We start from the raw sequence: 144,179 nt of genomic DNA on the forward strand, positions 1-144,179 counted from the left end.
TGTGATATTCTCCTTGGTTACTATTTTCAATAACTTTATGTTGAACCACAGAGCTGGGAAGTGAAGTTAAGTGACTCCAGAATTCATGACAGATTAATTTAGTCAACAGACCATCCATGGCTCCACCGGAGTACAGCACATTTAAGTCAGAAAGATGAAGTCATGCGTCACTGAATTTTGTGAGTGTCATATTTCTGTTGTTTACTAGACTGTCTTGCTTAAAAAAAAGAAGGATCCTTAAAAATCCTTGCTTGTAACATCACATTTTTTATAAGAAGGAATGTCAAATAATTTTTAAGAAAAAATATCTAGAGCCGAGCTTAAATCGATTGCAATGCATAAAATAAATGAAGTTTTTACCTTGTGTTCCCAAGATCATATATTACAATGGCAATGAGATTCTCTCTCTTGTGAACAATTTTTCTGGATCTGAATGACCTCTGTGAAGAAGAAAGAACCTACAAACTCAGTTTACGTCCTTAGCTTCTTTACTACATACCATGTTTCATGAATAGATCACCACTAATGCCTGTGGGGTTTGTTTTCTTAATGGAGAAGTCAAGGAGAGAATATCCTCTGACTGACTTTCCTACTGTGTCAGGCTAAATCACTATACTATTTGTGGCTTAGAATATCACTAAATGTTTAAAATATTTAATAGCAACAGACTCTTCCAATTGTTATTTTTCTCATAAGAAATAAATGGTTAGTGGGTTTTTCCAAGTATGTATTTTCAAGTATTAAGAATAATTAGGTACTTAAGTTTGCAAAGATATGTGAAAAATGATGAAAAGGGATCAAATGAAAAATGGTACATTCTTACATTTATGAGTGGCTCCGAATTGAGGAGAGGGAAATTTTCACATCAGTGCTAATGAGTAGGTGGTTCCTGCCCAACCAACGCTGAGGTGGTGACAGTGAATTGTATCTGTTCACAGTCTGTAACATGGTCATTTGGTCTCACGCTGCAAAAGACCTCAAATATATGAACTAGGAAATAAAATGTTATATTTGGCCATGAATGCTACATTTAAAAAATGATTCCATTACATCTTACAGTGCTCTTTATAAGGCAGATTTATTATTGCCGCAGAGCGCGTGCTCAGCTTGCCTGGCAGGCTACCTGCTCGCACACAGAAGGGCACAAGTGAGGGGTTCTACTCGGAGGTTCACCTGCTGTCATTGCGCCTCACTTCCAGTTTCCGCAGTATCTTATCCATGCAGAACTATGCCGCTCTACCTAAGGTACCTTCGATGTAGAAGTGTTTATAGAACTAGAAGAAGCTTTCAAGATCATCTAGGTACCACGACGTGTATGAAGAGCCCCTGACCCCCACGGGCTGTGCAGCGTCGTGGGGGACCTGCACACTGCGGTGCTGCAGACGCTCGTTCCTACTGCCCAGACGTTTGACTTGGGCAAGGTCACTTTTATAACTTTCTTTTTTATCTAATAATCCCCAAACAGCACTGCTCTACAGTGAGGAGCAAAGGAGAAAAGAGCAGGACAGCATGTGCCACGACCACGTCGGGGCGGGACAAAGAGATGGGCATCCTCCCACAGATTTGACAGTCAACCAGTGTAAAATAACATGCACAGAGTTTAACACCATGGAAAAATAAAGTGCTGTTATAAAAACATCTGTGATCCAGTAGGTATGAAACTATTCTTCCCAGAGTTGTTATTTTTGGAAAAGGTATTTCTGTGAAAATGAGTCATTGCCCTTGTGACATAAGGCATCCTAGAGAAGAGAAATACCTGCCGTGACACTGGGGAAGCCCCTCTGTTCAGCCCTTTGTAAGGAAGGGCTAAAGGGGCTCCTGTGGCTACCGAAGGTGAGCTGGGCTCCACAAGCACTCGCACACACACAGGCGCACACACACTCACACACTCACACTCACACGCACACGTACAAGTAAAAGTAAAGCAGGCCATGAACCCGGCACCAAGGCCATCACCAGGCGTCCAGGGTCTCGCAGTCCTGAGGGGCAGCGGTGGGCGGAGCCCTGCCAGCGACGTGATGCTGAGGCAGCCGAGTGGGCAAAGAGGGGCGTCCAGGCGGCAGACAGAACGGGTCTCTGAATAGTGGAAGTAAGGTTAACCAGCTTCAGAACTAGCAGGAAAAGAGAGGTCATCCGGTGGGGGGGGGGGGGGGGGGAAGCATCACAATCGTTTGTGTATGTATTTGCGTGCATTCTGATTTCTATGGATCACAAATGAGAGCAAAGGGCTTTCTAAGACTTATCGGAGATAATTCCTTGGAACTGGCAGGAGGCGAAATATAGCTCAGCTATATACAAGTGTGCAGTTATTTATACTTGAAAGATTCATAATACTTATCATTTCTCTTAACAGTAATTGGTTATTGTATGCACAATATATGATTCTAAATCATTCAAATCTTAAATAAGTCCTTTTCCTGTGTAATATATACTGTATTACCTATTAAATGCCGATGGACTGTGTGGTTCCTTTATGTTGTCTTCTTGACTGTGAAGAAAAACCAAATCTCAGAGAGAGTAAAGCATTCCCCCTCGTAAAGGCCTTCCCTCCTCGTCCCCTTCCCTCAGCAAGGGCCTCGCAAACCGCCATTGGGCTAGTTGCATTCAAATATATCAGAATACCTTATTTCAAGCTTTGTACATATTTTCAAGATGAAAATCTGTACGAACTGATTATTTGCAGTAGTCCGTTTAGCAGTCACAAAATTTGGCAATTTCCTTTTGAGCCAGGGACCCATGAGCTGCGTCACTCTTCAGCCCCATCAGGCCCCTGGGCACCTAGGCAGCACCACATCCCACTTGGGGCCCGGGCAGCACCACATCCCACCTGGAGGCCCGGGCAGCACCACGTCCAGCCTGGAGGCCTGGGCAGCACCACATCCTGCCTGGGGCCAAGGCAGCACCACGTCCAGACTGGAGGCAGCACCACGTCCAGCCTGGAGGCCTGGGCAGCACCACATCCTGCCTGGGGCCTGGGCAGCACCACGTCCAGCCTGGAGGCAGCACCATGTCCAGCCTGGAGGCCTGGGCAGCACCACATCCTGCCTGGGGCCAGGGCAGCACCACGTCCAGCCTGGAGGCAGCACCATGTCCAGCCTGGAGGCCTGGGCAGCACCACATCCTGCCTGGGGCCTGGGCAGCACCACATCCCACCTGGGGCCCGGGCAGCACCACGTCTCGCCTTGAGCTCTGGCTGTGGCCTTGGCTCTGACAGGGAGCTCACTCTGCTTCTCACTCTTTCCCTTTCCACGTGTAGGGCTTCCAGAATCCCGCCCTGAGTGTCAGTCCCTGGCAGTTGCTTTCACAGCCTGTCCTGTTTTCTGTTATTATTGTTGTTTTTTTTGTTGTTCGGGGTAATATTTTGGCAAAGGATTAATCCTGTCCAGCCAGCCTAGACATGGGTCCGTGGAGCTCAGGAAATAGCAGGGTCCAGACCATGCTGTCAGTGCTGCCTGTGTCGTATTTGTGGAAACACGTGGCCACACCAGATAGTCAGGCTTTGATCTTGATTTTTGCCTTGGGATGTGGGAACATTGTATGGCTGTGAGAGAATGTCTGAGTCCATTCCTGAGTTTGTCTTATTGCCACTAGGTAGTGTTGTAAAAAGTAGACTTGGCAGGCCAGAATTTTTGTGGCATGTACTACAGCTCTCCAATTATTTGGGAAGTTTCTTTTATGTGAATTGGATCAATCTGAACTTTCTGTTCTGTATTGTCATACAGTTAGATTTCTTTCAGCTTTAAATGACTTAGAAACTTATTTCTTTTGGTACTCAAAGTAGAAAGAATTTTTTTCTTAATCACTAATATAGCATTGATACAGTTTAAAAGCTACAGCTATAGGTTGATTAGTAAAACACAGATATTTTATACTACCTCTAAACTAGAACACTTATGGCATTAGCAATAGAATTGTGTTTTCTTCCAGAAGGATAATATCCTTATACACAAAAAAAATTGAGGAAATAACTTCCAGATTGCAACTAAATGTCTATGAGATGTGAGTTAAAATAAATATGAACTTCTTCCAAAAGGCATGCCTAATATAGCCATGACATTTACAAATTACTAATGATATTTTAAACAAACTTAAGTTCAAAGCTTTCTGCTTACATTTGATACTACTGAAAACATTGATGGTCAATTTTTATTAATACTTTAAATCTGAAAGGCATATGTCTTGCTAGGGTTCCTGCAAAGTATGTTTACATCACTGCATCATATTAGTTCTAAACTTTATGCATAGTTCACGTGGGGCACATAGCAGATACTTTAAAGATGTTTGAATGAAAATGGACAAGGTGCTATATTAAAAAGAATCAGAAATATTGTATTCAGTCTGATCCTTTAAGAATGCATTCAGTAGCCATGAATGAGTAGCAATTAGAGCACAGACTCTGTGATAGATGGATAAGACATAATCTCTGCCTTGATGTATATCCACAGTCTAGAGTAATAAATCTGTGCAGAAGCAATTGAAAAAGATAATGTAACTGATATAATGGAGGTTTTTGTGGGGTCTTAAAGGATGAACATTAGAGAGAATGGACTGAGGATAGTGGTAAGAGAAGAGATGAGGGAAGAAACCAATATTGAAAGAAGTTAAAGATCAGTAAAGGATGTAATTTATGAAGTGAGGTGCCTTTGGTGATTAGAAGGGCAGTTAAACAAGGAAATAAATAGTAGAGGCTGTACCTGCCATTTCATAGACATAACCTTGGAAATAGTAGGCAGCCCTTGAGACTTTTCATCTGTAAACTGAGGTTAATATTGATCATATCAATAAGGATCAAATAAGATAATTAATAGAGTTGCCTAGAAGAAACTCCAGCACATAGTAATCACTATGAGTTTTTTTTTCTCCTCCACTACTGAGCAGGTGAGTGAATGAGACTTCAGATGATTATAGCCTCCCACCAATCATGGAATTCTCCAGATCTTCCAGATGAGGCCCCTATGGAAGAGAGACAGGTCATCCCAGCTATACCCTATCCAAATTTTTGACACTCAGACTCCATGACCATAGTAAATGATTGTTTTATACCATAAATTTTAGGTAACTTGTTATCCAGCATTAGATAACTCTAGCTCCCCAACCCCAAACCCTAAATCTAAGCCTGGATTTACCAGTAGAGACCAGAGATATAATATCATTCACTCTGAGTATACCTTGTAAGTACAGTGTTTGAACAAGACTGGGAAGGTTGACATGCTTAAGAGCAAATGGCTTAAACAGTCTCTTAGAGTCTCAGATCAATACAAAAGGCCTACGGCCAGGACTTAGAGAAAAGGTGTGAACAAGGGGTGGGAGGAATCAGAGTCAGTACAGTAAGACTTAGAGCATAAAACAGGATTATAAATCTTCCAGGGCAGGAAATGTAATATTAAAGATTAAGACTCAGGGATGAAATCATTTTACCTAATCATAAGTTTTCCTATTTTTATAAGATGCTGTTGAGCTGACTCAATCGGAGTTTTAGATGCATTAGAAAAGGCTACTGAGGAAAGGGCTATTATTAGGAATGTAGATTTGTGATGCATTTATTATTGCTCACAGTAACAATAATGATTATATATCACTCTTAACTCTTTGCCACAGTCAAAACTGTTCAGCAGAATATTGTTCCTCTTTTATTGTTCAAAAATAATTGAGATGGAAAGACAGGAACACCACAACCAGCATAGCCTCCCGTCATGATAATCAACTACAGCACATCAGGAAGTAACTGAAAGCATGCTCTTAAAATAATGATTCCTATTGTCTGTCTTCAGTGTGAGAAAACAATGCAAAAATAGCTATATTTACAACAGTGACCTGAGTGAGATATTTAACAAAATGCAAGATGAGTGCCAGCTAACTTTTAGATTGTGCATGATGAAGAAAACAGAAAGTACCACACAGTATCTCACAGAGCAACTATAGTTCTTTTTGCAACATAATCATTACACAATGCTTCAGGAAAAGAAATCTACCAAAAACAGCAAGACATTAACTACAGAGGACTGTTGACTCCAGTTGTACATATTGGGTAGTAGACAAGAGCCACTGATGAAATAAAACAAAAAGAGAAATGACAGGAAAAAAAGGAATGATGTTAACTGTGGTACTAAGATAGTCCCCAGAGAGGAATGGACGACTGAGCACAATGGTTCCTAGTGAAGGCTTCACTTTGGAGAATAAACAATTATTCTCATATGTCAGTGAACCAAGAAAAACTGTAAATGAATTTGGAGACACACTGAGTTGAGGAAGCTGATGGAGGGATTCATAAATGCTATCCCAAAGTCATCTCAAGAAGAATGTAAATCAACTGCAAAAGTTGTAGGTAGTCAATAAGACCTCAGAACAACCTCAGAATAGAATTATGGAAGCTCTGTGCAATCAACATTATATAATCTCCCAATATCCCAAAATACATTGTCAAACTGAAGTAAATGTTTTAGACATGTTTCCAAGAAAAAAGAGGAAAATAAAATATAGTGTACAGGGAGAGGTAATAGGCATTACTTGCACATTTCAAAGGTTAATATATCAGAAACGTTTTTACAAGAAAAGTTTGTGGAACTAAGTACTGGCCATGCCCACAGCTGCGAGAGGTTCTTTCCAGTCAGCACAACTCTAGTCTAGTCAAAAATGACTAGTCTAGTCAATTCTGGGGCTCTGCCTACTGCTGTATCTTAAATAGGTCTGCTGCCCTAGCCAAAAGTGGTCTCAGCTAAACATGCTGATACCATCTAGATTTTATATGTTTTAAAGAAGGAAAACAGAATATAGTGAACATTTTGCCATAGTAATTGTCAGATAATTAACTGGATAACAATGATCATTTATTTTATGTTCTGGGTGATGTGAAAATTTCTTAACTGTATTATTTAATCTATTTTGGAATAATAATAAAGTTTTATTATACCCATTATTTTGTAGCTATAGAAACAGAACCTTACAAATTTAAGTAACTAGCCCATGGCTATGCTACTAGCAGTTCTGGACAAAGATTTAAACTCAGGCCTTTGACATCAGACCCTGACCTCTTTACTACTGCAAAAAAACCACCAAGAAACATGTGAAAATGTTCCTTCTCAAAGTATGTGTCCATGACGGCCATATTACAATCACCATAGATACTACATGTAACTTAAATCCACTTAACTGCTTCTGTCTCCAATATTTACCTATATAGACAAATTTTATATATCATTTAAGACATATCAACTACAATCTCCTTTATGAAGCAATCCCAGCACACAAATCCAGTTTACCAAATATTGTCTCCTGAAATAATCCCAAATAACAATAAACCTCTATAGTGAAAAGATTACCTCCTTTGCTGAGAGATTTCAGCCAGTTAGATACCTAATAAGAGTGTGATTGCCTAGACATAAGAAAAGGTGTTTTAGCATCTTTTTCTTTTTTCTAGCTTTACTGAAGTAAAATTGACCAAATTCGTATATATTTAAAGGGTGCAACTTGATGTTTTGATATACATGTACATGTTTTGACATATTGTAAGATGATTGCCACAAACAAGCTACTTACCCTATCTATCACTTCACATAATCTTTTTTGTGTTTATGGTGAGAACACTTAAGACCTTTTCTTTTAGCAAAATAAGTCTGCAAAACAGATATTAACCAGTCAGCAGATTGTATATTCATCCTACACACACAAAACCTTGTACCTTTTGCTCAACATCTCCCATTTTCCCCTCCTCCCAGCCTCTGTCCACCACTGTTCTACCATCTGCTTTTATGAATGTGACTTTCTTAGATTCCACATAATAGTGAGCCTCTATAACGTAACGATTTGCCTTCCTGTGTCTGGCTTATTTTACTAAGCACAATGTCCTTCAAGTTCACACATGTTGTTGAAAATGGAAAGATTTCCTTGAATAATATTATAATATTTTATATACAATATATATATTTCATATACTGTATATCCATATATATATTATATATAAAATATTATATTATATATAAAATATTATGATATTATATATTATATCATATATAATATATATAACATAATATATATTACATAATAAATATATATATATATGGCTACACACACACACACCACATTTTCTGTGTCCATTCATCTGTCTACAGTATTAGGCTGTTTCCATGTCTTGGCTATTATGAGTAATGCTTCAGTGAATATGGCAATTCAAATACCTCTTCCAGATCCTGCTTTCATTTCCTTTGGATATATACCCAGCAGCAGAATTGTTGGATTAAGTGGTAGCTCTGTTTGTAAGCTTCGAGGAAATGGCATACCCTTTTCCGTGATCGCTGCACCAATTTCCATCCCCACGAAGAGTGTACAGGTTCTTAGGGATCGTTCTCATCCTACGGAGTCTCGCTTACAGTGGGTAGGTGCTCAGTGACTGATCATGCTGTGGAATCACCTGAGTCGTAAGTCCTCACCAAATGAGAGACATTGTCAGCTGTCATGTTTACTGATGAGTGACACTTGTAGAATTCAGAACAAAGAAATGTAGGTTTATTTCATAAAAATGTGCTATTTCCATTCTGCCATAGTAAAAAAGAAATAATGAAGAAACTGCCTCTGTAAGTTACAATCTCAAGACCAGGACATGAAAATACCATGGCTCTGTATCCTGGTTAAGAGTCAATTAAAAAAAAATTTTCAGTTTCTAAATGAAAAAATAAAAAGATGCCCTGTCTGCTGAAGCTAGGAAAATTGGCTTCACAGATGGCTGACTGGTTCATTCAGCAAGAAATTGGTCAACTTTCAAAGAACTGAAAAAATGAATTTCGTACATTGCTAAGAAACATAAAGTTGCTGAGCCAACTGGGAGTTAAATAACTCGGGCAAATTGGAGCTCACTTAGAAAAATAAGATCAGATCCTCATCAACCCTCTCCAGCTAAACTAACACTCTAACACTTACACCCATTTTACTGAATTTTTTTATTGTAAACTTATGGTAATAAATATTTAATCACAAACTCATCATAGTCTATAACCTTGTTTTCAATCATGTTCTTGATTTCCTTCCCACATCCTGTCAAGTTAGCTTTAAGCACATAGGTGTAGAATGTTTGGTGTTTATCTAGAATATTATGACTACAATTTAGGATGTGCCTCCTACCACTTGGGGTGCACATTAAAATGTTTCCTGCTCTGTCTTCCTGGAAAATTGAGAGGAAGTTTGCCATTTATAGTGCTTAATGTATTTCCTGTAATGTGTAGGAAATGTCTATTTTAAGTTCTGAAGCAAAATACCTTGATGTTCACAGAGATGAGATAAAGCATTTGATGAAAGAAATCATATTGTAGAAAGACTTCTATGAGAGGAAGCAGCCTGTTTATATACATGGAGATCAAAGAAACTTCACATGAATTGAGACTACATTTTTTTTCTCTCTGAGTGATTTGTAAAGAATAATCTTCATGGCTGGAATAGCAAAATGGTACATCTTTAATGACTGCATTTTGGTTTTATGTATTAAAAAATTACTAAGCATGCTGAAATAGTATACTTGTAAATTTTTTATTTTTCCAGAAATATTCTATATTGCCTATTCTGATCAATATTAAATTTTAATGAAATAAATTACAATTATAGTTCGTTGATATTCTGCTTTTAAATTTCTGAGAAATCTTCAACAGTTGCACTTATGTGGACAAAAAAGAGCTGCATTTAACAAATAAATACTGTCACTGATTAAAGACCTTTCTAATCAAAGCCAGTAAAGTATTGTTCAGATGCCAAGATAATTTAACACAACAGACATAACTCTTCTAAATACCCAACACCGTAATGATTTGCTGCCAGATACAATATTCTTCTTTCTATGAAAGAGTGGATATTGTCCCCACATGAGAAACTTGAGTGACATTTCATGTGAGGGAAAACCACACATTCTTAAATCGTTAGATTTTTCCTTCTGTTTGTAACCTGCCTCCTTTCTCTCTCTTACTAAGGCTGACTAAACTTTGAAGAACAGAAAGGAAGGAAAAATGCAATCAGCTTCAAAAATCCCTTTGGCATGGCACAGCAAAACGCATCCAATTAAAACATTAAACAGTATGCTAATGATTATGCTTCCTGTAGCGCCTTTTCATCAAGGATTTCAAAGTCAAATCTATAATTCCTTAATTATGCCTGGACATCTCTAATACCGGCTGCTGGCAAGTCTCTAACACCCCCGCCCCCACCCCCACGCCCTCTGCACTCAAAGCGCTGTCTGACTTGGATGGACAGGTATTCTACTTTCGGACCCGCAGCTCTCCGGCTCTCTGTCATCTTCTTTTGACTTTGTGCCGCTAGCTGAGTGACTTGAGTCTGGGGATTTATAAGCAAAAGTGCACTCATTTAAAAATGTTAAAAATCTGAATTATGTGCATTTAAAAATGAATGAACTCTTGTGACTTTCAGTAAGTACTTAGCTTGAAGTGCGCTGCCGCAGTTCTGCCTTCACTAGCGAAAGGTGACTGGCACGCAAACGAGTGCCTTCGCGGCTGTTGCTAACAGTGGCATCTCTGCATGGATTATCTACAAATACGTGCCACTGCTCTCACCGTCCAGGCGTTTCTCCAAGAACATGTTTAAAAAACGGATACATGAAGTTGGATTGGGTTTAAGCACTGTACACTAATAGTTAGCAAAATTCCAAATTAGTTGGGTCTAAGAAGATTTTACTGACTAATGTTACTTTCTTCTATAATTGTACCAGAGATGTCCTGTCTGGACTTCTATCATGAAATTTTTTTTTACAGCTTTAAAAAATAGTAACTACCCAGCAATACATAAATAATATTAATATATATATATTTATATATATTTTATCATATGTAATTACTTTTATGCTTGTTATGTATGTCTTGCTAAAAATATAAATATAAATTAAATATATAATTAAACAGCTTATGTATGTTATAGCATAATAATTACTCAGAACAAGAATATTTATCTGCTCATTTTGTTATGTCATTTCATTCTTGAGGCCTGGCTTTTAACTGCTCTGGTACTTCCTTTTTCTTGAAATCCTTTTACATGATTCAAATATTTGAAAAAGTTTGCCTTAAACTAAATTAGAATCCTTTTTAAACCACAGTTTAAAAAGTGCTAAATGCAAAGCCCTAAATCATTGAGAGTCTATTTTAAACCTGTCATTAACCATCCATTTATCATTTAGCAATCCAGATAAATGCACCAGTACTTCGTGTCTTTATTTTTAAAACAAAGTGAATGACCTCAATATGTCTTTAAATATTAAAACCACACAATTCGAAGTTAAACCTTAATATTATGTGTCTTGAGGTTCCTGGAATCTCATTAGCTAACAGCAGTGTGATGCGTATTGAAGCCCTTCTCTTTACAGGGTACTCTGCCAGCAAGTTGTATGTTAACAGGATGAAACACAAGAAATAGTCCTGCATTCATTCACTCTTACATTTGTACAATTTTCACCCATCTGTTTCCATAAATATTATCCTATTTGATGCTCATAACAACTTGTGAGATAGAAAGGAAAAACGTTTTTATTAGCCACATTTAGGAGATAAAGGCAAGCAGATTCAAAGAGATTAAACATCTATTAAGAAATTCTACAGCTAGTGATACAGGCAGAAGTAAACTATTAAGCTGTTATTATTGTTACATATTGATTAGTATGCACTGTTCTTGAATGACATTTTTGTAGGCTTCTCTTCCTGAGCCACATGATACTCTCCCACTGTGAAATAGGCGTTACAATTTTGTATTTGCTTCTAATGTATCTCAAAGGAAACCTTGCTTAATGATATAACATTTCTAAGTCTCTTTGAATAAAGAAATCATTTAAATGCAAAGTACTTGTGAACATTATCCCCTATCCTTTCCCACTGGGTACATAAAAATCAAATAGGGCTGACTGTGATCTTTTAGGAACATAAAAGTGTCATAAATTGACTCTTTACACCTTGCTACACCACCCCCTGGAGAAAGTGTGCAGCTCAGGCAGATCTCTAAGTGAGGTTATGGTACCCAGGCCACAAGCCCTCCACAGAGCATAGCAGGGGAAACTGACAAGATGGAAACCTTTCCTAAACTTGCACTTTGTCTCAAATCAGCACGCACTGAGAATTAGTTTCGCACACAGCATGAGCAAGTGTATGTACAGAGATCAGATTTGCACAGGAGGAAAATCATAGCTTTTGGAATAAAAAATGCTGCCGCATGCCTGAGAAAAAGAATTCTGCACAATTTTACCACCCCTGCTTCCTTTCACTGGCCATTGTTCACACCTCCTCTTCCTCTTTTCCTCTTACTTCCAACTCAGGCCTTTAATGTTTTGTTCAAATAATCTGGTATTGGTATCCTAATGTGTTTGCTGCTCAAGTTCCCTTACTTAGTGAAACTAAATTTTCCCAGCTCCAACTATCATTGACCCCTTTTTCACCTAGGATGTACCCCTTCATCTACCCAATATGATGCCTGCACTTAGGCTTAGGACATGAGAAACTTCAACAAGACATGGGTGATTTTCCACTTTGACCCAGGCTGCTATTTTTGTTGCTCTTTAGCTTATTAATGTTTCTAACTGATTTCTCATGCTCCCACCATATTTATCCCATCTTTATCTATAAATCTCCTACAAAGTCGTCATAGGATCACAAGTTTTTAAATGATTGATGTAAATTTATGTACAGTGAATGGCACAGGTCTTAAATTAAAACCTCAATGAGTTTTGACCCATGTGTATATCCTGTAACCAACACCTCCAAATAAAATATGGAACATTTCTACCAATCCAGAGTGTTCTCATCCCGTAAATCCTCATAATTCCAGTAAGTTACCATGGTTCTCTGATGTTTAGTTCCTTATATAAGTTTTTTCTGGTCAATAATGTCATGAAAATGAAATTTAAGAACATAAAAGTGTCATAAATTAACCCTTTTTTGTATCTGGCTTCCTTGTAATTCCATACAAATCCTAGATATCATTTATCAGCCTTAGGAAATTTCCTTCCTGCTTTGTTTGTGGAGGACTTTTATCATGATCATGGTTTAATTTTGTCAATGCTTTTTTTCTACATCTATTGAGATGATTACATGATTCATCTCCATTATTTTATTAAATTTTTTTACCACATTGTTTGAATATTACACCAACCTCATCCTTACGGGGTAAGCCCCACTTTATCTTGCTTTTCTGTTACATTGTTAGATTTTATATTGCTGGATTTGATTTCCTAAAATTTTTTAAATAGTTTATATAAATATTTATAATGATCTGTAATTGTTTTTCTTGTAATACTTTTGTCTAGTTTAGTATCATGGCAATGTTAACCTCATAAAATCATTGGGGAAATATTCCTTCCCTTCCTTTTTCTTCTACTGAAAGAGATTGTGTAAGACTGATATTTCTTCCATAAATGTTTGATAGGAAATATCAGGGCTGCTATACTGGTGTAGAGTTTTCTTTGTGGGAAGGTTTTTAATTACAATTACAATTTCATTTCCTTTTTAGTTGTTTATTTATTTATAATTAATTAATCGATTAATTAATTGATTTTATTAAGGTATTATTGATACACACTCTTATGAAGGTTTCACATGAAAAAACAATATGCTTACTACATTCACCCATATTATCGAGTCCCCCCCATACCCCATTGCAGTCACTGTCCATCAGTGTAGTAAGATGCCACAGAGTCACTACTTGTCTTCTCTGTGCTACACTGTCTTCCCCATGATCCCTCCACACCATGTGTGCCAATCATAATACTCCTCAGTCCCCTCTCCCTCCCTCCCCTTTGGTAACTGTTAGTTCCTTCTTGGAGTCTGTGAGTCTGTTTCTGTTTTGTTCCTTCAGTTTTGCTTCATTGTTATACTCCACAAACAAGAGAAATCATTTGGTACTTGTCTTTCTCCACCTGGCTTATTTCACTGAGCATAATATCCCCCAGACTTCATTTTCTTTAATGGAAATAGGGCAATTCAGATTTTTTATTTTTTCCTGAGTCAATTCTGATAATCTTTGATTGTCAAAATTGTCTTGATTACATCTAAACTGGTTAATTTATCAGCATAAATTTATCATAATCCTTCATCTTTATTTTTCTGTCTGCAATCTGTAGTGATACCTTCTTTAATTTTGATATTGAAAATCGACATTTTATCTCTTTTTATTAATCTATTGAGTTTTAAGAACTATGGCACATGGGTCTTCTGTGTGTGTTTTCTTTCTGTCCCAATAATGGCTCCATTCTGGATAGGTGCTCTTCCTTCACCCAGATCCCATTGTAAAGAGGATATACAGCGGAGACACAGACAACATATGTGTAATTAAGAATTGAATTTTTGTTTTTATAAGTCACTAGAATTCAGGAAATGTGTTTTATCCAACTGTTATTCAGTAAAATGCCATGCTGTAGTTAAAAGGGTCTTACATTTGAGTTTGAAATAGTGGTGATTGAAAAGAGAAGTGCAGTGTAAGATCTCTAACACAATAGTCCTTGAGTAAATTTAAAACGTAGCAAAATATATTAAAGGATACATACATATTCAATGAAACATATCAAACACATTAGAATATTTACCTGGGGGAACTAAGGAGAATACGAATGGGGATTAGAGATAAAAAGATACATAAAACAGTAAGTTGAATATTCTATATGTGAGGATGCTTACACACATAATCCACATATCCTTAGAAAGAGGAGAAGTGTTTTAAATATGGGTAATAATAAGAGGAATGTAATCAGCTCAACACATGGTACTTGAGGCCAAAAAAGAGAACAAACAAAAACATCAGAGAGGGAAGAAAACAACTTTCAGGGAAGTTCATTGAGGAGACTGCTTCACCAAGTAGGCGGAAATTTAACAGAGCCACGTGCCAAGAAAGGTCAAAGAATTGACAAGTGACTGTTTTGCCTACAGTAAGTTGCTAATGCAATCCTCTGTTTCTGTAATTGGCAGTATTATGAAAGCATGGGGCTGTTTTAGAAGGGAAACGTGGAAGCAGTTTGTCAGCTGACTGTGTGATTGCATCTGTCCCTCCCACCGAACATTTTGCAGGGAAGAAGAGCATCTGACAGCACTAATTGTGTGTCTAAGCTGGAAAAAAAATTATTTTCCCTGGTTTTGTGGTGGCAGAACCTTGGAATTGTCAGTCAATTCTTTAAGGTGTGGGGAAGGTCCTTTTGGCATTCTACAAAAATTGTCAGATCACTTTCTGTCTACTCTTTGAGAGATTATGGTTGTCTCATTCCAGAACACATACTAGTTAGTCCGAGGCAAACCTGTGCTTCCTCCTGGGATGTCTACTCACTGAGCCCCTTGGCTGGCCTTGTCCACTCTGGGTGGGAGGACGTGCCCTGCAGGTATGGGCTGGCTTTACTTCCATTGTTTTCTCCAGGTGTTCTCTGTGTCCTTGGCTGAATATTGAAGGGCATAAGCCTTTGCATAGCAATGCATATAGCTTCTGATTTCACATTTGCCTAAAATAACTGAGTTTGTGGCAAAATATTATTCTGTAGTTTATGTCAAGATCTCCATGATCCAATTTTGAATGGCTACATTATTCTACAATTTTTATGACCTCAGAGCTTCCTGATATGATACATACTTTTCACTCCTTCTTAACACTTATTTTATTAGAAAGATGCTAGGGAGTTTGTGATAAGGAAGTAGAATATTAATTTCTCAAAGCAAGCACTTTGAGTTTTAAATTTCCAATGTATGAGAGAAAGAGAGATAAGAATATAATATGGAACTTAAGGGAGATCATTATTTTAAAAACAGAATAGAAATTAGAAAAAAAATAAATTTTAAATAATTAGAAAGATTATGTTATATGAATAGGTTGAGGGATATGGGCATTTAACTCTTTTCCTCAATTCACTCCTACTTCTCATAAGATTTTCCTAAGATGTATTGTTTTATGTAAATTAATTTGAGTTGATGGTAAAAGAAGGATTTCCTAAAGTCTGATCCAAAGAACAATGAAACCTAATCCCCAGTATGATGGTATTTGGAGGTGAGGCCTTGGGAGGTGATGAGGTCATGAACGTGGAGTCCTCATGGACGGGGTCAGTGGCCTCAGGAAAGAGACCCTTTGCGCTCCCCGTTCCCTGCTGCCGTGTGAGTTTACAGTGAGAACCGCCATCTGTGAACTAGGCAGCAGGCCTTCCCGTGATGCTAAATGTGCTGCTCTTGGACTTGCTGGTTTCCAAAGTGTGAGAAATAAATCCCTGTTGTGTAAGCTGTCCAGTCCATGGCATTCTGTTACAGCAGCCTGAGCTAAGAGGCCTGATTCCTCTCACTGCTCAGGGGACTGTATTCCTTTCTTCCATGCATTTATATGTGCTCTTGGGACCCCTCCTTTACTGTAAGGGTTTGGTATTAATATCAACTTGCTTCTGGGGCCTAATTGTCTGTAGTGGGGGCAGGAAATCTAATAATCTTGCTTTACTTTCCTTATTCACAAAGAAAGCCCAAAGGAAAACCTAAAAAAATAGAACAGTTTCCTAAATAAAATATCTAAAACAATTTAAAATAACTTCAAGAATATGGAAATGATTTTGTAATTAGCTTACGTTTTTTTGCCCTGTGATTTTTTTTTTTTTAGATAATTATTTTTTATTGAAGGGTAGTTGACACACAGTATTACATTAGTTTCAGATGTACAACACAGTGATTGAACATTTATATACATGATAATTCTAGGTACCAGCTATCACCATACCAAGTTGTTACAATATTTTGACTATATTCCTTATGCTATACATTACATCCCGATTACTTATTTATTTTACAATTGGAAGTGTGTACTTTTTTGTGTGTGTGTGTGAGGGCATCTCTCCTATTTATTGTTCAAATGGTTGTTAACAACAATAAAATTCTGTATAGGGGACTCAATGCTCAATGTATAATAATTAATCCACCCCAAGCCTAATTTTCATCAGTCTCCAATCTTCTGAAGCATAACAAACAAGTTCTTACATGGAGAACAAATTCTTACACAGTGATTAAGTTACATGGACAACAGGACAAGGGCAGTCATCAAAGAAACTTTCGGTTTTGATCATGCATTATGAACTATAAACAGTCAGTTCAAATATGAATATTCGTTTGATTTTTATACTTGATTTATATGTGCATACCACATTTCTCTATTATTATTATTTTTAATAAAATGCTGAAGTGGTAGGTAGATGCAAGATAAAGGTACAAAACATAGTTTAGTGTTGTAAGAGAGCAAATGTAGATGATCAGGTGTGTGCCTGTAGACTATGTGTTAATCCAAGCTAGACAAGGGCAATGAAACATCCATGGATGCAGCAGATTTCTCTCAGAACAGGGGAGGAGAGGTTCTAAGCCTCACCTCTGTTGATCCCCAATTTCTCACCTGATGGCCCCCATGCGACTGTGCCTGTCTTAGGTTGTTCTTCCCTTGAGGAATCCTACCCGTCTCTGGCTAATGCCCTGGGATATTTTTGCTCTTTTAACTTTGGCTGGCAACCTGTCAGAGATGTGAGGGGATTCCTGTTTTTCTCAAAATTTTCTAAAATTTGCTGTGTTCAAATGCATTTTCATCAAAAGTTGAGGAAAAGAAGACTCTTCTAAACTCTGTAAGACAAATAGAAGTCATTTTGAGACTCTTTGAGGGGATCAATTAAAGTATCAGTTTACAAACTAATTGGAAGCTAAGAGCATCCACAGACCTGCATGTGCATCCAGAGACTGGAAAGTTTTCATTTCCCTCTTCTAAGTGAGGCTTGAGCATTTAGAGCTGTCAGCTCCACAACCCCTGATAACAATTTCTCCTGGTAGAAAGGACATGCCAGAAAAGCAAGAGAGGTCGAAATGTTCAGAAAACTAACTAAATGTTCAGAAAATGAAACATCAGCATTCAGTGGTTAGATAAAACAATTTAAGTTCAAAGACCCCTTGAAGCTCCCTCTGAAGGACTTTGGCCAAAAGTTATTCTAAATCTCTAAAGTGCCAAAGGGCACCTGAAAGCTTGTATGCTTTTGCTCTAAGTGCCAAGAAAAGTTTTCAACTTAGATCCTTGACAGTGTAATGGTTAGAAAAATCTTTAAAACTTAGTGAAATAGTCAGAATAGTATGCATTTGTTCTTAGGTCTCCATTGCTAATCTTTTCAAAATCTTGTGGGGTTCTCTTTGTTTTAATTCCTGCTTTAGTGAGCTATAATTGACACACAGCTTTGTGTAAATGTAAGGCATACAATGTGATGCTTTGGTAGACAGATGTTTGAGAAGTGATTGCCATAATAGTTAATAGTGAGTTAACATCACTCACCTCACAAAGTTACCTGATTTTTTTTTTTGTATGAACTTTTAAGATTTACTCTTTTAGCAGTTTTCAAGGGTATAATACAGTCTTTTTAACTATCATTACCATGCTACATATTAGATCCCCAGAACTTAGTCATCTTATAGTTGTAGGTGTTTGCACTCTATCCACCTAAATCCATTTCAACCCAATTGGCCACAACCAATCTACTCTGTTTCCATGAGCTCAGTTTTGTTAGAGTCCAAATATAAATCAGATCCTATGATATCTTTCTGTATCTGACTTATTTCACCTTTTCCAGCTCCTTTTCTAGACACAGGATTGCTTTGTCAGGGAAGGACCTTCACCAGTTGTCCTGGGTACTGGGCGCGTCAGCCAGCAGAACCTAGCTGGCGGGGCTCCGTCGCTGGGCAGGCCCGCTAGCTGGGCTCTTTGTCCCAGCAGAACCCCCAAGGGAACTCTTCTAGCTGGGCCCTGTGGTCAGGTGGGGATGCGATTGGGCCCTGCTGTCCCCTCTGTGCAGGCTGGGGGCATGGGCTGTATCCCCCGGTTGGGCTCTAGCACTGAGTGGGGTGCGGGCTGGGATCTGTGACCACTCCTGGTCTGGTGGGGCCTGTGCCTCCCCGCTGGAGATGCAGCTGGCTGGGCTTCACATTTAGGCAGGGCTCCCTGTCTGAAACGGCTCCACCCTGTGCCTCAGCCTCAGCCCTGAAGCTGGGCAGAGCCACAAGCTGGGCTTTGCGACTGGGTAAACTGATGGCTGTGCTCCACTGGTGGACCAGGCTCTGTGGAGACTATCCTCTGAGGTCAGGAACTCAGACCTTATCAAGGGTCCCTGGTCACACGGGGCTGAAGGCAGTGCTGTGCCGTTGAGCTGAGTCAGGGGCTGGGCTTGCCCTCTGCAGAAGCTGCAGGCTGCACAGCAGTCCTGCAGGACCACAGCCTGAGCCCTGCCGTGGGGTCCAGCACTGAGCAGAACCTTCAGCTGGGCTTGGAGATTGCCGGGGTCACTGTTCAACTCCCTGGTAATGCAGGGCCACAGGCTCTCTTCAACATTCAGACAGGCCTGCGGGCTGGGCTCCCATCCTAAGCCAGGCTGTCTGCAGCTGCCAGGGTCTCTGACCAGACTCCAGGTTGGTCAGGTAGGACTGGAGGCTATGCTCAGCCAGTAGGCAGGGCTGCCAACTAGGCTTGCCTGCCTGGCTATGACCGGAGAACAGGCTCCATGGCCGGTATGGCCCATTGGCTGGGGGTCCAAATCAGGAGCAACAGCCATAAGCTCCCTGGCCAGATGGTGAATTTTTGGATGGGTTCTGCAAATGGGCAGAGCCGCTGGCTGGTATCTTTGCTCAGGGGGTGCAGCTGGCAAGAATACAGGCTGCAAAGATCTGAGCTCTGGCTTCTATAACTCCACCCCTGCCTATTTCTCTCTGATCCCCAGTTATCAAGCCCCACAGATTCTCCCATTGATCCCTGTGATGAGAGACTGAAGTGGGCATCCTGGAAGCATCTGGTAAGGCTAGGAAATTGACGTCCACTTTGAGCTCCCTTGCCCCTGTAGAAACCATAGGCCCAGGGGAGCCCCCTCAGTGCAGTCCCTCAGTGCTGGCCTAGGAGAGGGACAAGGTCGGTCAGAGTGAAACCGCACCGCTTACCCTTCCAGTGCCCGACTTCACAAGCCCTGTGGTCCAAGGGAGTGTTTCCACTCCCCCCCCCCCTGGGGGTCTGAGCTCCTCACAGCGGTGTCTTGTCTGTGGGTAGTTACTAGGGTCATTTTGTGAAGATCAGGAGTCAGGAGTCACCCATGCCACCCTCTTGATGACGTCAGCTGAGAACTGGAATTGGGAAGGTCCCTATGTGGCTTTATAGTCATAGAGCCCAGGAGGTGCAAGATCAAGGTGTCAGCATGGCAGCCCCGGGGAGTGCCCCCTTTCTGGTTCACAGCCAGGGACTTCTGGCTATGGTCTCACATAGCAGAAGGGCTAAAATCTTGGTCTTGACTTTTAAAATTCTTCAAACTATTAAGTTAGTGGCCCTAATCTGTGCTTTTTTGGCAGTAAAACTATTTCTGTAAAACAGAACGCATTGCTTAGATTTGGTAATATGTTTATATTGACTACATTTAGAGCATATTTTTGGATGGGTCTTAATTTTAAAAATACATTCTGATTTAGGATTCAGAAGTATGGCTAGAATGATTTATATCACTTCTCTCTTAATTATCTCAGTTGAAGGAAACAGCGTGGGTGATCTGGGCTGCCAATGTCAGCCCTCATTCTTGTTTTCTAGTGCCAGATGTACAAATTACAAATATTCTCCCTTGAGAAATTAGGACATGTTCTATGGAGGATCAGCCTTGTGATCTGAGAGCCAAAACACAAGGAAATATCACAAGCATTAAAAGAAAAAAACAAGCAAAAATTGATTTTCCCGCTTATAATTTAATTTGTCATTGACAGTATGACAATTATTATTATTTTACAAAATTTGATAATAATGCCTAATAGCAGAAAAAAATATCAGTAATGGATAAGAGTTCTGTCAGCATGGTTTTCAATCATATTGGTTAGTGATCCAGTGTGATTAGGTCCCAGGGTATGTCTCCAAAACTGAACAAGTAGAGAGACCACTCGGGAGTTGGAAGAGGATTAGATCTTCTATTTCCTCTGTCCTTTTAATTCTGTGTTTATATTCCATGCCTCTTGGTATACATAAAAGAGAATGAATCCCATATACACTTTTTGTGTTTTCCCAGCTAAATTGTTCTGATGAAACCTATTGGGTCGCGGTGGTGCCTGTTACTGCCTGTGTCTTACAGGTTGCACGTCGTACAACGAGACCAATATGACTCTCTTGGCTCCGTTGATTTGGTTTCTACAGAAGTTTATAAGATAGGAGAGCATTTCATGTGTTTCAATAATAGTTATCAAAAAAATCTTGCAACATAAGAAAAGCAGCTTTTATTTAGAAAACAAGAGCCAACCATCTCTTATCAACCACAAACCAAGCACTATAATTTTAAACACCTTGTCAGCAGAGTATTTCTTTTCCATCCAGTGACTGGATTAAAATGTTGTTTAGCCTGTGGACCAAAGACCCTTGATTAGCTATGTAGATGAGGCCTCTTAGAAACTGCACAGTTGCACTTCGGACATATCCTGTTACGGGTTACACGACATCATCTGAAGTGGTTCATAATGAGGGAGGAGAAGGAGAAAGGAAAAAACACTTTGCAAGAAGTTGAAGAATTTAACAAAGAAAAGGCAGCTTAATGTGTTGGGTCTGATCTTTGAATGGAGGCAATGGTAATGGAATTGAACAATTCCATTTTGTCATCAGTTTGCTTGTTATTTTTAATGTATAAAGTGTCAATGTTAGGTTTATTAGTGGCTCGGTAATAGATTTTGCTTATGCATTTCCAAGTGAGAGTTACGCGTGGGAAATATGTTATTCTTTTGCTATAGATATACATCAAGGGTTCTCCTGTATGAAGAGAAATTAGACCAGAGAATGACTTGCACCAGAGAAGTATTGCTTGGGGAGCCTCTTTTGGTGCTGTGCTCATTGCCCTAAAGGTGGTACTGTGGCAGGTTTGCAACTGAATATTCATTTTTACCTCATCTGTGGCCAGGAAGTTTTCATTCTACAGTTTCTAATTGTCTTCATTTTCAATTTAAAACGTATTTAGACTTTTTTCCTCCATCCGTCTCTTGCCACTTATTTCTCCTCCTGTATCCCTTTTCACTTCCTTTTTCTCTCTTCTCCCCCTTCTTTCTAATTCCCATTTTCCTTTTCTTTCACTTTTGTATAAAATTTAATAAAGAAGCTGACTCTTTTTAGGAACTTTTTCGGCATGGTTCAGTTGACTATAATGCAGATAGTTTTCTCACTTGAATAATCCTCTTAGATATTTCCAACTAAATAGACATACGTAAAAAGATACTATACTGTGGTTTCATCTGAACCATAGCTATATCCCTCAGTTATCAGGAGAAAAACAATTTAATGCCTAGAGGAGTCCATGGCTTTGCTATACTCTTACTAAGAGCCTTGAAAGATTTATCAGAGTCTAAAGATAAGTCTTACCTTACTTGATGGATTTCAAAAGCCCCTAGTGATGTGGCGTGTGCCCACCTGTTCACAGGATTTGCCATGGCTCCATCATGCACTCTGAACTAGAACCACACTACTCAGTTTGCAGAGCATCAGATGAGACCAGCTCTTCTAGGGCACCATGTCACTTTCCACATGGATGTTTTCTCCTACCCACTTTTCTGTCTGGGAAACTTCTATTCATTTGTTAAACTCAGTGAAAGGTTAAACATGTTAAACACGTCCCAGCCATTGGCAGCCTCTGGTATTCGCATGTGTTGCAGCATTATCCCTTCATGCCTGTATATCTGAAACTCAGAGAGCACATATCTGTCTTGCTCATCTTTTTATTGTTAAGCCTTGAGTATAACCATGCCTTGAATGTGGGAAAGGGATCAATCAAGTGAATGTTAAGTGACTCAAATGATAAATAATAACAATATTGTAACAACAAAAATTTATATAGCACTTAATATATGCCAGGAACTGCTCAGAGCACTTTAAATATTTTAATTTAATAATTTAATCCTCAAGACGGCCATATGTGGTATTTTTTCCCAATAGATGCAAAAAATAAATACAAAAGAGATGTTAGACAATTTCCCTAGGGTCACACCACTAGCGGGAAAGATCAGACTGTTTGCAGAAACCCGATTTGTAAGCCTCACCGATTCAATCCCTGGCTCACTACTTTCCCATCTTCCGCTGGGTAGATTCCACTCTTATTAGCAGAGCAAAAAGCCCACTTCATCTTATGGCCCTTGCATAGATTTTCAGATACTTATCATTCAGATCCCCAAAGCTTTTCTCATATTGAAATACTTGTCATTCTGCTAACACATATGGTCTTCCCAAGCCACTGCATGTATTTTTTTTTTCTCCACCAGAAAGGCTGCCTCTGCCAGTGCCTCATTCATCAGCCCGAGAGGAGCACCGCCATGTGAGAATGCTCAGCCAGCACTGCTCAGCCTCCAGAGCGGGTCTCCTTTGGCCTCACTTTCCTTAGTGCCAGAGTATATGAAGAAATGCTGTTTATGCAGAGGCACATTTTAAGAAACACTGTTCTTCACTGTTATTTGCACAGTGAAACTATTGAGATTAGAATTTGGAGAAACAAAGCTGGCTCTAAGATGCAATATACCAACAAAACAAAATGAAAACATGTTTTATGCAAAACTGCAAGTTTCAGTGGGTTTCCTTTGTTGCCTTTGGCTTAATTTATTGGAAATACAAATTGTTATAACAGGCATGTTAGAGTAGCAATAAAGATCAAGTTGTCAACATATAGTTTCCTGTCTAGATAGTTTGTGAGATTAATGTATCTGCCTATGGGTTACGCATTGCTAACCCTAGCTTTGCAGAAATGAGATGTCGTGAGCAGCAATGTGTGCTTTACTACTTAATTTGTGGCCTTTCTTTGGATGGGACAGGGAATCAATGTCCTTCTATTCATTTCCATATTTTGTTTTATGGCTTGTATTTCTGAACAGGCTGGTCATCGATGAATACTTCACATTAAATAGCCGGTCTTCTGATGAAGCAAGCTGGGCACTAGGGAATTGATGACATTATAATGTCAGCTGATGGTAATTAGAGATTCTGTGCAGCTTTTTTGCAGCCCATATAAAGAGGAAAGCAAGACTACTCTCATTTTTAATGACAGGGAAAACACCAAATGAAATTTAAATAAAACAAAGAATAAACCAGAAAAATCAACATGCTTTAAAAAGAAGGCACAATTTCCCGGAAGATGGCTGGTTAGCCAGAGACGGTAAGATTCCTCAAGGGAGGAACAACCTAAGACAGGCACAGTCGCAGGGGGGCCATCAGGTGAGAATTTGGGGATCAACAGAGGTGAGGCTCAGAACCTCACCCCCCCTGCTTTGAGAGAAATCTTCTGCATCCGTGGATGTCTTGCTGCCCTTGTCTAGCCTGGATTAATACTTAGTCCATAGGCACACACCTGATCATCTGATCATCTACATTTGCCTTCTTACAGCACTAAACTATGTTTTCTACCTTTATCTTGCATCTACCTACCACTTCAGCATTTTATTAAAAATAAAAATAATAATAATAATACTAGGAGAAATGTGGGATCAACATATAAATCAAGTACAAAAATCAAACGAATATTCATATTTGACCTGATTGTTTATAGGTCATAATGCATGATCAAAACTGAAAGTTTCTGTGATGAATGCCCTTGTACGGTTCACCATGTAAGAATTTATTCACTATGTAAGAATTCGTTCCCCATGTAAGAACTTGTTTGTTATGCTTCAGAAGATTGGAGACTGACGAGAATTAGGCTTGAGATGGATTAATGATTGTACATTGAGCGTTGACCCCCCCTATACTGAATTTTATTGTTGTTAACAACCATTTGATCAATAAATATGAGAGATGCCCTCTCAAAAAAAAAAAAAGAAGGCACAATTTAAGGTTCACTCTGGAAAACTACCTGTATTCAGCCATGTGTCTTTTCATTTTTAGCTTTTTCTTTTAGGAATGGAAATTGGTAACTTGTAATGGGAGCATTTCTGGCTAACTGAAGCTCTTCCAGTACAAGATTAGGGGAATGGCTGTAATTATAAGGCAGTGGGGAATATATCAGGACCATTTCTGGTGCCATTTAAGGGTCATAGCATGAACCATTCAGATTTCCTCTGTGGAATCAAATGGGGTATTTCTCAAATGGCAAGAGTAAATTACACCATTGTAATATCATTGGCCACTTAGTACTCCCCCTTTAGAGTACACTTAATTGTGCAGACACAGAATGGGATAGTCAAAAGAGTGTGAATTTTCGGTTAGATCTGGATTTCAATTCTGAAACTGCTACATAGTTTCATGCATTTGAGGTTCTATAACCTCTTTGAATGACAGCTTTCTTAGTTTTAAAATATAAATTTGAGAAGAGTTAATTCACATATCAAAGTAACATAAGTATAAAACCTGGCTAATGCCTATAATTTCATAAATATTTTACTGATACAAATAAGCAAAGTCTGTAACTATTTTCTTTAGAAATCAAAGTAATTTGATGACACTTTCTTGCATCATGAGGTCAACAACCTAAACTATTAGATTAAAAGAAAAACTAGAATACTCATAATGTTAACATAAAATAAACAGAAACTTAGGAAACACAATTTCTTAAGAAAAGAAAAGTTATATTACAGATGAAGCTATTACTCTATTAAGGGATATTAAATAGTCAAAGATCTAAAGAAGTTAAGAATTTTGCATCATTAATGTTAAAAAACACTTTATGCATATGATTGTTTTACTGTATGTCATTTATTGTGATAGTGAATCAATTAATCTAAAAATTAAAATGGAAGTAATTCTAGAAGTTTTGTATTTTGCTTTAAATTTGCAGCTTGGGGCTCTCTCTCCTCTATCTCTACCTTTACATTTCCCATTGGACAGTTTATATTTTAGCATTTATTGACTTAGTGGGGTTATAGAATGCTGCCTTTTAACTTACACTACAATGCAATGATGGGGACAGCCAAGAAGAATCTTACAAAAGACTATTGGTAGTTGAGCGAAAGTCAGTATTGTATGAGATGAGGCGGAGCAGTTGTATTATTAAGACAAAGACAGGTGTTCTGTTGTTCACATGGATGCAGCAGACAGGAAAGCAAAGCATTACTCATGTCTAAACCGAGTGATGCCACCCAATAGGGATGCTGTTTCTCTAACATGTGATCCCTGGGTCTCTAAGATCACTGTACATTTCTTGTAAATGTCAAACTTAATACTATGTCAAACTTAAAAATAACCAGTTATTTTGCTGGCAAATGGATTTATTTGGCAATAGCAGAGCAATTCCAATTCGGGACAAGCAAAATATGCCAAACCATAGGCAATCCGAACGATAACAGCAAGTTAGCTTTCATTAGGTTTTAGGAATGACGGGGGACGGTTTTTTGAACCAAAGTTCATTGGAGAAGAACGAGAGTTTGAAGCTGTGAAGGTCTCTCCTGGCTGCCAGCTGCACTTAGTGCCTTGTTACCAGGGCAGGGAGAGAGCTTCCATCTTTCTCTTAAAAGCAGGAGAGAAAATGTATGTGACCAGTGTCTTCCTTGTCAAGATAAGAATGGTCTGCCTTCTTCCTGCCAGTGAGTAGGCCCCCTAGGGACACGTGCCACAGCGCGCCCCCTGCAGAGCCGCCGACTCCATGTTAAAGGACGTTTCCTTTACCGATTGTCACACCAATGCGAGTGTCATTTAACATCCATAGTGACGGTGATACAGATGCAATTCAAGGTCAATTTTCTAGATGCTTTGTAACTATCAAATTTTCCCCAGGATCTTTCAGATGTAATGACTCTTGAAATCGCATCAAAATGTGATTTTTACCACGGACAGTATATACCCCTGGACTGTCACTTTCATTTGGACCCTTTCTGTGACCACCATAAGTATCTTCCTATAAAATCAGACTAATTTTTTTCATTCTGCGTATGTGCCCCATAAATAAACAGAAAATGTGTATTTACTGGGAATAACATTATGCCAAATGAGGAGCAATAAATTAGACTTCAGTTTAAAGCAGGAGAGGAAAACACAAACAAACAAGTGTCAGTTTCATTATCATCCTGCAACAAAAAATAAGGATCAGTGTACACAGCTGCTAATTAAAAGAGATGTGGACTAATTGCATATCAGTCCATGTACCCCATGGTACAATAATTAAAAATAGCTTTTATGAATTATTCAGCTATAAAGGGATAGATATGGAAAAGAAAAAAGGAAACAAAGCCCTTTGAAATAAAATGAAAGTTAAGCCTTTGTGTATTTTTTATAATATCAAAAAAGGAGGGGAGACCAATGACTTTAATGTCTTTTTTCTGGCATAGCGTTAGTGGAGAGAAATGAGGGTTTGTTTGTTTTTTATTGCAAAAGAGTGAAAGAGAAAGTCCAGATATATTTACTCACAGGCCAAAGGCATCAATGGGGAAAGAGGGAAAAAAATTAGGAGAGACTCACAAATTTTTGGCAATGTGGTAGATACAAAATGAAATTTTATTGTACTTTTAATACGTAATCTGCTGATTAACACTTTATTTAAGTACTGTTTTTGGTCTATTGGCAATTGGTGTTCATTCTTCTGTTAATTTCCTATTTTAAAATTCTTTGCTGGTAAATAATTCACTTTTTCCTACTGATGTGCACATTTATTCTGGATATGAACTTGCTGTGTGTTATACAGGGATCTCCATGTGAAGATGGAGTGGAAAATGCTCAAGAGATTGTTAGACCTTAAATTAAGGATGGCGAGTAACCTTGGAAAGGAAGAAAATAATTTGGGAGAAGGCAAAATAGGACAAAAAAGCACACAGAAGCCTTGAAATTGATCTATAACTCTAACACTTATTTGTTAAAATTTTTGAAGTTAATAGGGCCAAATGATAAGACCTAATTAACCCCTATCATGAAGCTGGGGACCCAAGCATCCCAAGAGGATAGAGTGGCTGGCTGCGGCTCAGCACCCATGTGTTTCTGGACTGGGGTACGCCACCCCTTGACTGCTGGGAAATTTGGCTGGTCGTAGCTCACAGCTTCCCACCATTGTGGAAATTGTTCTCCAGTAAGGAAGCTTGTCCACCAAGCTACCCCACCTTCCCAGGGCAGCTGGCAACCAGTGATTGGACAATGAATGTAGGAGGAGAAAGGGCGGGGCCCCTCACCTCCGTTCGAGATGCTCTGAAGGGCCGCTGCAGGTTCTGAGCACTGGGGAAAGCCTGAGACCTTCCCTGGCCCTGCGCCCTGATTCGACCTTCTCATGCCGGCTCCTGCTCCCCCGGCTCCCTTGGGATGAGCGCTTCAGTCGCCTGAGTCTCAGACCCTCTGTCTCTGTTCCCAGGGAGTCCCAGCCATGACAAGGCTCTGAGCCTTAAAAGATAAAAGGACAGGGAAATCAATTTCAGTTTACACTGAAGTTGTCAGCCTAATTCAATAGGTAGGAAAAGAAATGAACATTCAGGGTAGAATCTTTTCACGCGTCAGTCAGTGCTTTGGAGCCCAGTGGGCTTGTACTCGATGTCTGAGGAATCTGGGCAAAATAGGACAAAGAAGCGTTCAGAAGCCTTGAGATTGATCTGCATTTATGAAATTTATGAGGGGAGATTGGTCTACTTTCCTATATTCAGAGTTTTAAGCAATATACTGGTCCCTTTTCCCATATGTTCATTTATTCAACATCTATTAAACTATTCTTATATGACAGTTACTGGGCTGAGCACAGGTAATTCAAATAAGAGGCAGCCTCCTGTTGCAAGGAACTAGTGAGAATACCGATAATAAAGCAAAAGTGACAAACAGTGTTATAGATACTCTTATAGCCACTTTCACAGGACCCTGTATGATGGGAAAAAAATCAGTGGGATGGGGTGGAAGGCAGCTGAAACCTTGGGGCAAGTGAAGACGCAGGTCACCTTTGAAGGACAAGAAGATATTATTCAGGCAGGAGTTATGGGAAAGGGGATATGAAAGTATTATATGTTCTGAGACACTTGAGGAAGTGAATTAGACATTCTTCAGTCAAACTAATATAAACATATTGCAAAATAAGAATACAGTGATAGGTAGTGGTCAGGCTATAGTGGTTCCTGGTAAAAAGGAAATGAATTTGAACTTTATCCTACCAGAGTGGGATGGATGTTTTCAAGAAATTAAAATAGAGGAATTCTCTGATTAGATTCATTTTACAAAAATTATGTGAATTTAGGCCACTGTACCTCCATCCTTAATTTAATAGTCAAACCTGTAATCTCATGGGTCCTAACTATCCAATGGCATCCAGAGTAGCTCTCCCCCTTTTCTAAGACTAAATAACACTATCCAAATAATCCAGATCTGTGCCTGTCAGGATGATGCCCAGTGATGGGGTGTAGGGGTGGAGAACAACAAGGGAGATCAAGCACCCTGGGGCTGATACAGGGGGTCCAGGACCCATCACCACAGTTGGAATTGAATGGCACCTGGAACCTAGTCTCTTCACAATTCTGAGTCCCTAGAAAAAGTTAAATTAAAATTTAAATTACATTCGATTTCCAGGTGGGATGAGGTGAGGCTGTGATTAGTAAAATAGTTCTAGGGTGCCTGAATGGCGAGGGCAGAGATCATGAAAAATAAGGGTTGATATATACAATGGCCCACACCACCTCCTAGTGGCCATCCTGAAGGGGGAGACGGGGGGCATGAGTCCAGGTGACGGCAGCTGTGGAAGGCAGTCCAGAGTTCAAGGGAGCTCTGTGGATGGCTCTGTAGAGGTCAAGTTCAAGGGCAAAGGGCAGGATGGGGACAGTTGGAGAATGCATGGGGATGGAAATGGAGGTGACTCAGCATGAGATCCATACTGTAAAAGGGGAAAAATAATTTTCCCTATATGATTTATGCTTCTGAGTTCTCAGCCAACACCTCTGTAAAAAAAGGTTGATTAACAACAGAAAAACAAAGAAGTTTCTTAACATGTATACCTCATGTATACATGGGAGACCACCAGGGAAAAATGAGTAACTCCCGAAATTGGTTTAAGATCCAGGATTAAATGCCATCTTAATAGGGAAAGGAGAGGGGGAATGTAGGCCTTTCAGGGAGGAATGATTTTTAGGCAAGATGAGGGGCCCCTGGAAGGAGACACGAGATGTATGACAGACGGTGACGGGTCTGTCTGGATGTGAGGTGGGCTTGTCTCCTCTCCTGTCTCAGTCAGTCTCCCAATGACACTCCCGGTGGGGGGATTTCTGACAATTCCTTTTTCAGGATTTGTCTTTGGGCAGAAAAGGTGGGTTCAGAGAGTCTCTCTCTTCATTTTCTGTTTTCCAAGTGCCTCAGCTCGAAATAATCAATATAACAACGCAGCATAATTTGGGCCAGCATGCCCTGAACTCCTAGCCATATTTTGGGGTGACACATTCTGCTACCCTTCAAAACATCCCCACAAACTAGCACCATCCCTCCTTCCTCTCTCCCTCGTCTCCTCCTCCCCCCTCCCCTCTCTCCTCTTTCTTTCTCTCACCAGTAAAGATGAAGCAAATTATTTCAGGAATGAAACTATCCACCTGTCCTTCTGTATTATATTCATTTTTTCTTCCATTTTTTAGAACATGTTAATTATAGTTATTTTAAAATCGTTGTCTGTTCACTCTATTATTTACTGGATCACATGTGATCTGCTTCTATTATCATTTGTTTCCTGTTAAGAATTGCATTTAGTTTATATATCATGGGAGACTTTGTGCAAAAAAGAATCCGAGAGGACTCAAATGGTGTTTGTTACCCTCCACCAGAGAGCGTGTCTTCCTTCTGTGCTTAGGTAGGATGGATTGGGGACTTAGCACTGCAGTCCAATCAGGGATTGCGCAGGGTTCCTGCTGGATTATAGTTTAGGTAAGACTCAGTTTACCTCTGTTCACCCTGTTTGTGGTGTATGGCCCTACTGGGATATTTGTCTCCTGAACACTAAAATTATGCCAGGAGACTTGATTTACTCCTTCAGAGGTTTTCAGCTTATCTGTCTAGCGTCTTGTACTAGGAAGCTTCAAAATTTGTAAAATGTTTTGTGAGAGTGGCCAGCCCCACGTAAAGGACACACTCCCTCCCACTAGTCTGTTCTGTTTCCTCATCGTTAGAGAATGAAGGAGATTCACTCAGACTTTAAGGAGAATTGAGCTGCACTCTCCACGCTACCACCTCACTCCAGAACTCAGAGAATATCCGTTTGGTTGAGTTTCTTCCAGGGTCAGATCCATCACTCCAATCCTAAATAAGAACAAAAAGCTCTTCAGTTTCTCTTTTCCCTACAGCAAAATTCTGCTGCCTAAGCTAAGGCTGATGCTCAGCCCCACCTAGAACTGGCAATCATCAGCGAGCCACACCACCCATGATCGTCTCACGTGGAGTAACTCTCTTCTCTCTGCAACTTAGTTCACCCAGCCTCCAGGGCTTTATACAGTTCTTTGATGCCTTTAACAATTTAATTACATTTTTGTCATTTTCTGGCTTTTTTTCAAGTTGCTGCTGGGAAGCATTGACCTTCTTCCTGTCTTACATCACCATCAATTTTTACTGTCAAAAATTCTAGACAGTGCTCCCTCCCGATATGATGATTTCACTTGCACCATTCGATTTTAAAAATGCATAATGAAGACAGCTATTGTGCATTTATGAATACTTTAAAATGAATTTGAATTTTACTAATCAGAAAGGAATTTATAAGCATTTGAAAAATAATACTACACATAGCTTATATTTTCAGACTGTAGGCAAAATATTGTATAGCCTGTAGATTCACAAAGTACTCTCAGGGTCACAAATGACGGATTGGCAAGAGTGGGATTAGGTGTTTCACAGAAGCATACTCAAAATCAATAGTTTGGCCAGTGTTAGAAGATACACTGAGGGATATTAAGTTTTGAAGAGTTTATTTGAAGAAAAATCTATTTGAATCAGGCAGTGCCAAGGCGGAAGTGATGAGAAATGCTTTACCAACAGAAGCTGGGAGAAGGATTTATAGGGAAAAGGCAGGAACCAAGCAAGGAAATTATTTGCTTGGCGGTAGCTGAACTGTTTGTCCAATTTGGAAAACCCTAGCTGACTCTTTGTGAGTGGTTGTCCTTAGATTTGATGTCTTAACCTTGAGTTATTTATTTGTATGGATTTTGGTTTGCTTTCATAGGCTGCCAGGGTATTTGAGCCACTTCAGTCTAAAAGCCTTCTTGTTTAATTCGGGCAACAGCAGGAATTAACCAAATCCTGCCACTTCTAAACCCAGAGTCTCAAACCCTGCAACTTCCTCATTTAAAGATGAATTTGTAAGCAAATTCAATATCATTATGTGAACAAGATTTAGGTTTGGATAATTTTGGTCCCATAGCTGGATAATACAATGTCAAGTGTTACTTGGGATTGTCATTTCTTAAGAAATCTACACTTTCTTTTTTAAGGGAATAATGCAATGGAATGATTCCAGTGATAGTGATCTATGCTTGGTTACCTGCTTCCAATAAGGGACCCAAGTTCTTTGTATATCCCTGGCTGAAAAGACTTTTGTTAGGCTAAAACACAAGTTTCTCTTAAGTAATCTATTTTCTAGACTCTCTTTGCTGGATGGCTGACTCCTGAATGGGTTGGGGGAGGAAAAATAATTTTCCTTATACTTTATGGGTTCTTGGCTAAGACCCCCTATTTTAAAAGACAGATTAATGGGAGAAAAAACAAACATAAACTTAATAACATATATACAGAGGAAAACAAACTCCCCAAACTGGCCCATGTCCCTTCACTATAGTGCCGAAGGGGCCTGAGGTTCAAAGCAGGGTAAATGAGAGTGGGGGGCCCTGCTCCTGCGTGAATCCCAGGGAGAGGGCTAGGGCTGTGGGCAGACTGACTGCAAGACCCCAGGCCTCAGCACTGACTGAGAATCTCTGAAATAAAAGGGTCTCGAGCATTCACAGAGGCTGCCAGAGCAACGACCAGGTCCTGGGACAGGAACTTTATTCTTTACCAAAGCAAGGATTACAGGAAAAACTTGTCAGCTAGTCTTAAGCAACAGAGCGCATTTATGAGGGTCTCAAAGAAAGTTCTTTAAGAACTTAAGGAAAGTGGGTTAATGCAAAATGGAGGATGTCCTGGGATAGGTGGTTGGTCCCGAGGATAGGCTCGTGGCTTGGTTGTTGATGATGGTCAGACATCAGTCACGGGCGAGGGGGCTGCAGTGGTGCTGGGGAGCTTCTGGGTGATTGTTGAAATGACTTCATCCAGGAATGTGGAGTTTCTGGTGAGCTGTTGCCTTTGGCTATTGACTGATAACATCCCTTGTCTCTCTCCCTCCTTCTTTGGTGCTAATGTCACTTAATTTTAAGACATTTCAGAATTCTTCCTTGTCATCATTCCCAGAAAGGCAACCCCATTCATCCACGTGGTGTGCTTGAAAGTGACCCATGGGTACATGACCTGGCAGGCTTTAAAAAAGAAGGTATTACTTGAAGTCCAATGATTAGAGGCTTTTCGCTAGTTCCCCCAAACCCAGACAAGTCTCCTCAATTCTTTAATACGCCTCAGGAATAATGATTACAACACCTGAGACTGAATTTCCAGGCAAGTCAGCCCAACAGGATCTCAGCACATTTAAATAAATCTTAAGTTTTCAGTTTTTGCTCCCCCAGTTTTATCATTTCAAAATCAATATTTAAAAAGTACCCAACGGATATTCAAATCAAATTACTTGTTAATGACAACATGGATGTAAAACATCAGTATTGGTTAGATACTTGGATGTTCAGTCAACCCTTTCACCATGAAAATCGCAAAAAGAAAAGCCAGAATCTTGAGCTACGCATTAATATGACTGAATTTAAACTCCCTGAGCATTTTATGTGTGCATACACGGCTAATGAAGTTCCACTGAACTCCTTAAGCATTTTGTAATAATAACTGTAGGAATTACACAAAGAGTTTCAGAACTGGCCCAGCAAAGAGCTGAGGAAAGGAAGTTGCATCAGGGTCTGTTATAAAACAAAAAGGCTATATGAAGGAGCAAACCTATTACTGAAGCTTCTAAGTACTACTGAAGCACTGTAAGTGAAGGGAAGACCATATGCCTCTCCCACACCAGGATTCCTCCAAGTGAATGCTGTATCCTAATTCAAAACTTGCATTTTATTCAGTGAAAAGGCAGTTCCTGAAGAGTTAAGATTTTGAAAGGAAGAAGAAAATGAGAGTAAAGAAGGTTTCTTACAGAAATTATTTTGAAAAATAAGTCCCATTGTGAAATGTAAGGATTAATGTATTAATCAGAGCTAGTGAACTCACATTAAGCAGCTTTGTTATGCTAATTCACTTGTAAATGAAGAATGGAGTGATTCTCCCATTATTGAATATCATTTTTAAAGGCCTGATTTAGAATAATAAAGATGTCCTTTATGCTTGTAAATGCTGCTAAATTTTACATCAAGAGTCTATTTTAGTGAAAAAGTCACCTCGTTTTTTCAAGCTGCTACATATCCATTACACTATATTTAGCTTTATACAACCCATGAAATTAACAAAAGATTTATCTGCTCAGGGAAGAAATAACACCAGACAACCTTCAGAATTTACTTCCTCACAATCACCCATTAAAAGGCCAATGTATCATAAACTTAGACAAATCTCAGAGCATCTACACCAGAGTTTAAAACTGCTGACTTGAGGGTTACATAGTCCAGAGTTGTATAGTTTCCTATCCAATGCCTTGTTTTTTAAATTTTTGAATCGTTGTAAATATTTAAAAATTGAGAGATTGCATACCAAAATCCTGATTTCTGTGGAAAATTAGATGTGTCAATAGTAGGATAGCATTCAGACTTAGCAACAATCATCTGGAGTTGAACAGTAGCCATTACAATGGAAGGGACATTCTCTGCAGTTCATGCCAAATGTTAAATGCAGTGTGTTATCATGGCTCTTGCTCTTGTTCTCCTTGTAGCAGAATTTCAAGGAAGGTGATGTGTACCTCTAAAGTGTCTCCTTCAAAAGTGGGAAAAGAAAGGATAAACTGACAGGACAGCCTTCAGGAAAAATATTAAAGAACACATTTTGTGCATAAAGCATACTATTAGTACTTTATTATATTAAGATTATTCTTTTCTAAATATACTATAAAGACATATCATAAAATCTACCACATAGTTGAGAGTGACAACCAATGTAAGAAAAGAGGACTGAGTGATGAAAAATCAATGAACTAATAAAGGACTGAATTACTTCAGGGGTTATTTCTAAATTTTACTGATATTTGAAGGCTTGTTTTTAAATCAAATGCTGTTATACACGTGGTTATTTGCTACATAAACATGGTGTTGAGACCTTTTACAGATTTTCAGCTTAGAATTGAGGGTTTTTTGAATATAGCGCAAAGTAAAGATGTTGCTAGGCAGCTGATTCTGGGTAAGTCGCTCCCTGCTTGCTTGGTGAAACCTCAGCCGGGATAGGAGAGGGTTCTTGACTCTGATTGAGAAAGAATTCATGAACAGGTTAGACAAGTGTAGGTGAGGAAGGGATTCATTAAAGCAAGAGTGGTAGTGGATGGCAGCAGCCGGGCAGGCAGCAGAGAGCGGGGAAGAGCAAAGGGAGGAAAGGGGAAGCTCACTGAGCTCCTGCTCAGCACGGGGCAGATCCCCTGTCAGCCCCTGAAGCCAGGGTCACCTGGTGTCCACCTGAATCTGCACAGTGTGAGAACTAAGCCCCTACCTATGTGTGTGAAAGCCACAGAACACTGGATGGAGTGAGTTTATGTTCTGAGAACTTCCCAAAGGCAAAGAAAGGAGATTTTCGGGCAGACCACTAAAAAGTATGATCACACAGCTGCAGTCCCATCTGGGTCACCCAGGCAGTGGAACTTGCAAGCCCAAATCAGAGCTCTCAGTAGCCCTTCCCGATTTGTCTGAAGTAGAACAGAGAGAGTGAAGCCTTGTGCTTAAGTCTAGAAAAATGAATGAAGTAGTGAAGTAACAGAGACACTTACCACTGGGAAAAAGGTTTCTCATTAATCTCCCAAGAGGCTTGGAAGAGTGCAGAGACAAGATGCACAAGATGAGCAGCAGGAAGGCTTTATTTAAGGCAAAGTGTACAGTAGAGGAAAGGGGAGTGTGCGCGGCCTCAGAGAGGAGGTTCACTTAAAGGCTTAGAATTCTTGTCTTTTAAGGATTTCAAGACTGGGGTAAAGGGCCGGTGAGTGTAGGCTTGACATGTGGTCTCATGACGTCTCTCTCTGGTGAGAGACATTATGTCATCCTCCATAGGCGGTCCTCTAGATATTCTGTAAGATAAACTTAACACAAGGAATTTCTTGATCCTGTTCTTATCCAAGATAGTGGTTTACCCTCAAGCAGTGGGACATATCATTTAGGACTGCTTGCCCTGCCTTAAGATCAGGTTGATTGTTGGGTAATTACCATAAAGTATATTAGGAATCTTATCACCTAACTCCCTAGTTTCTGCAATGGAATCTTAGCCTAAAGATGCAGTCCTTCCTGTTCTTACTATATACTATTTATAATCATGGAATTTTTCACCATAGGCAAGAAAAATTAATCGTGATGTTTGTTGCATGTCCTGCTCCACTTCAAAGGTAGCAAGCATTTGCACATCCATCTCAAAATACTCATCATATTGAAGAGGTAGCTTGGGATTGACAGAATGAGGTGAGGGGAAAAAGTAAGGTCACTCCATTGCAGTATATTGGAAAGTAGGTATTAAATGCCACCCACTTATCCATATTTCTCTTCTTGTAGTGAAAATTAGTCAACATTTTGGGCATGGAGCTTCTGAAAAGTGCAGTATCAAGCTATGACTTATTTTTTGTGAGAATCCATTAGTCACTAAATGATTAAGATAAATAAGCAAGAATGCAGAGATTCCTCTGCTAGTTACAACAGATTTGATATGAAAATTAAAACCAATGTGGCAATGTTTTTCAAAACCATAGTGTTGAAATCAGATTATTGCTTTCAGAAATCCCTTTAGGATAAAATATTGAAATGGAATATATTAGGGCTTGGCAATTAATGATATAAATCAAACACTCAACAGAACATCTCTTCTTTCCTTGATTAATCAACTCTACAACAGAATGGTTGACAGTGTTACCTGTAGTTTAGGCAATGTGGTCTTGACCCTATAAAACAAATTGACTCCCTCATGCCATCCGAGGATCTTTACATGAAAGATTTGGCTCAAAGATTTAGATTTTTTGGTTAACACAACCTATCTAACTTTAATAAATTTTAGTCCAATTATTCACAATCAGTAACACAGCTGTATAATTAATCACCAATTTTTGGTGAAGTTGTATCTTTAAAAATCTATCTGGCAGGAAATAAGGTCACTCATTTTGTTTTGTTGACATCAGTTTCCAGAAAAACAATGACAATTAGAAATAATATTCCAATACTGTGGGCCTCAAGACTGAAATCCAATGACAATTTTCTCATCTCTGACTTTGTGAAAATTAATATACACTGTCTAATTAGACTTTCATAATTAATATTCATAGTTGATAGATGAATAAAAAACCATAAATTGAAGTTATAAGTATGCAATGTAATGGGGTCCTGAAACTAAATATGAGAATATTAAAGTAACAGAGTGCTACAAAGATCTCTGGAGAAGTGACCCTAAACACTACACTCATACACATGCACATACATACTCACACATGTTAGGATAGCACCTATATTTGTGAGCAATGTTTCCATTATGAAACCAAGTATTATTTCAAATGAAAAATTTGAGGATGAATTCTTAAACTTTGCCATGCAAATAATTGGGAAATGACAATGACATCCTAGTACAAAGAAAAAGGAAAAAGTTGTTAGGTCTTTAGTTCTAATTATATAGTTAATTATATGAAAATAAATAAATAAATTACTATATATGTATTTTTTTCTATTTTGAATTTCAGATACAAAATTCCAAAGCATGCAGGTTTTGTTATATTAACATATTGTATTTCAGAAGAAATAAGGATATATTTCTAGCATCTGATTTTTTTTAGGCTCAGCTGACTTTTCTAATACCAGAAACACTGGTTATTTACATTATCTCCTCAGTCTTGTGGGCATTTGAATTTAGGATTCTGATCCTCACTATAGAATCTGTTTGTGGTTATTCTGTTTTCAAGCTATTCAATTAAATTTAATCTAATTTAGTATATTCAATTTTATTCAATTTAATTTATTCATTAGTTCAATCACAATTTAATAATAGTCCCTCTCAATTACCAACCTGTGTTGGGTTTGGGTGCATAATAAACCAGCCTAAAATATGGCATCATACAAAAATAACATTTATTTCTCATATGTCTATAGGCTTTGGATGTAGTCTGGACTTGGGATGAATGTCCACACCCATTATGGGATGAGCCTGCTTCTATGCTCCACATTCTTTTCCTGGGACAAGTCAGGTAACCTGGGAATGCTACTTTGAAAATAGAGGTGCAGGAGAGCAAGTCCCAGTGTATCAGCCAATGTGCACCCTTTGCTTGTATTATATCTGTTAGAATTCCATTGGTCAAAGCAAGTCATATTGTTGAGCACAAAGTCAAAGGTAGGTCCATCCAGCCTGCCACGTGGAAGAGCATCACAGAGTGTGCAGCAAAGGCTGATGGAGTGCAACCGTCTTCATATCTAACACAGGCATTTGATATAGACGCCCATAAAAAAAGAAAGAAGTCAACAAAGCATAAGAAAATGAAATGGAAAGGAAAAAACATGTTTCAAGAGGGGAGACACAAACAGTGTTGTCAGGTGGTCTTTAAAAGCATAGTTAGATAAGCACCAAGAAAATATCTATTAGATGTGGAGTAATGGAAGTATTAATAGTTACAGCAAGTGTGGTACAGTTTCAGGCATGTAAAAGAATATATGGGAATTCTATTTCTGGGAGTAGTTTGTGTAGATAGTTTAAAATAGTCGCATTACAAAAGAGCAAGAAATGATACATACAAGCTAGTTCAAATGCTTTCAAATGGGTAAGTAAACTTGCAAAAGTATAAAGAAAGTATTCATGGGTTAAATATGAAAAAACTTTTTAATAAGTATGCACTGATTTTTTTTTTTGGCAAATAGGATATTTTCCAGACTCTATTTGTCATTCTGGGGGACTGAAAAATGACACTGGGCTCAGAGATGGTATAAAATTGGAATTGAAGACCCTGTGTTGTGACTGGACCCTCAAAGATCTCCCAACTCTGTAGCAGGGCATTACAGAGTCACAGACCTTGGCTGAGGCAACCTCAGCATCTTGCTGGAGGTGTTCATCCTGACCTTCAAAAGAATTCCCCATATAAAATCTTCTACACTTAAGTCCATGAAATAAAATTTAGAAAATATGGTTAAGCAAGCCTCTGCAAACAAGAAAACAGGAAGAAAAATCAAAATATTATTTTCTAGTAATTAAACTCTCATAAATGTCAATAGAATTTCCAGATGTAGACACTTGTAAACTGTTAAGAATGAATAAAGAATGAATGTAAGAACGATCATAATAAAAGAGTAGGCGACTATGGAAGAATACCAAATCTATTTTTTTAAATGATGAAATCCTAAAGGGAAAAAATTTATATATATATATATATATAATCACTGAACTATATATGTAAACAGGTTAAATATGTTGCACATTAAATTGAACTGAAATAGAATTTGAAGGGCTAGTACAGATCTGCAGAAATGAAAGACAACTTAGTTGAGTTGCATTCTGATATAAAGTTTAAGAGTGTATTTTCTGCATATCTATCTCTTCTACAGTTTATAATAAATGTTTCTCTTAAATTTTGGGCAGATCCTTCTCTCACTAGGTCTTAGAAAAGAGTGCCCCAACACAGCTCATGTATTATGAAATTGATGTACACCATACAGTGCTCAGAGTTTTGTTGCCCATTCAACATCTAGAACATTGTTACTGTGCCCCAAGTTTGAGATTTCCAGCAACAGGTGTTTTAGCCCAAACAAAAACATACATTACTTCCCCTCAGCCAAACAATTTCCCAGACATACCCATGTGTGCCTTAACTCTAGTGGAAGAAATCAGTCTAGTATTTCTTTTAACCAACAGCAACTGGTAAAGTAAATCTATTTGTAGTCTTAAGATTAAACATTTAGAATAGCTTAACTAACAAATAGATATTTTAACTGTTGTTGGAATTTAAAGTTTAGAGCTGACTAAGCATTTATCTACAGGATTTTAACTCTGTAATAAGGCATTATAGTTGCTGTTCCTTACCAAGAACATGTCAAAAACAGTCAGTAAAATAAATGCTATTCTTAAGTCCAGTCATCACAGAAATGATTTCCTATCTTTTCTACCTGGAAAACCTCTCCAAGGAATGTACCTGTTTGTAAGTTTAATGGGGAAATGGTCATTATTTACCTCAATCATTACTGACTTAAATTGTCTAGTTTTCACCAAATACCTCTGAGTCATACAGGAAGAAAAGAAAAAAATCAGCACATTTCCAAGAACCAACAAATCAACAGAACAAGACTTAAATATGATGCAGATGTTAGAATCATTTGACAAAGGACTTAAAATAACTATGATTAATATGCTAAAGGGCCTAATGGAAAAGGTGGTCAGCATGCAAGATCAGATGGATAGTTTCAGTAAATATATGAAAATTATAAAAAAGAATTAATAGAAATGCTGAACACATACACACATACACCTACAAACAGTAACAGAAAAAGAATGCTTCCCATAGGCTCAGCTGTAGATTTAAAAGAGCCAAAAATGAATCATGAACCTGATAGACAAAACAAAACTATAATTGGTGACTTCAACACTCCTTTCCCATCAATTGATAGGAGTAGACAGAAAATCAATAAGGACATAAAGAACTTCAAAAGTACCAACAGAATTTACCTAATTGACATTTATAGAATTCTCCACCCAATGAACACAATACAATGTTCAAATAAACATAGAACATTTTCAAAGATGGATCATATTTTCAGCAATGAAATAAATCTTTACAAACTTAAAACAATAGAAATCACATAAATGATATTCATGAACCAGTTAAATGGATGAACCTCTACACAGACTGAACTATTAGATGAGAAAGAAGATGAAAACTATTAATAGGAATGAAAGCTAGGACATCACGACAACCCCAAAGACTTAAAGAATAATACAGAAATGCTGAAAAAAGTTCAGTGCCCACAAAGTGAGCAGCTTAAATGAAAAGGACCTATTCATTCAAAGACACAATCTATTAAAACTTACTCAAGAAGAAAGTAATAAATTGAATTGTCCTACTTCTATGAAATTGAATTTGCAATTTAAAATATTCCAAAAGAAAATTCCAAGCCCAGATGATTTCATTGGTGAATTATAGCATTTATAGAGGAAATATCAATTTTTCAAATTGTGTTAACACGTAAGGAAAAGTGTATGAAGGATATCCAGGAACTGTCTTACTATTTTGCTACTTTTCTGTAATGCCAAATTCATTAAAAAAAAAAAAAAAGTGGAGGGAAAGGATGAGATGGGATCTTAAAAAGGTTGAATTTTGCAAAAAAGAGCTTCATGATGATTCAAGCATTGAAGTTTCAGAGAAGTCTTGAGTCCTCCACATTTTATTTTCTTCAGGTTTTCTTCCCAAGGTTATCTTAACTATTCAAAACTTATTATAAATGTATACAAATTAAGAAAGTAAGAGACACTGAGACACACAGGTCAATAAAAAGACTTGAGTCTAGGATTAAAGTCAGTCAACTGATTTTTGGCAAGGCTCTCAATATAATTCATTGGGGGACCCATAAATGGTGCTGCAGCAACTGAGTATCTGAATGGGGGAAATTAAACCTTGATTCCCATCTCACAGCATATATAAGCATTAAATCAATATGTGCAAACAGATCTCAACTGAAAGCTAAAACTACTGTTTTAAAAGAAAACAGAATACTTTCAAGACCCTTGGATAGGTATAAAGATTTCTCAAGTAGTAAATAAAGAAAGTCTCTCTTTATTACAAAATTGATAAAATTGGATTTCATCAAAGTAAAAAAGTTAGATATTGGAAAATATAACATTAAGAAAGTGAAAAGACAAGCCACAGACTGGGATAAAATATTTGCTATAAATATATCTGGCAGGCTTGTATCCAGAATACATAAAAAAGAGCCCTTAGAATTCAAGAATAATACAAAACAATTTAATTAAAAAATGAGCAAAGCCTTATTAGATGTTTTACCTAAGATACACAAGTGACCAATAAAGACAACAAAACATTCTTTAAGTTATGAATCATCAGAACAAGCAAATTACAACTACAATTAGGTGAAACACACTTTGTAGACTGAAAGTAAAAAGACGAAATATACTAGATGATGGTGGGTATGTGAAGCATGTCTTATCATTTGCTGATGTGAGTGTAAAATGGTAGAATCATTTTGGAAAACATCTGGCAATTTCTATTGAAGTTAAACATATATGCCTCTATAACCCAGCAATTCTATACCTTTCCATCCTGAAATTCCTGAGATGAATAAAAACATATGTCCATAAAAAGATTTGTATTTTCACAGCATTTGAAAACAACCCAAATTTTCAGCAACACAATCCATGGTTAAACAAATGTGGTATATTATACACAGAATAGTACATACAAATGGTGAAGGCTAGAGCCAGATTCATTGTGTTGAGAAATAAATACAAGTGGAAACAAGAAACCATGCTGTAAACTAAGCCTTTTATACAATTTGTTCACAGTGAACTCTTACTGCCCTCTGTGACTCTTATTTGAATTTGTGTACATGTGTGGTGTCACATTAATAAGAAGGTATTCCTGATATTTAGTAGAGAGGTAGGTGACAATTCACAAGACAGTCCCATATAATACTTTTCCTACATTCTGATCAGCATTAGAAATATCTGTGGGATATTCAAACCATTTTTTTAAGTGTTAAGAATTCTTTTTATCTAAAACTCCACTCATTTAACATAAACAAAAATGTTTTCATGTAGTTTTAACACACAGTGTATTTTAATACACACCAGAAACAGCCGTCATATAAATCAACAGAAGATTTTACTTTGCCAGGAGTTGTTTATTAATTTAGAAAATCATAACAGCAATAGCAATGTTAACGTTTGATATCCCAGTACAGCACATGTGTACCTGCCTGCTTTTGCAGCTATTGCCTTAACAAATATTCTACATGCCAGTGCAAGTATCTTATTATTTCATTATGTCTCCTGTGTATAGTCATGTTCAAATATTTTCAGACTGAAATGTACATTATTATAAGGTAGTTTTATCATCTTTATGTCACATATAGAGCTCTGTACTGATTTTTAAAATATGTATAGTATGTAGGCTATTATCTATGCATTTCATTTTAGTACAGGAATTTGACTGTTAAAAATATTTGTAATAAGAAGAAGGTGTTAAGTCTGATAGAGTTGGATTGTTGTTTCAGAAATGAGAAAAGAAGAATGTGATGGTAATTTAGGTATAGCTTAAAATTATTTTTATTTAGCATAGAATTAGGAAGTTGAGAAGGTCTAAGGTCTATGGACATAAGAAGAAGCAGCAATGGAGAAGAGGCTGTACGGAAGGACCATCTGAGTATTATGGACTCAGAGGCATTGAATAGGTTGGTTAGAAATACAGTCTGTGCTAATATACCTAACGCTAAGATATTCCTGATGACTTCCGCCACAGGTACCACCTGTATCAGAGTCTTAGGGTGTATTTTAGAGGAATCTGTTGCCATTACTCTCCTCACCACTGTCTCCCCCAGCTGACTCAAAAGGGATTACGCACTTTAAGCATGTCACTGCCAAGCCAGTGAACCGGCCCAGGTCAAATGCGCTCACAGCTAACTGCCTATCCAGGGACGAGCCTGGGGCTAATGCTGGATGTAGAATGGTTGTGAGACAGAGAAGAGCCTGGGGAGAGAGACTGCACAGCCAACTTTGTAACTAATAATGTATTTATTCTCTCCTCTACCTACTGCTTTTATCTCTGACTTTAAAATTTCAGAGAATAGATGAGAGTGGAATCTCAGCCAAACATAACAGATGATTTGTTTTTGACCTTTGAAAAAGTCAAGCTTTAAGTAATAGCTGTGATTTGTGGGATGAATTATTTGGCCATAGAGGGCAAGTACCCCATGTGCCAGATGAGGTTAAAGTCACAGCATTTTGTTATATTATCTTACCATGGCTTGATTCTTCTGTATGCCAAGTCTATAGAGGTACTCACGCTTCGATCCAAACAGTAACAGCAAGCGACTGTTCTTATCTCTGTTTTTCAGGTGAGGAAACTCAAGCAGGAGGTTACAAGCCTTGGGTAAGATCAGTCAGGAAATCAGCAGGTTGAAACAAACATCAAATCTCCTGAGGTTAAAACCTGTGTTCCAGAAAGGCATGTTACCAAATCATGCAGAAATATAATAATTGAAAGGAAATATCTCTGAATTTATTCTTCCATATTTTGATCACTTGAAGCCAGGTTAAATGAAACAGCAGACTCTGTAGAAACTTACATAACTTAAAAATATTTACTTCATAATATAAAATAACCCGTAGTGCTCAGAAAGCACCTTCTCAGTTAAGTACAAGTTGTGTGTGGCCCCCTTGCTGATATTAAAAGATACAAATTCTATTTCTAGATTTAACGCTAACTCATTTGATGTTGCTTCAATCATTTAAATTATTTGGATTTCAAAAACTCAATTCATATAGTGAAAGAAAAATACTTATTTTATATTAAAATATGTAATTTTTTTCTTAAATTCAGTGCATTTAAAATGCATTAATTAGAGTATATATTTCACAGGAACCACCCAGGAATAGTTAATGGATCACCTGTTATTCATCACAATTTTAAGGACAGAGATCAAAAGAACAGGCCTCAGGAAAATAGACTGTAACCCTTTATGATGGGAAAATGTTCAACATTTTACAGAGTCTATTAGATACTCATTTTTGTTCTAAGACCTCAGAGTAACAAGTTATGAAAAACAATCATTTTCATCTTCTGGTACTCTATAGCTCCTTTCCAGATTTATGTTCACCCATATCACTTGTCTAACCTGGTCTTCAAATTTCAGAATTGTAAGAGAGGAGAACTTACCTGTATTTTTCCCTTTATATGTCCCCTGCTCTTAGAAAAGTGATTTACACATAGTATACACTTAAAAATATTTATTGTGTAAGATGGATATAAAAAGCTCTAAGATAGATTAGTTTGATCAAGGCATTTCTGGGTTCAAATGTTTAAAAGAACTCCATGTACATTACCTACATGTACAAGTATATTTTGAATGCTTCCATTATGCTTATTCACTGCCAAACTGGTCACTACCAAAGATGTGATGTTTTCTCCACCCTGCCCTCAACAAGAAACAGTTCTATACAGGAAACTGTACAAAATACACTTACATGGGAAAATGTTCAACATTTTATAGAGTCTATTAGATACTCATTTTTATTCTAAGACCTCAGAGTATCAAGTTATGAAAAACAATCATTGTCATCTTCTGGTACTCAATGATTGTCAAAATTTGTCAGCCAGACAGTAAATCAATGTTGAAGAATAAATGGATACTTTATTGAAGTAAGTTAACTTCCATGGAAAACAAAAAAGAGAAGAGGTAGAAGGAATAAAAAGTTCTACCAGGAAATTTTTGGAACTAATATGTTTAGAGCTATATCCTAATTTATTGTTTCCACATGACTAGCTCATAGATAGTGCATTTATATGTGGACATAATGTTTCCAAGATAAGAAGTAGTATTTAAAATTATTCCAGCAACTATTCAATTGATACGGCCATATATTCTTTTTAATAAAGAAAGTCTATTATAACATTCTTTCCCTCCTGAAATTCCAGATAAAGTTGTAGGTCCTAGAATTTAATTAAAATATTCTCTCTTATTCTTAGGGACATATCCTAGAAAGAAGCACAGCATACAATTGCTGAGAATATAATAATTAATCTTTCCAACATAAATGGATTCAAAAAAACCAAAGAAAAGAAAAATTGAGGATTTTCCCCAAATATTATATGAGAATGCAATTACATTATTACATTTCATTTTTACTGCTCATCTATCAACATTGTCTCAATCCATACAGTTACTATAAGCATCAGTTACAGTCAGTATGTTACATAGAGGACTTAAACCCTGCCATTCATCTGAGTAGCAGTGAACAGCCAATATTTTCTGACTATGTGTGGATACATCACGCTACCTCTGCCTTCAAAGACCCTTTGGTAGAGAAAACACATTGCAATACAGATGATAAGCAAAAGGCAAAAAAATAGAGAAATAAAGATGCTCTGGGCACTCAGCCTGTTCTTTGGGAGTCAGGGTATTAGTCAAGATAGACTAGACTTCAGCTACATATAAACAACCTCCTGCTCTCAAGGCTTAACATATGAATGTGTATTTCTTACTCACACAAAGTGTGTTATAGGTGTTTAGGGAGGCTTTGCTCCATATGGCCATTCAGAGATCCAGTCCGAGAGATGCTGGGCCGTCTGGAGTACTTCTGGCTTGCCAAGCACAGAAGAGAGAGAGCCTGGAGAACTACTCAGAGTCTTTTTACTGCCTAAGCTTGAATTTGCCACACATCTCACATTTCACTGACCAGAAATGTCTAAAGGTTTCCTGTAGAAACAAGACAGGAAACAGAATCAAACTATCAGAGAGGTAAGACAAGACGTTGAATCTATAAAAATATATATGTAGAAAATAGTACCAAATAATTAAATAAATGCTCTGAAATTAAAAACATGAGTGCTGATAGGTGGGCCTTCTGTTTCTGTTCAAGGAGACTAACAAGGAACAGCCTTAGTCTCCAGCTTGAATCAACCAAAAAAACAGGAAAAAATATGAAACAATCAATGACAAGATGTTGGACATCAGACAGCAAAGGACAGTGATCTCCAAATTGAGAAACAAATAAACAAGCCCTATATTAAGCCCAGATATTGCTTGGAGAGTTTCCAGGCTGGGACACAGGGGAAGGAACTCAGGTGGAGCCTAAAGACCCTGCCCTGGAATAAAGGCACTGAGGATCTGGAGAGAACATTCCAGATGGAGTTCAAGGGCAGAGTACCAAAGAGGGGAGCGAGGCTCGGAGAGAAATCCCTGAAGATCCAGAGAGGCCGAGAACCGATTAATGAACATATGAAGGAAAGTGATCTGAAGCATGGGAAAAGACCCTCTGAAAAGGTCAGATTAATAGTGGCACATGTTCTCGCAGGCCTGGGAATAATGACAATTTCCACCATCCAGATGAGAGCATCTCAAGGTTTGCGGTGCCCTGAGCACACAGAAGAGTCTTGCCTTGGTGGCGAGGAAGCATCAGCCATAGACTCAGCTTGGCTCCTATCTCTCTTGACAAATGTTAAAAACAAAAGGAAACCATTTCCAAATAACTAAGCTGTATCTCAGAACAAAGACTAAGAATATTGACACAAAACAAACATAACTAGCATCCCAAAGGTAAAATTCACACTATGAAAATATTAAAAAATTAATAGGCATGAAAAGAAGTAGGAAAATAAAGCCCATAATGTGGAGAAAAATTCATCAAAACTGATTCAGAATGGACTTAGGTATTAGGATTAGGAGACAAGGATATCAAAGCAGTTATTGTAACTATCTTTCTGCATGTTCAGGAAGTTATGTAAAGTCAGGAAAGATACAAACAGACCAGATCAAATTTCTGAAAATGTAAACTAAAATACTTGAAAATGAAAAATATGCTCAATGAAATTAATGGCAGATTGCCCATTGCAAAGGAAAAGTTCAGTGAACTTGAAGATACAGCAAAAGAAAGTATCCAAAAGGAAGCTCAGAGGAAAAAAAATGAATTAAAAAAATGAACAGTACATTAGTGGGATGTGGAACAGCTTTAAGTGGCCTAATATGCATGTAATTGGAGTTCCTGAAAGGACCAGGGAGAACAGAAAATATTTGAAAAAGAGGGTCTGAAAATTTTCTAAGGTTCATGAAAACTAAAAATCCACAGACCCATAAATCTCAGTGAATCCTGGGTCCTAAATGTTTTTCTTCTAAACATGAAAAAAAACAAGCTAGACAAGGTACATCATTATTAAATTTCTCAAAGCCAGTGGTACAGAGGAAAAGCAGCCAGAATAAAAAGTCATGTGCTGGGCAGAAGAGCAAGAATGAGGACGGCAGCAGGTTTACTGTCAGAAGCAATGGGAGCGAGGATGCTGCAGGGGGAACGTCTTTTAAATAGTAAAGGCAAACCTGCATCATCATAAAAGTTTCTAGAGAGGAAAGGAATTAATTGTATACAAATAACTGGGATTAAGAAAGGCATTGTATTTCTAACTTTCACATCTGAAATAAAAATACAGTGGTGCACTGCCCTCAATGTTCTGATAGGAAATGTTTTCTAACCTTCAATTCTTTACCCAAATTACCAATCACTGTGTGTGTGTGTCGAGGGGTGGGGGGAGGGGAGAAGGGGGTTGGTAAAGGAAAACTGTTTCCAGCCATAACTTTTACCATCTATGTTTTTCATTCTCAGGAAGTATAATCCAAAATGAGGGAAAAATTGGGACCCAGGAAACAAAGAGTTCAATATAAGAGAAAGAAGAAAATTCCAGGATTATGTTAGTAGGAAGCCCTAGAGAATACGTAAAGCATGTCCTCAGAGTTGCAAATTCAGGCTCCAGTTCAGAAAAAAGGATGTTGATAATTACCTTCAAAGTTAAGATAATTACCTTCAAAGTGGAGATTTTGCAAGTTAAAGCAAGAGAAAACAAAAGCAAATAAGTGGTGAAAATAGAAAGTTATAGAATAAATGGTTATATAATTATGATCCACTACCTTGCTCAACTGTAAATTAGGTTTAAAGTCATAATATGAACACTGATTGTTAACTTAATAAAATTATTACATAATTACACTGGGAAGATGTAATTCTGTCTGTGTAGTAGAAGAATGTGAAATCTTTGCACTGCATATTAATGTAACTAATAATATTTAATATTGATAAAAAGTGAGTTTATTACATATTATTTAGGTATTTCAGAAAAACATCTCAAATAGTTGAAAGTGGTTGCCTCTGAGTCAGTGATGGCTTCACGGACATGTGACCTGTGCAGTTTCGCAGGACCCCCCCCCACACACTCTGAGGGGCTTTATGCTTGGTTAAATGCTCTGCTGTTGCATTCTCAAAATTTTTAACAGTTTTGTCTTTGAACTTACTTTTTGTAAGTGAAGCCCAATGGGACAACAGAACATGTGTGTAAGCAGGAGATACATGCAATAGTCGTGTCCACTGTTCCTTGACAGTCCTTTTGCATGTAATGCTTGATCTGCGCCATGAGCACACAGTTCTGGTGGACCCGTGACGGGCGGGACGTCAGCAAGCGTCAAATAGCTGGGAAGCTAGAATGTGCATAGGCAGCTGAGTCAGTGAAAGTGGGACTTCCCTGTCAGCCAACCACTTACACTGCAAATGGTGGTGTAGAAGGAAGAGAAAGAAAAGCCAGAGGTAGAGCGTGTTAGCGGAACGTGTATGTACGAGGAAATGAAATAAAAAGAATTGAGTTAGCTTTGCATAGTTACATTGTTTGTTCTGGTAAAAATTAAATATATATTTATATTCAAGCTATGAAATACAACTTCCATGATTTTGGTGATCCCATATACAAGCTAAATGCTGTGTATTTACATTCAACATTGTACTGCATAATAAAAGATGAATGACAAGGTTCACCTTGTAATTTAAAATTTAATTTTTTTTTTTACTTAAAATGACATTAAGGAACAAACAAAAATAAAACACCACAAGTTGAGACAACACAATAAGGAAAAAGCCTTATATTTTAGTATTTCTAATAGCATTGTTTTCTTGCTTTTAGAACCAAAGTTCCCATATTTTCATTTTTCACTGAGTCCCACCAATTTTGTAGCTGGCTGTTTTGGGAGTCAAGAACTTGAGGGGGCATCAGAGGTAGGGGAAGGAAACCTTTTGTTTTTCATATAAATCTGTTAGATTTTTTAAATGGAAAATGTGCATTATTGCTTTGCTGGGAAGAAAAACAAGTTAAAATATTAATATGAGTTGGTATAATTAACCAGCTAGCCGGGGGAGAGCAGAACTCGCCTGGCAAAGGAACCATGCGGGAAAATCATGTGAGGCGATGGTGACTTCTGAGAACCTAGGTCGCTGAGCCAGGCCAGGACATAGAACAAGAAGATAACTAGTGAGCAGACCAGGGAACAGGATGAGGCAGATGATGAAGAATCTCATGACCCGTCTGAAAGAGCTTGGATTTGATTTTTTTGAGGGATAGAAGATATTGGAGAGTGGTTCGGCAGGTCAGCTTTTACTTAGAGCCAGAGCGGAGGACAGCATGGAGGGCATAGTGCACTCTCTAAGGCTAGATCCTCTCTAGAAATTGTGATACATGCTGATAATTAATTAGAAGATGAGATGTTTAAATGAGACATTGAAACAAATTTGCAAATCAGTGTATCATAATTTATTATACAGTGACATGGGGGAGTTTATCAGTGATTAAAATTTACTATGGTGATATTGGCATCAAAATAACAAGAACACTCTGGGTTATTTTTTAAGAAGTACATTTTTTCATCAGTAATTATTTTTACTTTTCCTATATAGCACTATTTTATTATAGTTCCTTTGTAGAAAAATGGCCAGATCTTTCTCCCATACAGCACCACTGTCTTATCTTTAAGTTCACCTACAGAAAAGAGATTTTGCTTCCATTGTATAAATGTTCTAGGATTTTTTTAACACACTGGTTCTCGTCTAAATGAATGGGCATCTTTGCTTGTGGGTCAAAGGGCCAAGCAAAGAATTATTCAGAGCCAGGTGACTTAAATTTCTAGACATGATGAATAGCTATTCAGGCAAAGGCAGGACCATGTTTCCTTTGGTGGCACTGGAGGAGGATGAAAAGCCTCCATGAGCTGCAAAAGAACAGAAAAAAGGCACATGTCCCTAATGCTCCTCAATGATGTGTCAAAAGTGTATTTAAAATGTTAAACTATTGTTACAGTGTGAGAGCATGAAATTTGTGTAAACTGAAAACAGATAATGGAAGAGATAACATAGAATCACAAATTGGTAGATTTTCCTTCTACTAATACTGACAAAAACTCTTTGATCAAGTGGATTCTGTTGACAGATTTTTTGCATCAGACTGAAGCTCTTATCTTGAAGCTATGAAACAGAAAAACTGTTCTTAAAGATAGCTTTGAATGTCAGTTTTCCTGTATTATGCAAATTTAGAGATTTGAAACATACCGAAATGTGTGAGATAAAAGATACAGTGTGGCATATATTCTAATACATGGTAATTTATTACCATTTTTAGTATTAAACAGCACATTATTTTAGCAAACATTATTTCCCATTCAAGAGTTATGTCAGTGATTCTAAGTTAATTTTTCAAAGAAAATTTATCTTGTGCAATATCAGTTTCTCTTAAAACAATACATGTAACCAGTTTAAACTGGTAGTTCTCCATGCTAATTTAGGCACAGTTATTGAAAACCACATACATTTGTTTCAATTCCAATAGACTGGCAGAGAAGGAGATAGAAGAAAGTTTATTATGGTTAAAAAAAAAAAGACCTAAGGTGAAACTGTCCATAGCTTGTTAAAATTCATGCATCTTTAGGAAAAAATAATTGTATCAGATTTTAAACATGTTTGAAAAGGAGATATTCCTCTTGCATTCAGTAACTTAATTGGCACAGTTGAAATTTTAAGTGTCCTTTCACTGTTAGATGTGGGGTTGCAGTTTTAGAAACAGCCTTTCAAAAATAGTAAAATAACTTAATAGATGTTCAACATCCCAAAGGTTGTTTTAGAAAGAAAGTACAACTCTTTTGAATAAGAAAAGTCTTTATAATTTGGTGAAGGGAAGCTTTTTGGAATTGAGTAACAAATATTTTAATCAACTGCTTTAGGGCAGGGAGTCTGGCTGGGGCTTAACAGACTGAGATAATTTGGGGAGGTGAATCCTTTAGTGGGATTATTTTCTCCCTCTCTGGTATGTTTAACATTAGTCTTTAATGATTAGTTTTGGGAAAGCAAGGTATTAGGAATGGTAGGAATGGAGACCCCAGAACAATGCTGTAAGCATAACTTTTAAATGCTATTTAGAAAAATTCTAATTCAAATGAAGAGCAGTCTTCTATATATGGGTGCAAATCTATATAGAAATTTGCTATTCTAATTCAAATGAATAGCAAAATCTATATATGGGTGAAAATATATAGATATGATAGTTAGACACTTAGGGATTATTTATGAAGAGCTTTGAACTCTTCAGTCTTTTTTTATTTTTAACTTCAATCCTCAGAGAAAATAAATGGGAATATGCAAAGCAACTGTAAGCCCCTAAATTTCCATGGGTCTTCCAAGGGCAGAGTGAGGCAGACCTGCCTGGGCAAGCATGCACTTGGCATTTTATCTGGATGATTCTAGAATGATTGGGAGCTATCTTGCAATCTCCCACATCTATTTCCCTTCATGATCTGGAGACGGGTCTTTCCTTCTGCTCTTGTGAGGATTTAGTGGTGTGGTCAATAGATGTTTAAACATGATACTCTTTGACCTCATAGAGAACCGTTAATTACAGAATGAGATTAATATGACAATGATTTGAATTTAACCAATTTGCATTTAGCAAAAACCAATCAATGCTTTGATTGCTTGGTCTTCATGGGGAAAATCAGGCAGTTTATACGTCAGCACATCCTGTCCTCCCCTCCAGCTGGGACTTCCCTATTTTTCTTTAAATCTTGTCTTTAAAACTTCCATCTCTCTTTAGATTATGATTAAATCTCTTGCTGAAAGCCATTTATTTAACTCTGAATGGTAGATTGTGGAAAGAAATTGGACTGCGTTACTATGTCTGCTGTCCCATACATCAGAAAAATCTTGTAATCTACAATGAAATGTCCCAAATATCAAAGAAACATTATAATATCTGGTGTGAATACCTTTGTATACCTAAAGTTTATTCTAAGAAAAGATCCTAAAATACCCCAATATTTCATTTTATTGACAAGCTCACAAAAAAAATGTGAAAATATAAATTAATATATGCTCTAGTATGTAGATATGGAGTTCTTTCTTTAGGAAAATACAGTCTTTCTTGCGATTGATCTTCACATGTGACTGTTTGGTGGGGTAGGGGAGCATCTCATCAAAGACCTGCAGGTAATAGACACAATTAGATGTAGACTTGCATGGGGAGCCTCTCATCAAGATCTGCTGGTCATAGAGCAATTGGATATAGATTTGCATGCTGTAGTAAGAGATCTTGAGAAAGGTTCACCTTTGCTCTCCACACTATTACTGTTAACTATTGGCCTTTTTTCAAGTCCAAATTATTCCAGGAGAGCAACAGCTGTCATGATAACCCAAATCTGCCATTTGTAACCTGATGCATTTTAGAACTGCCGACTGCTGGGCTGTGCCACTACCATAATAAGAGCTACAAGTAATAGAATGCTTTACTTCTGAGCTGTTTTCATCATATAAACTCATTTATTATTCACAACACAGCGGAACTGTTGGCAGTTCCTTCAGAGATGAGAAACTGAGGCAAAAGGATTTTCATCTGTTGCAAACTGGGAGCTGGGATTTGAGCGGAAAGCTCATGCTCCTGGTCACTGTGTTTCCCTTTAACCCCCTCCATCCTAGTACTCATTGATGGCTCTCTCAAATGTAATGGGAGGAGTTACTTTATTTATCTTAGACCATTTGGGCTGCTATAACAAAACACCAAAGATGGGGTAGCTTACAAACAACAGAAATTTACTTCTCACAGTTCGGGAGGCTGGGTGGCCCAAGATCAAGGCACCAACAGGGTGGTGTTCTGGTAAGAGCCCTGGTCCACAGCTGGCGCCTCTGGCTGTCCTCGCAAGGTGGAAGGGGTGAGGGGTCTCCCTGGAGCCTCTTTTATAAGACCACTAACCCCATTCATGAGGGCTCCACCCTCAAGACTTAAGCACTTCCCAAAGGTCCCCGCCTCTGCCATCACCTTTGGGGGTTCGGATTGCAACACATGAATTTGAGGGGGATACAGACATTCAGACCACGGATTGCTATATGCCAGAGCTCTTTCTGAGCCAGTATATCTTGTTTTTGTCATCTCTTCTGCTTGATACTCTGGTGGTGGGAATGTGTGACAACTGGGAAGCATAGACATTCAGAGTTTGTTACACCATTATCTATCTTATTAATGAAAAGATTAATTTAAAAAACTAAGCAATCTAGACTTTCATTAATTTTATGACTAAGAGTTTATTAGTATACATACATACATAGGCATCCTCCAGAAACTGTTATTCATATTAGCTGTACCAAATTTAAGTCTTTCACAGCAGACATCATGGAAAACCTCTTCAATAAATTTGTGGGGCAATCCTTTCTGTGCATGGGAAATGATTCATTATATTCTAGTGCAGAGCTAGACAACAAAAATGATATGGATAAGAAATAACATCCAAGGCTCCTTTTTATTTTCCTATTATTTTCATTTCTGTCTCTCTACCATTTCAATTTTGTGAAAATTGTCATTCAATGACCATCTCAAAATTATTAGAGGCTTCGAAGCTTTATTGGATCTGAAACTAATATGATGCCAAAAACCGTAAATGACAATTGCTCTGAGTATTCATTTCTCTCCCAATTCACACACAATCAAATCCATTCCCACCTTGTGAGCCCCAGCCATCATCAGTCACCTTGGTCTATCAAAGCAGTCAATCTACATAACAGGAAAAATGGAAAAATCTTAGGGTCATAAAAGAGCTCTCCAAGCTATAGAATACATTATTATCATATCATATAGTAATTTCAACTATTCATTCAGCCTAAGTTTGAGAACTAATTGTTGTGCTCTACCCTTCTTTCCAAATGGGGTAAGAAAGGGAGTCTTTGAGGTTCAGCTATCTGTACAAATTTTTCTTCAAAAAAATTAAATTTCCCACTATGTCACTTGTTAATCTATAACATGAACATTTAAAAAAATCATTTCTTGAGAAAAGGTAGAATAAAGTGCCATAACTTAACCATACACTCAAGTAACCTTATTCAGTCTCCAAATCAGCAGAGGAAACAAAATGTCAGTTAATATTTAGCAAATAAGTAGTAAGACTCTTTTAATTAATCCATGTTTCCCGATATTGCCGGGACATAGGATTAGAGGACCTTTCTGAGCTCCTTTCTGTGTTTCTAGCAAGTAGCCTATACTTTAAAGTAAACACGGTAAGGATCTGCAGAGGGAAAAGATCATGAACTAATTGAGCTTCAACACTCAGAGCAAGTTTAAGGAATAAAATCAGAGAAATGAATACTCAGTTGGAGATTCGAGTTCATTTTGTTTGTAGCTGGTCCAGTGCCTAAGTTCTGTGATGTTCGGAACTGCATCTTCCACATCTTTTAACATCGGTGAAACATCTCATTCAGAGAAATGAATACTCAGAGCAAGTTTAAGGAATAAAATCACAAATCAACAAAAATGAAGAAATCCATTAAAAAATACATATTACTGCACTTAACACAGCAGGGTTATATATACAAAAAAATAATTTGTATATATTAACTCAATGTATGATAATTATTAGATAAAAAAAGATTTTCATAGGACTCTTAAGTTTTTCATTTCAAAATAAGTCTCATGTTTTGAAAATAATTTGGAGTCATTTACTAAGGTCCTGTAATAGCTTATCAGGGCCTTTTGACGTGGAAAGGGCAGACTCCGAGAGTAAAGACAACAGAGCCAAACCAAGCTGAAAAATATTCAAAACGTGTGAGGAAGCCAGTTTCCATGGGGAATCAGAGCCCGGGAAGGCATTTACTAACTTGTTGCCAAGAGGCAAAAACGAAACTGTGGCACAGATGTCTTCACGAGGAGGATGCCTCAGACTTGTCTTCTGAAAGCTTTTAAAAAAATGTTACAAAACATTAATGAGATGACGGGTCTCAGCAAGAACAGCAAGTAGAGATTTGAGGGAAAGTGGAAAATGAGTCTCCGGATCTAAACAGGGTTCAGCTTCTGTGTACAATTCCTGCAGAGCTCTAATACTAATAAATATCTCTTTTTAAGGATAATTTAAAGCAAGAACCTTTCTGAAAGTGGAAGAAATGTGCCATGTGACTCACCAAAAAAAGGAAGCACAGATAGGCAGCGCCAGGCGCACAGTGCAGGGGCCGTGTCCTTGTCCCCCGACGACCCCTCCTCTCCTTGGCATCCTGGGACGCTGACTTCTTCTTCCACGGGATTCTCCTTTTGTTTTTCCTTCCTTCCTCTTTTGTGTAATTTAGCTAGCTGTGACTTTGTGTGGTTCATTCATTCAAATCTTTATTATACCCCAAGTGTGTGCTAGTCACTGATGTTAAAAGATGTGGAAGATGCAGTTCCGGTCATCACAGAACTTACGCACTGGACAGGCTACAAGCAAAATGAACTCGGATCCCCAACTGCAGACCCATTTCACAGATGATGCCTGCCTATGGGGACCCTTGTTCATGTGCTCACTGGCCACGCATACAGCTTCTCCTGTGAAGTGGCTGTTCCAAACTTTTGCTACTTTTTAATGTATTGTCATTTTATTGTTGGATTTTATGAATTCTTTTGTGTTGTAAATACAAGTCCTATTGTCAGTTTTCTGTGTCACAAATATTTTTTCCAGTCTACCACTTGTGTGTTTATTTCTTTAGTGGTGTCTTTTGACATTTTTTTTTTTTACTTGTTTTTCCCTAAGGCCTTTTGTTTGCTCTTCTTCTCTGTTTTTCGGGGAGTTTAGCCAAGAATATTCACATACTTCATCTGCTGCCCTTCATTGTTATTTTGTTATGCCTCTTTATATTATTTTTTTACTGGTTGCTAAATATGTAATTTTAGCTTGTCTAACTTATCTATTTCCAAAATGATTCTACTATTTCACCATATATGTACTTTAAAATAGTACATTTATACTGCCAATTTCTCTTCCATGTTCTTATTCTCATTATGTATTGTTTTACTTATGCTTTACACTTTGTATCACATCAATATTTTTACTTTAAACAGTCAATACTTTTTAAGGAAAGTTGTAGATACATACATATACACAAGTATATATACATACATACATATATAATAACAACTTTTAAAAGGCCCAATGTTAAAAAACAAATTTGCATTCACATGTTCTTTGATCCATCTTCCAGGATTAGATTTCTATCTGGTATCATATTCCTTTAATCTTAAAATTTTTAATTTAACTTGGGTTGCAGGTTTAACAGAGAGAATTAGATACTAGCTGAAATGTCTTTATTTCACATTCATTTTTTTTTAAATGAAGGTATAACTTTATAAATACTACTAACACAAAACAAGATGACTATAAGGAAGATAATACCTAGTGACATCATAATAAGACACTTCAAATAAAAAGTAATTTTAGAAAAATCGTAAGAGTCAGGGTAAAAACACATATTACACCCAAAGGAGGAAAAATACATGTGCGAGCTGCCTTGTCCACAAAGTAATAAACACAGACTACAGCTAAGTGACAAATAGTATGTGGGGGTTTAAATTCATGTTAAAAGGCATACAAGCAATAAGAAAAAATTAGGGATGAGGGTAAATTGAGTTAAAGTGTTCTTATCATTTAGTGTGTTGGAAAATTGTAAAATAATTTACAATAAATTCTCATAAGTAGAAGATTCCAGTAGCAGTATCTGGGATAATTCTTGAAGAATAGTAAAAGAATTTATACACACACATAATATAGACTAGAACATAAAAATGAGATAATGAAATACTTGAATAATCCAATGAAAAGCAAGAAAAGAGAGAAATTGAATAAACTTGAAATAAATAGAAAATAGTAATGTAAAAATTAAATCTAAATAAAGCAGTAATAAAATATACATGGACTAAGTACTGCAATTAAAAGATAATGATTATCTGATTAGGAAAAATAACAAGAAATATACTCTGATTGTAAGAGATGCACTAAGTAAAAATCAAAGATGGAATAACTAAACAAGAATGGAAAAAGAAAGTTACAGTATAAAAATATTAACTAAAAGAAAGCTGACATATTTAAGCCAATACTAGACTAATTATAAAATAAACTAATAAGCAAAATTATTTATAAATAGGAATACTGTATAATAATCAAATGATCAATACAGTGGGAAGTATAATAATTTTATATTTGTATGAAATAATAACAGTTTCAAATACATAAAGCATAAATTGAAAGAATTAAAGGAAAACAAACTGACAAAATAGGAGACTTTACTATAATTCTGTTATCTGATATTAAAACTAGATAAAGAATCAGTTGTGAATGACGCATTAAAATGTTCATATGGTTTCATGCATAGAATTTCATATGCAACAAGGGCAAAATACATTTTCAAATGCATATGGGATTTTTATAAAAATTGATTATATGCTGCATAAGCAACTCACAGTAATGTCGAAGCATTAAAACTAGATTTTTCTTTTGATTAGAATGTACCCAAGCTACTAATTAACCCATAAAATAACTAAACATTCCAAAATATTTTCAAGTTAGTCAATATATTTACTTCAGCTGGAAAAGAAATTGCAACAAATTTAGAAAATATTTTAAAGTGAATGGTAATAAAAATATATCAAAGTGAGTGAGTAGAAACAAGAGCCGCGCTTGGAAAAAATTTATAGCACACACACTCTGCATGTGTATATTAGGAACAAAGAAAGGACAAGATTCTATGATGTTTATCTTAAGAAGTTATGCCTAAAGATTTAAAAAAAAGACTGTATAAGGAAGGTAAAAAAAGCACCATCACAAATCTTAAAGACATGTATATATGTAATCTTTGTTATAAATTTAACAATTTATTTTGTCCATAAAATGGGCAAATCCCTAAAGGGTAAAACTTACTCAAACTGACTCACAAAGTAAAAAATAAAAATATTTTTTTAAATATTAAATAAATTGAATCTGTAATTGAAAAAAATATCTCATAACAAAATCTCTAGACTAGATAATGGCTGTAGTGATTGTTTTTCCAAACATTTGTGGACTATATAAAACAATAGTATGCAAATTTGTCCAGAAGATTTGAAAAAAGGAGGAAACATTGTTCACCTTGTTTTACAAGGTTGCTTCAATTTTCATAATAAATGTCAATTTTAGGCTAATTACTCTCTCATAACATAAAGGAAAAAATCTTAATAAATTACTAAGTTATCTTAGGAAGCATAATTCAGCAGTATACAAAAGATCATATGTTAAATTGAAGTGAGGTCATATTAAGAATTTTTAAAGCATTTTTAAGCTTGATTTTATACACAAAAGAGCACAAATAGCTCCATGCAAAGTGAGCACACATGCAGCCAGTGCCCACACAGGACACAGAGCCAGCAGCCTGGCCTCTCTCTGTGCACCCCCGTCTGCCCCCCGCCCCGGGTACCTACTTTGTCTAAGGACAACCACAATCCTCATTCCTTCTATTTCTCCCAGGTTTACTGAGATAGTTTATTCACATGAAACATACATAATTTTAAGGTGTATTACCTGGTAGCCTTTAAAAATTGGGATGTAATTGACACACCATATTATATTACCTTCAGGTGCACAATATAATGGTTTTATATATGCATGTAGTTTGAAATGATTACCACAATAAGTTAACATCCATCACCACTCACAGTTACAAATTTTTGTTCCTGTGATGAGAACTTTTAGGATCTCCGAGCAATTTCAAATATTGAATAGAGTATTGTTAGCTAAAGTGACCATGCTACACATTACATCCCCAGGACTTATTTTTTTATAACTGGAAATGTGCACCTGTTGACAGCCTTTACCTTCAGCCTCTGGCAAACACCAATCTGTTCTTTGTAAACTCAGGGTTTATTTATATCCCATATATAAGTGAGATTATATGGCATTTGTCCTTCTCTGTCTAATCTCACTTAGCATAATGCCCTCAAGGTCCATCCATGTTGTTACAAATGATGGATTTCCTTCTTTTTCATGTCTGAATAATATTTTATATATATGTTTCCCTTATCTATTAATCTGCAATGGACACTTGGGTTGTTTCTATGTCTTGGCTATCATAAACTCCGCAATGAGCATGGAATGCAGATATCCTTCTGAAATAGTGATTTCATATCCTTCCATTAAATATCCACAACTGGAATTGCTGGGTTATGTGGAAGTTCTATTTTTAATTTCTTGAAGAACCTCCAGACTGTTTTCTACAGTGCCTGCTCCAAGTTATATTCCCACCAACAGTACATGAGGGTGACTTTTCTCTACATCCTTGCCAACATGTGTTATTTTTTGTCTTTTTGCCAATAGACATTCTAACAGACATGAGGGTGATTTCTCATTGTGGTTTTGACTTGCATTTCTGTGATGATTAGTGGTGTTGAGCATCTTTTCATGTTCCTATTGACCATTTATATGTCCTACTTGGAAAAAAAATTCAAATCTTCTGTCCATTTTTTAATTGGATTGCTTATTTGCTGTTGAGTTATATGAGCTCTTTATATTTTTGCATATTAACATCTTACCAGATAGGTGGCTCGAAAATACCTTCTCCCATTCCTAGGTTGTCTCCTCACTTTCTTGATGATTTCCTTTGCTGTGCAGAAGCTTTTTCATTTTTCATAGGCCTGTTGCTTATTTTTGTTTTTGTTGTGAAGGTTTTTTTAATAATTGAAAAATTAATCAGTGTAAGTCACCTCATATATAATAATAAAGAGAAAAATCATACAAAAGTACCTACAGATTAAAACACAAGTTCGATAACCATTGAACATCTGTTTGTGATTTAAAACAACTTGACACTTTAAGCAGGTGACTTCTTAATCTACTAAATGTATCATAAAAAAGAAAGAAAAGAAAGCATGAGAGCACATGTGGATTGGGGATTAAAGATGGTGGCATGAGAGGAGAGATAAAGGCTTCCTCCTAAAACTGGATAGAATTAGAAAATATAGCTGGCATAACTAATCCCGAGAGAACAACAGGAAAGAGGATGGTACCAGACTGCACACACCAGGAGAAAAGAGTAGACCTCACTGAACGGGGTAACGTACCAGAGCTGTGGCTCCACGGGACATGAGCCCCTCCCCCACCCAAGCTCACCAGCCTTCTCAGGAAGAGAAACTGAGCAGGGAGGGAGTGGAAGCCTGGGACTGCTGAATATCTAGCTCCGGAGATCTGCTCTGGGAGCACAAACATACATTTCCTGGTGCTTTCATGAGACTCGCATGACGACCAGGTTGGAAAGTTAACACAGGCAGAGTTCCTGGGGAGACAGTGATTCCAGCCACTTGTGGAAAGCAGGGATCCATATCTGGCTGCTCTGGGACAAAAACTTATACCTGTGTGCTCCACCCACTGGTTCAGGCAGTGGAGACAGGCACAGCAGCCGGGAAGCCGGGAAGAGCTCTTTCCTCCCACCAGGCACCAATACCGCTCCCCTGCAACCCCCAACATTTCTTCAGGGGCTGAGCAGCTCCAGAATAGAGCCTCTGGACACTAGAGGGCACCATATACAAATATGAAACACCAAAGGAACCGGGTTCAGAGTAAAATTAACATAACTCTGGAGAAAGATTTAAATGATATGGACCTTATGACTCTTCCTGAAAGGGAGTTCAAAATAAAATCATCAACATGCTAATGGAGGTACAGAAAGATATCCAAGAACTCAGGAATGAATTCAGGTCAGAGATCCAATCGCTGAAGAGCACAATGGAAGGTATTAAAAGCAGGTTGGATGCAGTGGAGGAGATGATAAATGAAGAAACTAGAGAAGAGGAATACAAAGAAGCTGAGGCACAGAGAGAAAAAAGGATCTCTAAGAATGAAAGAATATTGAGAGAACTGTGTTGACCAATCCAAATGGAACAATATTCACATTATAGGGATACAAGAAGAAGAAGAGAAAGAGAAAGGGATAGAAAGTGTCTTTGAGGAGGTAGTTGCTGAAAACTTCCCCACTTTGGGGAAGGAGATAGTCTCTGAGGCCATGGAGATCCACAGATCTCCCAACACAAGGGACCCAAGGAAGACAACACCAAGACACATAGTAATAACATGGCAAAGATCAACGATAAGGACAGACTATTAAAAGCAGCCATAGAGAGAAATAAGATCACATACAAAGGAAAGCCCATCAGGGCAACATCAGACTTCTCAGCAGAAATCTTACAGGCCAGAAGGGAGTGGCATAATGTGTTTAATGCAATGAAGCAAAAGGGCCTGGAACCAAGATTACTTTATCCGGCAAGATTATCATTTAAGTTTGAAGGAGGGATTAAACAATTTCCAGATAAGCAAAAGCTGAGACAATTTACCTCCCACAAACCATCTACAGTCTATTTTGGAGAGACTGCTATAGATGGAAGTGTTCCTAAGGTTTAATAGCTGTCACCACATGTAATAAAACCACAGTAAAGAAAGTAGAACAGCTAATTACTAAGCAAATGCAAAATTAAATTAATTATCCCCAAAGTCAATCAAAGGATAGACAAAGAATACAGAATATGATACATAATATATAAAGAATGGAGGAGGAAGAAAAAGGAGGAGAAAAAGAAAAGTACTTTTAGATTGTGTTTGTAATAGCATATTAAGTGAGTTAAGTTAGACTCTTAGACAGTAAGGAAATTAACTTGAACCTTTGGTAACCAGGAATCTAAAGTCTGAAATGGCAATAAGTATATACCTATTGATAATCACCCTAAATGTAAATGGACTGAATGCAACAATAAAAAGACATAGAGTCACTGAATGGATAAACAAACAAGACCCATCTATATCCTGCCTGCAAGAGACTCACTTTAAACCCAAAGACATACACAGACTAAAAGTGAAGGGATGGAAAAAGATATTTCATGCAACTAACAGAGCAAAAAGCAGGAGTTGCAGGACTTGTACCAGACAAAATAGACTTCAAAACACAGATAGTAACAAGAGACAAAGAAGGACATTACATGATAAAAGGGTCAAACCAACAAGAACATATAACCATTGTAAATATCTATGCACTCAACATAGTAGCACCCACATATGTGAAACAAATACTAACAGAATTAAAAGGGAAAATAGAATGCAATGCATTCATTCTAGGAGACTTCAAAACTCCACTCACTCTGAATGACAGATCAACCAGACAGAAGATAAGCAAGGAGACAGAGGCACTGAACAACACAATAGAACAGATGGACATAACAGACATCTACAGAACTCCACACCCAAAAGCAAGAGAATACACATTCTTCTCAAGTGCACATGGAACATTTTCAAGAATAGATCAAAAACTAGGCCACAAAAAGAGCCACAGTAAATTCAAAAATATTGAAATTGTACCAAGTAGTTTCTGAAATCACAAAGCTATGAAACTAGAAATAAATTATGCAAAGAAAATGAAAAATCCCACAAACACATGGAAGCTTCACAACAAGCTCCTAAATAACCAATGGATCAATGACCAAATAAAAACAAAGATCAAGCAATATACAGAGACAAATAACAACAGTAATTCAACACCGCAAAAAATCTGTGGGATGCAGCCAAGGCTGTGCTAAGAGGAAAGTATATTGCAATACAGGCCAACCTCAAGAAAGAAGAACAATCCCGTATAAGCAGTCTAAACTCACAATTAATTAAACTAGAAAAAGAATAACAAATGAGGCCCAAAGTCAGTAGAAGGAGGGACATAATAAAGCTTAGAGCAGAAATAAATAAAATTGATAAGAATAAAACAATAGAAAGAATCAATGAAAGCAAGAGCTGGTTCTTTGAGAAAATAACAAAATAGATAAACCTGTAGGCAGACTTATCAAGAAAAAAAGAGAGTCTACACACATAAACAGAATCAGAAATGAGAAAAGAAAAATCACTATGGATACCATGGAAATACAAAGAATTATTAGAAAATACTATGAAAAATTATATGCTAACAAACTGGATAAACTAGAAGAAATGGACAACTTTCTAGAAAAATAGAACCTTCCAAGGCTGACCAAAGAAGAAACAGAAAATCTGAACAGACCAATTACCAGCAAAGAAATTGAACTGGTAATCAAAAATCTACCTAAGAACAAAACTCCTCGACCAGATGGCTTCACTGCTGAATTTTATCAAACATTTAGTGAAGACCTAATACCCATTCTCCTTAAAATTTTCCAAAAAATAGAAGAGGAGGGAATACTTCCAAACTCATTCTATGAGGCCAGCATCACTCTAATACCCAAACCAGGCAATGACACCACAAAAAAAGAAAATTACAGACCAGTATCCCTGATGAACATAGATTCAAAAATGCTCAACAAAATATTAACAAACCGAATTCATCATCAAAAAGATCATCCATCACGATCAAGTTGGATTTATGCCAGGGATGCAAGGATGGTACAACATTTGAAAATCCATCAATATCATCCACCACATCAACAAAAAGAAGGACAAAAACCACATAATTATCTCCATAGATGCTGAAAAAGCATTTGACAAAATCCAACATCTATTCATGATAAAAACGCTCAACAAAATGGGTATAGAGGGCAATTACCTCAACATAATAAAGGCCATATATGACAAACCCACAGCCAACATTATACTTAACTGAGAGAAGCTGAAAGCTTTTCCTTTAAGATTGGGAACAAGACAAGAATGCCCACTCTCCCCACTTCTATTCAACATAGTACTGGAGGTCCTAGCCACAGCAATCAGACAACCAAAGAAATAAAAGGCATCCAGATAGGCAAGGAAGAAGTTAAACTGTCCCTGTTTGCAGATGACAAGATATTGTACATAAAAAACCCTAAAGAATCCACTCCAAACCTACTAGATCTAATATCTGAATTCAGCAAAGTTGCAGGATACAAAATTAATACACAGAAATCTGTGGCATTCCTATGCACTAACAATGAACTAGCAGAGAGAGAAATTAGAAAAACAATTCCATTCACAACTGCATCAAAAAGAATAAAATACCTAGGAATAAACCTAACCAAGGAAGTGAAAGACCTATGCTCTGAAAACTACAAGACACTCATGAGAGCAATTAAAGAAGATACCAGTAAATGGAAACACATCCTGTGCTCATGGATAGGAAGAATTAATATTGTCAAAATGGCCATCCTGCCTAAAGCAATCTATAGATTCAATGCAAATCCTATCCAAATACCTACAGCATTCTTCAATGAACTAGAGAAAATATTCCTAAAATTCATATGGAACCACAAAAGACCTCAAATAGCCAGAGCAATCCTGAGAAGGAAGAATAAAGCAGGGGGAATTATGCTCCCCAACTTTAAGCTCTACAACAAAGCCACAGTAATCAAGACAGTTTGGTTTTGGCACAAGAACAGACCCATAGACCAATGGAACAGACCTGAGAGCCCTGATATAAACCCAACCATATATGGTCAATTAATATATGATAAAGGAGCCATGGACATACAATGGGGATATGACAGCCTCTTCAATAGGTGGTGTTGGCCAAACTGGACAGGTACATGCAAGAGAATGAAACTGGTTTATTGTTTAACCCCATACACAAAAGTAAACTCAAAATGGATTAAAGATTTGAATGTAAGTCATGAAACCATAAAACTCTTAGAAGACAACATAGGCAAACATCTCCTGAATATAAGCATGAGGAACTTCTTCCTGAACCCATCTACTCAAGAAAGGGAATCAAAAGGAAAAATGAACCCAAGGAACTACATCAAAGTAAAAAGTTTTTGTATGGCAAAGGACATCATCAGCAAAACAAAAAGGCTTCCTACTGTATGGGAGAATTTATTTGTAAATGACATATCCAACAAGGGGTTAACATCCAAAATATATGAAGAACTTTCACACCTCAGCACCCAAAAAGCAAATAACCTGATTAACAAATGGGCAGAGGATATGAAGACATGGTTCTCCAAAGAAGAAATTCAGATGGCCAACAGACACATTAAAAGATGCTCCACATCATTAATCATCAGGGAAATCAAAATTAAAACCACAATGAGATATCACCTCACACCAGTAAGTATGGCCAGCATCGAAAAGACTAAGAACAACAAATGTTGGCAAGGATAAAGAGAAAGGGGAACCTTCCTACACTGCTGATGGGAATGTAAGCTGGTTCAACCATTGTGGAAAGCAATATGGAGGTTCCTCAAAAAACTAAAAATAGAAATACCATTTGACCCTGGAATCCCACTCTTTGGAATATAGCCAAAGAATACAACTTCTCAGATTCAAAAAGACATATGCACCCCTATGTTCATTGCAGCACTTTTTACAATAGCCAAATACGGAAGCAACGTAAGTGTCCATCAGTAGATGAATGGATAAAGATGTGGTACATATACACAATGGAATACTATTCAGCCATAAGAAAGAAACAAATCCTACCATTTGCAACTACATGGATGGAGCTGGAGGACATTATGCTCAGTGAAATAAGCCAGGTGGAGAAAGACAAATGCCAAATGATTTCCCTCATTTGTGGAGTATAACAATGAGGCAAAACTGAAGAAACAAAATGGCAGCAGACTCGGAGACTCCAAGAAGGGACTAGTGTTTACCAAAGGGGAGGGGTGTGGGAGGGCAGGCAGAGAGGGAAGGAGAAGGGGACTGAGGGGTATTATGTTTGGTACACATGGTGTGGGGGATCACGGGGAGAACAGTGTATCACAGAGAAGGCACACAGTGGATCTCTGGCAACTTGCTGCACTGATGGACAATGACTGCATTGGGGTATGGGAGGGTACTTGATAATATGGGTAAATGTAGTAACCACATTGTTTTTTTCACGTGACACCTTCATAAGACTGTATATCAATCATACCTTAATAAAAATTTTAAAAAAATGACATAGCACATGTGAACATTTATTATAATACTTGGAACTTTATTAACATGCAATAAATGTTTGTTGAATTTGAAAAAAAAAGAAGACATGATATTTAATGTTTTTAACATGAAATCTTTCTACCTGAGATTTTGAACAACACAATGTGCACACTATCAATACTCCTGTTTGTTTGAGGTCATAGCTGGTAAAATAAAACTTTAAAAAAGGGATATGAATTGGAAAGGTAGAAAGAAAACTTTTGTTTAGTATATGTACAGTAGGTACAGGGGAAAATAAAAGAACTACAGTGAAAAAATGTGACAAGCAGGACCTCAGCGGGGTAGCTGGTCAACCTCACCTCTCATAAGTCATGTGACAGTATGAACCCTGAATAGGATGTGATGAAAAATAGCATGTTTACCTCCATAGATTTCATCCCCCAAACATGTAATCCACAGAAAACTATCAGTCAAATTCAAATAAAGAGGCATCCCACAGAGTACCTGATCCTTATTCCTCAAAACTGTGAGATCATGAGAGACAAGACAAGTCTGAGGGAACTGCCACAGCCTAGAGGAACCTCAGGCGGGTGGGTGCTGAGTGCAGTATGGCATCTGGGATGGGACCCTGGGACAGACAGCAGACATTAGGTTAAAGCTAAGGAAATCCTAATAATGTGGGCTTACACGGATCATCATGTAGCAATATTGTCTTGTGAATCATGTGAAATGTACCATACTAAGGTAAGATAGCAAAATTAGAGAAATGGTGTGGGGTGTACAAAACTCTTTGTATTATTATTTCAAAATTTTCAAACAGTTTTAGCTTTTTTTATTTTAACTTCTTTTATTATTAATCAGAAGAAAATTTAAACATTTTTTAACATTTTTAATTATCATTTTAACATTTTTCTGTAAATCTAAAACTGCCCTAAAATAAAAGTTTATTTAAATAATATATACATGAATTTTACTTAGAAGAAAGATATGTATTGAAAAATTGATTTCTAAAGGTAAAGAATATTTCTTCTGGAATAAGTGTTATAAATCTAGCTGATCTGGTGACAGTGTATGGTGTAAAAAAGCTAAGACTCATGAAATCATTCATACCACAGACCCCAAAGTTGGAAGTTGGATATGGTCAATATACATGACACATCATGAAAAAAAGTCTCTGTTTGCAGAAAAAGTAAAATTAATTTTCCATCACAACTTGGATTATTTCAAATAGAATTGCAATCTCCAGTTGGAACCAAAACCACTTATATTGCACCTGTAAGAGTTGGCTTTTAAAAATGGGTTGCATTAACAGATTTCATCATTCATCCTTTGGGAGTCTATTTATAACATTATGTATATGCCAACTTGATGGCGTTCTTTCATCATAAAGCCTGCTTAATTTAGAGTTAATTGGGTCATAAAACAAAATACAAACAAAAGGGAAAAGCTTGTTATACACAGGGGTGAAGTTATTTCTGGCAGGTGTTGGTAGAGAAAGTTGTTGGTCATAGAAAGTTCAAGCACAATTTGAAACAAGACCTTTTTATGACATTTATAAAGCATAAATGTTACATAGCTTGCAATGAAAATTTAATGAAGACAGAGAATTACTTGAAAATTAACAAACTTACATTATTTTGAATAATAAAAAGATATTACCTATGATCCTTAGCCAACATGGTACATGTTGCTATGCATTTCTTCAATTTTCAATTTTTTCCTTTCTAACTTTAAAGATAAAACATACATACTGTCGTGTATCTATTGTAACTGCTGCAAAACAATTTGTGTGATCCTACATTAAAATGTAAGACATGGTATTTATTAATATCTTATGACAAAATAGTTTTTGGATATCTTTAGGGAACTTCATGGCCTCTTTTAACATCTCAGAAGTTTCCACTTCCCTCTCTGCAGGTGAGAAGTGAAGGGACGCTTTTCTCCCCTCACATGAGAAATGAGCCACCGCTGGTTTACCAGCTGTGGACCCTTGCTGTGTATGTTCCCAGCACCCAGTTCCACTTCCTCTTTTAAAAAGACCCTTGGATATTTCACTCAGTTCTAAGGATGGGCCAGTTCCTGGCTTAACCAATCAGTGTATTTCCACATTCTTTTTCTTGGTTTTTGGTTCACAGGTGGGCATACGAACCACATCTAAGTAATGGCTTCCTTCTGACCACAATGATTAACTCAGTGGTGGGAACGAAACTTGGATCAGAACAGTTGTGTAAGAGATGTGTCAGGATTTCTGCATCTCTGTCTTGACCATTCTCTCTCTGTTTCTGAATGTGTGGTTCACAGTGAAAGGACATTGTGTGCACTTTGCAGTATTTCCCACAACCTGCCCCTGCTCTGCAGCGTGAGCTGGCTTCTTTGTTTCTGTTTCCATGTGGGAAGACCACAGAGTTGGGCCTCTATGGGTGACAGGGAGACACAGTTTTTCTCCTTCTCTCTATAATTTTAGAAAATCCGTTTGTGATTCAATGAACTTTGTGAATCAATGTCCATCCTGCACATCCAAGTCCCCACATAGTTGGGGTGCACAAGTGTAGTCAGGCAGAGAGCAGGGTCCTCCCATTTAGCTGCAGATCTAAGTTGCATTCTCTGATCCAGCCTCAGTAGCCCCACTTCTGCTTGGAGAATTATGGTCCCCTCCCTGTCCTGTCCCTAAGGTGTCCCAGGATTCTCTTGTTCATCCTTCCGCGTTGAATAAAATACCTGAGTAACACATACAAGGGTTAGAATTAGATAATATTTCACACAGATCATCACATCCTAATGAATTCACCCACCTACAGGAAAGGTGAATCAATGACATCATCAAAGATATGTATCAGCTCAACTGATTTAGGTATTTATTATACAACTGAAGAGTTTTCTAAACCCTTAATCTAAACTGGCATGGTGGGGACTATTAGCTCAGTATTTAGATGAAACTAGGAAATTACAAGGCTGTTTACCACCAAGTAATAAAATAAGACCAGGTGATGCGAGTAATATTTTATATTTTGCATCTACTTTGACATTTTCTTTGAAAAAGATAACTTATGTCATAGGAATTTAGATACTCATAATACTGCAGAGATTCAAACTAGTGAAGAGATTATGGTTAAAATCAATGTACAACAAATATAAAAAGTGGATTGTGACCTCTGCCTCAGACTAAGATGTTAAAACAAGATGTACCCTTCTCCCTGAAGTAACTAAGAAAAATAAGACAAAATGCATGAATCTGTGGCTTTTACCCTAAACATGATGCAATAAAGAATGTTACCTGAGAGACTGGAAACAAGGGAGGTAGGCCTCTCGCTACCACATCTTGCTGCCTTGACAGAGGTTCTGGGAGGCGGGCACGTTGGGTAGTCCAGGCACACCCAGTGGGTTCTGTAAGTGGAGGAGAGGGAGCTGAGGGTCCAAGAGACCAAAAGGCCTAGAGTTCTCAGGAAAGGAGGAAGCTCAGGGGGGCAGGAAGAACCCCAGATATGTGCAGAGAGAAGGTCTACCTGAGTAATGACTAAAGCATTGACCAATGCTTATTTGTGATGTAACTACCCGGGGCTGGGGATGGAGTCACCTGAAAGGGTTGGAAGGAACAGTATCTGGTGCTCACAGACAGCTGGCAATGACACCTGTTCCCAGCACGAGCCAGTCTAGGAAACCTCATCATTCCGTAGGCATCGGACATATTAAGAAGTATCTTTCTTTAACCTTGGGCATAATTAGCCCTAGACTAAATGTTGCCCTGATTCTAATTAATGAATCTTAAATGAAAAACTAAAAGGAGCAAGCTACTTCCAACTAACTAAAATCCATCCCAGGAAATACTCTAGGATATTTTTAGGAATCAAAAAAAACGAGGAGTCAAGAGAGTAAAAAATCACAGTACCCATACAAGAAAACACTTTTTTTTCTCAGTTACACTCACAACACTTCTGACACTGGACACGTGAGTATTTCCACATCAAGCAATTCTCCAAATCTTAGTGGACACTGGGTGTCCTACAGTGTAACTCAGGTCTAATTCTAACTGCCTGGAATTAGTGCAGACCCCACAGGTTAAGGGCTTAGTCCCACGAGACTGCTTTCCTCCCTCACTAAAGATGCTAAGCCCAAGTCCCAGGTTGTCACCAGTACTTCTGGGGGACCTGCTATAAATCAGTGATTCCCATGACTCCTTTCTCAGACTCCTAATTTGCTAGAATGGCTCAAGGAAATAGTTAATTTAACAGATTATTTTAAAAGATACAACTAGAACAACCAGATGGAAGAGATGCATAGGGCAACGTACAGGGAAGTTGGGAAGTGGAGTGTCCATGCCCTCTCTGGGCACACCACCCATCCTGCACCCGGATGCATCCAGCAGTGCAGAAGCTCTCTGAGCCCCTTCACATGGGGTGTCCATGGAGGCTTCATTCATAGGCATGATTGTTTAAATCATTGGCCATTAGTGATTGACTCAATGTCCATCCCCCTTCCATGGAAGCTGGGCAGGATGAAGTGAGGGCTGAAAGTTCCAATCCTCTAATCACATGGTCAGTTCCTCTGGCTACCAGCACCCCCATCATTAGGGGCTTTTCAAAAGTCACCTCATTAACATGAACTCAAGTATGTTTGAAAGTGGCTTATTAAAAATAACAAAAGATGCTTCTCCCATCCCTATTGGGAAATTCCAAAAAAGTTTTAGGTACTCTGTGGCAGGAACTGGGGGTGAAGACCAAGTATTTCCTTTATCAGAATATCACAGTCTGGCATCCAATCAAAGATTATCAGGCATGTTCAGAAGCAGGAAAATACAAATCTGTTATCTGACTGAAACAGAATTTTGCTAGGAATTAGTAATAAACAGATATCTAAAAAAATCCCCCAAATATTTGGAAATAAAACAACATACTTCTAATATACTTCTAATAATAACATACTTCTAATAATACTTCTTGACCTCATGGGTCAAGAAGGGACTCTGAAAATTACAAAATATTTTGAAGTGAATGAAAATAAAGACATGTCTATCAACATTTGCAAAACAAAGCTAAGGCAGGTTTTAGAAAGAAATTGATAAAATTAAATCACTGATTCAGATGGGGGTATGGAGTACAGGTTAAAGAAACATCCCAGAGTGTAGGAATACTCCTGTTTCATTTCATCTCTTCCCCCAAGAATATTAATACTCCAAAGGATGAACAAATAAGTATCATTAAGGGAAAATTCAGTTTGTAAGTAAACAATTAATAGTTTACATAGTCTCAAGTATTCAGGTTCAGGAAGAATGGATCAAAATATACTGAAAGAATAGAGTTTGAAGATGTAACTGAAAACTCATATTCTTAATCCTAGAGAATATGTAGAGACAGGAAAGAAGAGAGAATAAATATAAATTAATCTTTATAAACTGGCAGTGTGAAACTGTAACTAACCCTAAAGGAAAGAATAAAGATTCTGGAAGTAGGGGAAAGTGAACAGTGTGAAAGAGACTGGTAAATTTGAGAATGAACTCTAAAGTGATTCTTTGTGCATACGTTTAGAAAAGAATGAACAGATTTAAGAATAAGTCATGATTGCCATATACTCCACTTTTTAATATGGATAGTCAACATATAATAAAGAAAATAACCTTATAAATATACACTTTAATAAAGTAATAATTCCTGAGGGTAGAAAATATAAATTATAATAATTATATTAGAAATATTTATGATGAGAATATGTTCAGCCAAGGAAGGCAATTCAACTTTCCATTTTACTGTGTTGTCCTTTGGTTAATCACTAAAAAGATGTCCACCTGAATGGAAGTCCCTATGGTATAAAGTAGATTAAGATTCACTATCAAATATCAATCATGATTTTTGAGATTTTACCTATGACTTCTAATGTTTTTACAAGCACCTTACAATAATTTCAATTTTATTTTATACCTCTTTTCTCTTTTCTAATTTATATGGGATAATGATATTAGAATTAGTAATAAGTAAATAAATAAATGTGATATAAAATTGTGTTTACTCAAAATGGATTAATATGAATTTTGAAGTATTCAATTTCTTTATTTGCATAATAAAACATTTTAAGACTATTTGGAATTACCCTATTATTCCCTGTGACATTGTGAGCTCAAAATTTTAGAGTACCATTATTTTGTTTTCATGTGAAATGATAGAAAGACTATAAAAACAACAGACATCTACAATACTATCTATGGATTTTTCTGATAGCTTTTAAAAATAGAGTATATTATATATTCAAAGTTAAATATGCTTTGAAAAAGTAAGTTAACTTTAGAAAAGCAAATGGTTTTTATTATGAATAAAAATACACGATATAGGTGAGTCCGCTATTTACCTTATAATAGTATATGGATTATAGGCACATGTCCTAATTTATATAATATACATACCTTTTCACTTGGTCACATAATGAAAATATCTATCATCTTTTGTTAAAATGCACTTTTTAATATACTTCATTTATACTCCAGTATGAGGCTTAATATAGAGATTTTCAAGTTTTTCTGTTATTTCCCAAAGACAGTGATACAGAAAGTGAAAATATTGGCACATGGTCATAATAAAGTCATCCGCGTTGTCCTTCACGGAGTGCAAGCCCTCTTACGCCTGGCACCTTCTGTACTGATGAGAATACAGCGCTGCTGCTGGAACAGTTTTTGCTTTGTTCCTTAACTGTAGCAATAACTTTTATTTCTGATATAGATCCTTCATTGATTATGTGGAAGAGACTCTATGAAGAGCTACTTACCTGCATCATGAAACGGACAACACTGTCCGGTTGCCACAGAAACCCGGACCGTGGTCAGACATTCACATGGACATGGGAAGTAGGAGAACATTAAGGCTTGCCGCTCCATTCTTTAATTCGGGTTTTATTTTGCCACTGAATCAGATTTTAACTTGATTTGGCTGCCTTATGTAACAAACATGTCTGATAGCATGCCTTCGTTCATGTTTTGCTCTACGAAAAGTACACTTTGGCAGTTTGTATATCAGCAAATAGATTTGAGTAGTGTGTTGAATATTCTTCCAAAATCACATGCTGGACAGATTCTTGTAATTCTAATGACCATACCATTATATTGTACAACTTATGATGACTTTGTCTCTGATATAGTGACTCTATAATTATTCAAAGCTAACAGCTTAGCAGTTTTTTTTAAACTCTTCGCTGACTATACGTTTAAATGGATTAAACTCATGCTTACTCCCCTGAATAATAGTGGGTAAATAGGTCACAATAACTGGATAATGTTCTCTGATTCCTTTTATGGTGCCTCACCTAACTAAAAAATGTGAAAAGGAGGCTCACATTCTTCTTAGCTTCATATTTTAGAGAAGTTTGTAGTTTTCAGCAAATATTTTCACTGTCTATTGTTTGAAGCCTAAAATATCAGTTTTTCAACAGAAATAAAAATAACTTACATATGTGTGCCCTACATAACAGTGAGTATAAACCATATATATTCTTTTTTGATCCTCTTAAAAAACTTTAATTCACCCTGAATTTTGACTTGGGAATCTATGTGACTAAAAACTAAAATTAAATTAAATCCCACTGAAGTTATTTCTACCAGAACTTTTCAGTAAGAAAAAAAAAAGAATTTATGCATGTTTTTTCTTTCTTACAACCTTATTTAGCTAATTTGACCTTAACTCAAAAGATGAGCTTTGCTTGTTCTGTCATTTCATCCAAGCGGAATCATATACTCTGCACCACTTCGTGTCCAGCTTCCTTTGCTCAGCATAGCATCTCTGGGATTTGCATATGCTGTGTGAGATCTTCGTTATTGCTGTATAGGATGCCTTTGTGTAAATACACCACATGTTTAGCCAATCTTCTGTTAATGTACATTTGTATTGTTTCCATTTTTTCCTTGTTTTGTTTAATCCAAACAAAGCTGTAATGTATATCCTTGTACAAATTTTTATGATGAATATGTTTTAATGTCCTTAGGAAATTATTACTTGTAAATTAAATACCTGGGAAGATGTGCCCTCTGCTTATTTATGGGCTCTCAGTTCCAAATTCAAAATGTGGCCTGCTCTGTGAAAATGATCTGGGTCATTTAAATATTTTTTTCTTTGTCAATCGGCACCATGTTAAATTTTGTCCAATAGAGGACGCTAGAGAAACATTGCAGGTGGAAGATTCGCTTCTGGGTTCCAGTTCCTGGCACTGCACGTTTTCAAAGTGCGGAGAGGTCTCCAACACACTGAGCTTCTCCAGCACCTGATTCTTACTGCATGGCAGGAATCTGCCTTCAGTAACCAAGAGCCTTCCCTGGCATCCCACCCACTTGGGAAGTTCTATAGGAGAATGTCTTCAGGGAGTTACCTCTCCATGAACAAGTTTCCCCAGAACTCCAGTAACAAAACCTGCACATATTTAATGTATACAAATTTGATGAGCTGGGAGATACGCATATACTCATGATCCTAACCACAATCAAGGTAATACACATAACCATTATGCTAAGTGGAATCAGTCACAGAAGGACAAATATGGCATGATTCCACTTACTTACGTGAGGCATCTAAACAGTCAGACTTGTAGAAGCAGAAAACAGAACGGTGGTTGCTAGGGAAAGGCAAGAGCAGGAAATAAGTTTTTCAGTCAGTTTAAAATACAATCATACAGGATGAATAAATTCCAGAGATCTGCTGTTAAGTAGACAACGTAGAGCCTGTAGTTAACAATATGCACTGCACTTTTGCCCAGGACTCTTAGGGAGCTGATTTGCACCAAGATCTCCTACCAGAGAACCACAGCTCTGCCATCCAGTGAGCCTGACTCCAGCCTGATACCAACACTGATACAGAGTAGAATTGCTGGATCTGATGGTAGGTACAAGTTTAACTTTATTTGAAATTGCCAAGTGATTTCCTGAATTGGTTGCATCATTTTACACTGCCATCAAAAAATATAGGTGTTTCTTAGATACCCCACATCATCCTCTCTAGCTTTAGATGTTATGAAGTCTTTAAGATTTTAGACATTGTAATATATATGTATGGTTCCTGTGGTTTTACTTACAATTCCCTGAAGCCCAAGAACATCAGACATCTTTTCATGTGCTTGATGGTCATTTGTACGATATCCTTTGTGAAATGCCTTCCTAATTCTTTTGTCCATTTATTAAAATGTTATCTTTTTTAGTACTGTTTATGGGAATCTTCATGTATTCAGGATGCCAGTCATTGTCAGATAAATGTATTGTGACTATTTCCTCGCGCTCTGTCCTGCAAAGCAGGACACTGCTTTTTGAATTTCTTAACTGTGTCTTTTGAGAAGCAGAACTTTTTAATATGATGAAGAACAGTTTACGAATTTCTAATTTTTTATTAGTTTTTTTGTCATTTTTCTTAAGAAACCTTGGCCTACAACAAGATCATAAAGCTGTTCTACCATGTTTTCTTCTGGGTGCTTTGTACTTTAGCTTTAAATTTCAGGACTACCTCAAATTAACTAATTTAATCAATCAATTGATTTATTAGCCTAGCTAACTAATTGACTGATTTGCTTCAAGTTGGTGTTTGTGTACAATGTATGTAATAGTTAAGATTCACTTTTTCTCTGAATTGCTATCTAGTTGGTCCAGCACCATATAATGAAAAAACTTTTCTTTCTCTGTTGAATTGCATTGAGACCTTTTAATTTCTTTTCTTCCCTTATTTGCATTGGCTATAACCAGCAGTGCAATATTGAATGCAAGTCACAAGACTTGATATGATGCTGTGAAGCCAATTTGGGTGAAAGCATTCAATATTTTACCAGTCAGTGTTTTTATTATAGCTGTAATGAGATATAAATGAGATGCAATAAATTTCACATCATAAAATGCACAATTTGACAAATTTTAACATTTGTATATAGCTGTAAAGCCATCACCACAGTTAAGATGGTACACATATCTATAACCCTCAAGTTTCTTCATGTAAGCCATCCCTCTATGCCTCCCAACTTCTATTCCTCCATACAGATCTACTGGCACTATTGAATAGTATGCATTTTATAAAATTTTATGTAAATGAAATAATATGGTATTGTATATAATCTTTTTTTTGTCATATGCTATCACCTAATACAATTACTTACAGATCCACCCACATTGTGGCATGTACCAGCAGTTTATTCTATTTTATTGCTGAGTAATATTCCATGACATGGGTATACCATCATTTATTCATCCATTCTCTGTTGATACCTGGCTGTTTTCCACAGTTTTTGTGTAGACACATGCTTTCATTTCTGTTAGGTAAATGCCAAGAGGTTGAATGACTAGGTCGTAAAGTAGGTGCATACTGAACTTTTTAAGAAACTCCTAAACTGATTTCCAAAGTGGGTATGTGTTTTATATTCCCAACAGCCATGTGTAAGAATCCCTTTGCTCCTCATCCTTTTCAGCACATGGTATGATCGCTCCTTTTAATCACAGCCACTCTAATAGGCATGCACACTGGCTCACTGTGGCATTGATCTGCATTTGCCTGGTGACTACTGATGTTGAGCCCTTTTCCATGTAATAGTTTGCCATCCATAGTTTATCTTTGGTGAAATATCTGTCAAATCTCTTGCCCACCTTTTAAAAATTAAACTGTTTCTTTACCTTCTTTGTTTTTTCTGGGTTGTTTATAGACCCCCTGAATACACTCCTTTTAACATATTTTACGCTACATGATGTGTGAGTGGTTTCCTCATCTATAGCTAATTTATAAACTCCATCAACAGTCTCTTTTGAAGAACAGAAATCTTATTCATAATGTAGTACAATTCTTGTTTTTCTCTGTAAACCATGTTTTTAGTGTCATATCTAAGAGGGCTCTGCACAACTTCGGAGTTTTACAGCTATAGATTTTTTATTTGGGAACATGGTTCATTTTGAGTTAACTTTTTTATGCAGTACAAAGTAGATATGGAGGTTCATTTGGAGACATATAGATATCCAATTTTTGTAGCATCATTTGTTGAAAAGACTATCTTAATTGAATTATCTTTGCTTCTTTATCAAAAATTATTGGATCTTACATGTGGAGGTCTATTTCTGGGTTCTTAACCATCTCAAAAAATGAAGAAAACATCATTCAGTCAAAATGAACATTCAGTTATGATTTCAAAAAATTAGCAAATATAGATAAAAAGATTTTTACTTAATTTGAGAAAGGACATACACAAATACCTAACAAGCACATTATATGTAATGGTGAAATGTTTTTAAAATCCTCTCTATAGTTATGAAAAAAATAATGAGGATCACTTTTTAATCACTTAAATCAGTGTGGTATATGATTTAATCAGTGTGGTAAAGCAAGAAAAAGAAATAAGACTAGGTGGATTAAAGGAAAAACATGAACTCTCATAGACCATAAACAATATCCTTAATCTAAGTAGAAAAGCACAGTGACTTACAGATAAATCATTAACATATATAAATTTAGCTGAATTCTGGATGCATTATTAATTTTAAAATATTTCATTTATATATAACTTAGGTAATTTAAAAATGTGTATTACTGACATCAACCAACACTATAAAATTCTCACATAGCATACAGTGTATACTATGAAGAGAATTATTAAAAGATTTAAATAAATGGAAAATATATGAGGTCTATAGGAGAAAAAGTTAATATCATGATATTGAAAATGCTTTACCCATTGATTCATGTGTTTACTTTGATTCCAATAAAATATTACAACATATTTTATGAAGTCCAACAAGAAATTTGATAATTCTAAAAATTTTATGAGAACAAATGACACAGAACAGCCATGATACTCTTGACAAAGAAGAGCCAAGGGACTCATCATCCAGACTTACTGCAGAGCTAAAATGACCAGGACATTTTGCACTGGGCAGAGCAGCACAAGTAGACTACTGGAGAAGGTTCAGGGTAAAGAAATACACTCACACTTACATGGACCATTTACACTGAAAGAGAGCGACACAGATGAGCTGTAGAAAGGATGGACTACTGAGTGTACTGAGTGAATGGTGCTGGTAAAACTGGCTATTTACAGGACAAATTATATTGGATCCTTGTAACATTCCTGTTTTACTGACTTAAGATTTAAATGAGAAATACATTACTATAAAGTTTTCATAAGACAACACAAAGACTATATAACCTTGAAATAGGGAAATACCTTCCTTAAACAGGATACAGAGACTGTAAAACATGTTAAAAGTTTGAAAATTCATTGGCATTAAAACTAAGAACATCTATTCATCTATTCTTCAGAAGACTAAGAGTTAATCATGATGTTGAAGATCTTTGCTTTGTGAGTACATACACACAAGCACACCCACACATATAGACCTATGATAGATTACTATCTATATTACATATATCTATAATAGATTATTATAAAAGATACAAAAATAATTCATGTAAATGGTAATGAAAAAGATAAACTAATCATCAAAATATTTTGACAAGCACTTCTAAGAAGAATATATGAATGTCCTCAACCAAAAATGTTTAAAAATATTTAACTGTCGAATTGGTATTGAAAAACTACATTAAAATATAATTTCATCAGATTGGCAAAAAATGAAATGTCAATAAATGTGGAGTTTTGATGAGGATGCATAGCACCAAAGACTGCATGTAAATTAGAACAATCATTTTGAAAAATAGCAGTATCACATAATGAAGTTAGAGACAATTGTACTGTAACCCAGCAGTCCATTTGAGGTGACCACCCTGGAGGAAACGCCACCAAGTGTGCCAGAACATTCTTAACGCCATTCATGGCAGCTTGGTTTGTAAAAACAAAATGAAACAAAACAAAACCCTCCTAAACAAGGTACTCTCAATAGAAGAATAAATAAATACATTTTATAGTAATCCTACAATAAATACTACCCAGAAATGAAAATAAATGAAATGCATCTATAGGTGTCAAGGTCTCAGGAATATAAGGTGGAGTGAAAAAGCTAGTCATTAATGTATATAGCTAATACCATTAATATGAATGTCAGGAAAGTAGAAAGCCTAATACACTATGTCATACCTCCATAAAGTAAAAATAAAAGGAATGAACAACACAAAAGTCAGGATTGTATTTCCCTGAGAAAGACAGAGATGGTACTCTGATCACATCTCAATATTTCCTTCTTAGACTGTAGTGGATACACTACCACACCTTTTACCTTATGTACGCATTAAAATTTGCTTGTATTTAATATGTAATATATGTTATTAAATATGTATTAATATATCATGTTAATTATTTAATACCTCACATAATTTTTGATATTATAATTATATAATACAATATATTGAATATAATTATATAACATATTCAATATAAAATCTGTATTTTATTTAAGCTTAAAATGAAGACAATGGGATAATATTTTCAAATTTTTAAGGAAAATTTAAGCATAGGTCATATATAGTTAAGTTACCATGTAAAAGGAGGTGAAGTAAATATTCTGAGTGAAAAGGCTTTAGGATATTTATAGCAAAAGTTAGTGCAGATGTCTGTTGGCATGAGAAGAATCAGAGGAGGAACCAAGCACTAAGGTGGCAGGAGGGTATCACAGGAGAAGATGAACAAAGCCAGAGCAGTGTCTTGCGGGCCCACGAAGCCAACAACGTGGTCGGCTCAGTCCCGTGCGCCCTGAGCTGGTAAAAGACAATGGAACCGAGGGCTGTGGGGATGGACGATGAGGTGAGCCGCGAGGAGAGACACAGGTCTCAGGCAACGAACTGGGCAGACCAGGTGATGACCAGCCCGGCTTGCCTTTAGGCAGCTGGGACTCAGTGGGTATTTTTCAAAGAAAGAGTAAGGTACAGGCTTGCATTTGACTAGAGATCAATCCTGTGTGGGGTGGGAAAAGTCTTGTACAGTCTAGGAACAGAGTCTAGGGCAAAACTGAGGGAAAAGAAAATTTTAGGATTAAGAGGCAGAAGAGATTTCAAGACACCAAAAGGAAGAAAATTTAATAATCCGAGTGAGTGGGAAGAGGAAGAGACAGGATGGGATTATCTGGGCCAAGGTGGGGACATGCTGGGAGTGATCGATGGTGCCCAGGGTCTAGAAATGTAAGGACTGGTTTCAGACCCTTGGCTGTTGCAATTAGGAGGTTATGGATGAATTTTTTCACTGCATTTTCATTTGTGTGTTTGACCTGGAGACTTACTTGGTGGTTCAGGTGTGTTAAAAAGAAACAACAGCCCTAAAATAGAGTCAATTACGCTGAACATATGTTATGAAACCAAGGCTTAATATCTTACCTAATCACAGTTTCAACTTCCCCCAGGAATGAGGTCTTCACTGGCGTAACTCCAGGGAGAAAATCCAGGGCAAAGCACCTCTAAAACTGAAATCAGTCAAAGGGGGAAATAAAGTTAAGAAACCCTTTTACTTCTTACAAGCAGTCATCCCCTTCTCTCTCTTGACCCAACTGCAGCAGGAGAGAGATCTACCCACCCTCTCTGGTCCAGATAAACCCTAGCACACCCTTGTAATTACCTATTGATATCTAGATGGACTACTTCTCTCCACCCTTGGAAACACCTATTGATACGGAGATGCACTAAAGCCAGGTGAGAGATTCTGGAAATATTACAATTTTACCCACAGATGGTCAGTCTGGAATTCTCTGGTCAGCACCAATGATGTAAACTGCCACACAGACCCTTTCCATCCTCCAAAAAGATGAACTTAATTTGCTCTTTCCTTTTCTGCCAAAAAAGCTTCCCATTTGTACAGCTTCATACAGTTACTTGCTATATGGATGCTTCCTGACTCATGAATCATTGAATAAATCCAATTATATCTTCAGATTTACTTGGTGGAATTTTGTTTGTTAACAGTGTTAGGCTGGAGAAAGGAAAAACAAGGACATGCAAACAGAACAGAGATGCCATAGGGGGAGAACAGACCAGACCCCAAAGTCCATGCCGTGTATGGAAAAGGGACAGCTCTCCCTGAATTCCATCCTGATGTGCCAACTAAGACCCGGATGTCAGCCTCCTCCCTCTTGGATAGGTAAAAAGTTTCTAGTTGACTATTATGTCACCTTTAGCCAGCCTCTCAACACCCCTTAAGATAGTTTGCCCACTCCTCCCCCTCCTAATCCCTTATAAGCGCCCCACCTCGCTAACCGGGCGTGAATTCTCTGGCCTCAGGCAAGAAGGCCATAAATCTCACCCGGGGGTATTTAAACAAATTACCTGGCCCTTTGTTACCTCTCTTTGCCTGCTTATTCCGGCTAGAATTTATCTTACAAACAGCTCTAAGTGGGTTTTTAGTGTTTTCCCAGACCTAGTGAAGAAGCAGACACAGGAAATAGAGTAAATTTAGTTTTATCTGAAGGCAAGAGACAGGGAGCAAGTGATTAAAGGGTGAAGCAAATTGAAGGGTAAGGACTTGTTTTCAAACAGAATTCCTACCTTATATTCTAGAGTGCATTTTTAAGAAGTCTTCTGAGCATCTGTTGTGTTTGTCTGGTTAATGACAATTTAAAGATGTATCTGTGGATGTAATTTCAACTAGCTGAGCTTTTGGATGGATTATATTTTAGTCATTATTTTAATCCCCATAGCACATAATTTCTACATGATAAGTGTGGGTAATATTGTAACATTTCCAGAATATCTCCCATGGCTTTGGTACATTTGCATGTCTTCAGGGGTAGAGAGAAGTTCATCTCCATGTCAATGGGTAATTACCTGGGCAACCGAGAGAGTGTCTAAACCTGAGAGATTAACAGGAGGGGCTGCTTGCTTGCTTACTTCTTCAGGAGCAGAGGAGAGCAATGGCCCTGGACTGCAGTTTGTAAGCAATCAATGGGTTTAAACTTTATTTCTCCCTTTGACTGATTTTGATTTTAGAGGTATTTTGCCCTGGGATTTCCTCTACCCGGACTTACAATAAGAATGAGAATTTAATACAACTTAATTCATCAGTATGTAATGCTTCACCTTTCAAATGATTCTCAAGTATTTTATCTTGCAAATCTTGTCAGTAGTAAAACATAATATGGTGTCTTTGTAATGAGAGGCAGCCCTGCACAGAACGGCAGTTTTCAAAGTGTGGTCCCAGATCAGCATCAACAGTCATCTCCAGGAACTTGCTAGAAATGCAAATTCTCAGGCTCCTCCCAGACCTAGTGAATAGAAATTCTGGCCCTAGGCCCCAAAAGTCTGTGCTTTTCCAAGCTTTCCAATTGATTCTGATTTGCCCTCACATTTGAGAACCATTGATGAAGGGAAACAAGAAGACCCTTGGATGGAACCAAATCTGTCTTCATACCTTGCTTCTGTCACTTAGAAGCTGTATGCAGTCAGCGTATTATTAGGAATTCCTGAATGCAATTTCCTTAAGGGAGGAAACTTCAAGGCAGCAGCAATGCTGAAGAATCATTACAAGTGAGTGAAACAATAGATGGAAGAAAATATTTAGCCATTGACATGATGCAAAGCCACTATTTAGTAAATGTGACTTGACCTATTTAAGATATAATGTGCTGCTGCTGTGCAATTATATTTTCTTAGAGAAACTTAGAAGTAACAGTTTAAAAGTGGGGGATGGGAATTGACATAGGCGGAGCACTTACTTCCATTGGGCAATGAATTGTCCTGGGTGTTTCCTCAAGAGTGTCATCTAAGTTTGAAACAAGGACAGTCTCATTTCAAAGTCTCATTTTTAGCTTCACTCCAGGTACCTCTATGCCAAGAATGAATTCATTAATTATAAAAACAAACAAAACACAGAGATTTCTGAAAGGACTTCCAGTTCTTTGCTTCAAAACTTCAAATCCTTTTTTATTTTTAAACTAAAGGGAGGAAAATATACTATAGCAAATGCTCTAGTAGGAAAATGCTAAATAAGGAATATGCCTCATATTTGGGGAAAATAATGGCAGTAATGTTTGTCTGCCCTGTAAATGCTTTTCATCATCCAGGCAGGGATGGCAAGATAAAAGGATCAATCACAGGGAAAGTCATGTATTTTTCAGAGCTTTGTCTCTTTCCATTGTTCAATTTTAGCAAGAGTATTAAAAGAGCTTCTTATAAACAGCACTTACTCATAATGCTCCCACCTTCATATAGCTTTTCCCCATCCTCTGTCTTTAAATACAGGGTAAGCTCTACACTGTGAGGAAGAAAACCAATTTGAAATCACACCTCCCCCTTTTTTCCTGCCTTAAATATATCTCTGAGCCCTGCTCTTGAATTGACATACATTTAAAAACAATTCAATCATGGGTTGATCAGCTGATCCAGTGACAGCAGACTACTGCTTGCTCTTGTCATCATTTCTTTGTTGCTAGTGGGCCTTTGTTTGAATCCTGCAGCCTCAGCCCTGGCTGCAATAACTGATTGACTGAGCTCTGCCATAGGGCATGAATAACAAAGGAAGAAAAATATGAACAGTTAGTGAAAGCTGCCCTGGGAAAAGATGTACATAAATGTAGGAGACCCAAATACTGCGGCAACATAAACCAGGTTACTGTCCTTCATTTGAATGACTGGAGTTGAATTCAAGTAGAGACATTGTGTTCCAAGAGCCACGTTAAACCTTGAAATGATCATTTCCTAAGCTAATGGGACCAACACACCCACACACAGAGAAATTTTGAACCCAAATGGCCTCCACTGTTTGAGCTCCTTGGATAATATGGTAATGAATATTTTACAAAAGTCTACATAGATATTAGTCATCAAGTCAATAAATATAGACTGGCTACACCTCTGGTAACATTAGCATATAAATTCATTTGAATAAACTATTCAGAAACATTTAGCCTTCCCATTAATTTGAATAGGACCTAATAAAATCCCTAAACTTTCTGTAAGGTTTGCCTATACCTGGGGAAGCCTCAGCCTTTTAAAATCACAGGATTGGAAAAGATCTTAAAGGTCAGATAATCTAGCTGCCTTGTAATGAGTTGTTTGGGAAAAGCAATATTGTCAAGTTGTATCTATTGTAAACACACACAGTTGCTAATTTGGGGCACTTTAATTGATGACAATTCATGTAGCAAGTTTCAGAGAAAATTATTTAATCAGTGAAAAAGTTCATTTTGAGCGAGTTGCTTCTGCAAGATGATACAGCATTTATATTGCATAAAATGAAGAGATTTCCTGAGAATGTTCTTATTTATGCCAAACTTAGTTGGCTTCTGAAATTTCCTCTTCCCTTCCTTCTTTTTCTTTTTTCTTTCCTCTCTCCCTCTCTCTCTCTTGCCTCCTTTCAGATAAAAACTAATTAAGAGCTAATTACAAGATCCAACTCAGGAATTGTTTAGAATGACACCTAATAAGGCTATTTAGTCAAGAATATGAGACTGAAAAGAGGTTGGCTGGGGCAAGACTGATTACGTAAGAATTTTAAAGGATTTGTATGTGGGTATAGCCAGCTGGGAGACAGAAGAAGCCCTGAGCAACTGCTCTGAAATATCTACCTGTGATGAATTCCCAGGGGCTACAATAGTTATAAAATTTTTATAACCAGTGATATATCAATTAAAAAACAAATTTTTACTTTGCATTGCTATAAAATAATGCCTTTATATTTCCTCACGACTTTAATAAAATATGCTGAGGGGGAAATAGAACTTTCTGACCAGGATCCCTGCCAGGCCTTAAGTGTCCACTGTGCATATAATAAGAGCATGTTTGCAGATGTACAGGGTGTTCACTGGGGCAGAGCTGCTGGTCAGTCATGCAATTGCCAGTTTGGGGTAAGTGGTAGAGAGAAAGCACCCATTCTCTCCTCTCCTCTGTTCCTGGTACATAGCTGGTCAGTTGCCTGCCAGTCACCAGAGACCAGCCCACAGAGTTCCAGGCAGTGCAGAAAGGGGTGGAGTACATGGTGGCTTGTGGGAAAGGGATGCAGGGGGAGAAAGGCAAGCAGCCAGATGGGTTTTGGAGTGAAGACAGACTGAGTTTTGAGAATAAACCATTAATCCCCAACCTCTGAGCCCTTGCCATCCTTTGGGTTCATTAGATTCATAAGGAACTTGCCCCAGGCAGGGAACCCCCTCCTCCTGGAGTTACATATGCTCATGTGGAATCATCTTGTGTTAAGTGGGTTGAATGAAGATAAAGCACAAACAGAAAGCTGGGCTTCAGCTCTAGATTATTAACACAGTGCAGAGAGAAAAAGCATTTATAATGAAAAATGACTGAGATAAGATTTCAACAGAAACAGAAATTAATAGCTACTGAGAAGAAGGGCCAGACATTGTGTTATGGGCTCCCATGAATTTTCTTCCTTACTCCGTGAAGAGGAATGACTATTTTTCTCATATTCTTCAATGAGAAAATAGGAACACAAAGAAATAAGTAACATCCATAAAGGAACACAACTAGTAAGTAATGCAAGTGAGCTTTGCATCCAGGGAGTATCACATCCAATACAGAAAATAGATAAATAAAAAATAGACTAAGTATGATGATGGTAGATAGATGATAGATAGATGATAGCTATGATAGATAGAATTATAGACTGAATGCTTGTTACTCTCCAAAATTCGTATGTTGAAACCTTATCTCCCAAAGCACATGAGTTGAGAGGTGGGGCCTTTGGAAAGTGACTGGAGTTAGCTGAAGTCTAAGAGTGGAGGCCTCCTGAATGGGATCAGTATCCTCTAGATGATTCCAGAGCTTGCTTCCCCCCTCTGATCTCCACCTTGTGTGGAGACAATGAAAAGTCAGCATCTTGAAGACCCATAGAGAGATTCACCAGAATTCAACCTTGCTGGTATCTTGACCTTGTACTTCCAGCCTCTAAAGATGTGAGAAATAAATTTCTATTGTTTATAACCCAGTTCATATCATTTTGGTGTAACATCCAGAACTAATACAGATACTAGATAGATAGATGGTAGATAGATAGATATTTGTTAAACAAAATTTTTTTCCAAATAAAATATGCATTGTTCTGACTTCAAAAGGTTATCATTAATATGTGCCACATCTATATAATGTGGATTTAAGCATAGATGTTATCTCCCCTGTACTGTATGTGCTCTCCCATGACCTACCCTTGGAATGATGGTTTAATGAGTAACTTAATCTTCACAGTTCTGACATACATTATTCATTCACAAGAAGTGGTAATGAATTTAAAAGTCCCTTTGCTTATGGAGATGATCCTAAAATATGTAACAGTAAACTCTACTGCTCCTTCCATCTCTGGTCTGTACCAGTCCAATTAGGTCCTTATCATGGGTGTTCTGAATGGTTTTTGTCATGAAAGGAACTCCATGCCTTCAATGCTATATTACTTTATTACAGAAGGAATATAGAAATTACAAAGATATGCATTTATTGATCATAGTAGCCCTAAGTATTTCAGTAGACAAGAGTAAGGGGTTTGTCTATTGACTTGCATAGGTTTGTTTTTAGTGTCTTTTATTTTTCTATTCCCAGGTGCTACACATATTGAGTGACTTACCTTTTTACAAATTTATGCTCTTTTTCTAAAGAAATAAAAATAGTTTGTCTTAAGAATCATCTAAAAAAGGCCAATAAATATGACTTAACTTCAAGGACATTTTATAAAAATAAAAAGGGAGATGCAAAATTGCATATAAAATGACATTCCATAACTTACAAAATAAATGTATTTAATTCTGCTTCCAGCAGAGATGGAAGTACAATTACTGTATTTCAATTCTTCTCTGAAACAACAAAACAAGGAAAAATAATACATGTAACAACATTCTTAAGACATTGGACATCAAAAACTGAAGGCCAGCGATTCTGACAGACAAGGCACAAACAGGGAGACACCTGTCACATCCACAGGTGAAGGCCTAGAGAAAGCTTTCAGGCTGCAGAACAGAGACAAGGGAGGCAGAGAGGGGCAAGATCCTGGCCAGGAGCGGCCATCTCCCTGCGTTGAAACGACTGGATCAGGAGTTCAGGGAGCCAAGGCAGTCAGAGTGCCCAGGTCAGAATGTGGGGGAGGAGATAGTGAAGAGAAGACTCTGGGGTTTGTAAAACATTCTCTCATATTTAGTTGAGTATCAATCAGCAATTACATATGAGGAACCACATGAAAAGGCTGAGTGAATGCTAACCAGAGCTCTTCTAAAGCTGGGAATAATACATTTTCCCCCATGGCCAGAATGGAAATCCTATCACCCAGGGAGCTTTGGTTACAATATAAGAAGGGTTTTGTCCTCTGGGAGGAAGTCATTAGTCTTTGACTAATGTATAATTGGAGTCCTAAAGAAAGAAGGGGAGGCAAATTTCCAACTTTGATGTAAAGCTGTTATGTATGTGTGAAATAACATGATATCACATGAACATACATTCAGATAACATGCAGAGGTATACAACAAATCCTAAGGCAGCAAATAAACATGAAAATTTATAATTAATGCCAACAAAGCCAATAAAATTGAATCATAGAAATTACACAATCCAAAAGAAGGAAAAGGGAAACAAAGGATAAAGACAAATAAAATACAAATAAGAAAATGGTAAATTTAAATATAGTTATATCAATAATCCTATTAAATATTAATGTTCTGAAGCTCAATTAAAAGGTAGAGATTGTTGGACTGGCTAGAATGCAAGATCCAACTCTATATGCATTCTACAATAAACCCAATATAAATATGAAAACACAAATCAGTGAAAAGTAAAAGTGTGTATACACATACATATTCATACACATAGAGAGCCTGTACATATACAAACTACATATATGTATATTTGGCCATATTAAACATACAGACATCTCTATGCACATTTTCTATATGTGCTGCATTTGAACACAGATGCTGATATACTAGTGTTTGTTTACATGTACACATTTGTATATACAAATACACATTCCATACTTTGGGTGTGCTGAACTAATAAAATAATTTTAGATTATTGTGTACCTGTAACCTGTATGTGAATATTCTTAAATAAATAGGAAACTATAGAATTTAGAACTGGTTAGGAGAGATAAAACAGGTAAATGTGAATTGATTCATGCGGACTAGGTCAATGCAAATTTTGCAAGCTCTATATAAATTTTGTAGACCTAATGATTTTTGAAAACCAATTCCAAGTCTGTTTATGTCTCATGTGAAAATCTAAATGGGATCTTACAGGAACTGGATTAAAGAATTAAGCTATTGTCAAATATTGCTGGTCTCTGCTTTTTAATTTTTCTTCCATTTTTGCCTTTAATACATGCTTAGCCATAGTAGACTGAAAGTAGAACTCTCCAGCTAATAGCTAGTGTTTTTTTCTTCCTTTGTGCTAAGGAATTCTGTAATGCTTACATGGTTATTTGAGTTTTGCTGTAGAATGCTGTGCACTGCAGTTTTGCTTTGAAATGATCTTTTTTTGTTTGTTTCAAGGTAAACAGTTTTCTGCAGTGTTTCTGTTGCACATTGTTAGAAGTCATCCTATTGCTTAGTTGTGGGAAGGGATTTTTTTAAAAAATTGCCACTGCAAACAACTAGCTGTTCAGTCAGCAAGGCTTCCTTTATTTCTCCTTCTTTCTTTTGTATCAGCCTTAGTCCCTGACTGTCCTCGATGACATATCAGAATATGACTTGCTGGTACCACTACAGCAGAAACAACTTAATCTCTGTCAGAAAAGTACCATTTCTCAGAAGTCATATAAACATCTTAGGAAGAATGGTTGATTAAATTGTTCTTGCCAGCAGGTATACTTATCTGACCACATACTCGCTTTGTGCAGGACCTGAAATTTCTTTTTCCCTGTTGCTTTAGAGGGTACAGTCAGGCTCAATTTCCCCCTATATATGCATGCCTTTGTTCTTGAACATTTTCCCTGGTTTTATCTTTCAGTAGGAAGACCTAGATATTGCTGAGAATGTTAAGAAGCAGGGATAATACCCTATATTCAAACTCCCAATTGGAGCTTTGTCTTCTGGCCAGGGAATAAAATGATTATATTTCATAAATGGCATTGGACCTCATTGTCAGCATTATTTCTTCTATCAAAGCAGAGTCTTTGTACATATTAAAGCTGGGTGAAGGATTTGGCAAGAGATTGGTATGAACCAGCTGAAAAATGATGTCCTCCCCTGCTGAGAGCCTAGTCTAATATACTTCACTTCCCTGTGACTGGAGAGAAAATGATAACTGATGTTCCTTAGGACAGGTTTAAAGATGATTAAAGGGGATTTCAGTGACAATGACTGTTCTCCAAATATAAGGCAGAGATAGAATTAGAGGCATACAAAATATTTCATTTGTTGGGATAATGAAAGGTTAAAGCAGAGACAAAAATAACTTTTTGTTATTATGAAAATTGGTGAAAATGGGAACTTTAATCAGTCTATGTGAATAGACAACCTGGAGATTTTCTCTGATTAAATATTAAGTCCTTATATGTATGTATAGCTATTTTGTGTACAATTTCATAGAATTGATAAATTAGATTTATGTACTTGGGCTTAGAGAATGCTTAGCAAACTACCATGGTGTTTCAAAAATATGCGTGCAAAAGTTTGGGCACTGAAGGTCAGATGCTAATTTACTTAAAAACTGAAAGTAAAAATTCTAAAAAACATACATCTGAAAATGGGGAACATTTCAAATAGTTTTAGAATACTTGAAGTATTCTGACAAATTAATGGAATAAAACTTTATAAATATAAGAAAATAATGCATCATCATGAAAAATTCCGAGTTTTCTTATTGGTTGATCCTACTAGAAAGATTTAAAACATCACTTCTTGATAAAATTTTGAAACAGAGACCGTGGAAAGGGGACACTGAAGGAAAAATATTTGATTTACAATTTATATACAGATCATTTAAAAGATTTAAACATTCATAACGATAATATTTGTTATAAAGTTGTTCAAAGATCTACTCCATTCTCTGTTCTTAATGTTCAATATTCTTAATGTTCTTTCTTCATATGCTTTACCAGAAAATGACTACAGCATTCTCATATATAAAATAGCAATTTTTAAATACACATCTGTGTAATGCTACTGTGGTGATATTTTTTGCCAAAGACACTACTTTCATGATTACAGAAACATAATTTCTGGTTGTAGCCAAAGCATTTTCATTTTCTTTGCCTTGTGCAGACATGTATAATATTCCTTTAAATAAATGCTTTCTGTCAGAATGACAATTGTGTGTTCCCTTAGTGGAAATTCTTTGACACAGCAATGAATTTGATTTTACTTCTTTGGACCATGTGAGAAGTTTTCTGCACTTCTCCCACTTTGAATCCCCCACCAGCTTTTTTTCCTCCATGTCTTAAGTATGCTTTTGCACAATTTCTATTTTAGAAGTACTTCCTTGTAAGTCCGGCTCTTGTCCATGTCTCTCTGTCACTGAGTTAGTATTTGATTTAATCATTTACATTCATGAAGCAACAGCCATTTTTAGTAAGCTGTTGGTAATGTGCTTTTGAAAACTAAGAATGCTATAGGTTTTTATTAGTTGTAGCTAAAAAATTAGCTATGATTTATTAATTTTATTAGCTATAGGTCATATATCTAACTTACAGGAAGCTCCGTTAGACAACCATATCATTTTTTTATTTGTCATAATTTTAGACAAAATCATGTTTTCTGTTTGTAATATTAGTAGATTAAACAGAGCTGTCTAGCTTGCTGTAATAAACTACGAAAGGAAAATGTTTTGAACTCTATAGGAGAAAGAGAAGGATTACATAAATTCACACTTTCAGCCTTACCCTCTTTCTCTACCAAATGCCTTCTTGTTTGGGGGTCTGCTGTTTTATTTTGGGTAACTCTTCTGGAAGTTCAGATACCAAGCTGAGGAGAATATTAAAAAATACTGGGATAGTGATTCTCTCTCCTCTGATCAAGTGTAAATAGTACATAATCAGCTACACATTGGCATGGATGGAGATTATTCAAAGAATGTGTATTAAGTCATTTCTCATTGTAAACAAATTAGTGAAGTCTATTACCAGGGGCTTGGATATGAATTTAGCTTATTACAGAGCAAATTACTTCTAATAATACTCATTAAATTGGGAATTTTTAGACAATATATGAAACTATGTTTTCACTAATCCTGACCTGAATGATAAATACATCTTACCTAACATCAAGATTCTATCTTAGGGAAATCACCATTTTCATTATTGTTGATAATTCAGATTCTTTAAAGGCCATCTCTTTTCATTAATTAAACTTTTTATTTTGAGGTAAGTATAGATTCACATCTGTTGTAGGAATAGACAGAGAAGATGCAATGTATCCTTTACTCAGCTACCTCCAATGGTAATATTTTGCAAAACTTTAGGATAATATCACAACCATATTTTGACATTGATGCAGTCAAGAAGCAAAATATTTTTATGACTAAAAAATCCCCCTGTTCCCCTGTGATGGCCACGACCGTTCCCAAGACTTAATCACTGGCAATCGCTGAGCTGTTCTCCATCTCCATCATTTGTCATTTCCAAAATGTTAAATAAATAGAATCTTACAGTGTGAAATACTTCATAGGATGGATTTTTTCACTGAGAATAATTCTTAGGAGAATTATCCAAGTTGTTACATTAACCTAAATTTTAATTTTTTGGGGATAAATGCCCAGGAGTATAATTGCTGGCTCATAGATAGTTGTATGCTTAATTTTTAAGCAACAGTCAAACTCTCTTTTAGAGTCACTGGACCATTTGATGTCACTGGTAATGTGGGACTGATGATACTTTCTCTGTACTTTCTCCAGCATTTGGTATTGTCAGTGTTGTTTTTAATCTTTCCAACAGGTGTGTAGTCATAACTCATTGTGGTTTTAGTCTGTATTTCTCTGATGATCAGAAACATTTTTCCATGTGCTTATTTGCATCTTTATATCCTCTTTAGTGAAATGTCTTTTCATATCTTTTGTATTTTATCTAATTGGATTGTTTACTTTTTAATGTTGAATCTTGGTAGTTCTTTATATATTCTAGGTACTAGTTCCGTGTTTGAAATGTGGTTTGCTGATATTTTCTCCTGTAGCTTGTCTTTTTACCCTCTTTTCAGGGTATTTTGTGAAACAAAGGTTTTAATTTTGATAAGTACAATTTACCAACATTTCCTTTTAAGGATTGTGCTTTTGGTGTCAAGTCTGAGAATTCTTTGCCTAGACCTAGATCTCAATGATTTTTTCCCTACATTTGCTCTAAAAGTTTTATAGCTTTATGAATTACATTTTGAATTAACTTTGGTATGAGATAAAAAGGCTTATTTTTTGTTGTTTCTGATTTTTGCCAAAGGAAGTCCAAATGTCTCAATACTACTTGTTGGAAAGGCTAGCTTCCCTCCATTGAATTCATTTTGCACTTTTGTTTAAAGTACATTGGGCATATTTCTGTGCCCTAATTCTGAGTCATCTGTTCTCTTGATCTGGGTCTATTCTCTTCCATATTACAGACTTGAACACTCCAAGTATATAATAAGTTTTGAAATTAGTTGGATTCCTCTCTTTCTTTCTCTTTTTCAAAATTGTTTTAGCTATCCTAGTTCATTTGCCTCTCCAAATACATTCTAGAATAATCTTGTCTACATCCACAGAAAATATTGTTTGCATGTTTATAGGAATTTTGTGAAATGTGTACATCAGTTCATTAAGAATTGGCATCTTTAGTACATTGAGTTTCCAATCTTTGAAAACACAGTGTATCTCCCTATTTATATAGGTTATCTCTCATGTATTTCATCAATATTTTGTAGTTGATACCATATAAATCCTGAATGCATTTCGTTAGATTTGCATTTATTTTTACCCCTTTTTTTAATGAGATTATAAATGGCATCGTACTTTAATGTTGGTGTTCCCATGTTCATTGCTAGTACATAGAAAACATGGTTGTTTTTTCTGTTGATCTTGTATTCTATAACTTTGCTGAACACAATTATTAGTCCTAGGAATTTTTTTCCTTAGGTTTCTTAGAAATTCCTACATAGACAAGCATGTTGTATCAAATAGGGTCTTTCTTTTTGCCAATCCCATGTCCTCTCTTGCCCTTACAAAATCTTCCACCACTGTGTTGAGTAAGATCAGTGGAGTAGACATCTTCACTGTGCTCCTGTTCTTAAGGGGAGAGCATTCAGTCATTCTTTAAACATTTGGTAGTATTCTCCAGTGAAACCATCTGGGATTGGAGATTCCCTTTTATGGAGGTTTTAATTTATATATTTCCTTAATAGTTGCTTATCTATTCAAATGATCTACTCCATATTGGTGGTTTTTGATTATGTTTTCAAGGAATTGAACATTTCATCTACATTGTCCAATTTACATGTGCAGAACTGTTTTTAGCATTGCCTTATTTCCTTCTTGATGTCAGGAGAGGCTATAGTGATATGCCCTGTTTTCTGATATTGGTAATAGTTACGAGGTCTTCCTCTGAGGTCTTTTGGTTCTTGGTATATCAAGTGATTTTCTGTTAAAGCCTGGATATTTTGGGTGGTATGTAATCAGACTGGTTTTTTTTTTTACTTAATTTTGTTTTTTTTTTTAAATTTTTTACTCCATTCTTGCAGAGAAAGACTGGGAAGAGGGTGCCTTGTCCTTCTATCTAGGTTGGTGCATAAATGCAAATTTCCCAATTGGTCTTCGTTGACACCAGAGATAAGAAGGTTCTTACTGGTATTGGAAGGAGGTGGGCCACTTCCATGGCTGCTACCCCATCCAGACTGAGCGGTCAGTGCCCTGGTAACTGCTCCCCACATGGCCTCCACCGACATTCTTTAAGGTGTGACCCATTACTGCTGGGCATAGTGAATGCTCTATCTTTCCCATACAATGAGAAATGAAACAGTAATATGGAATATGAGTGATCTCCTATCAGAAAAGGATGCAGAAAGATGACAAAACAATTTTCAGTATAAAATCTCACTGGAGGATTCAATGGCACCCTGCACCAAATTCACTGGATTCAGAGATAAACTTAAAAATATCTAGAACAAACAGGAAGCATATAAAAATTAAACAAAAAAACCCAAGAGTCAGATTGGGAGATGGGCTATGCATTTAATGCATTTAATATAATTGCCACAAAAGAGTGGAGTGAGGAAGGGGAGTCAGAGTATATAGGAAGGAATGAAAGAGGCAATAATCAACAAATACTAATAATAATAATTTTAAATTTAAGGAAAACTTGAAATTTTGGATTTATTGTCACAAAGAACTAAGCAAAAATAATTTTAAGAAGTGGTTAAAAATTCTGAACTTTAAAACTCTCAAAAAACACAGTAAGAAAAAATACAGGACATGAAAAAAAAGAAGGGAGTTAAATTTATATTAATTATAGCCAATATGATTTTCTACTTAGAAATTCCAAGAGAGTTAACTCCAAAAACACTTTAACTAATAAGATAATTTAGGTAAAAGACCAACTTCAAAATACACAGAAAATTATATACTAGTCATATCATAACGATAACAATGATAGAGATTGTTTAGCTCTTACTGCATCCAGATCTTGTTGAAGTATTTCGCATGTACTATCTCACAGCAGCACGATTAGGTACTTATTATCATCTTTACAGATGAGAAAACTGTGGCATAGAGGAAGTAAATCTGTCCAAGGCCACATAACTGGGAAGTGGTACATAAACATTTTCTCTCCTAAGATCAAGATTAAAATCCATGAGGATTCTTATAGTAACACAAAAATATGTTGTATTGGAAAAATGGCATTAATCACAGAAATTGGGATACAAGAAAAGGGACAGGAACTTGTTAGGACATGGGGAGGCTTGGTGCCCTAGGGTAGGTCTCCAGATGACTGCAGTTTTGCCCGTGAGTCTTCATTCATAATGTCTGTAATGTGCAGTAGATTAGTGCCCCGGTGCCACATGCCTTCTCCCGGGCTAGTGGTTGGGAGGAGGAAGCAGGGGAGAAGTCGGTTGATTAAAAGCCTCACTACAAATACATAGAGTTGGATAAGCAGAGTTATCAAGGCAAAGGTTGCAAGCAGACATAAACTACATAAATTTTGAGACCTGGTCCTTTGGTGGGGAAGGCTAGTTGAACTGGGAGGCATCAGGCAGTATAAATCCATGAGGACAATAGTGAAGGGATTGATTTCCTGTGGGAACCTGAACATACTTTCTGCTCTGAGGATTACTTGAGGACACATTGAAGAGTCTTATATTGGTAACTTTCTATCTAGGATTCATTTTAAGTGGCTTTTACTCTTTCCATTTGGAATCAAATAAAAAAGATGACCCTGAATAGAAGTATACTCTAAAGAGTTTGAGGGATCCAAATATTGTTTTTCATTCCTTTAAACAAGGAACTTTTGAAAGTACATTCTTAGAGTATCATCAGCCATTACACAAAAGTTTAGAAGTCATGAAAGGAATTGAATGCCTAATTAAATCACTGCTAGATTAGCATCATCTGTTTTAATAGTGTTAGGATGCCTTTTATTTGAATTACTTTGGTATTTATAGTGCCTTTAAAAAGGCCTTGAATTTAAAGATAAACCTCTGAAATAAATGTTTTGTGTAAACCAGGATTTTTCAACCTTGGCATTATTGACATTTTGGAACAGATAGATCTTTGCTCACTGCCAGTAGTTTCTCTTGTGCGTTTTAGGATGCTACCAGAATCTATGTCCTCTACTCATTAAATGCCAGTAAAACCCTTCCAACTGAGGCAATCAAAAATGTTTCCAGACATTGTCAAATGTCCCCTAGGTTACAAAAAGTCCCTGGTTAGAATAGTTATTGTAAAGAAAAGAAGGAATTTTGGACAATGAAATTACAGAACATCTTAAATATACACTGTAGAATACTGCCAGATAAGATTAGAAGGACAAAGTTCTATCCATCTATCAAGGGTGAAGTTCAGTATTTTGTAGGAAGCTGGCATGCACCCTATTGGAAAACCACCCTAGAAAGTGATTCTCAATAAGGATGCACAGTTAGAATCATCTGAGGAATTTTAACTGCAACATAAACTGATGCTTAGGCCACAATCTAGAAAAATTGTATCAGAAATTGTGGTGGACCCAGACATTTTTATTTTTGAGAAGGGCCCCAAGGAATTCTAATATATAGCCATCTAATATGCACTAATCTACAGTAACTGTCCTTGAATGTCCATCAGATTCAAGGCTGGAAATATGTCCAAGAATTTAGGCATCTGCATTCCTGGCCTAATCATTCACATGGGCACAGGAACTGTATGGTCTACAGAAGGGGCAGGGACAGAGTGTCTCAGGGGGCTGCCCCAGGGGTTTATAGCACTAGGCATCTGCATTCTAACTGGCTGATCATTAAAACAAACTGTATAAAGGAAAGATGCATATTAACTAAAGGCATTCTCTGGTAAAATGAAAGTTAAGATACTGGGCTATATATAGATCCAGGCATTACACCGGTTTATTAGAAAGCTAGATATATTGTGGGCATCATGTAACATCTTGGGCAAGTCTCAGTTAATTGATGGCACACGGTGCCTCATTGTCTTGGGTTTAATAGCAGACCTGATTTGTTATCTATCTGTATCTAACCTATAGATCTAATTCCATCGTATGCTTTAAAACAATACTGGTCATAGGTGGACTTAAAACAAATAATCAAGAGAACATGTAAACTTTAGGTCATAAAAGAGGGACTTAAAAATGACCAAAAATGTTGATAATGTGGATGTTCTGTCAGGTTCCTCAGAAGTAGAGTTTTCCAGGTGATTTTGTTACAGTAATTTTTTTCAGGGCTACTCTCAGGAGACGAGTGAGGAAAGGAAAGCAGGACTTGGCAGAGGAGGAAGAAGAAGACAGAATGTGGTTTCACGGGGAGTCTAGCTTTTGCCTTATCCTATAAGGGACACTCTGAATAGCCAATAACAGGGTATAGATAGGCCCACTTTGAGGCAAGGGGATGACCTTCTGGACTCCTAATCAGTACTCTGTGGCTGGTTTGTGTGGGGAGGTAGAAGTCTCCTGAGATTCTGTTTGGCCAAGTGCAATTCTGTGAAGTACCCGATTTCTTGCCAGCCAGCACGCACATCATCAGGGGGCCAGCACCCCCACTGGTACAGAGAATCTGTGCAGACCACCAACGGCACCCACAAGAGTAAGTACTTCTTGGATATTTTCAGATGCATTTCACTATTGTAAACATAACTGAATCAAGGAGTGTGAACAGGCACTATGACAGGATATCTGCAATTTTCAACCTGTTAAGCCATTTGTGAATAAAGCTTCCTGTCCTTTTCAGGAAGACTTTTTTAAAGACCTAACCAATCATTACTGGTGGTACAGCTCATTAAGATAAGATACTTTGAAAACAAAAGGTAAAATTTATATGGCTAATTCCTTTTTTTTAAACAGAGAAACAAAAAAATCCAAAACAAGTATTTTATAGAGCTTGTGTATTCATTTATTCACGAAATATTTATTGAGTACCTTCTACATACTTTTTAATGTTATGTAACTTGGGATAAAGAAACACAGAAGGTAACTTCTGGAGGCAGTTCTTGTGGACCATTCATTCTAGTTGAGAGAAAGGAAATAAACAAATCAAAAGGTAACAGTTTAGGTAGTAATAAGGGTATAGGGAAAAATAAGGCAAGTGGGGGATGGATATGATAGAGATGGGAGTGAACAGATGCTGTTTTAATCAGATGCTAAGGAACGTCTCTGATAAGTTGGCAACTGAGCAGAGAGCTGAATGAAGTGAGGGAGTAAGCATGGCAGATACAGAATTCCCTAGCCTAAAAGCGTTCTGTTAAAAACATGTATCACAAAATGTTTAATGAATTTGGTTGTGGTTTTCCATCTATGAAGGTTAAAGCATAGACAGCTCTTCTAGTAAGCCTGACGTCGCAGCACTGATGCTGTCCATCGCTGCTGGTCACCTGTGATTACATGTCTCTAAGCTGTATCAAAGGAGTGCAGACATCAATGCAGATCTGGTATTGAATTGAAAAGTAAACATGTTCATGAATCAGTTGTAAAAACCACCAACAGTATGTGGTGGGAAATTAACTTCTTACAAGTCTAATGCATGTGCAATAAAACACATCCTCTTTCTTCCACTATAAATTTATAGGTATGATTTTATTATAATTTAATGCTTATAAAACATCTTTTTCTAAAAGACTGAGACATAAAAAAGGCTATTGATTCCATAAGCCTCACTTAGAAAGTCATTATAGATTTGAACTTAGGAAAACAGAAAACAACATAACTAGGTTTTATGATTATCAAAGGGATGAAGGATGAAGTCAAATGAAACTGGTCATAGTAGCTCTAAAATGAATAACATTTTTGGATTAAATTGTGAGCAGTGAACTGAATATTGATTCAATTTATTAACTATGTAGGAACTAAAATTTAAATAATTTACAGCATTTTCCAAGTGGTTGTCTTATTGACTGTTACAGCTCTATAGCATTCTGATGAAAAAAGGAGATTTTGGAACCTATTTATACAAATCTTCAATAAAGATGGAGTCAACGACTTAGAGCAGCTTTAAGAAACTAAGTCACCTCTTAAAGCAAACTATCTTTTGATGCAAAACTTCAAGTAATATTTGTTTCCTTAATCACACTACACCTGCTAAATTCTCAAATGTGCCTGAGATCTAAAAATGTGCCACCTGTAATGGAGTAAATTGTCTATGGAGATATTGAAGGATTGTTGGAAACAGGCTGTTTACCAAAAAACATAGTTTTATTTCAAGAATAATATTAGGAAAACTTAAACATAAATTGAAAATCAAGTCAAGTTCCTACTATACTTTCTTGTCAAAATTTGAGACTCTTTTTATGCTTGCAATTAGATTTCTGAGTGAAATAATGTCCTTGGGAATAAATGGAAATATTTAGCTTCTAATAGCAATCATCTCTGAGTCAGAGTGCTATGAACATATGGTCCAATCAGAGAATTGAAGCAAGTAGACCTGTTCTAGTCCTGTATTACCTACAATACATTGCTTTACAGATCTAAAGATTTGAGTTATGAATCAGAAAGTGTATGCTGCCGAAGTACATATCTCATATTTGGAAGAACCCAGATTGTGTGCAGCTGACAGCACGCTGGCCTCTAGTCAGGTCCTTCTTCAGTTATATCTGTGTCACAATAGAAAAGATTGTGGTACTGGAATTATTTTCAGAATCTAAAATATTCCTTTAGACTTGATCAAGCTTCACTTACACAAAAGAATGAACCAATGATTCCAGAATAGTTATTTCTGCATTCAATGTTAATTATGGCTATTATAAATGAACATTTTTTTATTATTGGAATGAATGACTTTAGGGTTTTGGTAAGAGGCTCCATCTCATGATCAGATCTTCCAGTCAAATATATATATATATATATATCTTCAAATGAAAACCTTCTTTAAGTCAGAGATATTACCAAAGAGGGTTCTATTCTCCTTCAAAATTAGGAAGGTTTTTGGCCATTCTAGTGTCTGTTTGTGACACCAGAAATAAGCAGTTAAAAGATGTACTTATATTCTTAAAAATCTTGAAAGCAATAATAATTTGTGGATTACTAATTCTAGGTTTGCATTTTCTGTTTTTCCCAAGATACATTACTTAAGTGAAGGTATTGATTGTATAACATGAATTAGAATCCAGGACATCTGTGTCATTGAAAAGTATGCTGTTATAGTATTTATATACTAATTAATGATATTCCAAAACTCTGACTGAGGTATATATATAATGTGCAGACACACATTTTTTGACTCACTAAAGCATAATCTTTTTTTCTTCCAAATGGTGAAAACCAAAAACACTGTGATTCAGCTTTAAAAGGCGAGTTTTAGAGATCTGTGAGCAGTGTATATGAAATGAAGGTATGACTGATTAGGCTTTTTCAAATTATACAGATTCAGTTTGAATCCATTCACTGTTTGAACATTTAACTACACAACACTATGTCGGGTGATATTATTTCTGTATGGGAAGAAAAATCCAAGTACACCGAAACAAAGATATTCCATAGGACATCATCAACATGGAGAACAAAACATCAAGAAAGTTTAGTTTAGCATATCATTGAGAGTCAAGTATGACTAATACTTGACCAGCCAATAGGAGAAGAGAATCATGTGTGTAATATTCTGAGGATTCCATGTTCTTCAGTGTTTCTGAAAACGGAGATAAACAGGAAAAATATAACAGAATGAAGTCAGAATATGACCAGGAAGTGTGGCAGGTACAAGGTGATCAGTTTGACCACATTTTCAAATTGGATACTTTTGTACAAATGTGTATGTTTCCCTGAAATTGGAGAAATTGGGTGTGAAAAACAGAAAAGGAAAATGGTATAGGGTAGAGTCTTTCTGATACAATTGTCCCTCACTAACTAAGGACTTGGATCCTCTTCCCCAGCCCTCTCATCCTAATTTATGAATCATGCCCCTGGTTGGAATGATTTGGCTTCCAGTTCTGATGTGGTGTCTCACGCAGTTGAACTGGGTCGGCCCATATGTCAGCCTCAGGGGCAGCGGTTTTCGATCCTCTTTCCTCAGGTCTCCACTGAAATCAAGCAAATATCTCTATTCATTAGTTTCCCTGGGACAGTGGTTCTCAAAATGCCATCCACCAGTCACTGACACAAGAATCCTGTGGAATACGTGCTGTAAGCGCCCATGCTCCATCTCCCTTACTTGCACCGCACACACAGAAAAGTGGTCAGAATCTCTGGAGGTGGTTTCTGAGCATCTGTAGCTCCAAAAGCATATGGAGGTGATTCATCACAGTGCAGGTAGCTCTACCCGAGGACCCTGACTGTGGTGTTTAAAGTCTTACTCCTTAGGCATGAAAAGACCCAAGAAGACTTACTAAAAGGAAACAAGAGTGTTTATCCAAATCCACATACAGTTAAAATCATCATGCTGAGAATTCCCACCTAGTGCTCCTCTGGTATCCTCATCCCCTGGGCTGGAGCAAAGAGCCTCAGGCACAGGCTTCTCCAGATTCCAGGCGATGCCCATGCCAGGTCTACACACTTTAGAGAAATCACTGAAGCTAACTGTTACACAGAATGTTTCATTTCTTTGCTCCTTTTGGAAGTCCGAGGAAGGCCTCATTCAGAATTCTCAGATTTCCTAACGTTCTGTGTTGTACTTGGTGACACAGGCAGAGCCAGCCTCAGACACTTGGCCTCCAGCCCACAAGCCAAGCCATCATATTCCAGGCCTCATACACTGTGTGGACACTACATCCTGCAAGTCCAGGTGCTCCGGCCCCAAGCACACAAAGAGCTACTGCTCAGCCACAGCCAGACTTCAGGCCTCACATTGGTGCCTGGAGGAAAAGGCCTTTGCAGCAACTGAAAGTGAGTCAGGGGCTTCTTTACTCAGGCATTGAAGCCCTAATGCTCTGAGAGGGATGGCCAGGGGCTCCTGTGAGCACGTCCAGTGGACCTGAGGCGCTCCCCCCATGTGAGAAGGCCTATAGCTGAGGATGGCCAGATGGGACTTGACAGAGCACAGGACCCAAAGCAGGGACTCATGCAACTGTCTTGCGCTCACCATTCTTAAAATTATTATTACCTAGTCTAAATTTCTAACTGATTTATTCATTTATTCCCCAAGTATCTTTTGTGTTATATGGAAGGTATTAGTCCAGACATTTGAGATACATTAATGAATAAAACAGACTCAGCCTTTGCTCTTATGGAGCTTCCATTGTAATGGATTCTTGAATCCCTTCTGTAACATACCGAATGCCTGCTGTCTGAGGTTGACTTGAACATATCCATTGATGGGCAATTCAGTTTCTTTCATTGTTGGCTATAGTGTTCATTGGACTTCTTTTCAATTGGATATATGGACACCTTCCTAAGGTAGTACAAACTCTAACTGGGAAAACCTTCACAATTAATTTATTGCACATGGAAGAAAGCATTCTTTCAAATAGAAAATTTTTATTTTTATTCATTTTTTTTAGTGTTTGTGTAATTTTTTTTTGAGAGGGCATCTCTCATATTTATTGATCAAATGGTTGTTAACAACAATAAAATTCAGTATAGGGGACTCAATGCTCAATGCACAATCATTAATCCACCCTAAGCCTAATTCTCGTCAGTCTCCAATCTTCTGAAGCATAATGAACAAATTCTTAGATGGTGAAAGAGTTCTTACATAGTGAATAAGTTCTTACATGGTGAACAGTACAAGGGCAGTCATCACAAAAACTTTCGGTTTTGATCACTCATTATGAACTATAAACAATCCGGTCAAATATGAATATTTGTTTGATTTTTATACTTGATTTATATGTGAATCCCACATTTCTCCCTTTATTATTATTATTATTTTTTTTTTTTAATAAAATGCTGAAGTGGTAGGTAGATGCAAGATAAAGGTAGAAAACATAGTTTAGTGTTGTAAGAGAGCAAATGTAGATGATCAGGTGTGTGCCTGTAGACTATGTGTTAATCCAAGCTAGACAAGGGCAATAAAACATCCACAGATGCAGAAGATTTCTCTCAAAACAGGGGGGGTGAGATGGGCGGAGCCAAGATGGCGGCGTGAGTAGAGCAGTGGAAATCTCCTCCCAAAAACACATAGAGCTATGAAAATATAACAAAGAAAAATCTTCCTAAAATAGAGACCACAGGACACAGGACAACATCCAGACCACATCCACACGTGCAAGAACCCAGCGCCTTGTGAAGGGGGTAAGATACAAGCCCCAGCCCGGCGGGACCCGAGCGCCCCTCCCCCCGGCTCCCAGCGGGTGGAGAGAAACCGGAGCGGTTTTTTTTTTTTTTTTTTTTTTTGGCGAGCGCTTTTTGGAAGCCTTAGAGGGACGGGCCCCCGTTGCTGGGGAGGCAGGGTGGCGGGACCGGTGAGGAGGTGCCTGGGAACGGCGCCGGAGGACAAAGAATATCCTGCGTTTCTCCCTGCGAGACCTGGGGGCGGGTGCCTGAGACCGGTGCCTGAGGACGGAGGAGGTCGCGCGTTTTTCCCCTTTTTTTTTTTTTTTCTCTTTTTGGCGAGCGCTTTTTGGAAGCCTTGAAGGGACGGGGACCCCAGTGCTAGGGAGGCACGGTGGCGGGACTGGTGAGCGGGTGGCTGGGACCGGCGCCTGAGGACAAAGAATATCCCCCGTTTTTCCCTGCAGGACCGGTGGGTGGGTGCCTGAGACCGGCACTTGAGGACAGAGGAAATCGCGCGTTTTCCCCCCTTTTTTTTTTCTCTTTTCTGTGAGTGCTTTTTGGAAGCCTAAAAGGGACAGGGACCCCGGTGCTAGGGAGGCAGGGCGGTGGGACTGGTGAGCGGGTGCCTGGGACCGGCACCTGAGGACAAAGAATATCCCGCATTTTTCCCTGTGGGACCGGTGGGTGGGTGCCTGAGACCAGCACCTGAGGACGGAAGAAATCGCGCGTTTTTCCCCTTTTTTTTCTCTCTTTTTGCCGAGTGCTTTTTGGAAGCCTTGAAGGGACAGGGACCCCGGTGCTAGGGAGGCAGGGCGGCGGGACTGGTGAGCGGGTGCGTGGGACCAGTGCCTGAGGACAAAGAATATTGAGCGTTCCTTCCCTGCGGGACCGGTGGGTGGGTGCTTTTTGGAAGCCTTGAAAGGACAGGGACCCTGGTGCTAGGGAGACAGGGCAGCAGGACCAGTGAGCGGGTGCCTGGGACCGGCACCTGAGGACAAAAAAAAAAAAAAAAAAAAAAAAATCGCTTGTTTTTCCCCTTTTTTTCCTTTTTTTTTTCTCTTTCTTTCTGTTCCCTCTCTCATTGTTGCTGCTGTTGTTTTGGTTTGGAGAGTGCTTTTTGGAAATCTTAAAGGGGCAGGACAGGTCACTTAGACCAGAAGCAGGGAATCTGGGGATCTCTGGGCACTCTAACCCCCTGGGCAGCAGGGAGCACAGAGGCCCCTTACGGAGATAAATAGTCTCCTGGCTGCTCCCCCTCCAACGGGGCTCCACCATTTTGGAGGAACAGCCCCAGAAAGGCCAAGCCCACAGCAACAGCGGAGATAAACCCCAAAGCAACTGGGCAGGAAGCAGAAGCCCTGTCTGCGCGCAGCTGCCCAGCACAAGCCACTAGAGGTCGCTATTCTCCCAGGAAAAGGCCACAAACCAACAAGAAAGGAAGCTCTTCCAGCGGTCACTTGTACCAGCTCTGCAAACTATCTCTATCACCATGAAAAGGCAAAACTACAGGCAGACAAAGATCACAGAGACAACACCTGAGAAGGAGACAGACCTAACTAGTCTTCCTGAAAAAGAATTCAAAATAAAAATCATGAACATGCTGACAGAGATGCAGAGAAAAATGCAAGAGCAATGGGATGAGATGCAGAGAAAAATGCAAGAGCAGTAGGATGAGATGCAGAGAAAAATGCAAGAGCAGTGGGATGAAGTCCGGAAGGAGATCACAGATGTCAGGAAAGAGATCACAGAAGTGAAACAATCCCTGGAAGGATTTATAAGCAGAATGGATAAGATGCAAGAGGCCATTGAAGGAATAGAAGCCAGAGAACAGGAACGTATAGAAGCTGACATAGAGAGAGATAAAAGGATCTCCAGGAATGAAACAACACTAAGAGAAATATGTGACCAATACAAAAGGAAAAACATTCGTATTATAGGGATACCAGAAGAGGAAGAAAGAGGAAAAGGGATAGAAAGTGTCTTTGAAGAAATAATTGCTGAAAACTTCCCCAAACTGGGGGAGGAAATAATCGAACAGACCATGGAATTATACAGAACCCCCAACAGAAAGGATCCAAGGAGGACAACACCAAGACACATAATAATTAAAATGGCAAAGATCAAGGACAAGGAAAGAGTTTTAAAGGCAGCTAGAGAGAAAAAGGTCACCTATAAAGGAAAACCAATCAGGCTAACATCAGACTTCTCAACAGAAACCCTACAGGCCAGAAGAGAATGGCATGATATACTTAATGCAATGAAACAGAAGGGCCTTGAACCAAGGATACTGTATCCAGCACGACTATCATTTAAATATGACGGTGGGATCAAACAATTCCCAGACAAGCAAAAGCTGAGGGAATTTGCTTCCCACAAACCACCTCTACAGGGCATCCTACAGGGACTGCTCTAGATGGGAGCACCCCTAAAAAGAGCACAGAACAAAACACACAACATATGAAGAATGGAGGAGGAGGAATAAGAAGGGAGAGAAGAAAAGACTCTCCAGACAGTGTATATAACAGCTCAATAAGCGAGCTAAGTTAGGCAGTAAGATACTAAAGAAGCTAACCTTGAACCTTTGGTAACCACGAATCTAAAGCCTGCAATGGCAATAAGTACATATCTTTCAATAGTCACCCTAAATGTAAATGGACTTAATGCACCAATCAAAAGACATAGAGTAATAGAATGGATAAAAAAGCAAGACCCATCTATATGCTGCTTACAAGAAACTCACCTTAAACCCAAAGATAAGCATAGACTAAAAGTCAAGGGATGGAAAAACATATTTCAGGCAAACAACAGTGAGAAGAAAGCAGGGGTTGCAGTACTAATATCAGACAAAATAGACTTCAAAACAAAGAAAGTAATAAGAGATAAAGAAGGCCACTACATAATGATAAAGGGCTTAGTCCAACAAGAGGATATAACCATTCTAAATATATATGCACCCAATACAGGAGCACCAGCATATGTGAAGCAAATACTAACAGAACTAAAGAGGGAAATAGACTGCAATGCATTCATTGTAGGAGACTTCAACACACCACTCACCCCAAAGGATAGATCCACCGGGCAGAAAATAAGTAAAGACACACAGGCACTGAACAACACACTAGAACAGATGGACCTAATAGACATCTATAGAACTTTACATCCAAAAGCAACAGGATATACATTCTTCTCAAGTGCACATGGAACATTCTCCAGAATAGACCACATACTAGCTCACAAAAAGAGCCTCAGTAAATTCCACAATATTGAAATTCTACCAACCAATTTTTCAGACCACAAAGGTATGAAAGTAGAAATAAATTCTACAAAGAAAACAAAAAGGCTCACAAACACATGGAGGCTTAACAACATGCTACTAAATAATCAATGGATCAATGAAAAAATCAAAATAGAGATCAAGGAATATATAGAAACAAATGACAACAACAACACTAAGCCCCAACTTCTGTGGGATGCAGCGAAAGCAGTCTTAAGAGGAAAGTATATAGCAATCCAGGCACACTTGAAGAAGGAAGAACAATCCCAAATGAATAGTCTAACATCACAATTATTAAAACTGGAAAAAGAAGAACAAATGAGGCCTAAAGTCAGCAGAAGGAGGGACATAATAAAGATCAGAGAAGAAATAAACAAAATTGAGAAGAATAAAACAATAGCAAAAATCAACGAAACCAAGAGCTGGTTCTTTGAGAAAATAAACAAAATAGATAAGCCTCTAGCCCAACTTATTAAGAGAAAAAGAGAGTCAACACAAATCAACATAATCAGAAATGAGAATGGAAAAATCACGACAGACTCCACAGAAATACAAAGAATTATTAAAGACTACTATGAAAACCTATATGCCAACAAGCTGGAAAACCTAGAAGAAATGGACAACTTCCTAGAAAAATACAACCTTCCAAGACTGACCAAGGAAGAAACACAAAAGTTAAACAAACCAATTACAAGCAAAGAAATTGAAACAGTAATCAAAAAACTACCCAAGAACAAAACCCCGGGGCCGGACGGATTTACCTCGGAATTTTATCAGACACACAGAGAAGACATAATACCCATTCTCCTTAAAGTGTTCCACAAAATAGAAGAAGAGGGAATACTCCCAAACTCATTCTATGAAGCCAACATCACCCTAATACCAAAACCAGGAAAAGACCCCACCAAAAAAGAAAATTACAGACCAATATCCCTGATGAATGTAGATGCAAAAATACTCAATAAAATATTAGCAAACAGAATTCAACAGTATATCAAAAGGATCATACACCATGACCAAGTGGGGTTCATCCCAGGGATGCAAGGATGGTACAACATTCGAAAATCCATCAACATCATCCACCACATCAACAAAAAGAAAGACAAAAACCACATGATCATCTCCATAAATGCTGAAAAAGCATTTGACAAAATTCAACATCCATTCATGATAAAAACTTTCAGCAAAATGGGAATAGAGGGCAAGTACCTCAACATAATAAAGGCCATATATGATAAACCCACAGCCAGCATTATACTGAACAGCGAGAAGCTGAAAGCATTTCCACTGAGATCGGGAACCAGACAGGGATGCCCACTCTCCCCACTGTTATTTAACATAGTACTGGAGGTCCTAGCCACGGCAATCAGACAAAACAAAGAAATACAAGGAATCCAGATTGGTAAAGAAGAAGTTAAACTGTCACTATTTGCAGATGATATGATACTGTACATAAAAAACCCTAAAGACTCCACTCCAAAACTACTAGAACTGATATCGGAATACAGCAAAGTTGCAGGATACAAAATCAACACACAGAAATCTGTAGCTTTCCTATACACTAACAACGAATCAATAGAAAGAGAAATCAGGAAAACAATTCCATTCACCATTGCATCAAAAAGAATAAAATACCTAGGAATAAACCTAACCAAGGAAGTGAAAGACTTATACTCTGAAAACTACAAGTCACTCTTAAGAGAAAATAAAGGGGACACTAATAAATGGAAACTCATCCCATGCTCATGGCTAGGAAGAATTAATATCATCAAAATGGCCATCCTGCCGAAAGCAATATACAAATTTGATGCAATCCCTCTCAAATTACCAGCAACATTCTTCAATGAATTGGAACAAATAATTCAAAAATTCATATGGAAACACCAAAGACCCCGAATAGCCAAAGCAATCCTGAAAAAGAAGAATAAAGTAGGGGGGATCTCACTCCCCAACTTCAAGCTCTACTACAAAGCCATAGTAATCAAGACAATTTGGTACTGGCACAAGAACAGAGCCACAGACCAGTGGAACAGATTAGAGACCCCAGAAATTAACCCAAACATATATGGTCAATTAATATTTGATAAAGGAGCCATGGACATACAATGGCAAAATGACAGTCTCTTCAACAGATGGTGCTGGCAAAACTGGACAGCTACATGTAGGAGAATGAAACTGGACCATTGTCTAACCCCATATACAAAGGTAAACTCAAAATGGATCAAAGACCTGAATGTAAGTCACGAAACCATTAAACTCTTGGAAAAAAACATAGGCAAAAACCTCTTAGACATAAACATGAGTGATCTCTTCTTGAACATATCTCCCCGGGCAAGGAAAACAACAGCAAAAATGAGCAAGTGGGACTACATTAAGCTGAAAAGCTTCTGTACAGCGAAAGACACCATCAATAGAACAAAAAGGAACCCTACAGTATGGGAGAATATATTTGAAAATGACAGATCTGATAAAGGCTTGACGTCCAGAATATATAAAGAGCTCACACGCCTCAACAAACAAAAAACAAATAACCCAATTAAAAAATGGGCAGAGGAACTGAACAGACAGTTCTCCAAAAAAGAAATACAGATGGCCAAGAGACACATGAAAAGATGCTCCACATCGCTAATTATCAGAGAAATGCAAATTAAAACTACAATGAGGTATCACCTCACACCAGTAAGGATAGCTGCCATCCAAAAGACAAACAACAACAAATGTTGGCGAGGCTGTGGAGAAAGGGGAACCCTCCTACACTGCTGGTGGGAATGTAAATTAGTTCAACCATTGTGGAAAGCAGTATGGAGGTGCATCAAAATGCTCAAAACAGACCTACCATTTGACCCAGGAATTCCACTCCTAGGAATTTACCCTAAGAACGCAGCAATCAAGTTTGAGAAAGACAGATGCACTCCTATGTTTATCGCAGCACTATTTACAATAGCCAAGAATTGGAAGCAACCTAAATGTCCATCTGTAGCTGAATGGATAAAGAAGATGTGGTACATATACACAATGGAATACTACTCAGCCATAAGAAGTGGAAAAATCCAACCATTTGCAGCAACATGGATGGAGCTGGAGAGTATTATGCTCAGTGAAATAAGCCAAGCGGAGAAAGAGAAATACCAAATGATTTCACTCATCTGAGGAGTATAGGAACAAGGGAAAAACTGAAGGAACAAAACAGCAGCAGAATTACAGAACCCAAAAATGGACTAACAGGTACCAAAGGGAAAGGAACTGGGGAGGATGGGTGGGCAGGGAGGGATAAGGGGGGGGAAGAAGAAGGGGGTATTAAGATTAGCATGCATGGGTGCGAGGGAGAAAGGGGAGGGTGGGCTGCACAACACAGAGAGGACAAGTAGTGACTCTACCACATTTTGCTAAGCTGATGGACAGTAACCGTAATGTGGTTGTTAGGGGGGACCTGATATAGGGGAGAGCATAGTAAACATAGTATTCTTCAGGTAAGTGTAGATTAAAAATTTAAAAAAAAAAAAGAAAGAAAGAAAGAAAAGGGGGATTACTCCTTAACAGGATAAAACTATTGGTAAATCAAAGATCAACGCATGCTTTAAATATCCTTAATGTTGATCACTTAAAGGGTGTCAGATGATCAGCTATGGAGGTACTCTTTTCTGATAATATTCCTTTCTCTTAATTAAAAAAAAAAAAAAAAAGCAGTTACTGTGTGCTGACCTCCAATGAGTTCTGCACAGTGGTATAGAGGGCATGTCAAAGTGTGGGCAAAGGGTCTGTTTGTTTCTACGCAGAAGATCAAGGCCTAGCTTGGATACCCAGAAAATGAACTAAGATACGATATGAGGAGGAGCTTCCGGCATCAGCACTCTCTGGAGGACTCGTGCCGCGGGATGATCATCAAAATGCCTCCACAGGGATCCGGACGATGCTGCGGTTGTGGCTGCATCCAGCCCACCGTCTCCTGGACTTGCCATAAGAAGGAGGAGGGAGATGTCTAGGCTGGCATGTGCATACAGTGAGACAACGAATTTGACTGGATCTGTACTGTTGGAACTCAACCAGGAGTTGGGAGGGGTGCAAGTTGTAGCACCCCAAAATCTCATGACTATAGACTATCTATGGTTAAAAGAACATATGGGATGTGAACAGATCCCAGAAATGGGCTGCTTTAATTTGTCTGATGGTTCAAGTACAGTTCGAAAATATCCATCATATCATAGATAAATTTTCACAAATGCCTAGGGTGCCTAAATGGTTTTCTTGGCTTCACTGGAGATGGCTGGTAATTATAGATTTGCTTTGTCTATGTCACCGTATTCCTATTATGTTAATATGTGTGTGCAAATTAGTTAGTAGTTTAAAACCTATACATACTTAAGGTACTATACAAGAAGATATGTCAAAGAAATAATCAATCCTCCCAAGTTTCCTTCATATGCTACATCTATAGCTTTTCTTCTTCCTTCCTAATTACAAACCTTAAATAGAATTCGTGCCTCATATCGAATTTACCGAGTATCATAATTCCTCCAGGTGGTAAAGATACCTCGAGACAAGTGCTGGGCATAGAAGCCACAGGGCATAAATCTGCAAAGAAATTAAAAGCTAACCTTTGCAAACAATATGGCTTCTCTCTCACTTACCAACTTTACATTTCCCTGTATGGCCCCGGAAGATGACTGGTTAGCCAGAGACGGGTAAGATTCCTCAAGGGAGGAACAACCTAAGACAGGCACAGTCGCAGGGGGGCCATCAGGTGAGAATTTGGGGATCAACAGAGGTGAGGCTCAGAACCTCACCCCCACTGCTTTGAGAGAAATCTTCTGCATCCGTGGATGTCTTGCTGCCCTTGTCTAGCCTGGATTAATACTTAGTCCATAGGCACACACCTGATCATCTGATCATCTACATTTGCCTTCTTACAGCACTAAACTATGTTTTCTACCTTTATCTTGCATCTACCTACCACTTCAGCATTTTATTAAAAATAAAAATAATAATAATAATAGGAGAAATGTGGGATCAACATATAAATCAAGTACAAAAATCAAATGAATATTCATATTTGACCTGATGGTTTATAGGTCATATTGCATGATCAAAACCGAAAGTTTCTGTGATGAATGCCCTTGTACTGTTCACCATGTAAGAATTTATTCACTCTGTAAGAATTCGTTCACCATGTAAGAACTTGTTCGTTATGCTTCAGAAGATTGGAGACTGACGAGAATTAGGCTTGAGATGGATTAATGATTGTACATTGAGCATTGACCCCCCTATACTGAATTTTATTGTTGTTAACAACCATTTGATCAATAAATATGAGAGATGCCCTCTCAAAAAAAAAAAAAAAAAAAAAAAAACAGGGGGGGTGAGGTTCTAAGTCTCACCTCTGTTGATCCCCAAATTCTCACCTGATGGCCCCCCTGCGACTGTGCCTGTCTTAGGTTGTTCCTCCCTTGAGGAATCTTACCCGTCTCTGGCTAACCAGTCATCTTCCGGGGCCATACAGGGAAATGTAAAGTTGGTAAGTGAGAGAGAAGCCATATTGTTTGAAAAGGTTAACTTTTTACTTCTTTGAAGATTTATGCCCTGTGGCTTCTATGCCCAGCATTTGTCTTGAGATATCTTTACCACTTGGAGTAATTATGATACTGGGTGGATTCGGTATGAGGCATGAATTCTATTTAAGGGTTGTAATTAGGAAGGAAGAATAATAGCTATAGAGGTAGCAGACGTAAGAAAACATAGGAAGATTGATTATTTCTTGACATATCTTCTTGTAGAGTAACTTAAGCATGTATAGGTTTTAAACTACTAATTAAATTGCACACACACATTAAGATAATAGGAATACAGTTACATAACCAAAGCAGACCTACAATTACCAGCCATCTCCAGTGAAGCCAAGAAAACCAGTTAGGCACCCTAGGCATTTGTGAAAATTTGTCTATGATATAATGGATATTGTCCAACTGTACTTGAACAGTCTGAGAGAAATCAGACAAATTAAAACAACCCATTCCTGGGACTGTTCAAATCCCATATGTTCTTTTAACAGGAAATAGTCTGTAGTTGTAAGATTTTGGAGCGCTACAACTTGCACTTCTCCTAATTCCTGGTTGAGTTCCAACAGTATAGATCCAGTCAAATTTGTTGTTTTACTGTATGCACAGGCCAGCTTAGCTATCTCCTTCTTCATTCCAATGGCAAGTCCAGGAATCGGTGAGATGAATGCAGCTACAACTGCAGCATTGCCTGGATCCTTCTTGAGGTTTTTTGATGATCATCTTCTGGTATGACTCTTCCAGAGAGTGCTGATGTTGGAAGTTCTTCTTCATATTGTATCTTAGTTCATTTTCTGGGTAGCCAAATTAGGCTTTGATCCTCTGTATAAACACAGACACTTTGCCCACACTTTGATATGCCCTTTATACCATTGTGTAGAACTCATTGGAGGTCACCACACAGGAACTGCTTTTTTTTGTTTTAAGAGAAAGGAATATTATCAGAAAAATGTACCTCCATAGATGATCATCTGACACCCTTTAAGTGATCAAAATTAAGGATATTTAAAGCATGCATTAATCATTGATTTACAATTAATTTTATCTTATCAGGGAGTAATCCCCCTTCTCTTTCTTTCTTTTTTTTTTGTTATCTTTAATCTACACTTACATGAAGAATACTATGTTTACTAGGCCCTCCCCTATACCAGGTCCCCCCTATAAACCCCTTTACAGTCACTGTCCATCAGCATAGCAAAATGTAGAACCACTACTTGTCTGCTCTGTGTTGTACAGCCCTCCCCTTTCTCCCACCACCCCCATGCATACTAATCATAATACCCCTCTTCTTCTTCCCCGCCCCTTATCCTTCCCTACCCACCCATCCTCCCCAGTCCCTTTCCCTTTGGTACCTGTTAGTCCATTCTTGGGTTCTGTGATTCTGCTGCTGTTTTGTTCCTTCAGTTTTTCCTTTGTTCTTATACTCCACAGATGAGTGAAATTATTTGGTATTTCTCTTTCTTTGCCTGGCTTATTTCACTGAGCATAATACATACCAGCTCCATCCATGCTGCTGCAAATGGTAGGATTTGACCTCTTCTTATGGCTGAGTAGTATTGCATTGTGTATATGTACCACATCTTCTTTATCCATTCATCTACCGATGGACATTTAGGTTGCTTCCAATTCTTGGCTATTGTAAATAGTGCTGCGATAAACATGGGGATGCATCTGTCATTCTCAAACTTGATTGCTGTGTTCTTAGGGTAAATTCCTAGGAGTGGGATTCCTGGGTCAAATGGTAAGCCTGTTTTGAGCATTTTGATGAACCTCCATACTGCTTTCCACAATGGTTGAACTAATTTACATTCCCACCAGCAGTGTAGGAGGGTTCCCCTTTCTCCACAGCCTCACCAACATTTGTTGTTGTTTGTCTTTAGGATGGCAGCCATCCTTACTGGTGTGAGGTGATACCTCATTGTAGTTTTAATTTGCATTTCTCTGATAATTAGTGATGTGGAGCATCTTTTCATGTGTCTGTTGGCCATCTGTATTTTTTTTTTGGAGAACTGTCTGTTCAGTTCCTCTTCCCATTTTTTAATTGGATTATTTGATTTTTGTTTGTTGAGGCGTGTGAGCTCTTTATATATTTTGGACATCAAGCCTTTATCGGATCTGTCATTTACAAATATATTATCCCATAATGTAGGGTTCCTTTTTGTTCTATTGATGGTGTCTTTTGCTGTACAGAAGCTTTTCAGCTTAATATAGTCCCACTTGTTCATTTTTGCTATTGTTTTCCTTGCCCCTGGAGATATGTTCAAGAAGAGGTCACTCATGTTTATGTCTAAGAGGTTTTTGCCTATGTTTTTTTCCATGAGTTTAATGGTTTCATGACTTACATTCAGGTCTTTGATCCATTTTGAGTTTACTTTTGTATATGGGGTTAGACAATGGTCCAGTTTCATCCTCTTACATGTAGCTGTCCAGTTTTGCCAGCACCATCTGTTGAAGAGACTGTCATTTCGCCATTAATACACCATATATGTTTGGGTTAATGTTTGGAGTCTCTATTCTGTTTCATTGGTCTGTGGCTCTGTTCTTGTGCCAGTACCAAATTGTCTTGATTACTATGGCTTTATAGTAGAGCTTGAGGTTGGGGAGTGACACCCCCCCTACTTTATTCTTCTTTCTCAGGATTGCTTTGGCTATTCGGGGTCTTTGGTGTTTCCATATGAATTTTTGAATTATTTGTTCCAGTTCATTGAAGAATGTTGCTGGTAATTTGATAGGGATTGCATCAAATCTGTATATTGCTTTGGGCAGGATGGCCATTTTGATGATTTTGATTCTTCCTAGCCACGAGCATGGGATGAGTTTCCATTTGTTAGTGTCCCCTTTAATTTCTCTTAAGAGTGACTTGTAGTTTTCAGAGTATAGGTCATTCACTTCTTTGGTTAGATTTATTCCTAGGCATTTTATTCTTTTTGATGCACTTGTGAATGGAAATGTTTTCCTGATTTCTCTTTCTATTGGTTCATTGTTAGTGTATAGGAAAGCTACAGATTTCTGTGTGTTAATTTTGTATCCTGCAACTTTGCTCTATTCCGATAACAGTTCTAGTAGTTTTGGGGTGGAGTCTTTAGGATTTTTTATGTACAGTATCATGTCATCTGCAAATAGTGACAGTTTAAGCTCTTCTTTACCAATCTGGATTCCTTGTATTTCTTTGTTTTGTCTGATTGCCATGACTAGGACCTCCAGTACTATGTTAAAAAGCAGTGGGGAGAGTGGGCATCCTTGTCTAGTTCCCAATCTCAGAGGAAAAGCTTTCAGCTTCTCGCTGTTCAGTATAATGTTGGCTGTGGGTTTATGATATATGGACTTTATTATGTTGACGTACTTGCCCTCTATTCCCATTTTGCTGAGAGTTTTTATCATGAATGGATGTTGAATTTTGTCAAATGCTTTTTCAGCATTTATGGAGATGATCATGTGGTTTTTGTCTTTCTTTTTGTTGATGTGGTGGATGATGTTGATGGATTTTTGAATGTTGTACCATCCTTGCATCCCTGGGATGAATCCCCCTTGGTCATGGTGTACGATCCTTGTGATGTATTTTTGAATTCAGTTTGCTAATATTTTATTGAGTATTTTTGCATCTACACTCATCAGGGATATTGGTCTGTAATTTTCTTTTTTGGTGGGGTCTTTGCCTGGTTTTGGTATTACAGTGATGTTCGCTTCATAGAATGAGTTTGGGAGTATCCCCTCCCCTTCTATTTTTTGGAAAACTTTAAGCAGAATGGGTATTTATTATGTCTTCTCTGTGTGTCTGATAAAATTCCAAGGTAAATCCGTTCACCCGGGGGTTTCGTTCTTGGGTAGTTTTTTGATTACCGTTTCAATTTCTTTGCTCTTAATTGGTTTGTTTAACTTTTGTGTTTCTTCCTTGGTCAGTCTTGGGAGGTTGTATTTTTCTAGGAAGTTGTCCATTTCTTCTAGGTTTTCCAGCTTGTTGGCATATAGGTTTTCATAGTAGTCTTTAATAATTCTTTGTATTTCTGTGGAGTCTGTTGTGATTTTTCCATTCTCATTTCTGATTCTGTTGATTTGTGTTGATTCTCTTTTTCTCTTAATAAGTTTGGGTAGGGGCTTATCTATTTTGCCTATTTTCTTAAAGAACCAGCTCTTGGTTTCATTGATTTTAGCTATTGTTTTATTCTTCTCAATTTTGCTTATTTCTTCTCTGATCTTTATCAAGTCCCTCCTTCTGCTGCCTTTAGGCCTCATTTATTCTTCTTTTTCCAATTTTGGTAATTGTGATGTTAGACTATTCATTTGGGATTGTTCTTCCTTCTTCAAGTGTGCCTGGATTGTTATATACTTTCCTCTTAGGACTGCCTTCGCTGCGTCCCACAGAAGTTGGGGCTTTGTGTTGTTGTTTTCATTTGTTTCTATATATTCCTTCATCTCTATTTTAATTTGTTCGTTTATCCATTGATTATTTAGGAGCATCTTGTTAAGCCTCCATGTGTTTGTGAGCCTTTTTGTTTTCTTTGTAGAATTTATTTCTACTTTTATACCTTTGTGGTCTGAATAATTGGTTGGTAGAATTTCAGTATTTTGGATTTTGCTGAGGCTCTTTTTGTGGGCTATTATGTGGTCTATTCTGGAGAATGTTCCATGGGCACTTGAGAAGAATATTTCCTGTTGCTTTTGGATGTAGAGTTCTATAGATGTCTATTAGGTTCATCTGCTCTACTGTGTTGTTCAGTGCTTCCGTGTCCTTACTTATTTTCTACCCAGTGGATCTATCCTTTGGGGTGAGTGGTGTGTTGAATTCTCCTAAAATGAATTCATTGCAGTCTATTTCCCCCTTTAGTTCTGTTAGTATTTGTTTCACATATGCTGGTGTGCCTGTGTTGGGTGCATATATATTTACAATGGTTATATCCTCTTGTTGGTCTGAGCCCTTTATCATTATGTAATGTACTTCTTTATCTCTTTTTACTTTCTTTGTTTTGAAGTCTATTTTGTCTGATATTCGTACTGCAACCCCTGCTTTCTTCTTGCTGTCCCGCCATCATATTTAAATGATAGTCATGCAGGATACAGTATCCTTGGTTCAAGGCCATTCTGTTTTATTGCATTAAGTATATCATGCCATTCTCTTCTGGCCTGTAGGGTTTCTGTCGAGAAGTCTGATGTTAGCCTGATAGGTTTTCCTTATTGGTGACCTTTTTCTCTCTAGCTGCCTTTAAAACTCTTTCCTTGTCCTTGATCTTTGCCATTTTAATTATTATGTGTCTTGGTGTTGTCCTCCTTGGATCCTTTCTGCTGGGGGTTCTGTGTATTTCCATGGTCTGTTCGATTATTTCCTCCCCCAGTTTGCGGAAATTTTCAGCAATTATTTCTTCCAAGATACTTTCCATCCCTTTTCCTCTCTCTTCTTCTTCTGGTACCCCTATAATATGGATATTGTTCCTTTTGGATTAGTCACACAGTTCTCTTAATATTGTTTCATTCCTGGAAGTACTTTTATCTCTCTCTATGTCAGCTTCTATGCATTCCTGTTCTCTGGTTTCAATTCCATCAATGGCCTCTTGCATCTTATCCAGTCTGCTTATAAATCCTTCCAGAGTTTGTTTCATTCCTGTAATCTCCTTTCTGGCATCTGTGATCTCCCTCCAGGCTTCATCCCATTTTTCATGCATATTTCTCTGCAGCTCTGTCAGTATGTTTATGATTTTTATTTTGAATTCTTTTTCAGGAAGACTGGTTAGGTCTGTCTCCTTCTCTGGTGTCTCTGTGATCTTGGTTTGCCTGTAATTTTGTCTTTTCATGGTGATGGGAATAGTTTGCAGAGCGGGGACTAGTGACGGCTGGAAGAACTTCCCTTCTTGTTGGTTTGTGGCTTTCCTCTCCTGGGAGAATAGCGACCTCTAGTGACTTGTGCTGGGTAGCTGCATGCAGACAGGGCTTCTGCTTCCTGTCTGGCTGCTATGGAGTTTATCTCCGCTGTAGCTGTGGCCGTGGCCTGGCATGGGCTGCTACTCCAAAGTGGTGGAGTTACATTGGAGGGGGAGTGTGGCCGGGAGGCTATTTATCTCCATAAGGGGCCTCTGTGCTCCCTGCAGCACAGGGGATTAGAGTGCCCAGAGATCCCCAGATTCCCTACCTCTGGACTAAGTGTCCCGCCCTGCCCCTTTAAGACTTCCAAAAAGCACCCACCAAAACAAAACAATGACCACAAAAAAAAATAAATAAATAATGGCCACTCATTTTTCTTTATTCTCTGGTGCCAGCCTCAGGCACCCACTCACCAGTCTTGCTGTGCTGTTTCCCTATTATTGGGGTCCCTATCCCTTTAAGACTTCCAAAAAGCGCTTGCCAAAACAAAACAACAATAAGAACAAAGAAAAAAGATGGCCGCTCACTTTTCTTTTGTTCTCTGGCGCCAGTCTCTGATACCCACTTACCAGTCTTGCTGCCCTGTTTCCCTAGTATTGGGGTCCCTCTCCCTTTAAGACTTCCAAAAAGCACTCACCACAACAGAACAACAACAACAACAACAACAAAAAAAAGATGGCCACTCGCTTTTCTTTTGTCCTGCGGCACCAGCCTCTGGTACCCGCTAACCATCCTTACTGCCCCATTTCTCTAGTATCCATGGCCCCGCGCATGCACTCTGTCTGCACTCTGATCCAGATGGCTGGGGCTGGGTGTTCTGCAGTCCTTGGCACCCTCTCCCTCCCGCTCTGACTCCTCTCCTCACGCCAGGAGCTGGGGCGAGGGTCGCTCAGGACCCACCGGGCCGGGGTTTGTATCTTACCCCCTTTGCGAGGCGCTGGGTTCTCGCGGGTGTGGATGTTGTCTGGATGTTGTCCTGTGTCCTCTGGTGTTTATTCTAGGAAGAGTTGTCTTTGTTATATTTTCATAGATATATGTGGTTTTGGGAGGAGATTTCTGCTGCTCTACTCATGCTGCCATCTTGGCTCCCTCCTTGATAACTTTTTATTTTTAAACCAGGAAAAATAAAGAAAAATAAATGTTATTGTATTATGAACTGCTTCTTCTTCATGATTCTGAAATTCCAATTAATTTGATATTCTGAACTTGCTTTAATAAAAGGAAAACTATATTTATTTAAGAATTTATAAACTCATGTAATTTGTTAAAAGTTTGTACAGTTAAAAGTTGTGAAATGATGCAAGTTTTGAATTGAAAATTCTCTCATCATTGTTTAAAATGTGCAAAGAGGTGAGTTATCCATGTAAAGAATGATCATTATACCTGATTTCATGTGATAAATTTAGGTTCAGATGTTTTAAATATGGTAAATACTACTGGGCTGATTGACAGCTCTCCAAAAATATCACCAGGAAAAGCTGTTGATCCAAAAAAACTAAGTTAGATTTAGTGCAGTAAGGTGAACACCCCTTGATAATGTCTTTGTGGCATTTTTAGAAGAGTATTTATTTAGAAGGATACTTAGGAGGGCATTTTCTTGTTTAGGGCCTTGGCTGAATAATTCTAAGGGGTTTAGGACATGGGCTGAGTGATTTTAAGGTGGGTTTTGCAAGACAGAATACTGGTTGGGATTGACAGTTTGTGACATTGTAGCTGCGGATTGACAGTATAGTGAGAAAGGGGTCTTCAAATGCACACTATGAGTAAGCTTTGCTGGTAGGCAGTTGTCATATCTTCCAAGAACGAGTATTTCTTGGAGAGAGTAGCTGGATTATTTTTACCTACTTTCTGTGCTGCACAAAGCCAGACTGTTTAGCACAAAACCAGAATGTGTGCTTTGTGCCAAAGTAGATTAGCACAGGAAAAAAAAAGAGTGGTGATTTCATTTCTCAAATGAACCCCAGTTTTTGCTAATAGGTCACTGTTACAGGGAAGTTGAAAGTTATTTAGCTGTGGTTCATTTAATAAAAAAGAGAATAACAACCTCATCTTCTTACCATTTATATGAAAACATAATGCCTATACAATCAAATAATCAAATTAATTTCCCTTTTCTCCCAGAAATACTGATTATTTCATGCTTCCATACATTTATTCTTTAACAATATTTTTCTTTTTTCTTGAATGCTTTGACCTTTAGAAAAACCTAGGAGTGAAAGAATAACAAATTCAATGATAAAGAGCCTCATCTTGAGAACTCTGGGATTTGTGATTGATTTTGAACTTCAGTTTTTGATAAGGTGCGATCCTACTTAAGAATGATTTCCTGTAAATAAGGGAAATAAAGAATTCAAGTTTCTTTACCTTAGACTCTCAACTTTAGAAAATTACCCAGAAGCTACCTTTGAGCTTAAATTAATGTGCCAACAACACCCTTTACTTGATTCAAAAACAAGTGCACATAGGTACACAAAGGTGTTACAAGAACTCTGTCCACTCCAGCTGTCTCTCAACTCTTGCTGAGGCTGCTTCACCCTGGATTCGGACCCTTGCATTACTCTAGCTGAGCAGTTACCAGTGTTAGGCTGGATTGTGAGAATTTCAAAAACAAGCAGTTAGGAAATTAAAGTTGTTCTTTATCTGGGTGCTGAAACTTTTGGCTTGATCTTACTCAGTAACTAATTTTCAGGGACTGCAATATCTAGCTGTGATTTTCTTTCTTTTGCATAGTTTTAGTTGCACTGCCGATTTTTAGAGTTTGCTCTGAAATCCCTTAACCACAAATAACTATTTTATTATTTATATCCTGTCTGTTAGTTTTTATCTGTTCTACCTGTCACCTTAAGAGAACAATACCATTCATTTCCAAAATGTGAAATTCATTTCTGCAAGTGCATTACAATGAAGTGAGAATTACCGCAGGAGTCGGCCATCTGAGTTCCCATCCTGGCTATCAAAGGGACTCCCTGCATAAATGTGGAGAAGTGCTACGGGACTAAAGGCTTTTATTTGAACAAATGAAGGTGTTGGGCTATTTGATAAAATTTTCTCATGTCTATGAAAGTTTAATTTATTTTTAATTACATAATACCCATAACAAATTGTATTGAATGTGGAAAAAGATAATAAGATGATAAACAGGTCAAAACATGATACTTTTAGTGTATTGTTAGTTATAGGATATTGTAATGGCTTTATATAAAATATGAAAGAAATCAATGTCAAACCAAATTCAAATTAAAAAATCAAATAGAAATAATAGAGATTTATATATATGAGAACACTTGAAGAAAAATCTGTGGTTTGTAAAATGAATTTAACTTTGAGCACATGTAACATAGAGAAAACATTTAATGCTCCTAAATAAAAATTCAGGTTTTTATTCTTTATTTTTCTTGCCCTTCTGCTGACAATGTTGAACTTTACATGAGCCCCGGATGCTCCGGAAAACAGTGATGGTGAAGAAATTCTCCCAAGCTTTTGTTATTCTAAATCTCTCTTTTTGGGAAAAAGTTTATCTCGAAGAACCTCTTTTCCCACAGGAACTGGATAGTGTCCACTGTCCGCCCTTTCTCACAACTCCTGTAAGACTCACAGCCGACTCACCCGTGCACCTGTGCCGAGGCCAAACCACATCTTCACCCGTTGCCCGGCCCTGCTGCGCAGCCAGAAACAGGGCCTCCTGACTTGCCATTCCTCGTCTCATGAGTGATTCGCTGAATGGAGCGCTGTTTCTCCGCCATGAGGCCAGCTGGACACAGGAACAAGCATTTCCACTTTAGTTAACTGGCTGAACATTCCCTGATGGAAAACAAAATCCCGATGTGGTCACCCCAGCCCCAGTGAGACCGAGGAGACGCCTCTTAGCTCTGGCTCTGAGTCCGGGGTGTCCTGGTTACAGTATCTTCTATAAAACCAACCTCCTTCCTTGTTTGCTTTTTGTCTTTGACACTGCCTTCCATTCTTCTTCCTTTTCTATTTCGTTCTCTCTTCTTTTTAAGGTTTATTGGCTATCCATAGGGTTTCTCAAACATTTTTCAAGGCGGGGCTTGAAACAGAGAAGACACTTCCTCGCCGTGCCAGACGGCAAGAGGAGCAGAGGGGCATGCGTCTACATCAGTGAGAAAAGGAAAGATTCATTCTGTATTAAAGAGCTAATGCTTCTGAGCTGGGCAGCATTTTAAGGACCACATAGTGCTCAGTTATGACGGAAGAATTTAATCTGGATTCATCATTAGGAAAGCTTGGATTTGAGATTCCTGATTGTAAGTCCCTCCGACTAGCTGAGGCTCAAAGTTATCAACTTAAAAATGTATATGTGAATGTGTGTATGTTTGGTACATATTTATATCTGACTGTAAGGTTCCTCAGATTAAAGAGGCCCCAAATAGTGCAACTTCATTGAAAGTGTAGATGTGTGTGTGTGTGTGTGTGTGTCAGTGTGTGTGTATAACCCATTTAATCATATATATCCTGTATAAAACAAGTCATATATAGATTATATAACTCCTTTATCAAACTGAGGGGCAGTTCAAAATATAAAATGTTTAAGATGGTTTCTGTTTTAATGAAGCTCTAGCTTGAGAAGTATTCTATGTTCCATTAATCTATAAAAGTAACCCGTTTAAAAATAAATGCTGATTAAGTTACTGGAATTAATTATTCCTATAAATATAGTTCTCCATGTTGCTACAATTCACTAGCATTTTTACCTTATAAGATTTACAGACAGGCAAGTCTCAAGATTTCATTTGGATTGGTAGCAGAAAAATACAAACATTTCTGTCCTTGAATTACTAAGGAATCCTCTCCTTCTCTGGCAGGCACGTTACTCTCTGATGAGGCTCAGGGCACTACCCAGCATGTTTCCTTGGATCAACTCTGGCTCTTCAGTTCCAACACATCTCAGAGTGCATTTTTGATGAATAAATTACCAAACTAATGAGACACACTAAGAGGTTAAGGATTGATCAAGTACTTAATCTCTTTAATGAAGGACACAGCATGAACCACATTCCTCCAAATAGATACAATAAACAATCTTCCAAAACCTAATTAGAATAAAAATACAAAGAAAGGCGCAAAGTCTCAGAATTTGTCTACCAGCTAATAGCTTAGCATTTTCTACAACAACGGAAAAGATTTAAGTCACCAACTTTATTAATATTTGAGTCAGGTGAGTCTCAGAAATTCAGCAGGATAAAATAATGTTGTTTTTTGCTTGTTTGCTTTGTTTTGTTTTTGGTTTAGTTTTTTTTTTGGTAAGACTGGAGAAGGGAGATAATTTCTGCTTGGAGAAATCAGTAATAATTTATTCATTATAATAATAACAGTAACAGAATATACATACATTGAATGCTTATAATTTCCCTAACACTGTCCTAAACATTTCCATGTTTTTATTCACTGAATTCTCTCAAAACTCATATGAGATGGATGTTATTATGATCCCCATTTCACAGATGAAAAACTGAGCTCTAGATAATGTAAAAACTTGCCCAAGATCAAAAGTGGTAGGCAGCTGGATTCTACCTTCCTGGTCCAAAGCCTGAAAGACCAGAAAAATATGTGAAAAGTAATTGTTTTTGCACTGGGTGTGTTTCCTACAGAAATAAGTAAACATGCTCCAAGATTTTTTTTCCTTAGTGGGAAACAATGAACTTAGAATTACAGTGATTTAATTTTAACCCACATAACATTGTCAGTAAAACTTCAAAAACTTGAGTCAGCTTTACCAATTCCATTTACTCTGATGTTTGTCCTTCTTAAAAGACAGATAATTCTTTTTTGTTTTCTTAGGTTTTAAAATTTTATTTTATTAAGTTATAACTGATACACAACATTATACTAGTTTCAGGTGCACACATAATGATTTCACATTTGTATATATTGCAAAATGATCACCACAATGTCTGGCTAGTATCTGTCACCATTCATAGTTACAGAATTTTTTTGTCTTGTGATTAAAATTTTCTTTGTGAAGAGAACTCTCTTAGCAACTTTTAACCATAAATACAGTATTATTAATGATAGTCACCAAGCTGTATGTTACAGCCCCATGACACAATTTATAACTGAGTTTCTATCTTTTGACTACCTTCACTGATTTTACGCATCTTCTATCCCTGCCACTCTGGCAACCACCAGTCTGTTCTCTGTATCTGTGAGCTCAGTTTTTTTTTTTTATGTTTTGTTTTGTTTTGTTTTCAGATTTCAAATATAGGTCATATGATGTTTGCCTTTCTCTGTCCAATTTGTTCAGTTAGCATAAGGTCCACCCATGTGGTCCAACATTATATTATTTTCAGGTGCACACATAATGATTTCACATTTGTATATATTGCAAATGGCAAAATTTCATTCTTTTGTATAGCTGAATAATATCCCATTGTGCATGTGTGTGTGTGTGTTGGGGGGGTACCACAATTTATTTACCCATTCATCTGTCAAAGGACATTAAGTTCTTTCCATGTCTTGGCTGTTGTAAATAATCCTGCAATGAATATGGGCTTGCAGATTTATTTTCAAATTAGTGTTTTCATTTTCTTTGGATAAATACCCAGAATTTGGATTTCTTCCAATAAATATTTGGAATTGCTAGATCATACTGTAGTTCCACTTCTAATTTCTCCATACTGTTTTCCACAGTGGTGGCACCAAATTACATTCCCACCAGTAGTGGACAAGGGTTCTCTTTCCTTCACATCCTTGTACCAGCATCTGTTATCTCTTGTCTCTTTGATAATGGCCATTCCAATATTTGTTATCTCATCTTTGATATTAGCCATTCTAATTTCATTGTGGTTTTGATTTGCATTTCCCTGATAGTTAGTGATGTTGCACATCTTTTCATATATCTTTTGACCATTTTTATGTCCTCTTTGGAAAAATGTCTATTCGGATCCTCTGACCATTTTTTTGATCAGATTGTGTTTTCTTTCTTTTGAGTTATATGAGCCCCTTATATATTCTGGATATTAATCCCTTATTGAATATATGATCTGAAAATATTTTCTCCCATCCAGTAGCTTGCCTTTTCATTTTGTTGGTGGCTTCCTTTGGTGTACAGAAGCATTTTAGTTTGATATAGTCACAGTTGTGTTTCTTCCCTTTTTTTCTTTTTTTTGGTTTTGTTACCTTTGCTTTTGGTATCAAATTCAAAAAAATCGCTGAGACCAATGTCAAGTAGCTTAACACCTGTATTTTCTTCTAGGAGTTTTATGTCTTGAAGTCTTAGATTGAAGGCTTTAATATCTTCTGTTCAGTTTTATTCATAGTTTAAAATAGTGGTCCAATTTCATTCTTTTGAGTGTGTCTGTCCAGTTTCACAACAGCGTTTATTGAAGAGGCTGTACTTTCACATTATATTCTCCTGGCTCTTTTGTCATACATTGATTGACCATATAGGTGTGGATTTATTTCTGGGTTCTCTGTTCTGTTCCATTGGTCTGTGCATCTGTTTTTATGCCAGTACCATTCTGTATGATTATTATAGCTTTGTAATGTAATTTTATGTCAGGGAGCATGATACCTCTACCTTTCTTTTTCTTCTTTAAGGTTACTTTGGCTAGTCAGGATCTTTTGTGGAGAAATGGCTTTTTTAATATGGAATTTTAGTATGTCTTGTTGTCTTCTGGGTCCATAAACATTGCTTCAAAATACAGTTTTGGAGCTTTTACAGAAGTTGATGGACCTTGAGATTTAGCATATTTTGGAAATCTTGTAAGTATACATTTACTGTGTGAATCTGTGGAGGCATCTGTGGCCTGGATTTTGCCTTTTGAATATCAATTTTTTTTGGTATAATTTAAAATTTAATCATGTTTTTGAGTTCTTACTTCAGTTAGATGTTAAAAATAGTTTGCTTATATAACTGTAATGAGAGGTTTAGAGAAATCTGCCAGGAATAAATAATTTTTTTTACATGACATATCTTTGTTTTTAAAATGTTAATATCAACCAGGGATCTTATTGGCACAATGAACCAAGAAACCCTCCTGGGTTAAAGGAAAAGTAACAAAAATTGGTGGCACTTGGGAAGACTCAATCTAAATAAGAACCTAATGTTTGGGTTGGTGATGTATATATATACTTACATAATGCTTCCTTTACAAGTAGATAGTATAACAGGTTAATTATTAGTTATCATTGTTGCTTATTAATTATGCTGAAATAGTATTACACAGTATGCACTGGAGTAATTTACCATTTCATTTTTCTAAATTTCACACCATCTGCTTGAGTTGAAAATTTAGAGTGTTGCTAAGTGTATCTACTCCAGATATCACCATGGTATTTAACAAATCACAATTGTATAATTCAAATTTCCCTTCCTAAGACTCCGAAATCTGTTTAATAAAAGTCTATGTTCTAACTGTGGCATGAGTATGAAAGTTTTTAATCCCTACTCATGAAGAACATGTGAGATATACCATCGTAAAGGTAACAAAAACAGGAAAATCAAACTCAATTGGTCATATCTAAAGTTGTATTGATCTCAAATTCAATTTTAAATGGACTTCTTTATAAAAATACTAGATCTCTCTTCAATGGATTAGTATCCTCCCAATTAAACTCAAATCATTCATTAACATGGAATTCAGTGGTGTTCAAGAAATTAAAGGTACGATTCCAAATAGAAGTAACTTCAATGTACACATGCTATGATATCTGTTCTATTAGGAGGACTTTGGGTACTTTGAAAGCATAAAATCTACTCTTAGGAGAACCAGGGAACTCATCTATTACAGATAAAAACATAATTAACTAACTTTTCCAATTGTCTTGAAATAATAAACATGTTGCCCTATAGACAAGTATTTGGACCTCATGTAAAATAATTTGTTTCCATGGAGAATTTGAACTCTTGGACACCATAATAAATCCAATTTAGTGAATCACTTGTTTATAACTCTGTGCTTTAGAAGAGTTACATTACAACTGCTAGTCAGTTTATTTCCTTAGAATAGTAGAATTCCAGCAATAAACCTGTTTTCAAACTGTACTCTAAAGAGCTCTGGTGATTCGGTGAGGACCCAGAGGGGCTTCCTGAGATGGATGAACCCACAGCTGCCAGGCTCCAGTCCATACTGGGCTGCCAAATAGGACCTTATTTGAATGGAGAGCTAAAAACCAACACCAACCCTTCAAACCTAAAGACTCCTGAGTTAGAATAATAAGTATAAGAAAAGTCATGCTATAACATACATTCATTTCAGTATATTAAAAGATTTCCCTTTGGAAGGACATGAGTGTGTTAGACAAGTTGTTATAAAACCTGAGTTAAACGTCTGATTTTGTATTTACTGATGTATGAATTTTGGGTCTAAGGCATGGCATCTGTGAAAATTAAGAAGATTGGATCAATCAAATTACTTCTAGCTTTAAAATAAAAATTTGTAATAAAATGCACACGAATTATCTCAAAAATGTTGTATTTGTTCTTTGAGGATTATATTATAGCTTTGTTTCCCTATATTATTAATAAATAATTACCACACATGACACTTACTGTTAGTCAACATGACATGTAATACCTGTATGCAAAATTAAACCTTCAATCATTCAGATATTTATAAATACTTTCATGTTTGTTTCCAGTGAACAGTGTTTGTGGCTAGGCTATTTCATTCAAGAGGTTTTCCAGCCCAGTGTACTATTATCAGTAGTATCTTAAGTACTTACTAGCTTCTGTAGAAGCTTGAAGGAATTTAGAGAATTCATAAATCTTTCAGAGGTGTCCAATTATCTTTCTCATATTACTCTACAATTAAAAACAACAAATTTTGTTCTTTACAGTTTACAGTTTCATTACTTACCAAATTTGCAACTGTGTCTGAAAAATTTCATTGCACACATTTTATGGAAAACATGCAGTGTGTTTTCATTTCTCAAAATCTATGACTTTCCATATTTATTACTTTTGGATTTTTATGACTGTAAAACTTAGCATTTTTTATTTCTCATTTTGTCTCTTAGGACTTTAGGTAGTGAAACTTCATCATAAGTATGCTAAATCATAAAAGTCTAAATTTAGTATGTTTTCCTTTTAAAGACTTGTAATGTTTTTTTACTAAAACTTTTTGGAAACATTTGGTTTTTATTTGATTCTTTCCCTCCTTCTTTTACCAGAAATGGCACAGATCAGAAGAATACACTTCAATGAATCTTCACCAAATGAGCATACCTTTATAAGCATGTCAGAAAATAGAGTTATTACCAGGACTCTAAACACCCTGGGCAAGTTCTCTCCAAATCACTGTGACCCACCAAGAGATGTTCTCCATCATGACATTGAGAAACAGGCCTGACTCTAACTTTTATAGACAGAATCACATAGCCAGCCTTTTGCTGTCTATGGCTTCTCTGGCTCAACTGGTTTTTAATTTGTCTATGAATTTATGAATAAATGTGAATTGTTATTGTTGATCTTTTGATAGTCAATTGTCAAAAATAGTAGTTGCATTATTTGAGAAAAAATATTCTCCCAAGTGATAAATTCTTTCAGGTACAAATGCCTGTTCTTCATTATTACATATTTTGGCCATCTTATGCAGGATCTTCTATAGTAATATAATAAAGTCTAGCCAAAAGTAAATGATGTGTAATCTGAGAATAATCTAACCACAGCCAAATGTAACACAGCTTCTCTTTCCACAGCTTACAATTTCAGGGCTCAAACTTCATCTTTACAAAAAGAATATGTTTTAACCCGGAGAGTGAATGATGAGACATATTACATATTTGAGAAAGAAACTAAAAGAATTTCATATACATGACTTTTGAATTGTACAAGGAGGTTAATCAAATAGACTACATATTATGCTAATTCCAGATTAGTATTTATGCATTCTCCTCCTCCTCCACTTCACATTTTGTATGAACACCAATTTCCTTTTCACTGCCTGATGGAATTTCCACTGCTCTGGTTTCTTTGGGAGGGGAAGCTTCTGTATCTAATGTATTTTGGTATCTCTTCCCCTTAAAGTAACTGTAAACCAAAGTAGGTGCTTGTTAAGTGTTTGTGGTCTAAGTGAATATAATATCAACATTTTCATTTTTCAAAATCATGCAATAATAAATAGTGAGAATCACTGTTTTTGCATTTAATCTATAAAAGAGTAACACAGGTACTTACACTACCCAGAACAAATCAAATCCATAATCATAGCCCCAAATTACTGAATTCCAAAGGATCTATAGACACCACTCTATAATGCACTGATGAATGCCAACTTTGCTGTAGAAACAATCAGAGAACAGACCAGTGAGCTAGAAAAATGTTTCAGAAAGAAAAGAAAGAAGATAATCAGTCAGCTAAGTAATTCTACCTCATGAGAGAAAATGATGAGCTATATTAAATTCAATTTTCAGGCATCATATTGCTAACTCTCAGAATGTCAATATAACAAGGTAAACATGTTTTCTAGGTTTTTTTTCCTTTGGTGTAGTTCAGACTACAAAATATATAAATTGGAGGAGAAAATAAAGAGTTATCATTCTAACAGTTTCTTCTAGTTCAGGTTTGCTTGAAACTGTTCCATGAGGCAGGCAGAGCTTTTGTTAGTAGAATTAGATCTAAGTGACTGACTCAGTGTTTGTCCTACAGAAGAATCTTAATATGAATTTCCAGCCCAGTGTTTTTCTATGAATATCAGCTTGTTTGACATATTTAACATTTTCTAAGCATTAGTGGCCTAGCACAGGAAACCATGTACAATTCTTTCCCTTTCAGCCTGCAAAGTCATTAGTTAAGATCATCAAAGAAATATGGTAGAGATTAGTCTCCTTATCTGATTTTTCTTCTAAATGGCAGCCATGCTTAAGCTCTGCACCAAAGCAGAGGGAGAAGAGAAGTCAGAGAAGCCAGCGAGCAGATGGCTTCATTGTCAAGTCCTTCTTAGCTGTCACTGGGGCATGTGCTATTTGGCTGCCCAGGAAATGCTGTTTCTAGGAACAGCATGAGCTGCTGCGAAAGCCGCACTAGGCTTCCGAGGCAGCACCATGGCCGGGTAACAATCAGTGCCATAGCTACAGATGACAAGAATTTTGTATCAGGTAGTAAAACTGAGTGTTAACATCACAGGTAATGGTATAAAGTATTTAATATCACATGTAGCTATACAGTTGCCCATGCTTCTCATTCCATCCTAAAGAAATAGGAACTCCAAGGTAATCCTGACATAGCTTTTAAAACACTCTCAAAATGTGACACATACTTGGGGGTTACATAAACAATGCTTTAACATTCATACAATTACTGAATTCCATTGGTAATTTTTATTTTTAACTTGAAAGCTTTTTCACTGATGTCGATTTTTTCCAGGATGATGAAAACTTATAGTAAAGGACTGTATTTTGTCATAACCTGATAACAATTGTTATCAGACCAGGTCACACAAGATGATAGATGTTAATTAGGTTGAAATGAAAGCTTCATTTTTGTCAATAATTGAATTGGTAATGAATAATAATAAACCAATACATTGAAAAAAAGTAACAGTATATTGCTCACAGATCTATATTTAATATGTTTGTGGTATTGTACATGAAGAGAGAGGATATATTAAAGATTTTACTTTTAAATTTCAGTTTTGCAAAGTACTTAATATAAACACATTTTTAAAAAAGTTCTACATATATAATTACTGCCTAAGGATATGCAAAAATGATTAAGACAAGAGGAAGTCATTTTTTTGGCTGAAATAAAGAAAAGAAATGTCTGTATTTAGATAAAATAGTATAGAAACTGTTGTCTATTTACTTGGCAAACATCATGTTTTCCTTGAAATAACAAAAACTTCATTTCTAGATGTTCAGATAATCATCATACAAAGAAAGGCCATTATAATTAAGAACACAACTAATATGTAGTAAATGCTATAAAAATGGAGCTTTGAAATTTTTAAAAATTTTTACATTTTGAAAAACATTCTCCCCATTCCTGTTTCTGAAACATTAAGTCATATCTACAATCTATTTAATATGATTTAAATTTTCCCTTTTAAAATTTCCTTATTTTTTAAAAAGTAGCACTTTAAAAAACTCTTTTGCAGATATAGTCTCCTTTTGTTCCCATAAAACAGTCAGTCAGTCCAAAACCTACGGCCATTTTATTGAGGGAGAATAGGGAACTGATTAAGGCTCCGCCCAAGACTGGAGACGGGGCTGGATTAGCAGCTGTTAACTGTATGTTAGGCATGTTTATGTAATTAAACCAAGGTTCCTATATTCTCCAGGTAATGCGGTCTGCCTTCCCTTCATTCTACTGCTTCTGCTAAGCAGAGCCAGGTCTTCTCTCCGTCCTCCCAGAAGATGTCCCTGAGGACAGGATTCAGATGGAAGTGATCAGTTAGGGCAGCTCCCCCCGGGAGAAAATAGGAGATGTGGCCACTCCCTGGTGCGATTTCAGCTGATCCCATACGCAGCCTGAGCCCTCAGGGAGCTCTGTAGTGTGATGACACCCTGGGACTGTCCAGACTTGAAGCAAAACAGACTGTCTGATACGAGTCAGTCATTGTCAGTGATCACAGGAGGCTGGAGGTATAAACGCCCCCACACTTGTGGCTCTCCTTAAGGGTGCATGCCAGTCCTCTAAGAGTGGCAGATTAAGCATTCAACCGCGAAGTGCTGGCAGCCAGGAGGTAGACACACAGAGAGTGCGCACCAGGCCCAGGGGACTCGCAAGGCACCATCAGTTGGCTACAGCCCTAGGTTGCAGGAGCCCTCGGGTCCAAATCCTCTAGTATTCTAAGGAGTCCCAGCAGAGTCTGTCTGTCTCTTCTTGGCTGTCCCTTCACTGCAGCTTGTCTGCTTGCAGTCAGTCTGCTTCCTGCCGACTGCTACTCTGGGCTGTAACCCTGCTTCCCTGGTCAGCTTTGCCCTGAGGGTTTGCAAAGGCCTTGCTCTTGATTCACAATAGCACACTGAATACAAGGCTGTGAAGTGCACAGGCATAAATAAACCTTTACATAACAATTACAAAGCAGAAAAGGAAAATTGAACTGGCTCCTAAGCGCTGTGGCTGTGCCATGCCTCAGCATGACCCCCTGGGTCCCTTCCTGCACTACCACGTTTGTGACATCTCAGATGCCCCCACCTCCAAATAAAATAAGAATCCTCCTCTTGGTAAATTTAACAAATCCTGTTAAAGCCACTATGAGAAGTTCTTAAACATTTTTTATAATTATTTTTTTGGAAGAAAAGAAAGACCATCATAACAACACTTAAATTAAATAGAGTTCTTAGAGTATCTATATGTGTGAGTTACTCTCTGCTCATACTTCCTGAAAGAACAGTGGCTGGTCCCGTGCCTCACATCTGCACCACTAAATGCCCCCATGAAGGTCTTACACAAAGCAGATTTCAGCTAAAACCCAGGTGTAGAAACAGTTATTTTAAAAAATATCAGCACTGTTTTCCCTCCACCCTATCTGTACTTTGCATCTACTCCACATGACATTGTAAATTATTGTACAGAAGAGGAAGTTAGGCCTTACATCTCTAAGTAAATGTTGGAAGTCACATAATTCCTACATGGCAGAACTACAATCTCACCTTGGATCCTGCGTCTTCCAACATACATCTATTCCACTCTTTGATGAAAAGTATTTTAGTGCCATATTTTGTCTAATGTTTGTGTACTGCTGCTGGGGGCTTTGAAGATCATTTGCTGTAAGTGTGGCCTCTCAGGATATTTGGAGAAACCCCCCTCCGTTTGAGAATATCCCTCTTTGTGAATCTCGTCTTCTGAGGACAGGACCTGCACCTGACTTTTCCAGTCTTCCTAATAGCTCAGGTGGGAGAATACAGTGCCTGCAGCAGGAGCTCAAAAGGGAAACTTGCTACAAAAAGGAGCAGCCTAAGAAGCTGTGTCTGCGAGAGCACAGTGTGGCGGGCTGGCGGGACGGGCTGGCGATTACGGGCAGACTGGTGGAGATTGTGGCATTCGGGTCCAAGCAGCAGTTTTGTAAGTGATAGATTCAGTTCCAACTTAATTGGGGATAAAACTCTCACTTCTTCTGTAAGTAGTTAGGAGAATAAATGGGATAATGCATGTATTGTGCTTAGAAGTGTGTATGGCACAGAATAAATCCCCAAAGTACATTAGCTTTATGAGGATGACGAGATGAAGACAGCTGACATCCCGAACAGCTCCCCATATGTTTCACAAGGCCTTCTTTTCTCTGCAAAATCCTTTCTTCCTCTATACCATATATAGAGATTTGCATGAGGTACATCCACCTACTTCCAGTTTCTGAATATATAATATTTTAAAAAGTCTCAGTGCCCCTCAAGCTTTCCCTGGAATTACCCTATTTCTGGCTATAAAACTTACTTTTCTTTCAAACAGAAACATCTCTGAGAAGTTTTTCTGACCCAACTTGAATTAATGCTCCCTTCTGTCTGCTCTCATAGTGTGTTATCTAGTTCTCAATCTCAGCATTTAATGCAATAGAAAGCCATTCGGACTCAAGTGTTTGTCTCAACACCACTCTCCTTGAGAGTATGGAGTATGTCTTACTCGAATGGTCCTCCCCCTTCATCTCAGAGAACTGTTTGATTATTGAATCAAAACAATATAATTGGAAACTTTGGTGGACTAAATAGGGAGACCCTGAATCAAACTAGTTAAATTGATCCATCTACTCCCTGGTCAGAGTGTAGAGACAACCTATTATTTACTGTTAAGCACGTGCAAATGTTTCTTTGTTAAACACAATAGTAAAACAAATTCGTCCTCCTGTCTTCACACAGCCACTGCTCTCTCCCTCCCTGCCCCTGAGTTTTCTCTCTTGCTTCCTCTACTTCCAGCACTCTGTAGCCCATTCCAACCTGCTTTCTCCACCATCTCCATCATACCACAAGGCAGTTCTCACCGAGGTCACTGATGATCTCCAGGTTTGTAAATGGAATGAACCTTGTCTTATTTTTTTACTTGCTGAGCTTTTTACCTACATTAAAAAATGGTGAAACTTCCTCTTCCTTTTGCTTTTGTGTCCTAACATGTTTCTAGTATTTTTCTCACATACTCGTACTCACTTTTCAAAGTCCAGCCTGTTCTACTGACTTTAAATCTTAGCATTCTTCATAACATCAGCTAATGTCTATCTCTCATCTTGTCGATACCCAAAGAAATCTTTCCTGAAGACTATACCTTTAATATATTCTAGATTCTGCTGACACCCAGTGTCTGGCACAGAGTAGACAGTCAATTTCTATTTGCTCAGTGTAGGATTGAGTAAATGAGCAAAACAGAAAGTAAAGTGAATGCCTTTTTATATGGTGTTCTGGGCCTTAGGATGAGCAGGAAAGAGCCTGATAGTACTTTGTACAAAAATGGATGACCACTGTAACTATATTATATGATAAGAATCTCTGATATGAGATCAGACTTTGTGATCTCTGAAAAACATTTATCTATGGGAGATATGTTATTTAATAACTCATTCCATCAGCAAGTTCTGCCCATACTCTGAAGCCCATGCTTAAAACCTGCAAGTCTAGGCAGAATTGGCCATGCATTCCTATTCAACTGAAGCCCTGAATTTAATTTCTGGCCCAAGATGCAGTAAAGAAGCAATGGGAAAGGCTTCCTATTGTTAGTAGGACACTGAATTTTCCTCAGGGAGGCAGTAAGGTTTGTGGAACACAGAGACTTGTAGAAGAGCACAGCACCTTCCCTAGGCTACAAGCATTCTCCAGAGGACATGTCAGCAAGCCACAAGCCCACCTTTCCCCTGACCCCTCCCCTCAAGGAGCCCACCAAAAACCCTGGCCATAAAAAGCCTCTTGACCTGTTAAGAGACCCTTTTACCTTTGTTCTGCTGACCAGAGCAGAGAGCTCCCTCTCAGGTTTAGCAATAAACCTGCTTGGACTGTGGAGTTCACACCCTTCTTTCCCTTTCAGGTGAGACAAGCAATGTGCAAACTGAGAAGGAAGGATCAAGAGTAAAATGAAAAAGGACACTTTCTTATAATGTCTGTTGTTTCCTTTGACATGAAGTCATTATGGCATCTTCATGCTAGATTACTCACACTTCAACTCTTAGGGCAATGAGTTGTTCTAAATTATAATGTACACTTCAGGAATAGCCACTAGCAAAATATCACAAAGGCCACACTCCAAAAGTATACTATATGTAAGTACTACATAAATATTGTAATAACATACACAATGCAAATGCAAGAGAACAGATACATGCAAATTTTCTGAGTTCCCTAGAAATAATCAGAATCTACCATTTGTTGAGGAGACAGAAGCAGGTATAGAAATGCCTAGGTTACATGACACTAACATTTAGGACACATCTAAGACCTAGAACACAGCCTGAAGCCTGGTAAGTACTTAACAGGTGCTTTTGGATGAACAAATGAGGACATTTACCCTTTGGCTTTCAAAGGTCAGTGTTACTCCTTTTGTGAATTCTAACGGAGAAGGAAGTCCTCACCAATAGTTTAATTCAATCTTCAGGGCCTAGCAATCTTATAAGTGCTTAATTATGTTTACTGGAAAAAAAATCAATAACTGAATAAATAAACAAAATAGCCACTAGACTCTAAATATGAAAATGCATCATCTGGAATAAGAAAATAACACCATGCTGAATAAGTGAAACATGTATTCTTTCAATTCTTTAAGAATTGCACATATGGTTTTTTTCTATTGCTAGGTAAGTAGGATGATAATAAAATAATGCATCTGAAAACTTTGGATATATTGCACTAAAGTTACCCAGTAAGATTAGGATACATTTTAAAATGTTGGAAAACAGATGTCTTCATGAAAAAAAACCCAATTGTCAATGTAAAGGAAGAGAGAAAAGGAATGGTTTCTTCTTCAAGAGGTTTGTTTTCTTACTAGTGGTGCCTTAGTGTGGGGAGCCATGCAGCAGTAAGTCAAAGCTGTTGTGTTTTGCTTGTACTGTTAAAGACTTTCACAAATAAAGCCTTTACAATTTCTACAAGAGTGGAAGAGATACTACATTTAGAAAGTGAAGAGTTAGTGATGTCATCTATGGATACTAAGAGAACAACGTAAATCATTCCTGAGCAGGATATTCCTTGGCCTTGGTGTATTAGGCTAGAAGTCTACAGAACATGATTATTACCTAGCTGTTGAAAGTTGATTGACATATGGAATTAACCCAAACTAATGTCATAGGAGTCTCATGTGTGAAACAATACCAGTGAATAGTTTTACACTACACCACCACCCAGACCTGGCCAGTATCAGAGAATTTAGAAAACTTGAATTTATATCTATGGAGTTATTTGATATATACATATATATATATATATATATATATATATATATATATATATATATATATATATACACATATATATACATATGAAATATATACATAGATACACACACACATGAGAAATACATGTGAAAATAGAACAAAGAAAGAACTTTTAGGGGTTTTCATTTTCTATCTAGAGTAATTTACCCATTGTTAAAACAGAGGATGTAACTCCAGTGACTAGAAATTTCTTGCCAATGGGTAGGGCAGTAAGGAGTCAAGATACTAAAGTAAATATGTATTTTCAGGTTTCATGGAAAATTGAAGAAGGAATGAGCATAAATTACATGGACCGGTTATAAATGGTAATGATTAAGTAGTCATATTTTAATTGACTTAAGTCCCTAACTGAACTACTTAACTAGAAATTAGGAAACATATCACACTAAGCAGGGTTTATACTTATGTTAATAATCCAGGAGCCCAGTGCAGTTTCATTCTCATCTCTCCAATGTGAAGACTTGTTCTTGGACATATGTTGTTTGCCCCTTGTTCTCTGTCATAGTTAATATTAACCCTGCCTGACTAATGCCAATCACTCTTCTCTACAGAGGTAACCTACCTGGAGACTTTGCTTCTGAATGCTTCCATTAAAATGGTTCATACATTCAGTACACTAGTTCTCTAACTTTAGTGAATATCAGAATTATCCAGAATGCATAATAAAATTTCAGATTCCTCAAAGGAACTCCATAGTTTCTCATTCTAAAGGTCTGGCTGAGACTCAAGAATATGCAACTTTAACGCACCTTCAACGATTAGGGGGCATGAGTAATCCAGCGACCAGGATTTGTGAAAAGCTCTCAGGTAGTGTTTTCACTGTAGCTCAGAGTATCCGCCAACCTCATGTCCCTTGGATGCTGACTGGGCTGGCATCTGTTCCCACCCGAGGACTGTCTGGGTCATCCCTGAACCAATGCTCTGGACTGAAAGCTGAAGGCCAGCAGGTGCCCACGGGCACCATCCCAGGTGCACCTGGCTGGCATACGCTAGGATGGGGTAACACTGCTCACCCCTGCTGCTCCGACATACCACGTGTTTAGCATCTAAGTCTTACCCCTGCTACTGGCAGCTCATAGTCCCTATATTTCCCCCAAAAAGAATCCCCTCTGACTTGCCTCTGAAATAACCTTATTGTCTTTCTCTGGGGAAATATTTCTACTCAGATTTCCTGAGAAGCAAGGCAAATTTATCCCAAGTCAAAAACCAAGCTACAGTCTTGTGATTTCTTTGTAAGTGGGGTTAACCTATTCACATATCTGTGGCCAATTTGGCAATCAAATAACCCAGTTTCTTCCAAAGGCATCATGGTTATTTTGGGTCTATTATGTGAACCCTGAAATAAACATTTCTCAACTAATATATGTAAAAAAAATTAAATTTAGAATTGTTTAAAAACTTTTCCTAAATATGCTGTTGTCAAAAATCAGCAGCTGGTATTAGGAGAGGCAGCAAACTGCTTTTTTCTCTTTTGTTGTGAATCACAGATTTTAAAGAACAAGTGAAGCATTTCCGCCTCTGGCCTGATGAGAATGCAGCTCAGTGAGGCTGAGGCAGGGCGGGGTGCCAAGGCCCTGGAGACTCCACCCAGCCTAGCGAACCTCTTTATTTGTTCTTCTGTTCCAACGTGGCAGTGACGGGTGATGCTCTTTCCACGCACTGCAATGCCTGTAGCCGACACTGGGACCACGCTCTCTAATGAGCTATGGGCAGCTCTTTACTTTGACATCTTGGTTACTGGCCGATTTACTACAGAGCTTGAAAAAAAGCAGTTAAGTGTTTAATTATTTTTCATAAATATGGTTTGCAGAAAATTGTGCTTAGAAAATTCTGATTTCAAATATAGATTATGTTTGTCTAACCTTATTTCAATGATCTATAGTGTTTTATTCTGTAATATCTGCTGCTTCACACATAACACTCCTTTTTTGCTTGCCTTTTAGACTTAGGCCTTTAAATTATTATTTTAACCTGCTCCATCTGCTAACTTGAAGTAACTAATTTGATGATATTTGAAAGTAGCTGCATAGTTCAGTCTTTGTATACACTACCAAGTGGTCAGCACAGTAAGTCCTGCTACCACCAACACCGTCTGCCATTTGACCCCCTTGTCCCATTTTGTCCATCACCCAATTCCTTCTCCTCTGATAACCACCAATCTGTTCTCTGTATTTATGAGTTTTGTTTTGTTTTGTTTTTCTTAGAACCCACATATAAGTGAAATCATGCACTGTTTGTCTTTTCTGTCTTATTTTACTTAGCATAATGCCCTCCAGATCCATTCACATTGTGACAAATGGCGTGATTTTCTTCATTTTATGGCTAAATAATATTCCATTCTATGTATATATGTATCACATCTTTTTTATGCATTTACCCATCAATGGACATTTAGGTTGTTTCCATGTCTTCACTAGTATAAACAATGGTACAATAAATGTAGGGGTGCATGTATCTTTTTGAATTACTGTTTTCACTTATTTGGATAAGTATCCAGAAGTGGAATTGCTGGATCATATAGTAGTTGTTTTTTAATGTTTTGAGAAACCTCCATACTGTTTTCCACAGTGGCTACACAAATTTACATTCCCACCAACAGTGTAGGAGGGTTCCATTTTCTCTGCATCCTTACAAACACATTATTTCTTGTCTTTGTGAAAAGAGCCATTTTAACAGGTGTGAGTTGATTTCTCATTGTGGTTTTGATTTGCATTTCCCTGATAAGTAGTGTGGTCAAGCATCTTTTCATGTATTTGTTAGCCATCTGTATGTCTTCTTTGGAAAAATGTATATTCAGGTCCTCTGCCCATTTTTTAATCACATTGTTTGTTTTTTGCTATCAAGTTGTTTGAGTCCTGCATATATTTTGGATATTAAACCTTAATGGATATTTGGTTTGCAAATATTTTCTCCCATTCAATAGGTTGCCTTTTCATTTTGTTGATGATTTCCTTTGCTGTGCCAAAGTTTTTAATTTGATTTAGTCCCACTTGCTTATTTTTGCTTCTATTGACTATGCTATTGAGGTCAGATCCAAAAATTCTACACCAAGACCAATGTCAAGGAGTTTAACACTTATGTATTTTTTTTCTGGTAGTTTTGTGGTTTCAGATCTTACATTTGAATTTTGAATCTACTTGGGTTTATTTTCTAGTTTATTTTTGTGTAGGATATAAAATAGTGGAGTAGTTTCATTCTTTTGCATGTGTCTCTCCAGTTTCCTCAACACCATTTATTGAAGAGAGTCTCCTTTTCCCACTAAATACTAAATATTCTTGGATCCTTTGTCATAAATTAATTGATCATATATGCTTGGATTTAGTTTTGGACTCTCTTCTGTTCATTGATCTTTGTGTATGGTTTTATGCCAATTCCATGCTGTTTTTATTATTATTGTTTTGCAGTATTGTTTGAAATCAAGGACCATGATACCTCTAGCTTTGTTTTTCATTCTCAAGATTGCTTTGGCCATTTGGGGTCTTTCGTGGAGTAATAGTTTTTTAATATGGAATTTTAATGCCTCTATGTCTTCTGGGTCTATTGAACATTGATTCAAAATGTAGCTTCGGAGCTTTTATGTAACCTGCTGGTCTTTGGGAGCATTAGCAGCTGTACCAAGCTGTATAGCAAACTGCATCAAGGCCAACAGAGGGTGCAGTGATGGTGTTCCCTGACTTGCATTCTCTGAGAAGTCCTCTATAACCTCAAGATGTGTGGCAAACCTGAAGCCTGTCCCTCAAGCTGAAGCTCCAGGCAAGTAAGTAAGCCTTTTTCACAGAAAGACTAAAAGGGTGCTTCAGTCTACTGTCTGTGTCATGCCTAGGGGATATAGCCTGCTAAGAACCATCTCTCAGTGTTTCAGTCTTGCTGTGTCAATAAATGCAGGCCCCTCTGGCCACCAGAGCCAGTCTCCTATGTGAACTGCATGTGCCTGCTGGTTTTAGCAGGGCTCTAGGGGAGCTCAGGGCTTAGGTAAGACCCAGATCTAGCAAGGTAAAGGACACACAAAATGGCACTGCAAGCCCTGGTGCTAGAAGGTGAATGAGAGCACAAAATGGGTACTGGTGCCTCTCTTCCTAGAGAAAGTCACAGGAGACCCCTGTGCCCCTGGCAGATGCTCTGATACTAGCTAATAAATGTCCTGTATGGTCCAGTCACTTTTCAAACTGCTGCTTTGGCACTGGCCTCCTGGGTGAAAGAACCTGCCCACCAGCCTTTTAAGACCAGACTTTCTGTTCCCCAGGGCCTTTGGGGTCTCAGGATGAAAGACCTAAGTGAGCATTTGGGAAGGGAGTGGTTGCCTTTCCAATGCAGTTCTCCAGGGTTGGGGCACCAGATGTGGGGCACAAACACCTTGTTCCTCCGGGATCAGTTTTTTATTTGTGATTTCCCTCCTGACCGGGTGCATCTGCATTTGGAGTCGAGCCTTTGCCACATCCAGGTCTCTGCCTCTCCTACCATCTGGATGTGCCCTTTTCATCCTCTGATGTGCAGGAGCGGTTCAGCCAGTTTTCAGGCCTTTTGCAGAGGGAATTGATCCACATGGGTTACAGATTTGGTGTTAGGAGGGGGTGAGTTCAGGCTCTTCCTACCCTACCACCTCGAACCAACCCCTCATGAGCTTATATTTATCTCTATTTTGTTGTTTTAAATTATATCTAATTAACAAAGATGACAGTGTAGAGATAGGTACTGAGCATTCATATATTTGTGTCTTTTTTATTCTGGGAGCATGTAACACTTTGAAGAGAGGGAACTGTTTCAGAAAAGATTAAAAAACAAGCAAAACAGAACCACATTTTCCTGCATTTAAAAAAAGCAAACAATTAATAGTGCAAAAGACATAAACATAGGAATAACACTAAACAACTTTTCTAGAAAAACTTTCTCCAGCAACCCCTTCCTTCCATCAGCTGTCTTGCGATTCCCTGGAGCACTGCAGCTTGTCTGCTCCTGTGCTGGACGCAGACAGCAGTACTTTGAACTCTTGCATCAGTGGGCTATATACTTTTTCCTTTTTCATATATTTATCATCATAATTTTGAAGTCTCAGGATTAAAAATGTTTTAGGGGATACCTGGCTAGGTCTCTTAAAATTTCCCTGGAGGCAATGTTGCTCTGATGTGGCCGATGGGGAACCTGGACTCACTGATACCATGGTATCCTTGCCGGGCAGTAAATGATAACTTTAATCAAGATTCTAAATGTTCTTCAGATTGCATTGCTTTCCAGGGTTCTCTGATTTTATAGAGTCGGAATTGGGTGTTTTGGTTTCTCTTTTGTGGTTTCATTCCCCTAGCTGCCGATTTCTCTTAAATCTCAAAGCTGTACAAGTAACTAAGATAAAAGTCATGCTATTTACCTAGTGATCAGCTTTTGGTTTGCAATCTGAAGCATGTCCATGTTAGTAACCATAGAAATAAAGGAAAGAAATGTGCTCCAGTTTTCCCTCTGGCGATCATTTCCTTTAAACATGCAGCGGGGATCTCACACACAGGGCGATGTGTGTTTCTACACAATAACTTTTCTAAACAAATAAGCACTGGTTGCTTGAATGTTGTTCCCTTAGAAGGCATGCTCTCGTTTCTCATGCACAGCTTTGATCCAACATTTTAGAATTGTTTTCAGAATTAGAAGCAGGTTTATTTTTAGCATTTCTTTTTATTTTTTTCCTTCCATTTTTTCTACCCTCCTTCTCACCATCCTTTCTTTCTCCTTCCCACCATCATTTCTTCCCTTTCTTTCTTTCCTAGCATTTCTTTCATCCCTTCCTTCTGTTTCCCTCCTGGTTGGAAGACTCACCAAAGTGTAGGGACTCCAGAGCTTTAAATTCCCAGACTTGTCCACACCGAGTGTCCAGCAATTCACCAGTCACACTGTAAGTGTTCCTACCCAGGTCTTGGATCCAAAGGTAAACTGTGAGTCTCTGTACCATCTGTTTCTTCAGTTTCAGGTGCAGCAGTTTGCCCTGTCACCTTGGTGCTCTGATAATCCAGGAAAAGTAGTTAATGTTTAGTTCAGCTTTTTTCTTATTGTGAAGATGAAAGTGACTACATCCCCTTTCCTTATAAACTGGGTCAGAAACTAGAAGTCCCTGAAGTACTCTCAGTGCACGAGAAGTTTAGAGCTTTGAAGAGAGTCCTGAACATGCTATGTTTTCATTTTTAGCTATCATTGTATTTAATACACTGTATCTTACTGATTCTAGGGGTGTGTATTTTTCAGATTTTAACAGTCCTGAAATCATGATGTGGTTTCTTGCGGTTGGTGTGCACATGATTCCTGCTGCTTCTGACTTGTCTCGGCCAAGTGGAAGCTCAGCTGCTTAGGGTATGGCCTCAGCACTTCCCTCCTCGCCACCACAAACCTCCCAAGTGATCACTTGGTACCAACCCTTCTCTGCCAAATATGCCTTAGCATCCCTGGACCAGCTTTCGCACCAGGCAAGCCCACAGCAAGGCACTTTAGGTTTCTTTGGGCCACAGTCCAGCTCTGTTCTGGAATCTATTGGCTGTGATAGCTCATCCACCCAGAACTCTCTCTCTCTCTCCATCTCTTTCTCTATCTATAGCTCTCTGTATTTTTCCATCTCTTTCTTTTTATGAAGTTGAATAGAGGATAGGGAACCTTTCTGGGACCAAAGGATCTTTGAAAGAGCTTTTCTAATAAGAGCAAAAAATCAAATAATTATATAACAATTTTTCATAAGTTAATTTGCATCATTACTTTGTTCTTCATGGTGCCCAAAATGATGTCATGTGACCAACAGCTGCTTACCTTTGATCACATAATCTAGTGATGTGTGAAAGCCAGCGCCTCCTGGGTCACGATGCAGTTGTATGCATCTCTTCTTAACTCTGCCCATTAACATCAGGTTAGTGGCTTGACATTAGCCATGGCTGGATTTTTAACACCACGAATCATCAAACATTAAAAATCAGCACTGCCCCCCACCATCAAGAGCCAATTATCAAATATTTCCCAGAAGATCACTGATTTTATATCTGAGTTACAAATTTCATTCTGGGAAAGCATTGTCTGTATGTGATTGGTTGCATAAAACATAAAAGCATAAAAAGTAAAACATGTTTTAGAAATTCACACACATCATCATTTATTAGCATGAACTAGTCACTATTGAAATTAGAAGAAATCAGCACAGATACATTTAATAAATATATTAATAAAGCTCTAATTACTTAGCTTCTTTCTTTCCTTCTTGAAGATTAATGTCAAAGGTTTTAAAAGAACGTTTGTCAATAACAAAACCACTTGAGTTTATCTACTGGTACAAAGAAAAGGTACACTGACTTCTATGGCCCTTCTAAATTTATTACAGTTGGACATTCTTAGGTTTTTTAAAAACATGCTCTATATTTGGCCAGCAATTAAAAGATTTTTTTAAAAAGAAACTCTGTAAAGTTGAGAACTTTTTTTACAAAGAACAGCAATTTTTTTAGGTAATGTTTTTCTCTGTCTATTATTAAGCCATTGCCTTAGAAAGACCAGTTTCTTTTTCTTCTGAGATTTAACACTGAAGAAACTGATCCTCTGTTTATGATAGAAAAGAAACAACACCCTCTGGAGAACAGCAGGTGAGGGACTATAATTTTCTTTAGAATCTAGTACAAATGAGTTATTAAGATGGAACGTTTTATTATGGTATTTAATCTCTTTAAATGAAAGAGCAAGTAAAAGTTAAATAAAAAAGTTATATAACTAAATCCCTCATCTATTTTAATTACTCATGGATGTCATCTAACTTATCTCCATAGTTTAGGACAATGTCTTGTATGTAGTAGTTCAACAAATAACTAAGTATGAATATACATGTGTGTGCATATGT

This window comes from Manis javanica, chromosome 9 (assembly GCF_040802235.1).
Source record: "Manis javanica isolate MJ-LG chromosome 9, MJ_LKY, whole genome shotgun sequence".
Classification (NCBI taxonomy): domain Eukaryota; kingdom Metazoa; phylum Chordata; class Mammalia; order Pholidota; family Manidae; genus Manis; species Manis javanica.